Below are 117542 nucleotides of genomic sequence, written 5' to 3'. Positions count from 1 at the left end.
CGTCCTTCAAGGGTCCCTTGGGATGGTGGGCATATCTTGGCATATCTTGGCATATCTCGGAAAGAGATAGACGTTAGACAAGTCTTCAGTCCAGTACATAACCTTCAAATGTAGCCAGGACATCCGTGTTAGATATGTAGCAAAGTACAACAACATCCAAAATCCACAAAACAGTGTACAGTGGGGCCCTTGTTATCCAATGGGGTTTGGTTCCAGGACCCCCTGTGGATACCAAAATCTATGGATGCTCAAGTCCCATTCGATACAATAGCTGAGTAAAATGGTGTCCCTTACATAAAATGACAAAAATCAAGATTTGCTTTTGGGAATTTATACTTTGTTTTGGGACTATTTTCAAGCTGTGGATGCTTGAATCCCTGGATAAGGAAGACCAACTGTGCTTTGTGAATTTTGCTTGGCCCAAACAAGGTATCACTGTTTTGTGGATTTTGGATGTTATTGTAAAACACAACCTTGGTTTTCAAAGCTCTCACAGGAGTAAGATCCTCATTTGTTGCCTCCTGAATTACTAGTCCTTTGTGTTTCTACTCTGGAGTAAATCAAACATTAACTGCCAGAGTTGTTCCCAGCTATTTTATTTATTTATTTACTTACTTACTTACTTACTTACTTATATCCCACCTTTCTCCCAATATAGGGAACTCGTGTTGTGCAGAGGAGTACAGGGACATGTAATTCATAGATTAAGATTCAGTATCAGGGCTTGGCAACTCCAGATGTTGCAGTTGGACTACAACGCCCATGGTTCCTCATCACTAAATAGATAAATAGGAAATTATTTTTATTTATTTATCTTATAAGTACCACTTTGGTGGGAAGGTAGCAGCGTTTGGTGCCAACTTCGGACAACGCTGGCTCTTTGGCTTAGTATTATTATTATTATTATTAACCTTTATTTATGAAGCGCTGTAAATTTACACAGCGCTGTACATGCAATCTTTTTAGTTAGACGTTTCCCTGCCCTCGGGCTTACAATCTAAAAAGACATGACACAGAAGGAGAAGGGAGTGGTGGAGGGAGAGGGTAAGAGGTCCAGCAGTTCCTCTCTACCTCCAAGGCCTGGACCAAGGCAGATGGACTGGAGGGAGGGCTTGGCTTCATAATGGAAGCCAAGTAGCACCACACTCTACAGTCAGATACGACTAGACATTCATGTCAAGGAAAACCTTTACCTTTACCTTACTAAGTACCAACTTCAGCTTGTCACAACTTGTCATTCAAACCCACAGAGAGAGGGATGGGCAGAAAGAGAACATATTTCCCTGTTAGGAAATTAAGGCAGAAATCTCAATGAATAGGGCTGTTCCTATATCAAGGGGAGAGGAAGGGATTAATCCATCTCAGAAAAATTAAGGAGGTGAGATGAGGAGCATTTAATGTTGCCTCCTTGCTTCTAGACAGAAGGTAGTTGCAAGGGAGAATGGAGGGTGAACCCTGGCACCACAACTGGAAGGAAAGAAAGAAGCTAACTAAATACGAAGGTGTTTATCACATGGAGCTTTTTGCAGCTCAGATCCAGGGTGACTCCTGGTTCAGCTATGCGAATTCACATCGTAACGTGAATGTTTTATCACACCTGGTTGCTCTTCCATTGCCCTTCTGAATCGAGCGAGAATGGAATCCAAGGCAAGTCACGTGATGCAGATTCATGCAAAGTGGAATGAATGCAAATTGTATTACCACACCGATAGGATTCACCGATTCAAATTGGGACCTTTGCGCATACTCAGTGGGGCTCTGGACACTGTCCTTCTTCTCTGCCCCCTCCTTAGCTGTCATCCTTCATTGGGCTGAAAGAGCAGTCAGGGGGTGATGGGATAAGTCGCAGGGGGTCTCTGGGGCCAGGATAGGGATGAAGGAGCAGTCAGGGGATGATGGGATAGGTCGCAGGGGTTCACTGGGGCTAGGATAGGGATGAAAGAGCAGTCAGGGGATGATGGGATAGGTCACAAGGGGTCACTGGGGCTAGGATAGGGATGAAGGAGCAGTCAGGGGATGATGGGATAGGTTGCAGGGGGTCACTGGGGCCAGGATTGGGATGCGGAAGCTGGCAGTGAATGATGGGATGGGTGGCAGGGGGTCACTGGAGCCAGAAAAGGGATGAAGGAGCAGTCAGGGGATTATGAGATAATGACAGGGTGGCAGAGAGGACGAGATGGCATGAAGGAGGAGGAGGGGGATGAAGGAGCAGGACTCAGGGGGCCAAGGGGGGTGACATCGGAGTGATCATCCACACCAGACCAATTTGAAGTGAAATCGAAGTGAGCTTGATAGTGAATTCTGTGACTTCAGTTTTTTTACGATTTCACCAAAATGAGGGGTCACTTTGGAATCACTGTGGAAGCCCCACGGAAGGGAGCAACCATAGAAAGGAATCTCGTCTGATAACACATTCACGTTATGACGTGAATTCACATTGTTGGACCCACAGTCACCCCGGATCTGGGCTGCAAAAAGCTCCAAAAAGCTCTGTGTGATAAACTCTTGTGATTTTGCTCTGATTCTCCTTTCTATCTTTCTTTATACCAGAGGTAGACAACCGAATGGGCAGGTTCTGATTTTTGCTTGCCTTTAACTCCTACCCAAAGGGTGCACCAACACATTTTAGTATAGTGGAGGTAACATTGTGTACCTTTTATTTTGGGCTGATTTTCAGCTTTTCTTGGCATTCGGCAGGCTGGAAATTCTGAGAGGGTGCAAGATAAACTGCTGCATTTGTTGGTGAATAGGAGACACTGGGGGTGTTTTTGGTGTTAAAATGATTGAACAATTGGCCTGATTTATTTATTGGGGGATTCAGAGCTTTGGGGGTCTCCAGGAGGAGCTAAAGTAGAGGTCAGACTACACTTTCTACACCCTTGCTTTAAAACAAAAGGTTAATAGCTCCAGCAGTCCTCCTAGGGGCAGTTTTAGTGTAGCCTCTGCTAGAACTTTGTGTAGTATTGGAATACTCAGGAGTGTCATATCTGGTAACACTAGAATGTTCTAGGGACTTTATCACATGGGGGGAAATTGGTAGTTTAAACCTTTATTATCTTGGGAAACTCGTGCAATCACGATTAAAATGCAATTAACATTTTCACACACAGTGCGATAAAAGAACCATTATCCCAGGAATAACCAGGCAATAAACAGCAACAAGTCATTCATAGGATTTCCCGTGAATTATTTGTTGCTGTTTATTGCCTGGCTATTCCCGAGATAATGACAATTAAAGTCGCTTTCCTTGTGACGTCGTCACCTTTATCGCAATTGTGCGATTTTCACAGGATATTCCTGGGATAAACGCGCTTTTGTGCAACGTCATGTGATAACCTGAGATTTGCTAGTGGGGTCAATGTGACACAGTGGAGACCTCCATAGAACACAGTGGCAGCCATCCAACATCTCCTTAGCGTGGCATGAATATTTGCAGGTGGAGATGTGTTGAACCAGTGCTATACAAACTCCAGGCAGAATAGCAACATTGTGAAACACATGTCAATGACTGGGTGCTATTATGCAATGCGTAACACACAACTGCAGTGTGCAGCATGTGCAATATTGCTGTTGTCAGTAGAACATGTCTGTTGCATTACAGTGAATAATTTGCTTCATTTAACTTTTAATACGAGGGTCATTCAACAAGTACTTAGCCTCACCGCCCAAGGCGCTGCTGTTACAATAGAGTTTTACCATTGTGCAGTACATTCTTTTAGAAGCCTACTGTCAAAGTTTCAGTCAATTCCCTTCATTTTTTTTGTTTTGATAGCCTTTGGAAGCGAGCGTGTCGGTCGGTTTTACAAAAATGGAAAAAGAGCAGTATCATTCGGTGATTCGATTCTTGTTTTTGGAAGGGAAAACGCGCAGCGAAATCAAAGAGCGCTTGGATGCTGTGTACGGTGACTCTTCTCCTTCGATGGCGACCATCAAGAACTGGTTCAACAAGTTTGATCGTGGCCGCATTTCGGTTTTTGATGAGCCATGCCCAGGTGCCCCAAAAACGGCTACTACGGAGGAAAACCTTAAAAAAATCCACGATCTCATGTTGGCAGACTGCCGATTGAAGGTTTGCGAGATAGCTGAGACTGTAGGCATCGCAGAAGGAACGGTGCATCATATTTTACACGAAGAACTGGGCATGAGAAAGCTGTCGGCACGATGGGTGCCGCGTTTGCTCACACTGGACAACAAGTGCAACCGTGAGACCACATCGGCGACGTGTTTGGCATTGTTTAAATTCAATACGGTGGCGTTCATGCGTCGTTTCGTGACTGTTGATGAAACATGGATCCACTGGTACACACCAGAGACCAAGGAACAGTCGAAACAGTGGACTTTACCCGGCGAACGTGCTCCGAAGAAGGCGAAGACTGTTCTATCAGCCAGAAAGGTGATGACCACTGTTTTCTGGGATTAACAAGGTGTGATCCTCATCAATTACCTTGAGAAGGGTAAAACAGTCACGGGGCTCTACTATGCCGACTTATTGGGCCAATTCGACGTCAAATTGAAGAAAAAACAGCCCCGTTTGGCAAAGAAAAAAGTGCTGTTCCACCACAACAACGCGCCGGCTCACACCTCCGCGGTCACCATAGCCAAATTGGTCGAATTGGGCTACAAATTGCTGCCCCATCCACCGTATTCTCCAGATTGGGCCCCCTGTGACTTCTTTTTGTTTCCAAACCTGAAAAAGTCACTCGCCAGGAAAGGATTTGAGTTGAATGAGGAGATCATCGCTGCCACGGAGGCCTATTTTGCAGACCTCGAGAAAACGTATTTTTCGGACGGGTTGAAAAAGTTGGAGCATCACTGGGCCAAGTGTATCAAGCTAAAAAGAGACTATGTTGAAAAATAAATAGCCACTTTTCCAAAATTTTCATTTTTCTTTTGTAGGCTAAGTATTTATTGAATGACCCTCGTATATCCAAAAGCAGACCTTAAAGCCTTCTTCCTCCACTGCAACCTAAAGTCATCATGTAATGTCCCAGCCAGGAAGTGCCATGGATTCAACCATCCACAGCTTGAAAATATTCAAAAAATATACGAATTCCAAAAAGCAAACCTTGATTTTGCCATTTAATATAAGGAACACCATTTTACTATGCCTGCATTGAGAGCCCTCCATATTTAATTTTGTATTTTGTATTTTGATATCTATGGAGGAAACCTGGAACCAAACCACAGCAGATACCAAGGGCCCACTTTATCATACAGGCTTCTTCATTAGGCAAAAGATGCTTTAAAAATCATACAGGAAGGGAAAAGTGACAATGGTAAAGTGACTGATTTACATTTTGCATGAGATGATGTAGTTCAGTTGGTTTTGAGGACTCTCAATGCAGGCAGAGATCACTACTCTTCTTGGTGATATGGGGACTGAAACTAAGGACAGTAAAATCCATTAGCACCAGAAGGCATGAATCACTATTAAAAACAACAATGCTATGTAAGGCAGAAGACTAGTGTGCTGAAGTGGTTTGAGCATTGGACTCTGACTATGGATTTGAATCCCTGCTTGGCCATGGAAACCCACTGGGTGACCTTAGGCAAGTCACAGTCTCTCAGCATCAGAGGATGGCAAGAGCAAACCTTTTTCTGAAAAAACCTGCCAAGAAAATCCTTTGATAGGTTCGGCTTTGAGTTGCCATAAGTCAGAAACAATCTGAAGGAAAACAACAAGGTATAAGGCATCAGAAAGAGCCACATGCCAGGTGGATGGACTCAGTCAAAAAGGCCATTGACATGAGCCTGCAGGACCTGAGCAAGGAGGTCTTGGAGATGTCTTATCCACAGGGTCACCATGAGTTGAGGTCAACCCAAAAGCAGATAGCCACAACAGCAGCAAGTGTTTCATGTCTCTTCACTCCCTGCTTTTTCTTTTGTTTTCTGCTTCTCTCTGGTTTGAAAGTATTTGCTGTTAATCGCCTCTGTATAAATGGGGATCAAACTGGTTGTTCTGTTGTGTATCATTTGTTTGAGAAATCCCCTGTTCAAATTCTTTATCTTTGGCCTCATTCATACTGGCATAAAAGACCTGGAAGGAACTGGGCTGATTCGGATGCCCCTCCCCCGAATCGCTCCGTTAGCAAGTGCCCACTACAAATGTTAAATCGAATGCATTCTGTGTCTGCTGGCGAGGTGGCCGCTGTCAATCAAGCGATCGTCATGGTGACATTTTGAAGGGCATCGGAAAGTGTCCTCCCCCTCCTCCCTTTTTTTAAAGAGCCAGGCACAGGGTCAATTTTTTATAAACCTGTGGGCATTTGGGTCAGATCTGCCCCTGTCCCAGGCAAAAGATGGAATTGTCATGCATTTTTTTATGCTTTTAAAAGCAACATTCCCTTTGCTTCTCTTGCTGTATCTGCTCAAGAAGACAAATCATGTGCATATTTGCTCAAAAAAAATTGTTAAAAAATGTAACATTGATTGTAAGTGAAGTCTTTTGCAACATTAGTAGCTTCCCCCTCTGCTGTAAGCGAGGAGATCCAAGGATATAAACTGCAAGCCTGGCTCTATCTGCCTCTGGAACACAAACAATGCGCATATTTGCTCAAAAAAAAAGTTAAAAAATGTAACATTGATTGTTTGCAACATTAGTAGCTTCCCCCTCTGCTGTAAGCAAGGAGATCCAAGGATATAAACTGCAAGCCTGGCTCTATCTGCCTCTGGAATACAAACAATGCGCATATTTGCTCAAAAAAAATTGTTTAAATTTAAAAAGGGGGGGGGGGTTGCCTGATGTGAGCTCCGTTCATGACCTGAACTTTTTCCTCCTGCAAGGGAAGGAATGCCCAGCGACAGAGGGCTGTGGGCAGGGGATGCAGGGAAAAGAGGCTCCTTCGGTAAAGAATGCCTTCCCTTGCTCCCTTCTTCCCAGGGCTCTTTCCTCCTCCCCCTCCCCTCCGATGAGGGGAGGAAATGCCTTGCCCTTTGCCCACCCTCTAACCTAAATCCCTCCCTCAATTTGCCTCGATCGTGATCGGTGCCAAGTTCTCATTCCCAGAACCCGGAGTTTTCCAAAAGAAACGGTATTTGCGCCGATTTCAAAAACACCACGCTAGGGGCCATTTGCCACGGAACAGGTGTGCAAGCCTCGGATTCGCTTGTGTGAGATTCGGGGTGAGTATGAACTTCACGTGCAAGAATCACTTTGAAAACCGGTTTTTTTCGTAGTCTGAATGGCCCCTTTGTCACCCTTACTTAAGTTACATACCCCTCATTCTATCAATAAATACACTGGTTCTTAAGGTTGTGGCTATGTGCACATATTAATTAAACATTTTAGAAGGAATTCCCTTTTATAAAGTCTGCAAGCTTTCCAGCATTGCTCAGTGTAGTAATGAACAAAGGAAGACATTTATCTTATACTGAAGATATTGAAAGAATATATTTAGATACTGAAAGAGTATGTTTAGTCATTATAAAATAGTGAATAGGGTGTCTTTAGGACATGCAATTTTGGGAGGCCTTACATGTGTAACATATACACGACACTATGGACTTCTTCTGTATATCTCAGGATCATTGTTAAACTCAGAAATATTTCAGTCAGCCGTGTTCTCAGAAACAAAAAGACAAAAGTAAGATTCATTTGGTAATCTGATCAGCTCCTGTGCACAGGATAATGAGGAGGAGCTATTTTGTTTGCCACTTTAAATTGCAACATGTCTTAGGCCAGCTTTGTTAACAGTTTGTTGCCTTTTCCTGATATCCAAAAGCAGCCACAGAGTCAGCCAGAGTTGATCCAGTTCTGGTCAGAAGTGAAGCTTCACCAGCACCCAAGGGCAGGATTCAGTCTACACACAAATTTCAGGAAGAAAGGAAGAGCCAAAAAAACTGGCAGAAGGCTCTATTCTGGTATCCACCAACTAAAACGGGGAGATTTCCTTTACTCAGACACAGGTTAGTCGCTAACAAACAAACACGTATGTACTACAAATGTATATTATGCTCAGTGCACCCAAACTTCCAGCATAGCTCTTTGCAAGAGAATAATTTGATATGGGATTGTTTTGCAATTAGAACAATAACTTAGTTTCACAGTACACGCACATGCACACACACACATGAAGACATACATAAATTCTGTACTTTGAATTAAACAGAGCAAGGGCTTTCATAGGTTACAAATAAAACATCTCTTATTGGATTCTTTCCTTCCAATCCATGCAGCAACTTTATAAATTTCACTTTAAACTCTTAGCAATTGGTTCCTGCAGACTGGATAGTATTTAGATGTTAGAAGGAAGCATAGATTCCTATGGATTAACTTTCATTGACAAGTAATGTTTCTTTTCTTTTAAAAAAAAAAGTTGTAGTAGTACAAGGATAATGATGGTATTTTCTAGTTTTTTCATTAAAAAGCTCATTCTGCTAGCAGAAAGTTTTTTGTTATTGTTAATTGCTGTCAAGTCAGCTTTGACTTATGGCCACCCTATGAATAAGAGATCTCCAAGGCATAGGTCTTGCAAACTTAGGGTGGTGGCCTCCTTGCTTGAGATCTTCATCTTTTCCTTCTGCCTCCCACTTTACAAAGCATTCTTTATTTTTCTAAGCGAGTCATTCTGTATCATATGATAGCCTAAGTTTAGTCCCCTTGGCTTCTAGGGAGAGTTCAGGCTTGATTTGCTCGACGACCAATTTATTTGTACTGTCTTTTTCTGTTTCATGGGTTTTTCTACAGAAAGGTTGAAAAGGAAGACAGTAAAACAAAACTAGGAAGAGTTAAGTGTCCATACAATTGAATGAAGAAGACAGGGTGATAGTTTGATAAAAGCCTCGTCTCTGGGCATTCTCAATATACAAAGGCGAACGAGAGAGAAATAAGTTGGAGGCAGTAGGAAAAAACACTGAAAATTTCTATCTTTTTAAAATATGAAAATTTCATTTCAGATTGATTATGATTAAAATTATCAAATTTCTCAATTCACTTACTTTTTTCATCCCTAATCATATTACCATCAGTTGTTGTTGTGTGTCTTCAAGTCATTTCTGACTTATAACCCTAAAATGCACCAATCACAGGATTTACTTGGCAAGATTTGTTCAGATTGTGCTTGCCAATGCCTTCCTGTGAGGCTGAGAGAGTGTGACTTGCCCAAGCTCACCCTTCCAGTACATCCATCTAAAAACTTTCTATCTCTATAACCTTTAAACCAGGAATAATTCCTTTTTCCAATAAAAATAACTTTCTGACATTTCATTTTTTTCTTTATTGTATATGTATGTATGTATGTATGTATGTATGAATGTATGTATTCAAAGAGGTAGCTATGGCGTGGTACAGACTGCCCCAAAGGGCTGGATCTGTGGCACCTCTTTTAGCTCCGGGTTGGGGGCAGGGCTCGGCAGCCCCAATCCAGAGTTTTTCCAGACCGTGGAGAAGCAGCAAAATGTCACTTCTCCATGGCATGGAAAAGGGGTGTGCTTAGGACTTCATGCCCCTGGACACTCCAGGAGCCAGAGCTATGGGAGAAGGGGGATGCCTGGCCCCTTTCTCCCTGGCATCATTCCCGCAGCTGTTTGGTTGCTGCGGGAACGATGCATGCACCCAAAAGGAGCTCCATTTTGAAGCTCCTTCCCACACCACAGCCAGGCCGCCATAAGTGGTCTGTGGTGGTGCAGAGACATCACGCACATGCTGCTCCATTTGGATGTGGCGCGTGCGTGATGTCATCATGGCGACCACCATGTTGACAGGATGCCACCATGATTATGCCACCACCACATACTAGGGTTGCAGGGCATGTGGTCGCTCCACCCCTGCACAAACCTAGTAGGTGGCTAGGCCTGGACCGCATCTATGTCTGGAAAAACTGGTCCACCAGGATTCCTGTGTAGCTAAGGAGTTTATCACATCACCTCTGTTCTTTCTGCTATCACATCAATGAAGGAAGTGCATACATGCTGATATGGAACACTCCCTACCACACCCCCTTCATTAGCATAACTAGGCTGTTGCTGGAACCTCACACTCTCTTCTTCCCTCATCTTCAACCTTACCTCCATGCCCTATGCCCTACCCAGCGTGCTGTGTGTATGGGTATGTATGTTTCAATACAATTCTGGAATTATGCAAATGCGGTTTAACAAAAAGGAGGGGGGAAGGAAGGGGGGAAAGTCAGTTTTGGAATAGTGATGGGGAGGATGGAAGGGGGAAAAGAGAAGACACTGACACCACATTACCCTACAATCCCAGAACTGAGAGAGTAATTTACTGCAGCTGAAGACTAGCACTAAACCAGTGCCATTGGCATCTTACTGGTGGCAGTGGCATCTCTAGGGGGTGCAGACTGCACTGGGTGACACCTGGGGAGGTTGTCACTCAGTGGGGTGGTACACCCAACATGGCTCCTGTGTAAGCAAAAAAAGACATCATGTACCTTCCTCACTTGCCCAGCAGCCACAGCAATCCCTTCCATTTGAGCTTCAACGTAGCTGCAGTCAGAGCCCAAACAGACCTCTAGGAACCTGGCACTGCCCTGTCCAACAGCAGTGGCTGCTGGAGGGGGCAGTCCCCTCTGTTTGGGCTTTGGCATGGTTATAGCCACACCAGAGCCCAAACAGAACTCTGGAGACTGAGGCAGTCAGTCCCCCCCCTTGCACAGCATGACACCAACCCCCCACTCCCTACACCACTGACTGACAGGTTTTTCTGTCAATGGCTAATCATGCTTCAAGGGCAAGCCAGTGACAAGAGGGAGAATGCTATGGCCTATTATCATTGATTTAAAAACCACATGTAATAAACTCCTGAGCCTCCTCAAGAATTATCAATCAGAAGTGTAAAAAATGATCAAGCGCCAAAAAAAGTTTAAGACCTCTCTTATAACTGTGCCTGCTCAAGAGTAAGTGCATTATCCTGAACAAATGAAGGCCACTTTTAAGTAGATATTGTGCTTGTAAAATGGTTAATAGTCAAGAATGATTAAATGATAATGGAATGGGAGAAGTAATTTGCTCTCTCCATGGACTGTGCCCCCGGGTACTATGAGCATTGTTTTCATGACCAAACTGGGGATTTGAGATAGAAAAATGTAGTCTGTGCTTTCCTTCATGCCCTTAAGATATATCCTTATGAAATATATCACTGAGCCTGAAGTTAGAGAATAAAGGGAACAGTTTGCAGCAACTCTGTGTGCTGGAGAAAAACTGGGAAAGGGAAGACTTACCATTATGATTCACAGTCCTCCTTGAGTGAGTAGTATGACTTTGTAGGTGGGTTTTTTTCCTGCATTTTTGTTTGCATTCTTCATATGTTCTAGAACTAGTTTTTCTCTATATTTAAGACCAAACACTCCTTTTTGCACCCTGGAAATGGCTCTGTAATGCCAGCCCCAAGGCTTCACAGCACTCCTTTGGCACTGTGTCATGTGGATGCAGTGCCTGAGGAGCATTGTGATGCCACGCACTGTGGAGCAGCATCACGCTGCCATGGGAGCAGAGTTGGGGCTCGTGTGATATGAACACTATACACTTTAATAGCTGGTATGCACACCCCCTTAGTTGGAATCTCAACATGAATGCAAGCAAACTCTCTATCATACAGTACATAGCAAAGGATATACATATATTGCCCCTGATGCTGGAGGTGATAATCAGCCATCCTAGATAGAGAAGGCAGAGGTAAGGAAATCAAGTAAATTTCACAAGATATTGAAGGTGAGCTCTGCTGTTCTTTGTACTGCGTCAAGATGAAGGTATCCCTTGCTATATTGGTGCATCAGACTGTTGTTAAAGGCAGATATGGGCTCACTGAAAGCATAGATGCCATTCTTGAAACATCTGTATTTTGTCCTCCAATACTGAAGGAGAATAGAATATTTTCCCACATGTAGTTGCCAAAGCAATTGTCTGGACAAGCCTGAAATTCTGCCATCTGTGTAAAGTTCAAGCACCCTTCTGTTAAGCGTGGTTTGAGTGAGAATCAAATCTTCATAAATGGTACTTTTTCTTTTTCTGTTTCTTTGACAAGGCAATGCCACTGTGTCACTTGGCAGGGAAATATTGCCAATGATATAATGATTTGCACCATGTCCAACATATCCATGAGTTGTCCATATCAAGAAATATGGAGTCTTTTCATTACAGCAAATTGGAACACTCAGCTCTGGGTTCACTATATTTTCTTCTCATCAGCTTTCTAGGAATACCAACATGACACATTAACCAACCTGACACTTCTGTTATGCAGCCCTTCATACCATATACTGTATTTTGTGGGCCTCATATTTTGATATCTCATATTTAGAGATAGCATGTTTTTGAGAGATTGGTGACCTTTCAGGAACACTAAAGGTCATGTTCACAGGAAAAATAAGGAATTGTTTCCCCCAGGCATGTGTACAATACATCCAAATAAGCAAAGTCATCAAATCTGAAGAGCTTCTTCCTTCCCCAAAATAATCTGCATTTCCTTTCAAACCTAAGACAAAAGATCTTTTCACACTTAAAGCAGTAAGCCAATCTCTCTTCGTCTGTCCCCTGTTAGGATCTTAGCCAAAACTTCTCCATCCACCCATCTCAGGGATATCCCAATCCAATCACTGCTTTTGTTAAAACCATCAACCAATCCAGAATCCCATTGTCAATTCTTACGATAAGTCATTTAGCCTCTGTTACCTTGCCAGATAGCCCATCACCCAAGGATAGTTTCAAGGTATAAAAATGGTTTCAAAACCTAACCTCTGCGTACAGCAGCCAGCATATACACCTGCACTGTGTTTATGTTCTGTGGCACCCACAGACCTCCCAGTCCAGACCTCCAGCTTCCCAAGGCCTTCTCTTTGGACAGGTAATTATAACCCCACTGCAAAGCCCTAAAAACTCCACTATCCCCTTTCCATATTTCCATTTCGGTTAGCTCTGCATGATGTGTTTGTTTGGATCACTATTTTCTGTGTGTGATTGCACTCTGCAATTTTTTCTAAATAAAAACCTTAAATCACTCAGAACCTGGAGTCATCCCGGGTAGTACTGGTATATACTGGTGTACAATGGTCCAAAGTTGACCCAAGCTTCTTGTTAAGCTGATTTCCCAAACATTTAACATATCAGTGACAGTTAGTGGGGATCCCCAGTCCCCCACTTGTTTGTTGGGTAACATTTCCACTCTTCTTTCCTCTTCCCTGTAGAGTTTAGCCATGTGGCTCTACCTGGCTGCCCTGCTGGGGCTTTACTTCCTCCGTCGATGGTACCGAGAGAGACAGTCTGTAGAGAAACTAACAGAAAAATATGTCTTCATCACCGGCAGTGATTCTGGCTTTGGGAACCAGCTTGCCAGGCAATTGGATGCTCGCGGCCTTCGGGTATTGGCAGCTTGTCTCACCCAGAAAGGGGCAAAGGAGCTGGAGAGGGTCACATCTGACCGATTGAAAACCACCATTTTGGATGTCACTAGCACAGAAAATGTGGCTGCAGCAGCGGAGTGGGTGAAGGGATGTGTTGGAAACAAAGGTAAAAAAAGCATTTCTTCCCATTCTTTCAGAAAGGAAAGAACTTCTGAAAAAGAAAATACAAAGGGTCAAAGCTATGCTGAACACCAGTCACAGAGCTCCTGGGCTGCAAGCCAATGAAGGCTGGCTAATGCCATTTGCCCTACTTCCACTCCTGCCTCACTGCTCTGGTTGGCTTCAAGCTGGGTTGCTGTCTTCTGCTCATAATAAGGATTTGCCAGCAAGAAGATGGCAATAGAGTATGTGACTTGGCAAGCTTAGTGACAAGGAAACCCAACAGTAGCATAGGCAAAAGTAGGATGTACCAGGGCCCTCCTGGGGATGGGAGCTGGAAAGGACTACTCATTGGAAAGCCAAGGGTCTCAAATTTGATAAATTCACCTTCATTTTCCAAGAATCTTCCATGTGGCATGTGCCCCTAAACTGGCAGGTTCTAAGATACATTTCTGAGAATATGCTAAATGAGAGTATAAAACACATGCCTGTCACTCTGAAAAGCTAATGAGCAAACCACCATTTCATCATCTTTGTTGAATGACATGCACATACATCCAAATCAAACTGAAGTTTTAGGAGCTTGCTTAGAATAGTTAATATGAATATACTGTTGGGAAATCTTTTCTTAACAATAGCATGTTTGAGCCTTGGCATATTTCTCTCCTTTGGTCTGTAGATCCTCAGTCACATTGAGGTTCCATCATATAACAGTTGCTTTCCTTTGATCCCCATACATTTATTTAGCCTAGTTATATTGCTAATTTCTGTGAACTCTAGCCCCAAACTCTCAGCTTTGTTTGTTTTAACATCATATGCAAAAACAGATGTTTCAGCAACTAATCAGCATTTTCTGTTGAACTCTTTCCTGATAAAAGCCATAGTTTCAGTTTTCAAGAAATAGTGAGAATCCACCAGAAGACAAAATCTAATCCTGATTGTCACTGACTTGTACACACTTTATCCTAGTGTGTTTTTGGCTGATCAGCCTGACTTGTTTGGGAGCCACACACTAGGGAGTTTATCGCATTCAAAAATAAAGCAACTTTTTCTGGATTACAATCACTTATGGCAGGTGATTGGGAATTATCGCATTTTGATGCTGTCAAGCGACTGTATCCAGGCTGCATCCTGACTCCCAGCTAGACTCAGCCAGCTGATTTGCAAACACAGGAAGCTCCTGTGTTTGCAAATCAGTGGGCTGAGTGTGGCTGGGAGCTGGGATGCAGCGGGACTCAGTCACTCGGTGTCATTTTTAATGCAATAATTCCCAGTTGCATCCCATAAACTTCTGTATCCCAGCAGGGGTATGTTGTTTTATTTTGAATATGATAAACTCCTAGGAGTGTAAGGAATGCCTTACTGTGATGTCTGAAATTGGGATCCTTGTGGATCCCAAACTAAGATTCCAATTTCAGACATCACAATAAGGCATTCCTTATGCTCCTTAATCATAAACTTGGTTCAGGAATTCCTTGCTCAGACATTATTCATTTAGCTAAAGATTTTCTTGTTCTTAATATACTCTGTGCAGTGTAGTAAAGATTTAACTGGATGTTATAGGAAAAGACTACTTGACTCTTCAGAGTAGAAGATCCTTTGAGGAAGTTCAGTTAGACAGAATTAGAGTTTATGCAACCAGACTTGCAAATGCTATAAAAACTGCAAAGGGGAATAAAAAACCAGTCTTGAACCAGGCAATTCTCTCTTCACACAGGGCTCTGGGGCTTGGTAAACAATGCTGGTATCGGTATTCCAGCAGCTCCCAATGAATGGCTAACCAAGGATGATTTTGCAAAGGTGATAAATGTCAACCTGCTTGGACTGATTGATGTGACGTTGCACATGCTGCCTCTGGTGAGAGCCGCCAGAGGAAGAGTGGTCAATATAGCCAGTGTATATGGAAGGCTGGCATGCGTCGGAGGATGTTATTGTCCATCCAAGTACGGTGTGGAAGCCTTCTCCGACAGCCTAAGGTAAAATACGAGCCAGGTATCTGTTTATCTTAGTTTAGCAGCATGGGTGATTTTCCAGCTACATCTCAGTTAACAAGATACTCAGACATTGTGGTTTCTAATGAATAATATCCTGTGATAAAAACATGGATCTGAATCCATTTGTTGGTCCCAACTATAACAGATCTGTTATATCAATAGGAACTTGGAAAGTCAGGAAAGGGTCTTTGAATAGGGTTATGTGTGTTGCACTTTTTTCTTTATTACACACACTACACTTGATCTTAGCCAAAAGGCCAAGAATTATGTTTTTAAAGGATTTTACACTGTATTGGAATTAATGGTGTTTTAATACAATAGCTAATCAAATTGATTTTTAACTTTTTTAGCATCAAATTTTTATTTGCATCTTAATTTAACTTTGCCCTAAGCTATCTTGGGCCCCATGGCAGAAGAAAGGTGAGATATACATTAAACAAACAAGTAAACAAACGGACAAAACAGACTACCACTTTGCAGCAGTGTCCTGCCACCCCTTTCCTTACCTGATCGGGCTGCAGCAACCACATGCCGCTGCCTCGATCTGGCACTTTGCTGGCACTAAAAAGAACGGCAAAATGCCACTCCTTTTATCACCTTTTAGCAAAAAGGTGCTGTTGCTGGCGTTTTTGGTGTTCCTTTGGTGCAGCACATCTAAACAATGTGCCCCTGAAGTGCTGTAATGCCCCCTGCCATGTGATTGGGCACACAGCATGATGCCAGCATGATGCTGGCATCAGGGCACATGACGTCAAAACTCTATGGCCCCATGCCGCCCCATGCCAGTGCTTCAAACCAGTCTGTTTAGCCCCAAAGTCATCCCTGATGTCAGCTTCAATGATTCAACTGGTGTGTTCTAACTGGAACTAAAATTGGATTTAAATTACACTGAATCAGAGCACGGAACTTTCATGGTCAATTTTGACTATACAGTCTGACTGGCCCAAAGCACTCAAAAATACAGGCAGGTTTCTTGGTTGAGGTACCTGCCTCAGGCAAGACACTTTGGGGCCATTCAGACTACCTTTTGTACCATATTGTAACCCAGATTAAACATGGGAAGTTCCCATTGGCACCAGTTTTAACACATCAAGATCAGGGTCTTGCACAGGACAAATCTCCCTTAAAGCGGATTTTCTGAAAGTAGATTATTTCCCGTATCTTTTTGGAAAACCTGTTTCTTTCCTGCTGCCGGCAAATGTGAACTTGGACCCGGTCATAATCAGATCAAGTTCAGGGGCAGGATTTAGGTCAGAGGGAGGGCAGAAGGCAGAACATGCCTCCCCTCTCGCAAGCAGCTTTCTCTCTCTCTCTCTCTCTCTCTCTCTCTCTCTCTTTGGTAATTTTTATTTTTGACAGATTATGCGAATGTTTGTTCTACAGGTTGATACATATTGATAGAATGTGTCTGCTTGTGCTGCATTTCCCTTTTGTTTGCTTGCTGCCGGCACGGCAGGTCACTTTGCAAGTGGCATTTTTTAAAATTATTTTTTGTGTGTGTGACAGAATATGTGTATGCTTGTGCTACATATGTTTCCCTTTCAATTTGGCAAACTTATACAATGTGTGAATGCTTGTGCTACATATGTGTGGGAAATGGAGGGAAAGCAGAGGATGCAAGAAGGAGAGAAGGAGAGGTTGCATCCTGGGATAGGAAAAGGAGGAAAAGCAGAGGATGCCAAGGTTATTTTTGCAACAGTGCTGGAACTGTTGTGATTTCAAGTCGGAATACCAGTGGCAGCCTCATTGTTGGCAATGAGGATGAGTGCATCCACCAGTGGCATCTATGAGAGATAAAGCAGAGCCCCATTTCTGGGAAGTTACATCTTCTCCTCATCCTCTTGATTAAGAGCAAGACCTCATGAACACACAGAATCCTCTTTATTCTCACCCTCCCTCAGACACATTCATACACATAGCAGTAGCAATTGGAGTAGCAGCTCTCTCTTCTCTCTATTGGAAATGAAAAGCACAGTTGGCCCTCCACATTTGTGACTTTGAATTTTGTGTATTTGATTATTTGTGGTTTTGATTAATATGTTCTCTTTGGAAAGCTCTAATTCCTCTAGCGCAATTCTGCTGGACGAAAACACTTCTCTGGGCATTTGTAGGTCCTCCAGCATGATTCTGTGGTCAACTTCTGGCAGATGTTGACCATATAGTTGCACTGGAGGATCTAGAGATTCCTAGAAATGTGTTCTCTTAGATAAAAAGAATAGGGTTTTTTTATCTGCAGTTTTTCCACATTCACAGGGATCCTTCACCCCTATCCCCAGTGAATGTGGAGGGACCACTGTACTGGCACATATAACAAATAACAGGCAGGGCAATGAATGTGCACATAAAATTTTTGGTTTTGTTTCTCTCTCTCTCTCTCTCTCTCTCTCTCTCTCTCTTCTGGTCTTCTCTATGGAGGCATCCATACTGCACAATTATAGCTATGTGATTCCACTTTAACTGCCATAGCTCCCTTCTAAGAAAGTTTGGGATTTGGAGTTTAGTGAGCTTCTGAGACTTTAGTATTACAGCACTAGAAACCTCTGGCAGAGAATCCTAAGTGCCTCACCAAACTACCAATTGTAGGATTCCACAGGATGGAGCCATAACCATCAAAGTCGTTTAAAACTGCTACAACTGTGCAGTGTGGATACTCTCTATAACTATGCTAGGCTTAGGTTTTAGTTCCTTCCTCTCTTTTTCTGAGGTTATTTCCTCCTTTTTCAAGGAAGTCAGGCCAGTCAGTCTTTGTCCTTCTTTGTAGCCTCACAGACTTTGTAGTCCTGTTTGCATGATGGCTACCAGAAGACCCTCTACATAGAAGCCATGATAGTCTAGGACAGCATTATTCAAAGTGGTGGTCGCTGGCTCTAATTAGGGAAGAGTAGGTGAGAGAAGGCAGAGGGAGAGGACTTTTGGCATTCCTCCTGGACAGGAGGGGGAAATGGAGGACATGTCCTGGAAAAGGAGGGCATCTGGGAGTATCAGCCCTCTGTGGATTCAGGCAGGCTTATGGACCCAGCCCCCACCCCGGTTTTCCCTCTCACTCTGGGGCATGTGATGGGGCACTTGTGGAAATGACGGTTTGGAGCATGCACAGAAAAGGTATTTCTAAGCTAGCAATCAGGATTTGTCCTCCTCTGTTTGATAGCAAAATTTGCATTGGATCCTAAGTACTCTAATGCGCCTTTAACCCCTTATTGTGCTCTTGTGTGTGATAACCATTAGTAAATGGGCTTGCTTTCCTGGGATGCCACCACTTTAACCATTTTTAGATGGAAGCACATAGTCCCCGTGTGAAAAAGTCCTATGTCAGAATAACACTATCATTCTAACTAAAAAGACCAAAAGAAGAAGAATATTGTTCCAACATGTTTTGAAACTGAAAAGAAACCTACTTAAGAGTGGGATTAAAATTTTACAGCTGGTGCTGGGAATGGCTAGAATATAGTCCAGGGTAACCGAAATGTTTGGGATGATGATGATGATGATGATGATGATGATGATGATGATGATATAAAACGAGAAATACAGCAGCAAATACTGCAGTTTCTCAATATATTTCTTTCAAGTCACATTAAAAGGAGTGGACTGCATCTCAATAAATCTGCAAATGACTTCACAGATAACAACATCATTATTACAAGAGAAGGTAACCTTTTTGTTCCACTTCAGACGAGAGCTCCATCCCTTTGGTGTCCAAGTCATCATTATTGAACCCGGTGTTTTCCGCACACCCATTCTCAACAACGTAGAAGATAACTTCTGGAAAGCATGGAGCCAAGCACCTTCTCACATCAAAGAATGTTATGGGCAGCAGTACTTGGAGGACCGTAAGTAATAAAAGCACTGTTTTTGAAAAATCTGGCCACAATTCTTTATGGGGTTGGCGGACTGCAGTATTCCTCTGACCCCTTTACCACCCCCATGTGCAAACAACCTGTTTGATGCGGGAATGTGTCCTGCAGCCTGTTAGTGGCTGAGGGAGTGGAGTCCCCAGGCAATGGCCCCCTGCGTTTCTGCAGCTGGGAGTACAGAAAGGATTTCATTCTCTCATATCACCAGCAAGAAAATGAAGATGGGCTAGGAAGGGAAAATTGCTTGAGGAAATACTGAATATCTCCCAGTTACAACAACCTTTTTTTAAAATCACATTAAGGCATAATGGGTTTACGCTTGTGTATGTAACCAACAGGATTCCAGTCTCTGTCAGGGACTTAGTATGTGTGTACATATCCATCCAGGAGTGGAAAGGATATGAAACAGGTTTACCACCCTGTAGGCCTCCCATAGAAATTTCAATCTTTCAAGTGCCATGGATACATCAAGATTCCAAAGCTCATCCTTGACTTTTCAATGAGGAATTTTAGAATGCTGTTCTTGCCCTTACAAAAATCATCTGTGTCTGACTTTTTCTTTTATTTCTGTTTTTTTTTCCCTCACACAGTGTGCAGATCATGCCAACTTCTCTGTAAAGGTGCCAGCAGTGATACCTACCTGGTCACTGACTCCATAGAACATGCCCTGACTACCTGCTACCCTCGCACACGCTACTCTGCAGGCTGGGATGCAAAGCTCTTTTACATTCCTCTGTCTTACATGCCAACCTCACTGGCAGACATTGTCCTGACCTACTTTATGTCAAAGCCAGACCAGGCAGTATAGATCATTTTGCAGAAAGTGCTTTGTATCTCCCAAATCAGCCAAGAAGTTGTACAGATGGGACACAACTCCAGTTGTACATTGCAATGTGTTGATGAGATGTGACCTCAGTATATCATGTGCCTGAAAGATTTTTAAGACTAATTTTCCCTTCTGTGAATCATGAATCATTGACCCATCTTAGACCCGGTGTGTTATAGTTGTCTACTGTTGCAGGTGGGGTTCAAATCCTCACTTCAGCTTTTAGTAACCTGATCTACAGACAGGCCCTTGGGAGAGAAGGATTGTTGGGGTGTTTTTTTTATGTAAGATGGTTTATGAACTGAAATAGCATTACAGCTGTGAAATTAGAATGTCAGTAAAACCTGTAATAAATTTTTGGAAGAGAAAGTATTTCTAGACTAAGCTCTTATTGCACAATCATACATTTTAGTGGTATATCTCATAATAATAATAATAATAATAATAATAATAATAATAATAATAATAATTTTATTTATAACACTTTTCACCAAAGGATGGAACCTCAGACATATAGAGTCAGAAATAAAGACAATAACACATTATAAATATACATAAAATCCCACCAGCCACTACTCACCCCAGAATCTCCAGTACAATTCAGCAGCTTAATCTGGCAAATCAAAGAAGAAGGTCTTCAGCCCCTTATGAAAACCCTTCACACATCCCAGAATATCACACAAATCTTCACTATTGGGATAGAAGCGGGATGTTCTCTGTAGTGGCAGGATCCTACTGCACTGCCTCGTTCCCAGTCAGTAGGCATCCTGCAGCCAATCCGTGCTTCTCCCGCAGCTTTCAAAGAATGGGAAAATCCCATTAATAGCTGTCATTCCTGTTATTAAGGTGTTTGTCAGAAAGCAGTCCAACAACCCTTTCCCAGTTTCAGGCACACGGAGGCTAGCCTCTCTGGCTGGGGAGAAAATGGGATGAGGAGGGAGAGGTAAAGCTTCTAAAAGGATGCAGAGCTCTCTCCTCACACCCTCCAGCTACTCAGGCTCTGTGAAGAACTAGAGAGAGCATTTGCCCCAGATTGGGTGGTAGGGAGAGAGAGGGCTCATTCCCACTTACATTTAAACCGGTTTGCAATTCACCTTCGTTTCGTGTCATTCAATTGGTTCAAAAAGGTCCGTAGTTCCCACTATGAAAGTGGATCTTTTCATTACTCCCTTGTAATCACTTCTTTTTTTGGCATGACTGTTATTCCCACTACTTTGTGCTGCTTCAAAATGCCTATCAATCATCTATGCATCATTGGTGACACAAGAAAGGAGGGGGAAGGGGGGGCTGGGAGACCCCCCTCCAAATGGAGGACCATCCAGGAAAAAATATATATGGAGGATGTCCCCAAATCAAAGCCCAAAATACTACTAGGAATGTCAATGCATGCCTCTTGGTTATGCACAAAATGGAGGATCTTCCAAGGGAGATATATGACATTCCCAAATCAAAGCACAAAACACTGCTAGGAATGTCAATGCAGTGGTCAGAGATGGTCATACTTTGGCCACATCATGAGAAGGCCTGACTCATTAGAAAAGACCACAAGGAATGGATGTGTGAATGTTTTGAAGCATGAAAGGTAGAAGGCAGTAGAAAGAGAGGAAGACCACATGCTAGATGGATAGATTCAATCAAGAAGGTCACAAGCTTGAATTTGTAGGACATAAGCAGTGCAGTGGAGGATAAGGGGTGTTGCAGGTGTCTCACTCATAGGGCCTCCATGAGTCAAGGCCAACTCAAGGGCAGTTAACAACAACCACAATTTGTTGGGGGGCCCAGTTCTGCCATTGGCTGTGAGGGGGTGCTGGACCCTTTCAGTGAAAGGGCTTGGACTGCTTCTCTATGGGATACTACCTGCTGCATCATTTACCGCTAATAAAGCTTACACCAGCAAAAGAACTCTTTGGAGGGCCTGCACCCACACCCAGTTCCAAAGCAAGATAGCCCTGCATTGGTTCATGTGGTTTGTTATAACACTAGTTAACTTGCAACACCTCTTCCCAATAATGGAGAATCTCCATGGACAGAGGAGGCTCACTTCACCAGAAAGCAGTAATAAATGGAGCAGGTCTAGTATGCCTCCCCCTCCTTGGATGTTCATTATTCCCACAGTCTGAAGCCCTGAATAAACCTCATGATATAGTCTCTTCTGCCTCTCTTTTCCCTCTTCCCACTCTTTGTTGTTGTGTGCCTACAAGTCATTTCCAACTTATGGAAACTCTAAAGAGAACCTAGCATGGGATTTTCTTGCCAAGTTTCTGCAAAGGGGGGGTTGCCATTGCCATCCTCTAAGGCTGAGAGAATGTGATTCCCCCAGGGTCATCCAGTGAGTTTTATGGCTGAACAAGGATTCAAACCCTGTTCTCCAGAGTCATAGTCCAGCATTCAAACCAGCACACCACTCTCCCCCCCCCACCCATTTTCCCCTAGAACTCAGCTGCTCGTGCTGCTAAAGAACCTTTGTCCTTCAATAAGTTGTTTTGCACATTGACTACCTGACTGATTGCAGAAAAGAAGCATGCAACTGCTGCAGGGCAAGTAGCTTTCACACATAGATTAGGATCGCGCTCCCTCTTGTCTTCTTAGGCCCATTCTGAGCCTCTGGCAATATTTTGAAAAGAGGGAGACTTTTCCTCTAGTTGTTGAAAGAATGGATTTTCCTATCCTGATATCTCAGACATCTGCGAGGTCTACATTACATTTTGCTCCAATCATGTTGTGAATTTACAGTGCACAACATGCATTTGATTTTCAAAGAGGAATGGCTTTTTGGCTTGCAGAAAAACATCCCCACACAACACTGTCTATATACGGGTAGGGATGCCATAACCCGGCTGCAGGCAGGGCAAACCCGCTTTTGGGGTTGCTGGCACGGTCACGGTCCGGTTTCGTGCCAAAAGCGGGACTGCCCCGCCTGCAGCCACCTCTGCCCCCATACACGCCTTCTTTATGGCCTCGGCTGCTCATGCAGCCGGCCGGCCACCCACTTCCGCATCTGCCTCCTCCTCCTCTGCCTCCTCCGCGATCGCACCGAGCAGTTGCCCAGGCGCAGCCAGCGGAAGCGCGCGATTGGCCCGCTTGCGTGCCTGGGCACTGGCCGCACACCGGCCTCAAAAGGGAGCTGGTCCCTTTAAGGAGGCAGAGCCTCAGAAGGGGAGGAGGAGGAGCCACGCTCAGGGCTAATGAGGAGGACTTCCTCCTCCTGAGGCTAGGGCTGAACAGCCCGCCCCTTCTCCAGGCCGGAGCCTGTGAGTGCAGGCAGGGGGCGGGGCTGTTCCAGCCCCAGTCTGCCCCCATTGGCCAGCCAGACTCAGGAGGAGGAGCTCCTCCTCTGTTGGGCCGGGCTGCAGCCAGAAAGGGCCATTTCCTTTGCCCTTTTTTGGCGCGGAGGAGGAGGAGGAGGATGAAGAGGAGAAGGAGGGGGAGGAGGAGGTGAGTGGCCAGTTCCAGTATGAATGTTTTTTATTTTTTAAAGTATTTTTAAAGTCTACTTTTTAAAATCTATTTTTAAAGTCTATTTTTTAAAGTCTATTTTTTAAAATCTATTTTTAAAGTCTATTTTTTAAAGTCTATTTTTTAAAATCTATTTTTAAAGTCTATTTTTAAAGTCTATTTTTTAAAATCTATTTTTAAAGTCTATGTTTTAAAGTCCATTTTTTAAAATCTATTTTTAAAGTCTATTTTTAAAATGCATTTTTAAAGTCTATTTTTAAAGTCTATTTTTTTAAAATCTATTTTTTAAAATGTATTTTAAAGTCTATTTTTAAAGTCTATTTTTTTTAAATCTATTTTTTAAAATGCATTTTAAAGTCTAATTTTAAAGTGCATTTTTAAAGTGTTTTTCAAGTGCATTTGTAAAGTGTATATTTTAAAGAGCATATTTTAAAGTGCATTTTTCCCAAGTGCCTTTTCTGTGTGTTTTTGGTGCTTGTAATGCTAACAAGTCTCCCTTGTTTTGTCAATGATATTGTGGTGATGATGATGATGATGATGATGATGATGCAATAAACCTCTGAAATATGCAAGAGGCCATGTTAAGTAAAGCCATGTGAAATGCCCAAATATGCTGTTGTGTGTGTTTTGGAATGGAGTTTGGGGATGTTTTGCCAGAAAGGTGAGTACATTTCTGTCATCTGTCTAGGAATAATGCCCAAATATCCTCCATTTTGATGATGCCTAAGAAACATGCATTTATATTAACATTTTTTTAAAAAATCATCCAATTTTTTCACACGTCCTCCATTTTTTAAAAGTGTCCTACATTTGAAAATGTTGTCCTACATTTGGCCTACATTTGTCCTGGTTTGGAGGTCCAGACTTATGGCAACCCTATATAAGGGAAGCTTTTTCTTCAGGGTATAGAAATGCTCTAAGCTAGTACATGACATAGGGGAACTTGTTTTGGAAGCAAGGAACATTAAGGCAGGTTATATATGAGAGCCATGGGCAGGTTACAGACCGCCATTAGGAACATCCTGAGGACATCCCAGTTTGAAAAAGGGGGCGTCTCTTCCAGATGCCCCTAACCCTATCACAGAGTCTGTGACAAATGGCAGCGGCCGTTCCACACGGCCGCCGCCATATTGACATAGCAGACACTGTGCGTCTGCACGTCGTGCCCCGGAAGTGATGCCGTGAGTGCATGACTAGCGCCTCGCAGCGTCTCTTCCGGGGACCAAGAAGGAGCACGATTTCCACGCTCCTTCCTCGGAGTGTCCGGGAGCCGAGCAGTTTGGCCACTGCGACTCCCGGACACTGCAAGCAGAGGCGGAGCCAGACCGCTGCAATCCGGCGGTCTGTAACGCGCCCTTATCTCTTCTGGACCCTGTATCATAGTGTCAGTCATGAGTCATACAGCGTATAAGGATAAGGGAAATGCCCTTTCCAGATGCTCTTTATTTTCCAGTGGAGCAGTGTGGATAGGCTTGCCAGGACACGTTTCCCCCTGGGACAGCCCTGGATCGGAGAGTTTTAAAACCTGTCCCGCCCGTTTGGGCACTTTCCACCCTCCAGTCCCAGGTCCCTGCTTCTTCCAGGCCAGATCTTGTCAATCTCCAGTCAAGACTGTTGACTGACAAGCTCTGCCTGCCTGGAACAAGGCAGGATTGGCTCCTTCCCCCCATGGGATCACCTTAGTCACGCCTCCTCCTCCTCTTCAGCCAGGAGCTCGCAGTGTTGCCAATTTCATGACTTTCACACGAAAACGGTGACTTTTCAGAGCTTTCCGTGTGATTTTGGTGCCTGGCTCTATTTCAGTGCATTTTTGGTGACTTTGGCCCATTTCAGCTCCAGCCTGAGAGGGAGGGAGGCTGGCTGCAGAGCAACCAACCCTTTGGAGTGTAATAGTTTTCAGCCAATCAGAGAGAGGACTGGAGAAAAAACTCTCTCTCTCTCTCTCTCTCTCTCTCTCTCTCTCTCCCTCCCTCTGAGAGCGAGGCTACAGAGCAAGAGCAAACAACCAACCCTGTTTGGAGGAATCACACCAACAGTTTTCAGCCAATCAGAGAGAGGACAGTGATTGCCCCCCCCCCGCCCTCAGGCATTCTCAGGCTCTCCCTCCAGGGCAAAGCAAAGTGGCGGGGCGGGAGACAAGGAGGCAGGCAACCAGGCACAAAGTGTTGCCCAGGAGGAGTGAGGGATCTTGGCTGGCTTAATCCCAATTGCCTTGGATTTCCAAGTCAGAAATAAGTTTCAAGGCACACAAAGGCAATAGTTGATCATGGTATCATGGCTTGATGTTGTGGACTTCTGTGTGTGCCTGAGAGTGACATTTGAATTTCTGAATTCCTGAGCTTGGGCAGAGTGCCCCAAGCCTGCCTCTCAGGGTCGTTGTTGTACTGTGAGGACCATTTGGGTCGACGGGAGGAGAATCTAGTGGAGGGGAAAAGTAGAAGAGTAGAGGAGATGTGAGAAAAAGAGGTGGAAAGGTGCTTCTGAGCATGGGCAGAGCACCTGGATAGAAAAATAGATGTTTATCTCAATCTTCCCTCCCTTCCATGGGCTGCCCTACTAGTTGTGTGATGTGAATGTGATGATGTCCCTGAGTGTGTGTGTGTGTGTGTGTGTGTGTTAGTGATTAGATATGCCTCTGAGCATGGGCAGAGCACCTGGTCAGTTGGCACCCCTGCTGCCCTGTCTTCCAAGAAGTTTGTTTTGTGGATCTCTTTTTCGTTCTCTTTTCCATTGCCATCCATACTGCAGAAATAATCCAGTTTGGCACTGCTTCTAACTGCAAGGCTCCCTGCAATGATGGGATTCTGGGCACAACAAACCACCAAGCCCAGAATTTCAAGCATGGAGCCCTGGCTGCCGGTAAAAGCAGTGCCTCAACATGTCACAACAAACTACAATTCCCAGGATTCCCTGGTTTGACAAGGGAATTGCCTCCACGCTTCCAGATCACAGCCCCAGAGAGAGTCTACAGGATATCAGTGTTGCCAGTTTAAGTCCACTTCTTCAGCTGCATTTGGATTTGATAATGATAATAATAATGGTGATGATGATAGAGAGAGAGATCTTGTAGCACCTTTGAGTCTCACTGAAAGAAAAGTTGGCAGCATGAGCTTTCCTAGACTTAAGCGTATTTCCTCAGATGCATGGGCATTGTAGTTCATTGTGGCACCAGAGCTCTTTCTCACAAAACTACACTTCCCAGGGTTCCCTAGCACTGAGCCAGGGCAGTTAAAGCAGTCTCAAACTGGATTATTTCTGCAGTGTGTCTTGGACCCAACTCAGGCTGCATCTTCACTCCAGACTCCAGAGACAATTCCCAGGATTCCATAGCACTGAGCCAGGGCACCTAAAGTGGTCTTGAACTGGATTATTTCTGCAGTGTGTCTTGGACCTAACTCAGGCTGCATCTTCCCTACAGAGACAATCCAGTTTCATACCGTTTTTACTGCCATGGCCTAGTGCTATGAAATCCTGGGAATTGTAGTTTGTTGTCACACCAGAGTTTGCTGAGAGAGAAGGTTAAACGTCTCTGAAAACTAGAATTCCCAGGATTCCCTAGCACTGAGCCATGGCAATTAAAAGGGTGTCAAACTGGATTTATTTCTGAAGTGCGGTTGCAGCCGAACACATTTCTATTTGGCACAAAGCTTCCTGAACCCCCTTCATGTCAAAATATCTTAAAAGGACTGAAAGATTCCTTGTTTGGTTCAATGGTGATTTTGAGAGTTGAAATAAGTTCCAATTATTTGTATTCAATTATATTTACGTTTATTTGCAAAACATCCGCCATTTTAACATTATGGGAATTTTCTGGGAATTGTGAGTGAATATTCCGTGTGATGTGGGGGGATTCAGTGTGTTTTGGACAAACATTTTGGGGAATTATCTTCGAGGCTTGTTGGCAACACTGGATGGTTGCCTCCAGGGGGAATGGTGTGGGCAGCCTCCCTTGTCCCCTAGCCTTCCCCCTCCTTTCTCACCAAGTGCTCAGCACAGGCAAGGCAAGGCAAGGAGGCAGGCTCCAGGGACTCCCTTGAATGTTCTTTGCCTTTCCTGCTCCTCCTTTGGGGCTTCTCTCTGCTGTGGCTATGGCTTCTGGGGGAGAGGAGAAAAGGGGAAGAAGGAGGGAGAAAAAGCCCCACACCAGTCGGTCTCCTCCATCTAAGCCAGCCTCCTCTTCTTCCTCTTCCTCCTCTTCTTCTTCCCCCCTTCTTATTCTTCCTCTTCCTCTTCTTCCTCCTACTCTTCTTCCGCCCTTCTTATTCTTCTTCCTCCTCTTCTTCCTCTTCCTCCTCTTCTTCCCCCCTTCTTATTCTTCTTCCTCCTCTTCTTCCCCCTTCTTATTCTTCTTTCCCTCTTCTTCCTCTTCTGTTGTTATTGTTATTGTGTGCCTTTAACTCCTTTCTGACTTGTGGCAACCCTGCAGAGTTCCCTTGGCATAGTTTCTTCAAAGGAGGGGAGAATTGCCTTTACTTTCTCCTAAGAGGCTGAGAGAGTGTGACTTGCCCAAGGTCTCCCACTGGGTTTGCATGGCTATTCTGGCTCCTCGAATTCTCTAGCCACCAAGCCAGCCCCCTCTTCTTTCCCCTTTCTTCTTTTCTTTCCTCCTCTTCCGCCTCCTCCTCTTCTTCCCCGCTTCTTCTTTTCTTTCCTCCTCTTCCTCCTCCTCCTCCTCCTCTTCTTCCCCTCTTCCTCCTCTTCTGTTGTTGTTGTTGTTATTGCTATTGTGTGCCTTCAACTCCTTTCTGACTTATGGCAACCCTGCCTGGATGTGGAAATTGTAGTTTGCAGAATGGCTGTGGCACCAGAGACTTATAACTGAAAAGCACTTTGAATTGTGCCTGGAAACAGACCATAATAAGGCAAACCTATCCTGGGGTTTCTTGGCAAGATTTCATTCTCAAGAGGTTTGCTGCCTGACCTATCCTTGAGGCTGAGAGATTGAGAGTAGGACTTGCTCCGATACACTATTAGTGGAACATTGCCTCATACTATATTTGTTAATTCCAACCTTTTTTGTTAGTCTGGAGTCAGACCTTCTAGTATTGTCATTATGATTCTTCACATGGTCTACCTTTCTGAATTTCACTTCTCAAGAATGTTCACACATATTAAAACATTCTATGCTAACAAATTAGACACACAAGTACAGTAACAGCCAAAATCTACGCAGTGATATCTTTATAGTACCAACCAAAATGCACAAAATATATGATGCACGCTTTCAAAGCTCCGCTGACTTCTTCATCAGGCAAAAGTGTTAAAAATCCAACAGAAGGAAGAAAGAAAAAATGATGGTGTAAATGTGCTATGTGTGTGTGTGTGTTTTGGAATTGGGAGGAGGGTGTGTGGCCAGAAAGGGAATTACATTCCTGACATCTGTCCAGGAATAATGTCAAAATGTCCTCTATTTTGAGCATGAATAACAAGCATGCATTTATATTAATGCTTTTTAAATGTATTTATTTATTTATTTGGTTTTTAATTGATCATGTCCTCCATTTCTAAAAAATGCCCTACATTTGGAGCTAAATTTTGCCCTACATTTGTCCGACATTTGGGCCTAAATTTTGTCCTACATTTTTTTTTTACATTTGTCCCGGTTTGGAGGTAGACAGTTATAGCAACCCTAAGTGTGGAGGACACAGTTTGTCAGAACTGAGCAGTAACAGTTCTGCTAAACCCACCTATCTCCACAAGAAATAAAGCTTCTATGAGCATACCCTCCATATGCCCCTATTTGACAAGGACAGTACTGATTAACGCTCTGTCTTCCCACTTTTTCAGCTGCTTTTAAAAAGTCCCAGTTTCTCTCTCCTCCTCCCACTTTTCCCCTTTCTTCTTAATTCATTTCAATTGCTGCAAACTGAATTCAAAGCAGAAAAGTAGTTTGCGTTCAGTTAACCAAGCAGTTGAAAGAGGAGATGAAAGGCAAATTCTTGCCCTTTCCAGGACGCTCAGGCCAAAGTAAAGTGTTGCAGCCTCTCTTTACTTAGTATGTTTTCCTGTCTGGATCCTTGGCAGATCCTGCCTTTTTTTCTGTTACGCTTCTGGTTTTTGTAATTGAGCCATTGTTATTCATTATAGTACCGTATATACTCGTCTATAAGTCTAAAAATTTATGCCCAAAATTGACCTCTGAATTCCAGGTCAACTTATTTAATGTGATAACTTTTTCAGATTTCCCCATGAGATCAGGAAAGAGTTTCTTTTTCTCTTGCAGAAAGAGTCCTGGGTGATGGATTGCTCTTAAACAGAGTCCCATTCCCAACTGCACTGACTGCTGCTATCTGGGGAGTCAAGGGTGAAACCAAAGTTGAAACACTGAAGCAAAAGGACTCAACTAGAGTCCCTCTTGCTGTGCGCACACATACACACACTGAAGGATCCTCCAAGTTTTACCCTTGATTTATCCACAGGTCATGGTAAAATCCATGATTTTGGCCCCAAACCTGCCCTCTACTTGTACATGAGGTCGACTTATAGTCGAATATATCTAGTATGTTTAAGCAGTAATACAATAGAATCTATATAATGTATGAGGAGTTAAGCTATTGTGCCTGTTGGACATGTGATGATGTTTGTGGGTGGTGTGGATTGATTACAATATGTTTAAGCAGTAGTATAATGTGTGTATGTTGTGTGCTTTCAAGTCATTTCCAATTTATGGCAGCCCTAAGGTAAACCTATCCTGGGGTTTTCTTGGCAAGATTTGTTCAAAGGAGGTTTGCCATTCCTTCCCCTGAGGCTGAGCCATGTGACTTTCCCCAGGTCATCCAGTGGGTTTCATGACCAAGCCTGGTCTGCAAAGTCAGAATCCAACACTCAAAGCACTATGCCAACAATAACATCTATATAATGTATGAGGGGTTAAGTTTTTGTGCCTGATGGCTATGTGTTCTTTGTGGATGGTGGGGCGGGAAACAGAATGCCTGGCTGTGTAATAGCAGATGTGTGTGGGAAAGTCACTGGTGATAGTTTTCTCCAAGGTCAGTCTCGTGGGAAGGTGGCAGGGGGCTGAGTTAAGGAGGCAGGGTCAAGCAGGAGTGGATATGTGAATGTTTTGAAGCATGAGTGGATGGGAATAAAGCCGTGAAATGCTGAAAGTGTTTATTGCTTTCTTTATGGTTGTAACGGGATTATGGTCTTACACGTTCTATCTGCAGAAGTCAAGTTGTTAACTTCTTTGGTTACTGAAATAAAATTTTGCTGTTATTCTACAGAAGACTGGTTTACTGAACCAAAAGGAGCAGGCAGATCCTGACCTCTTGATCATACTTTTATGTTTCTCCGCCACATGTGTCAGTTTTCATCTATGAAATCTTGGAGGATAGGTAAGATATATTCTGTTCCTCTCTCCCATTCCTGTTTGGAGTGATATATGGATTGGCTTTGAATTGAAGTTTCCTGTGCTTGATTCTTTTGTTGCCTGTGTGGTGGAAATATTCCTTGTTGAAATAAAAAACTATAGAAAGATGGAGTCACCTTTGTCAGCCAGAGAGATGGTTTTTGAAATAAAGGCTTGGAGTTTAGAAAAACTAGAGCAAAGGAATAAGGAGTGCATCTTGACCTGGATGGAAGCTGGCACCAGTAAAAAGACATAATATAAACTACTGAGATAAGGACACATAGTTGACATTCAGAAGCAAGGTTAGGAGGAAAGCCACTGAATTCCTACAGGAGGGGGTAAGGAGTGATGATGCAGTTTTAATGTATGCATGTATTTCTGTTCTGATTGTAAGAATTCTGTATGTTTAAATTGTAATTAGCCAATCAGGTGTATTGAAGAAGCTTCTTTGTCTTGAATAATATAAAAAGAGCCATTTTGTCTTGTTCGGGGTCTCAGCTTTTGGAACTTGAATTCCACTGAGTTCATTGTTTTCCTTTGTCGACAATTGGAAATAAACTTATGGATTTTCAATTACTAGGTCCTCTTGCCAATCCTTGCCAATCCTATTGCTCTGCAAATCCTAGAAATTAAAGTTTCCTGAAATTTCTGTTACATATTTGGCGAGCCAGCCAGGAGTAAAGGCAAGCAAGAATTGGCAAAGAGTGGAAGAACTTATCTTCCTGCAGGCTCTATGTGTTTCTGGCATTGAGTGGACCCTTGTGAGAAGGCCCTGGCGCCATCCAACATCTTGATTGGAAGGGCTGAACATAGGGATTGGCTCAGTGGTAGGAACAGAGTTTAGCCTATGTGAGACCATTTAGTAATTTGAAAATTCACTGGGGGAAAAGGAAAGGGAAAAAGAAAAAATAGAAAAAGAATAATCTCTTCAGGAACAGGTAAAATATAAAATATAGGGAAAAGTGCACTAAAAAGGGAGCCTCGTTGACCGGTCCAAATCTTTGGATGCGAGTGGGAGAAAGGACCCCCTCCCTGTGTTAGCTGAGCCAGTAGCAAAGGTTCTGCCCAGAGAAGCCTTCTTGCCAAAACTCAGGAACCGGGCCCCTAGGGAAGAATATTGATGGTAAGAATATTAATATTTTGATAACTGCTAGACAGGTTTGTTTTGTTCTGAGTTTAGAGTGTCATATAAACATAGTTAATAGTTGATAGTATCATGCAATATGAATATTGATGAAACATCAAAAGGGGGGAATGTGGTGGAAATATTCCTTGTTGAAATAAAAAACTATAGAAAGATGGAGTCACCTTTGTCAGCCAGAGAGATGGTTTTTGAAATAAAGGCTTGGAGTTTAGAGAAACTAGAGCAAAGGAATAAGGAGTGCATCTTGACCTGGATGGAAGCTGGCACCAGTAAAAAGACATAATATAAACTACTGAGATAAGGACACATAGTTGACATTCAGAAGCAAGGTTAGGAGGAAAGCCACTGAATTCCTACAGGAGGGGGTAAGGAGTGACAATGCAGTTTTAATGTATGCATGTATTTCTGTTCTGATTGTAAGAATTCTGTATGTTTAAATTGTAATTAGCCAATCAGGTGTATTGAAGAAGCTTCTTTGTCTTGAATAATATAAAAAGAGCCATTTTGTCTTGTTCGGGGTCTCAGCTTTTGGAACTTGAATTCCACTGAGTTCATTGTTTTCCTTTGTCGACAATTGGAAATAAACTTATGGATTTTCAATTACTAGGTCCTCTTGCCAATCCTTGCCAATCCTATTGCTCTGCAAATCCTAGAAATTAAAGTTTCCTGAAATTTCTGTTACACCTGATCCCTCCTCAAAATAGTAGGAAACAATAGCTAGAAAAATGTATGACAAATGGGGAAGTGGTGGAATATTTAGAATTACAGAAATGAACAGACTATTCAGGGTGGTCCCCTACCCCTGGATGAATCCTGGACCTTCAACACTGAAATGCAGGTAGAACTGCAAGTGACAAGGCTCTGTGTATGTGTACCAGAAAAGCTGGTACAGAAATGCTGCAAATGTGGAGCTTCTGACTGGCATACATTGCTATTAAAAGGCTCAACTCTCTTAAGCCCTTATCAGATGAGTCTGGAACTGGGGGTCTTCAGCACTGGGCAGTTCGAATTCACGTTATTTCGCACAATACCATCATACCAGCATTCGAATGGCCCAATCCGAACTCACGTGAATGCGCAAGATGCCGAACTGAATGCGTACTGGCTCCTCTTTTTGGAGCGTGTTGGCCAGTGCGCTGATAAGGGGATTGGCAATATCCTGGATTGGGGCTCTGTTCGATCTCAGTGCGAATGGCTCTGGTGTGACTACCCAATCCTGAATTCCATTGCAAGACCCCCAGATTCCAATTTTAACTTTCGGTGGGTCTTTCCTCTTGCCGGTTCCAGGGAAGCGGGGGGGGGGGGGGCGGTTCCAGCGGCCTCCTCCTCCTCCTCCCGGCTTGGGAGCCAGCATAAGCTGCATCCCAAGAAGGGAAGAGGCGCGGGGGGGCGCTGGAATCGTGGTTCCAGCAGCCTCCTCCTCCTCCTCCTGGCTTGGGAGCCAGCATAGGCTGCATCCCAAGAAGGGAAGAGGCGCGGGGGCCGCTGGAACGGCGGCGATCGCCGCGATTCTAGCGGCCCCGCGCCTGTTCCCTTCTTGGGATGCAGCTTATGCTGGCTCCCAAGCCGGGAGGAGGAGGAGGAAAAAAGCATCCCCATTTACTTAGATGGCCATCCAGCCTCTTTGACAGCCGCTGGAACTGGTCCTCCCCCCCCCCCAGAATACATATTCACACACTCACACACACACACGTACAACCGGGCATTGCTAATTTGTTGCAAGGGAAGGTCATGGTAACGTTAAAACCAAGCAGGAATGTAGAGAGGAAACAGAGAGGAATGTAGAGAGGGCATGTTGTATCGCGATTGTTAATGTGCATGAGCTGGCTCTCCAGCTGTTTACCGGGCTGTCATGACGTGACCTCCCCTTTCACCCCGGAAGCGTTTAAGGTCGCAACCCATGCAGGGCACCACTGAGCATGTGCGAGGGGGCCGATACGAATCGGCCAATCCTCATGTTGAGCACCGGTGTGACAAAACATTCTGCACTGAATGCACTTCGCGCAAATGCGTATTGGCCAATTTGAATCATGCCAATTCGGAGGGGCTCCCAGGTATGATGGTATTGTGCAAAATAACGTGAATTCGAACCGCCCAGTGCTGAAGACCCCCAGTTCCAGACTCATCTGATAAGGGCTTTACTTTCAGACAGCAGTCTTTTAGTGCTAACTGATTTTTGCCTATCTGCTTTTTATTGCAACACAGAAGGCATTGTGGCTATTTTAATTCCACCCCGCTTCTGGTCTCCTGCCATACCCTCTCCATGCCAATAGTCAGAAAGTGCAGGATGTAGACAAGTGTCACCTTGATTGTCTCTTGCTTTTCCCTACTTCCTCTGAAGTTTTTCTCCTTTTGAATGTTCACACTTGTGGATACCGGATGCTAATCAGCCAAAGTAGGGTTCCATTGCCACGAATGAAGAGTAATTACACCAAATTGTGTGCTAATGCAGGGGAAATCAAAGCAAAATGTTTGGCATTGAAAGTGCCAAAGAACAAGCATGACAGCAGCATTTCCACACATCAAAAGTCATCCTCTGGAGAGCTGTGGGATCCTTTGTTCACTGGATCTGCCAAGGCCAGAGGAAATGGGATTTTCATTAAAGTATTTTTAAAAATGTAGGCTCGTAGCAGGAGAAGTAGTACATTGTGTAAAAATTAAGCTGGGAATAATAATAATTTAGTAAAAAAAAATCTGTGGTGTTCCAGTTACTGACACTTCATCATCATTTGCTCTTTGTAATTGCTAACACTGGAGGAAATGGGACTTCCATTTAATAAGAAAGCTGAGCTTTTGGCAGGAACAGTTATACATTAGTGGTTGGAATGAACCGAGACTAGCAGCCTGGGGCTGCCATGTTTTCCTAAATTTTTCCCCTTTCATTTAATACCAGCTGTTTCATAGAAACAGCTTCCTCCTCCATATCACATTTTTCAGGAGTATATTTATCATATTCTTGAGCTATAACCCCACTTACCTGGTTAATAATTTGCCCTAGAGATCATTAGTTTGAGGGCATTGGGTTTGAACCTGCCTACCTAAACAGCCACTTTTTGTGGCTCCTTTTTGAGCCGTGGAAATGCCTGATCAGGCCACAGCATGTAGTTGCTGCGGCCCCAATCCAGCAACGAAAGAGGCAGCTGCAGGCTGCCCCTTAGGAACAGTCTGTTCAGCCCCTGTATGAGCAAACCAGACTGCTAGATATGCTTGTGGCCAATGCATATGGAACATACATTCAGAAGACAAGGGGACATAGCCTACAATAATGACACAACCACCAAACACACACACACACACAAATACAATGAATCAATCCTAATTTTCCTGCATTTCTATATGGATACAAGCGGGGGAAAGCTAGGTTTAATTCTGTTACAAATTGTATTATAGTGAACCGTGCTTGCAAGATCAAGGTGTCAAGACTCTTTGATAAGCAGTGGCAAGAACACTGTTGGCTGCCATGGCCACCACCCACCTCCGAAGTCTTCTTCTGAATTTACTGTATATACTAAACTATAAGTTGACCTCATGTATAAATTGAGGGCAGATTATAGGGCTAAAATTAGGGAAATTGTCATGACCTGTCAGTAAGTCGAAGGTGGCTTCTATAGATCACTCCCCTTCCACTCTGCCTCCCTACCACTTCCACCTCCATTCTTCTGGCTGGGACGTGGCTGCTAGGGCTAGAGAGATGCGGCTTGGTTTGCAGCTGTACTGTCCAAGGATGCCTCGCAGGATCCGGACCTGGAGAGGGTGCTTGGGAGGCAGGCAAAGGCGGACCGGGAGACCTTGGTGAGGTGCAGAGGTGAGGCAACCCTGGGCCAGCCTCTTCAGTGCCTGAGCCTCTCCGCTACAGGGGACTCTTTCTTTCATTTTTTTTAAAGGCAGACAAGTGATGGAGTGTAGAGATCCTTCCCCCCCCCCCACCGAGCCATCCACTACTGCTGCCTTTCTTGGCTGCCTTTAGCCGGGAGGACCCAAACAGCACCTGGTTACTAATTGTGCTCCTCCTTGCCTCCACTCCACCGGGGAAGGAGGCCTGCTCCAGTGACTGCAATGTCATCTTCCTCCTTGGTGGCCCTCCCCACCAGCTCAGCCAAGCTGGGCTGGCACCCCTCAGACTTTGCTTCCTTGAAGGGGGACCCCTTGCCGCCCTTCCCTCCGGGATTCCTCCTCCCTGCCACCCAACTCCTCCCCACCGCCTGGCTCTGCTCTGAGGCAGGAGCCTCAAGGTGGTCCTGAGGGAAGCTGCTCCATCAGGGGGTCCCTGGAAGGGCATGGTGAACCCATCCGTCCTACACAGGTATCCTGCTTGGCAGCCCTCAGCAGGGACGGGACAAAGTGGCTTCCGGAGGAGCTGGAGGACACATAGGACAACCTCCAGAGGACACCTTGAACCCCACCACCACCACGACCATCAGCATACTTGTTCTCTGGAGGTTGTCCTACATGTCCTCGAGCTGTTTCATCCCATCCCCTGGAAAATCCCCCAAAGCCACTGCTGCCATTTTTAAGCAGCATTACTATATTAATTCGTGTATAAGTTGACCCAGTTTTTGGGGTCAATTTTTTAGCTTAAATTTTTTGACTTCTAGATGAGTATATAGGGTAGCTGAAATCCTCAAAATAAGGGAATGCGGTGGGGGCATTTCCTAGAAACAATGTGTTGTTGTCAGCTGTCACTATTGTAATGCAAAGTAGTTTAGAATGGGTGGGTCTTGAATGGAAGCTTGTTGGCTTACAACCCATACAACCATGTCTTTCCCTGAATCTCAGTGCATCATCTCCATACACTATTTTGGTGTTAAATTAAAAGGATATTGTTTTTAAAAAGAGAGAGAACATTAGCCTCATTTACACACATAAACATATTCCCCAAATGCTCCCATTTACCAGGTACAGTCTAATTAATCCTCCATCTCCCACTTTTTAAATGTTCCAGTTTCTCTCTTCTTCTCTCACCTTCTCTCTTTGTCCTCAGCTTACTGGCACAAACTGAGTTCAAAGTACAAAAGTAATTTGTACTAAATAATTCAACAGAAAGAAGAAAGGAGGGAGAGAAGGAACCTGCAACAGCTTATACCTGTACTAGCTTATCTGTTCTTCCTCATTAATAACTTGACCACACTCTGATGTTGTTTGGCCACATATGTCCCAGTTTTCATCTTTGAAATGTTGGAGGATATTAAAGGAATGGATTCAGCATAGTGTTGGACTAAGGCTCTAAGAGACCAGGGTTCTAATCCCTGCTTGGTCACAGAAATCCACAGGATGCCCTTGGGTAAGTAACACTCTCTCAGCTCCAGAGGAAGGCAATAGCAAACCCCTCTGAACAAATCCTGCCAGGAAAACCCTAGGATGGGTTTGGCTTAGGGTCCCCAGAAGTCATAAATGACTTGAAGGCACACAAAAACAACAACAAAGAATGAAGAAACATATCAGAATGTTGTACCACATACATACCTTAATAGAAAGCTTTTTTTAATCAATTACATGCAGAAATAGAGGGAATGGGATTCAAGTGGTGATAGCTATAGGTCTGTGATTGTGTCTAAGAAGAGGGGGGATTCTGATATTCACAGTTCAAAAATTTGTTTTTCTTTTCCTAGCACTCCTCTTTAATTGGGCTACATTGTATAACTTTGGAATAATGTCAACCCCACCAACAATATGAAAGAACTGTGGGCTCAATTCAGTTGGTGCTAAAAACAAATTGCTAGGCTCAGCTTGTATTTCGGGAGACCCAGTTCTTAAACGCTCAATGCAAGTTTGTTGTATCTGGCTCTGGTTCAATAATCTTCAGGCTCTGGTTAAAACAACAACAAAGTAAATCCAAAAGTGAAGATACCTGCTTCAGTATCTATATCAGGGGTAGGCAACCTGTGGCCCACGGGCCGGATGCGGCCCGGCAAGGCCTTGGGACCGGCCCCAGCCCAGTCCTGCCGCCGATTGCCGCCGGGGCCTTTGGGGGGCAATTGTCTATAGAAGTCTCAGAAACATGCATTTATATTAACATTTTTTAAAAAATCAGCAAATTTTTTCATGTGTCCTACATTTTTTTTAAAAAAAAGTGTCTTCCATTTGAAAATTTTGTCCTACATTTGTCCTGGTTTATTTATATATTTAATTTTTTAAAAAAAATTATTTAATTATTATTATTTTTTGGCTTCGGCCCCCCCAGTTGTCTGAGGGACAGCAACCCGGCCCCCGGCTCAAAAAGGTTGCCTACCCCTGATCTATATACTTAAAGACACTTTTCTGGTATCCAGCATGATGGGCAAAAACTAACTCTCAGCCTCATCCCCCTCTAAGAAATAACCCCCAAACTTTTCTGCTCCACCTTATACAGCTTGAGCAGGTTTTGGCCATGACCAGGTGAGGATCAAGTCTGCCAAGGCTGTGGGCAAGTAAGAGAGAGGAACAAAGAAGAACTGGGCATCCCAGCCCCCAGAATAGCGTGTACGTGGATGCTGGGACGTCAAGGCATGTTCCATGCAATCTGTGACCAGGAAGAGGTTTGTGCTGCACCGAGAATTAAGATTTTCTTTTAAAGACTTGTAAACTGTATGAAAGACAAACAGACAGGGGGAGTTCAGTGAAAATAGTTGTACTCCAAAATACAATGATACCAGAAAATAGAGTAACACTAGATATACACGTTGAGTCTCCCTTAAGCAGAATTCCAAAACCAGAAATATTCTAAAAACCAAAACAATTTTCATGGGTGGCTGAGATAGTGACTCCTTTCCTTTCTGATGGTTCAGTGTACATAAACTTTGTTGCACACACAAAAGTATTGAAAATATTGTATAAAATTACCTTTAGACTGTGTGTATAAGATGTTTATGAAACATAAATGAATTTTGTGTTGAGACTTGGCTCCCATCTCCAAGATATGTCATTACAGGTATTCCAAAATAAAAATTTAAAAAAACTGAAATCCAAAACACTTCTGATCCCAAGCATTTTGGATAAGGGAGACTCAACCTGTAATGGCATGAGTGAATATATTGACAGTGCATTTCTCTCCTTCAGAAATACATTCCGAATTTGGAAAGTCCGTCCCATTGTGAAATTACATATAAATTGAGATTATGCCTTGTCAAGAGAGGGGAAGCAGGTTGTGGCTAAGTGTTTTAAAATGAATTATTTGATTTCCAAACTGAGAGGACAGTTCCTGGATGGCTAACCTGTGCCACTGTTGACCCAGGAAGCAAAAGTGTATCAAGGTCCTACAAACTTGGCAGTGGCAAAATCAAGCAGTCTCTCTGCTTCTTCCCCATGCTAGAGCCACTGCCCCTTCACACAGGGTATGATAGACTAGAGGCAATGAAATATCAAGGCAGAGAGGGCTATATAGCGCATCTAAGAAGAGGATTTGGAAAAGTTCCATTTTTTTACTATAGCTCTCAAAATCTCACACTAAACATGGCCATTGGCCATTCTGGCCTGGGGTTTCTGAGAGTTATAATCTCAAAAGTAACATTTCTAATATGGATCAGAGCTTGGGAAAGTTTATATTACGGTTGGCCCTCCGTATCCATGGATTCAACCATCCATGACTTATAAAATATTTTTTAAAAATATAAATTTCAAAAAGCAAACCTTGATTTCGCCATTTTGTATAAGGGACATCAATTTACTCTAGCGTTGTATTTAATGGGACTTGAGTATCCACAGACTATGGTGCAGTACAGACTGCCGAAAAACAGCGGCCTGCCAGCGCCTGTTTTTCTTCCAGAGGGAAGCCACAGCCGCCAAACCGCATGGCTTCCTTGCGGAGGAAAATGAACCCGAGAAAAGTGGGTTCTTTTAAAGCCACATAACGGCATAACAAGTGCACCACTGGTGCACTCGTTATGTAAGCGCCATGCAGCAATATGCGTACGCCGCACGGTGTTTACGTAACAATGGCAGCGCCCGTGTACACAGGGCGCTGCCATTGTTACGCCATATGTACGTACTAGGATTAGGGACCATGAAGTTGCCACGTGGTCCCTAACCCTAGTATTGGCCCTGGTACGTTGCTTATTGGCGGTATGTCCCGGGCCTATAATATCCACTGGGGATCCCATAACCATCCATGGAGGTTCCTGCAACCAAACCCTAGTCCTAGTGGAAACCAAGGGCCCACTTTATAACTCAGAATCCCCTAGCCAACATGGGGGATTCTGGGAGTTATAGTCCAAAAACTGAACTTTTTCAAGCTCTGAACCATCATGCATTTTGAAGCAGACTTTGTAATAAGCCCAAAAGGTTTATTATCCCAGTACCCCCTTGTGGTCCCCCGGGATTCTGAGACTTGTAGTCCAAGCTCTATAAACATTCCATCTTTCAAATTGATGGTGAGGCCCCACTAGCTGTTGCATCTACTAAGCCAGGTAGTATATAGAATCTTTATACTCATGGTTAGCAAATAAACAGAATCTCCCCGCACCACCACCACCATAAACAAACAAGATCCTGCCCACCAACAAAGCCTCCCCATTCTCTTCACATAAAGGACTCACAATTGTTGAAATAGGTGTGGCCATAGCTGTCTTTGATTTCCTGTGGGGTGCTGGTCCACTGAAGGTCCAAGCAGTCAAGGTTGTATTGGGCACTGGTCATGGATGTCAGGAAGTAGCCTGGCTCTATTATGGCTACTTTCACCCCAAATGGCTGCAGCTCACGCCTAGAAAGATATACATGATTAAGAGAAAGTTGTAAGCAGACTGCACAGTCCCTGTTGTATATATCAGTGCTGCCCAAAGTGGTGGCCCCTGGAACTGTGCTAGTCTATGAGCCATGGAAAGTTTCCAGGAAATGATAAATAATAATAATAATAAATTTTATTTCTTTCCCTCCTCCCCTCAAGGCTTGAAATGGGGTGCAAACAGGTTAAAATATAAAACACAATTAAAAACACATAAACCTACAGTTTAAACACAGCACTATAAAATCATTAAAATGGACTCATAAGAGTTCATATACAAATTTTTAAAAATTGTGATTTAAAATTGACTCAATAGGGCTGCCAGAAGAGATGTGTATTCAATGCTGTCTTAAATGCAATCAGCATTTTCAGCTAGTTGTAGCCAATAGTCATAGATATGGTACCAGTCCCTGGCATAATAAAAAAAATAAATAGAATGCTAATATCCCTAAGAAGAAAAGCCTTAAAAACACTGATTAAAAGACATTTGTCTCTCTCCCCCAGTGGATTATAGGGATGTAAACATATTTCCAAATTCTATTCCTCAGTGATACAAAATGTATCATGTATCAATGTGTTGGCTGTGGGCTATGCCAATTGGGTATCCGCACTATTCAACATAATGCTCACCCCACTGTAAACATTCTCAACTACTAAAAGATTTTCTTTTTTTTAATCCTTCAGTGCAGGGAGCAGTACCCTACTTTGTTAGGTTTGGAGTTGTTGGTTTCTGAGGGTTTTATGCAAAAAGAAAATATGGTTTTGCATTAAAACTGTGTAACATGCAAAATAAATGTTTTCTGTGCTAAATCATGGGATCTGGAGGGGGTGAAAACAATACTTTTTGCACAAACAGAATTTCCCCCCAAATTTCAGAACTGTGAAAAATGTTGAAACATTCCCATAACAAAAACTATCATAATGTCAGCTGTTGCCTATAAAACTTTTGAAGTGTGTTGTTCTCATATGAATCAAATAAATGAAGATTTTCATCTGTAGCTGTATTTCAAGAAAATTAAATTGGCCGTTTTTCAGTATATCTGGTATGACAATCCAATTTTATTCAGCAACAGACAGTAGTGCAATAGGAATGACATAGGGGAAAACCATCTTTAATTTGATTGTTCATGAGCATTATTGGTAGCTACTTTATGTTCCCAGAGTCATTCAAATGCATAATGGCCTTGGATACCAAAACACTGACATGACGGCTGATTACTGAACTGGGGCACATTAATTTTTTAAAATAAAGGTTGGATGGCCATCTGTCAGGAGTGCTTTGATTGTGTATTCCTGCATGACAAATGGGGTTGGACTGGATGACTCTGGTGGTCTTTTCCAACTCTGGTTTTTTGATTCTATGATTCTATTATTCTCTGCTTGTCAATCCAGAAATATTGCAAAAAATATGGTTACATTGGGGCTGCTTCTAACCCATTTGATAAATACTTTAACCTACTTCTCTCCCCACCCTCCGCCACCTGATCCCTTGCAGAGGGCTTTTGAAATTAGGCTGAGGAACAAAGCAGGCATCACTTCAATCCAGACATAGAAGGGTCTTAAAACCAGACCACTTAGCATAAAATTAATTACTGTTTTCTACATTGATTTTACAAAGAACTAAGAAAAGAATAGTCCACACCCTTTAATAAAACCAGCTATCCAAATCCCAAATTATCATAATCTCTTCTACCCGATATCTCTTAATCTGGACAGCAGAGCCATTTGGAGACCACTTAGCATAAAAGTGAGCAAATGTGGTCCACCCACCAGACGTTGTTGGACTGCACCTCCCATAGTTCCTCAATGTTGGCTATGGTAACTAGTGCTGATGGGAGCTTTAATTCATCAAACATCAAGAGAGCTGACATAATGGTTTGTTGAGTCTGACATTGGAAGTGGTTCAAGATTACCTGAGGGAGTCAGAAAAAGCCTCCACCCCATACTTAGAGGGACAGTAGCCTCCTCCATAGAAAGACAGTCGACCCAGGATGCTGGCCACATTGACAATCCTTCCCCTGGCCTTCCTCACCAGAGGCAACATGTGCACCGTCACATCAATCAGCCCAAGGAGGTTGACATTCAGTACTTTCTCAAAGTCCTGTTTGGTCATCCATTCATTGGGGCCAACAGGTTGGATAATGCCTGCATTGTTTACCAAGCCCCAGAGACCTGTAAGAGAAAAGAGTGCCATGTAAGCATAGAAGGAAATATATACAACAGAACAGCACCAAACAATTAAAAACTTTGTTGAGGTGGGAGTTCTTACATAGTTCCACCAGCAAGCCTTTGTAAACCAAGGATTAAAAATTATATGGACAAAAGCCATATAATTTTTAGACTGAAACTCCCAGCATTAGGCACCAGTGCCTATGCTAGTGTCCAACAATATCTGGGAGACTAGACTGTGCCCACTCAAGCAAGCAGTACAGTCCTGTTCAGGTTTACCTAGAAGTATGCAGTACTGTGCTTTACTCCCTAGCAAGGGAGTAAAGCACAGTACTCCGTAGCAAGGGTATTCAGATTTGCAGCATAATCTGTTTACTCTAAACAGATAATTGTATATATCTGTCACATTCACATGTAAGTGTTGGTGGGTAGTGTTTTTTTTTAATTTAGCCCCCCTCAAATGACCTACATTGCTTGAAGTATACACTTCAACTGTCCTGATTTAGCATAATTAGCAGGGATAGTCCTAATTAATCTTCTGTCATCCCACTTTTTCTGCAGCTTTCAAAATGTCCCAGTTTCTCTCTCCTCTTTCCACTTTCTCCCTTTGTCTTTGATTTATTTCAGTTCAATGTGCAAAAGTCATTTACAGTCAGTTTAGTGGGTGCAGAGGAGAGGAGGGGGCATAATCTTGTCCTTCCCACTTGGCTCAGGCAAAAGCAAACTGCAGCCTCTCCTAGCCTCTGTGTTCCTCTTCATTAATAACTTTGCTATCTTGGCCACACTCTCTTTTGGCTTGGTCACATGTGTCCTGGTTTTCATCTGTGAAATGTCAAAGCATATGCTGAAGTACATTTGTCTAAACCCTGTTCCAGTACTTATAGTGAGCTAGAGTGAAGGAACAGAGAAGCCTTTGCTTGTTTCATGGTCTGTTTATTTTTGTATAGGAAAGACATCTCCTTCCTGCCACCTGATATTGAGGGGTTGTTCTCACTGGCTTATACTCCGGTTTACAAATTGAATTCAAGGTGTAGCGTTCCTACTGAAACGCGAATTAACTCTAGAACAGTTCTAGATTAACCCGATATCATTTCCACTACGATTCGAATCTGAATTGGTGTATTTTATTTAATCCGGGTTAGAGGCTTATAAACCGGAGTAAAAAAATAGAAGGGTCGACCCTTCTATTTTTCCTTGATTCAGGATAGGAATCGGAGTATTTAAATAGGAACGATTCAGCCTCTGAATCGGGTTAACTGGATGGGAGGAGCGGAGCACGATGGGCTGGCCTGGGGGTGTCACCCTCTTTGGTTTCTTTCTGCATCGCCAGCGCCATTTTCTTCCATTCACATAATAGCCTTTCCTCCGGTGGATTGCAACCTCCCCTCTGCTCCTCATTCATAGACCGATGTGTGAGGAGAGCCATTGAACACCATTTTTAACTATTCTTTCTTTTTCACCTCTGCTTGAGCACCAGATGGGCTTTGGAGGACAGCCCAGAGATCAATGGGTCAGGCAAAGCAAATTTGGGGACCCGAGGCTCTTTCCAGAGGAACTATGGGATGGGTTTTGCAGGACATATCCCCACTTCATGGCTCTCCAGACAGCCAGGGAGCCCTCCAGACAGCCCAGAGATCAATGGGGGAGGCTGCAGGCAAAGCGAATTTGGGGAACCGAGGCTCTTTCCAGAGGAACCATGGGATGGGTTTTGCAGGACATATCCCCACTTCATGGCTCTCCAGACAGCCAAGGAGCCCTCCAGACAGCCCAGAAATCAATGGGGGAGGCTTCAGGCAAAGTGAATTTGGGGAACCGAAGCTCTTTCCAGAGGAACTATGGGATTCTTTCCCCAATGAAGCCCTCTGCCTTCTCCTCCTTGATCTGATTTGGCGAAAACACAGGCACACACACTATATAGATAGGTAGGTAGGTGTGTGTGTGTGTGTGTGTGTGTACACACATGTTTATATATGAATGCTCTCACACACATGCATATTATATTATGGGAATTATGGGAACTGTTGTGTTTGTGAGACATTTATCCTCCTCTACCTGAGAGTGCTGGTGCCATAATAAACTACCATTCCCAGGATTCCCTAGCACTGAGTTATGGCAGTTAATATGGGGAGACACAGAAGAGGATGAATAAGGCTCCTTCTTGTCTGGGGAGACGCAACAGAAGAGCCTCGGATGCAGACGATTTTCATTGGCTGCCGCCCCTCCAAAAAAATCACTCCCCAAATCTCCAAGCCAGAAGGATGACTGCTTGCTGGAGGAACTTCCCCCAGCCTCTCTGGGGTCTTTCTTCCAAGGCAGCCAAGCAGAAGTGCTTTGGGGAGGCAGTTTTCTCTCTCCTCAACTATCCTTCCCCACGAATAAAAAAAGTAAGAGAGACCAGAAATTACAGGACTCAGAGCTTAGGCTCATAGGCTCATAGGCACTTTAAGCGCCTCCTCATTGGCTCTTTTTAAAAAAAAAAGCGAAATTTAAAACAAATTAAAAACGGTCAGGTAGTGGGAACGCAGGTGCATGTTACTCTGAATTATTGTGACATCATGATGACATCGCTTTGATTGACAGCCAAAAAAGGTGAATGCGAATGAAATACCGCTAAAACCGGTTTATATATACACCGATTCATTATTGAATAGGAACGAAAGCGGATCATTTAAAGCGAATCAGTTGGTAAATGAGAATGAAGAAAAAAAGCGATTTGGAATGTGGGATAACTCCCGTGTTATTTTGAATCGGTTTTACCAAAACTGGTGTATTTTAAATCATTGTAAATCGTAAGTGAGAACAACCCCTTAGACAAACAGGGCACACTGGTGCCTGAATATAAATGTGGCTGTCACCATTTGCTCTATTTAGAGCTGGTTGGTGATTGAGATAATGGGATCTTCTCAGCAGGGCCACAAAGCAAGGCCAACTCCAGATACTTTGCTGCCTGAGAGGAAGAAGTATACAGTATTTCTTTATTTCTTATTAAAACACTTCTATGCTATCATGGAATCTCAGGGTGGTGTAGAAAATCAACAACATATTAAAAATCCAGATTAAAGTCATAAATTGTTTAAACTAGATCAAAACATATTAAATACTGTTGTTGTTGCTGTCTTCTAATCATTTCTAATTTATGGCAACCTTTGTCAGGATTGAGGGATCCTGGAAAATGGCCAGATATGGGACAAGGGTAAGAGGGTTACTATAAGTCAAAGGAAGCCATGATGAGTAGGTATTTAAATCCAGATGAAGCAATGGGATATGATGCAATTATGGCAGGACATAAAATCAGCAAGTGGCAAAAAGTCATGCCACATGGGGGACTTGTATAGATGTGACACACTGGGAAGAGGCTGGACTAAGTGCCTGGAGATGTCAAATGTGTACAGTGGTCCCTCGGCTTACACGGGGGATCCGTCCAGGACCCCCCCCCCCCCCGGCATAAGCTGAACGCATAAGCTCAAGTCTCATTTGATTGAATGAGGCTTGTGCTTTCAGCGCAGGAGAGCACGTGCACTGCAAGCACACACACCATTCATTCTCCAGTCGTGCGGCTTCCGCGTAAGCAGCACTGTATAACGGAGGAGATCCAGTGCCCAGTGTGGGTGCCAAATGGTGTATTATATGGGCATGAGATTCTGTCCGTGTGAGTACTGATTTGTATATAGTGGAACAAAGATTAAAATGCCTCAGACTGAAAGCTCAGCATGTTGTTTGCTGCTTCTCTGTGTGGGAAATGGTTTTCTCCAGTCAGCACAAGCTCAGAGTGCCTCTTTGGTGTTGGATCCAGGCGTACTGCTTCAAAGGTGTATACTGATGGTCGCGCAAATGCTCCAACAACCTTGACACGATTTGTTCAGAGGGAGATTGCCTTTGCTTTCCATTGAGGCTGAGAGAGTGTGATTTGCCTAAGGTAAGCCAGTGGGTTTCCATGGCCAAGCGGAGATTTGAACCCTGGTCCCCAGAGTGGTAGTCCAACACTAAAACCACTATACCATGCTGGCACTCATGTTAAATATAGCAACAGTTAAAACCACTTTAAAAGTTAGAACATTTTAAAACCATGCATACTTTGAAATAAATGAGTTGTGGAAGACTTTAATAAGAAGCCACATGTTGGTGTGGTACTGGAAAGAAACTAACATTGGCACCATTCAGCCTTCCAAGAGGAGGGCACTCTCAGGTGAGAAGGCCATCTCCCATGACCTCCCACAGAGTAGTCCAATTACAATATTTTGGTCCCTGACACAAGATGATCCAAAGCATATGTATTTATTTCCCTCTCTGATAATATAATACAACAATAAATTAGCCTGGAAACCCATTTAGAGTTGTTTTGTGATACATAAAGCCAGCTCCTTAGGACATGATTCTGAACCAAGAGCAGTGGAGCCTCCAAACTTTGGTCCAAAACACACTACAGAAATAAGCCAGTTTCAGACTGCTTTAACTGCCCTGGCTCAATAGTAGGAAATTCTGCAAAATGTAGTTTTGTGAGCCATTTAACCTTTTCTGTCAGAGCTCTGATGCCAAAATAAACTATAATCCCCAGGATTTCCTAGCACTGAGCCAGTACTGTTAAAGCAGTCTCAAACTGGATTATTTCTGCAATGTGTTTTGGACCTTTGTTAGACTTCAACTCTCAGAAGCTCCAGCCAACAGGGCAAAAAGTGAAGGAGTCCAAGAGTTGGAAGTCCAACAGTTTCTGGAGTCTTGCTATTTGAAAACCTCTTTAGCTAGTGACCTGTGACGCCAGCCAGTGAGAAAGGTGTGGTTCTTTGATATTGTAAGGGTATAGAAATCAGCCAAGAGCCAGCATGATAGTGTGATTTGAGTATTGGACTATAACTCTGGAGATCAGGGTTCGATTCCCCACTTGACCATGGAAACCACTGGGTGATCATGGGTGAGTCATACACACTCAGCCCCAGAAAATCCTGTGATAGTTTTGCCTTAGGGTTACCATAAGTTGGAAATGACTTGAAGGCACACAACAACAACAACAAATCAGAAAATATTTCCAGTACACAAAAATGTAATAAATTACTACAACTATGGCTTCAAAGATATAGCTGTGTTAGTCTGTAGAATCAGTATGTAGAGAGATCTTGTAGCACCTTTGAGACTAACTGAAAGAAAGAAGTTGGCAACATGAGCTTTCCTAGACTTTATTCTACTTCCTCAGATGCCAAATAACTATGGCTGTTTTTGAGGTACCAATCTAAAAAGATAACACTTTCTACAACATGCTTCATCCTGAAGCCCAGATCCTGAAAAATCTGCAAGAACAGGAGGAAGGAGTCACCTACTGTACCTTTGTTCCCAACATGTTCTTTCACCCACTCGGTTGCTGCTGCCACACTCTCTGTGCTGGTGACGTCCAAAATGGTGGTTTTCAGCCGATCAGATGTGAGTCTCTCCAACTCTTCTGCCCCTTTCTGGGTGAAACAGGCCGCCAACACATGTAGACCCTGAATATCCAGCTGTTTAGCTAGCTTGTTCCCAAAACCAGAGTCGCAGCCGGTGATGAAGACATATTTCTCTGTGAGGTTTTCCACAATCTTTGTCTCCCGATACAACCGTATTAAAAAGTACAGCAAGACTGCCAGTGCCAGATAGAACCACATGCTTGCTGTGAATTAAAACAAGATAAAACAAAACGCAGAGTGTTGGTATTTCCACATACACATAGCCCAGATTTAATTTCATCCATGTATTATTTTAACATTAACATCAGGAAGCTCAGATAATAGTTTGCTCTGTCCAAAGGATTAGGGAGAAAGGTAAGGTAATGATTAAATAAACCATACAGTACTTACCATTCCACCCTACAGTTCATTGCCCCTTTTCCTGAATAGATGCCATTCCCTACAAAGGGGTCAATGTCTGCGCTTGTCATATTAACTAAAATTAAATCTGTTGAAAAATTAACAGAGGGTAATGCTAAGGGTAGTACTGCAATAGGTTGAAGGTAAAAATCTATAAGTTTTACCAGTGAAATCAAAATCATAAGGAAAGTGGAAGCTGATGAAAGAAAGAAAAAAATAGCTCAGGATGCATTTAGAAGAAACTTTCAAACAGTCTCTAGAACATTCAAATAGTTTTTGTTTAATTACGCAAGAGTTACCTGGTTTCACCTCACATATACACCTTGTCAGTTTTGGATAAAACATTTGTTCAAACATGTTAAATTGCTATTCCTTTTTGTGCTGTAGGAACCTATCCCTGTTCTTTCTATATTATTTCTAATTCTGATATCAAGATTTCAGTTAAAGACACCCAGGAACACATCTACTTTGTTAAGCTATACCTGTATTTTACTGTTTTATCAGTGCTTTATTACAGGTTTAGTCTCCCTGATCTGGAAATCCAAAATCCAAAATAATCCAAAATTGTCCACATGAGTGCCTGAGATAGTGACACTTTTGCTATCTGATGGTTCAGTGTACACAAATTTTGTTTCTTGCACAAAAATATTTAAAATCTTGCGTATAAAGTTACCTTAAAGCTCTGTGTATAAAGTGTTTATGGAATATAAATAAATTTCATATTTATACTTTGGTCCCATATTCAAGATATCTCATGTATGTGCAAATATTCCAAAATCCAAAATATTTCTAGTGCCAAGCATTTTGTGTAAGGGCCACTCAACCTATATTTTTTAAATCACATTTCAGAGCCGTTATGCTGCAATATCCTAAATTACTCAAGAACATTTGGAAGGAAGAACTGTATAGAAAGGTCTGAACAAATAAAATATAAACAAATAAACATGTTTAAACAAAAATACAATGACCATCATCAGTTCAAGCATCATGACACCCACGCTGACATGGCATCAGTTTCACTTACAAGTTCAGACAAAACTGTGCCATTGCTGGGCTTAGAAACTATAGTACGGAAAAACAATTAACTACTGCCAACTGCCCCAGGACCAGGACCAGTTTATCTTATATTTGCCTTACACTGATTCTCAGTTACAACTGATCGGGAAACATTACTTTCTTGATCTTTTTTTCTGTGAAGATTTTGTACAAATAGTACCACTTTAGGAAGATTTAAAACAACTACCACTCCATTGTACTCCACTGAACTTGTCCTTGATCACAATTTTAAGTTTGGTTTCTTCCCTTCAAATAAGGGTGACAAACATGTGGCTCTCCAGATGTTGTCAGGATGCACTTTCCATCAAGCCCAGGCAGTACAGCCAATGAGGGATGTTTTGACTTACAATCCAATGACATGAACTGGACTGAAACTCCAGTCCTTGTTTTCCACTCCTACTTTAGAGCAAAAGGGGCATAAAGTCCCAAGGTGATGAAAAATCAACCACTGCTAAGTGGGAGCAGTATTATGTTACCTAGCCATAAGCCACACTGAGCTTTTTTTTCTTTTCTTTAAAGTAAGACCTTTTAAAAAAAAATACATAAATGAATAAAATGGCAGGGCTATCACAGAGCCAGTGTGAAGCATTTGTTTGAGTGTTGGACAAGGCTAGTGTTCAAATCCCCACTGGGCCATGGAATGGGCAAGTCCCATTTTCTCATTCTCAGAGGAAGGCAATAGCAAACCTCCCCTGAACAGATCTTAAGAAGAAAGCCCTATGAAAAAGTCACCATAATTCAGAGTTGACTTAAAGGCATACAACAACTTTTTTGATATCTTATTTTTCAGCACCCTGAGAGTTTTTACTAAAGGCTGACACAGATGGATTCTTTTAAAAATAGATAAATGAATAAAATGGCAGAGGTATGATTTGAACTAGCCACATCTTCACTCACATCCTACAGACCAAGCCTATAACTGTCTACTCAGAAGAAAGGCAATTACCACATGGCGGTACTGTGGCTAAAACGTGGCTAAAAAATTCCCAAAGCACATGGGTGTGATAGCCAATCGCGCTTGCCTTTCGTGATTTAATCGCATTGAGATGTCCCGCTCCTCTCCCGTCATCAAAGCATTCGCAGAGCAGCCATTTTTCAACAACGGGGAGTTCCGTTATTTGAGAAATGGCTGCTCCGTAAATGCTTTGATGACGGGAGAGGAGCGGGACATCAGTGATAATTAAATCACGAGAAGTAAGCTCAATTGGCTATCACACCCATGCACTTTGGGAATGATTTAGCCACGTTTTAGCCACGGTAAGCCTCCATATGATAATCACCATTGTGTCATGAGCCAGTGTGCCATAGCAGTTTGAATGTTGGACTGCAACTATGGAGACCAGGGAATCCCATCTCAGCCATGAAACCCATTGGGTGACCTTGGGCAAGTCATATGCTCTCAGCCTGAGGGGAAGGCAATGGCAAACCTCCTCTAAACAAATCTGGCCAAGAAAACCCCATGATAGGTTCATCTCAGGGTCACCATAAATCAGAAACAACTTGAAAGGACACAACAACAAGAAGTGGTGCGCATAGGAATGCAACTTCAGCCTCTATACTGCACCACACCTACAACCTAATCTATCTGGTTCCACTACAATTAACTTAGCAAGTGGAAAAGTCAACTATTTTATTGACTTTATTGACACAAGGACAAATCATGTTACCCCAGGGGCAAAGTAGCTTGATAATGCATAGCTTAATAGCAGATCCAAGGGTGGGGGGGGGGGGCACATTTTGGAAAAGTGGCATTGTTTACTAGGCAATTCTGAATGTTCTGGTTCACAATTTTAACTTTTCCAAGCTTGCTGGGAGAAGGCGTTTGCTACCGGGACATGGCAGTTGCAAACAATTAAAGCCTCTTCCCCTGGTCCTGATGCATGATTTTGGAGTTTCGTGACTACTGACTATATACTTAACAACAACAACAAAACGGAAGCAACAGCATGCCAAACTAATGTTTAGTTTAGCCCCCAGTGAGCAAGGTCACTTGTGGTTAGTTGTTGGGGTGCTTCTACACTGTAGAAATAATGTAGTTAGATACCACTTTAAATGCTGTAGAGCCATGCTATGGAATCCTGAGATTTTTTTGCTTTACAAGGTCTTTAGTCTTCTCTGGTGTGATTCAGAAAACTACAAATCCCAGGATTCTATAGGAAGGAGCCATGGCAGTTAAAGTGGTGTCAAACTGCATTAAGTCTACAGTGTAGATGCTCCCTTGGATAGGAGACCCCCAACAAATGCCAGGTGCTGTAGGCTATATTGCAGAGTCTTCCTTGCTTAAGAAAACCCTATGAAATCCATGGGATTGCCATAAGTCAACAAATGACTTGAAGGCACATGCACAGGTTTACAGCTGATAATGGCAATGGTGTTTATGTGCACCCCACAATACTATATGCATGAGTATTCTTACATATGTCCATAAAATTCCTGTTTTATATGCATGTGCTAGAATTCTAATGATATAGTAGTAGATGTTTGCTTCAATGTCTTGCCAACCCAACTTCTCTGGGGAAAACTTTGCTAGGATTCATAACCCACTGCTCATGCATAACCCATTGCTTGTTTTTGTTCTATACATACAGCTCATTGTTAGAGGAAGAGAGGGAGGACCTTACCACACGGAGGCTTTTTGAGCGTCAGTTCGCATTGGCCGATTCATATTCGCGTCATATCGCATCATTCATCCACACTCGCGCTCTCTGAATACGCTTTGCCGATTCGTATTTGCGTCATATTGCATCATTCATCCACACCTGGGCGGCCTTCCGGATCGAGGTCTTGCGCATCGGCGAAAGCGTATTCACGCAAAGCGAGGCCAGTGCAGATTGGATCACCACACCAGCCCAATACAATGTGTGTTCGCCGATGCGCATTGGAAGCTTTGCGCATGCTCTGTGGGGCTCTGAACGGGGCGCAATATTTTTAACTTCTGGGGGTGAAGAATAAGGCCACTGTTTAGCGTGGTATATCGCGAGATTTGCTGCCTTTAGCTACTTACGAAAGGGGTATGCACCATCTGTATATGTGTGTGTGTGTGTGTGTGTGTGTATGCACACACATAAATACATACATACATACTTATATATATATATATATACACATAGTGGTACAGCCAAAAGTGTGATGCCTTTTTTATGTGTACCCACACATTTGTCTGTATGAGAGTTTATATGTGTGTGTGTGTGTGTGTGTGTGTGTCTTTTTAGATTGTAAGCCTGAGGGCAGGGAACCGTCCAATTAAAAAGATTGTATGTATAGCGCTGTGTAAATTTACAGCGCTTTATAAATAAAGGTTAATAATAATATATATATATATATATATATATATATATATATATATATATATACATACACACACACACACACACGCACGCACGCACATACACACAAACACACACATATATATACAAAAACACACTGTGCCACAGCCAAAAGTGTGATGCCTTATTTATATGTGTACACACACATCTGTCTGCTTGAGTGTTTATATGTGTGTGTGTGTGTGTGTGTGTGTATGTATGTATGTATACACACACACACACTTATAGTGTTACTGCCAAAAGTGTGAAGCGGTATTTATATGTGTACATACACAGCTGTCTGTGTGTGTGTGTATATATACACATACATATACATATGCACACTCACGCATATATATATATATATATATAGCCGAAAGTGTAATGCTGCATGTATATGCTTGCACACACATCTTTTTGTGTGTGTGTGTGTGTGTGTGTGTATACACACACATACATATACATATACACACACGCATATATATATATATATATACACACACACACAAACTGTGGAGCAGCTGAAAGTGTAATGCTGAATGTATATGCTTGCACACACATCTTTGTGTGTGTGTGTGTGTGTGTATATATACACATACATATACACACATGCATATATATATATATATACACACACACACACACAAACTGTGGAGCAGCTGAAAGTGTAATGCTGCATGTATATGCTTGCACACACATCTTTGTGTGTGTGTGTATACACACACACACAAACACACACATACATATACATTCCCCCCTCCCCGCACACAAAAGGTTTCTGCTTTATCTCGTTCAGTGGAAATATCGCTCCCCAGCCCCGGCGGTTGTCCTGAAAGGGGAAAGGGCCAACAGAAGGAGAAGGGGGAAATTCCAGTGCAGCATCATGGGAGATTTGTAACCGATGGTCTTCAGGAGAACCAGTGGATTGGATGTACACACCAGCCAAAGCAGCAGAGGTTCCGCACTGGCCATCAATGCGGATCCAGCTGATCCCCTAATTTTGCGGACTCGAAAAACGGAGGAGCCGGCTGCCTTCAGTTCAGAACCCAGCCGTGAATACGCATCGGCCAAAGCGTATTCACGTTATATTGCATTGGTCAATGCATATTCAGAGCTCACAGGTGTGGAACTCCAATGCTATATAACGCAAATACGCATTGGCCAATGCGAAGTGACGCTCAAAAAGCCCCCATGTGGTAAGGTCCAGAGACTCTCTCTCACACACACACCCTTATGTAAAATTCGTGGGCAACCTGTGCCAGAAAATAAACTTAAATGGCATTGCTTACCTCAGAATTAAATGGCATTGCTTACCTCAGAATTCAGCTCACCCCTTGACTGTTCAACCTGTCTGAAACGGGAGCCCTTTGCAACCTAGAAGGGTATCTGTAAGAAAACTCTTCCCACCCATCCCAGCCCAGGATTTGTACAAAGGTTTGGCATAGGCTGAAAGTCAGCAAATACCAGGTTCTGTGGTAATAGTGGGTGAAAGTCCAAATCCTTGGGTTGTATCTGTGCAACAGCCATTCTGGGTGTGATCCAACAATTTCTCTATACAGTATTGATTTAAGTCCCCTAAGGATCACATGGCATGGAGCTGAGCTACTTGGCATCTCCTTCAGGGCAATGGCTCCTGTTTGCTCACAAGGCCAAACCACACTGCAGTTGAATAGAAGTGTCCTGCCAAATCTGTTTGCCTTTTGATTGCACCTCTGGCTGCAATCCCAGTGCATAACTGTAGGCTTGCCAAAATGTTCCATAATTGTTTGAAAGATGAGAAAAAATGCCTGCTTTTTTTCCCCAGAACTATAATATCTTGTATATTCGTACAGGGTGACAGCATGATGTTGTGGTTTGACTGATGGACTGTGACTCTGGAGATCAGGGTTTGAATCCCTAAGTTAGCCATGGAAAGCCACTGGATGACCTTCGGCAGGTCACACTCTCTCTACCTCACAGGATGGTAAACCTCAACCCCCTCTGGACAAAACATGGCAAGAAAACTTGTGATAAGTTCACCTTACGGTTGCCATAAGTTGAAAATAATTTGAAGGCACTCAACAATAGTAAATATTTAGAGCAGGCCTGCACAACATATGGCCCAGGGGCTGCATGCGGCCCGCCAAACAATTTCCAGTGGCCCATGAGGAGGTGAGACAAGTTCCTGTGGGATGTGTGGTAGTTGGCTGCTAATGGTCAGCCTGTCAGGGATGATGGGAGTTGTAGCTCTTCACCTCTGGCTCGAACTCACCACCTTGTTACGCACCAGCGCTGACCAGTTTTGGCCAGTGGTTAAAGCTTTGCTCTAAAGCAGCAGAGTTACAGAGAATAGGCTGAAGACCCTGACAAACTCTCCAAGCCTTCTCACGCTTGCTTCCACAGAAGTCTTCCCACTTCTTCAGGATCCAGCTGGCTCTTGTATCTTCACCCAAGACACCAGACAACTCAATAGTCTTATATAAAAGATCTACTTTATTCTACTATATACAGCTCCAAAACTATCCAACACAACTCCAATACAACTCCTCACTACTACCCACTACTACTACCCACAAAATTACATTAGGATTCATTGGCGGGATACAGACCGCCGCTTTGCGGCGGTCTCCCGCCGGCACCATTTGCTCCGCGAGGGAGCCGCAGGAGTCAAACCGCGCGGCTCCCGCGCGGAGCAAAAAAGAAGCTCCAAAATGGAGCTTCTTCTTGCGGCGCCTTTATGACGTCGCGAGGCACCTGGCGCAGACTCGCGACGTCATAGGCGCCGCGACACGTCTGGACGCTATGCGTCCAGTACGTAAAGATGGCGGCGCCCATGTGGAAGGGGCGCCGCCATCTTGTACGTATTCTATACGTACTAGGTTTAGGGGGGTGCGGAAGCAGCGCCCCTTCCTAACCCTAGTACATATAGAAGACGTACTATATGGCGGTATGTATCCCGCCATAGTCATTATTATAGTCCTTGGATCATACCACCCACTCTTGTCAGTTTCCACCCAGTGGGCGTGTACATCCACTCTCATTGGTTCTCTTGTTTCTACCCAGAATTAATGATTTCATCATTTCAGCCTTGACCACTTAACAATTCTCAGGTGTGTTCAATTATCCACTTTACATTTCTGTCCTTGGCATTTAGGACTTGTTAATTGCATTACCTTTTACACCTGTGTGGCTTCTATTTGCTTCTGCTGAGTCATCCTGACTCTCACATACAAGTTTTATTTCAATCACTGTATATCCCATGTTGCTTTTTCCTTAACACAGCCAACATCTCAAGTAAGGTTCACAAGCCTCCTCCACAGTCCAGCCTTACTCCCAACCTCTTCTTCACCATCCTTCCAATGTCAATGCTGCTAAAAATAACTTCCTGCTAAATGGAGAATGAAGAGGGAGAAATCCTTATAAAAGAAAATTTGCTGTCAGAGGCCTTGTATTTTAAAAACTTCCCAATCTTTTTTTTTTAATTTAAAAAGTAAAGTCCTCCCCAGCCCCTGTGGATTAGTTGATTCTCTTCTCCCATTTGTTAAGATCCAGGGGCACGGTGGGTGACCCTCCAAGATCTCAGGGGAGGCCAGTGCACTGTCCAACTCTCGGTAGTCACCCAGCACAATTTAAGCCTTAATAGTCGTGATAACAAATACACAAAATAGCTTTGGGGGACTATGTTTCCCCTGAAAAGAAATGAAACGTATTTCCTAATTTCCTAAACAATGCCTTTTCCCTCCATGTTCAAATAATAAAAACAAAGTAAGAAAAATGCTCCAAAAGAAAAGAAAACTGTATGGAAAATTCCATTCCACATATTCTATCTGCAGATTTTGTTTGCCCTCTCGCTTTGCAGGTTGTTGACACTCCCTATTTCAGGTTTGCACAATTTTTGAGCCACCATTCTAAACACAGCTTATCAGGCATGTGTGTTAACCCATCAAGGGTCTGATAAGTCTGTTGTGTTGTTGTCATTGTTCCCCTATGGTTAAAAAAACACAGAACTTGCCAAGTAATTGCTGGCCAAAATATAGCAGGAAGGCCTATTCTAAATTGTTCCTCATGTGCCCAGGCTCACCCAAATAGTGCGTTGGCCAAATGTTCAGTTCCATGTTGACTTCCAGTGGAATCTAATCATTGTTAGCCTAGCCTAGATCATGAATAGGAATCATGAGGCTCTCCAGATATTGTTAAAATACAACTCACACCAGTACAAGCCAAAATAGCCAATGGTGAGGAATGCTGGGAGTCGCAGTCCAGCAACATCTGATAGGCAACATCATTCCTACCTTTGTTCTAGATTGTCAGACTAGGATCAGCAAAAAAAGGTTCAGATCTCCACTCAATCAAGAGGGTTACTGACCTAGGGTCAGTCACAATTTTTAGCTAAATATGCTTCACAAGATTTGCGAAGTAGATTTAGCTAAAGGACCTGTTCACAGTGCCATTCATGTGGATCTAATTCCTGTGAAGTAGGTCCACACGTGGCACTCTTAACTCCCTGCTAGAAAGCTGCAATAAAAATATAACAGCTACACCCCTTGGTATCCTCTGGAGTTTGGATCCCCCCATGGATACCAACAGTAATGAATGCTTAAGTTGCATTAAATACAATAGTGTAGTGAAATGGTGCCTCTTGGGTTGCCATAATTGTCCATTTTTACCAGGGACAAAATGTAGGACAAATTCGAGACCAAACTGTAGGACAACTGCAGGACAAAACTCAGCCCAAAATATAGGACATTTAAGGTCCACCATTTTTCTTCAATGCCCTGCATTTTGGGCTGAGTTTTGTCCTGCAGTTGTCCTACAGTTTGGTCTTGAATTTGTCAAAAATCAAGGTTTGGTTTTTTGAATTTATATCTTTTGGAAATATTTTCAAGTAGTGGCCTCACAGAACTACGAATCCCGTGATTCCATAGCATTGAGTCATGATGGTTAAAGCAGTCTCAAACTGCAGTACAGATTAGATCAGGGAGACCTGTCTGAATCTTTGCTCAACCATGGAAACCCACTGAGTGATCCTGAGGAAGTCACACTGGAAGGCAAGGGCAGACCCACAAACTGAGCCAAGAAAACCCCATTATAGGGGGACCATACGTCGGAAATGACCTGAAGCAGCCGCACAAGAAGAAATAATACTTTTTTAATTAAATATTTTTATACACTTTAAACAACACCTATCATTGTCTTGCTCCAATTTAACATTCACTTATTAATCTAACATTGATTTGTCTTTCCTTTTATATCATTCTTCTCTTCTTCAACATCTTCTTCTTGTTCTTCTTCTCCTCTTGGGCTTCCTTTTTCTTCTGCCTCTTTTATGGTACAATCCATGATGTCCATGTAAATTGTCTCAACCACCACCCCCCACCTGTATTTATACTTAAACAATTCCAACAACTTGAAGTCACACAACAACAACAACATGGGATTTTCTTGGCCAGTTTTGTCCAAGGGGGAGGGTTGCTTTTCCCATCCTCTGAGGCTGAGAGAGTGTGACTTGCCCAAGCTCACTCAGTCAGAATTCAAACCCTGGTGTTCTGAAATAACACTGTGCTGTAATCCAACAACATCCAAACAATGGTACTTTTATTGTGCCAAACAAAATGCACAATTCCATGTTGCATTTCCTACTAGTCACACTGGCTTCTTCATTAGGCAGACATGAGGAAAGAAATAATTGAAGGTGTTAGTGACAGTTAGCTAGGCCTGAGCCTTAGTTCAGATGGTAGGGATGCAATGTAATGCATGGACCACTAGGGGGCCTCAGAGGGCAACCCTGGAGGAAACTACAGTTCCCACAAGGCCGCCGTGATTGGCCCCTGGAGAGGCTTCCGCCCTTCTCATTGGCCCTCCGAGGCGTGGGGGCGGGGCCTAGCTTCTCCCGCGCTCTTTCCTCTTGGCGGCTTCTGAGACGATGGCAGACTTCGACCCAGGCTCTTTACCGGACCTGCTGCCCTTGTACTACCGTCGCCTCTTCCCCTTCGGCCTCTACGGGCGCTGGCTCCGCTACGGCGACGGTGAGCACAGGGACCACGCATGGATGGTGGGAGCTGCTTTCAGCCTGGGTACAAAAGGGCCTCTGGGCATGTACAGAATTCGGGGGGGGGGGGGGAGAAAGAGAAGCATGATCACATCCAAAATTCAAGTGCTTTCCAGACAGTAAGCCCTTCTTGAACAGAATGGAACTTATGTGTGTGAATATATATATATATATATATGTGTGTATAATGTTGTAATTATATTTAACTATATATATATATATATATATATATATATATATATATATAAAACATTTAAATATATAAACATATTTATATATTAAGTATATAAACATATATATATATACATGTATTATTTATATATTATTAAATATATATATAATATACACACATATAATATATATTTATATAAATATATTCTGTTGTTATTATTATAAATATATTTAAATATATATATATATATATATACACACACACACATTTAAACCTATAAATATATATATATACATTTAAACATGTATATATTAAGTATATAAATATTATACATAATGTAATATTATTAAATATTATATATATATATATATATAATTAAATATGTATATAATAATAATAACAGTATAGTTTATTTATACCTCCCACCTCTCCCACGGATCGAGGCAGGATTACAACCTTAAAAGACACTTAGTACAGTTTACAATCAATACAACAATAAAATACTAACATTGAATTTACCAAGAATTCCTATTAGTTCTCTAAAAATTACAATTCGTCCATTAGCCAACAATCAGAGTCAAGGAAGCGCAGTCATCATAACCTTTTTATATGGAATTCAGTGGATAAGCCCACTGGAAGAGATCCGTTTTGAGTGCCTTCTTCAAGGCCTCTAAGGTAGTAATGAGACGGATCTCTTCCGGTCGGTCATTCCATAATCTTGGGGCCGCGGCAGTGAATGCCTTATGTGAAGTTGTCATTAGCCTGGTATTATAATATTCTAGTAAGAACTTCCCAGATGTTCTAAGAGTGTGGGGCAGATTATGTAGGGAAAAGCGCTCCGCAAGTAACTCGGGCCCGAGCCGTGTAGGGCTTTAAAGGTAATAACCAACAGGATATTAGGATATAAATAATAGGATATATTTATATATATATAAAATATATTTATCATAATAATAATAGGATATATATATATATATATTATGTGTATAAGAAATCACATCCACATTTTTTCCTTATCGTTTTGCATTGTTTGAAAAACCTTTAATAACAATAATTCTCTCTCTCTCTCTCTCTCTCTATATATATATATATATATATAGAGAGAGAGAGAGAGAGCGCATAATATTTATAATAGGATAATAGTATAGTAAAATAATACAGTATATAATATAGTATAATATTTAAAATATTAGTTTTAGGTTTGTAAAATGTGCAATGTTTATTGTTTAGTATAGTTTTGTATGTACGTATTGGTGGGAGTTGTATGGTTGTTTTGTCCTGTATGTAATGTATATGATTTTATAGTTTGTATGTTTTACATGTTTTTTATGGAGGAAATAAATTAAAATAAATTGAACAAAAAATAAAATATAGTATAATATTATACATAATACTATATATATATATATATATATATATATATATGCGCGCTATGTATGTGTGTGTGTGTGTATATATATATGTAAAATTATCAAACCTTTAATAAAAAGAATACTATATACTCTACTGTATATGCTCTCTCTCTCTCTCTCTCTCCATATATATATATATATATATATATATATAATACTATAAAACCTTTAATAAAAATACTATATATATATATATACACATAAATTATATATAAAAGTAATATATATATATATATATATATATATATCAAGATGTATTATATGCTATTATACTATACTATTATAGTATTGTTTTTATTAAAGGTTTTTCAGACAATGCAAAGCAATAAGTTTAATGAAGGAAAAAATAAAACAGCAATAACATGGATGTGATTTTCCTTCTCTGCCAGCCTCTTCAGATAACATGCATCAGTTATTATCAGCCAGGACCACTAGAAAGATATAGCACATTTCAGCACGTTCAGTGAACTTCATGTACTGTCTTATGTATTCTTACAGTAGCTTCATAGAGTATTTCTCTCTTATTCCTTAGTATTTTGCCACAAGCCATCATATGAATTTCTGGAAGAACTGAGATTCAAAGGAACAACATCTTAGCTGTTATCATAAATAACTAGGAGGGAATTTTATGTTTCCTTCTTTAGTTACAAAGAACTACTTTCAGCGACGAGAGTTTTCATTCACACTCCGCGATGATATTTATGTGCGGTACCAGTCTTTCAACACACCCCAGGAACTGGAGAAAGAGATCCAGAAAGTGTGCCCTTACAAAATTGACATTGGAGCCGTGTTCTCACACAAGGTATGGAAAGTAACTGGATGCTGTGCTATGTAGTGACAGAAACTCTGGTCATCTAGAAAGGAGTATTTAATCAGCCCCTTTTCTTTAAGATAGATGAATGCTGTCAGAAACTGTTCCTGACACATTTCAGCTTTTTCTTGTAAAATACAATTCGAATTTTACTTGAATTTGTTCTATGGGCTCAGTGTTCTTTTGGCTCAAGTGTAAACATGATTCTAACTCTCTTGCATCGTATAAAGCTCATTTGTTTTGGCCTTCTCTTCTACAATCTCAACTAATCTGTTCCCAGCCTGTGTCTATCTAACTTTTATATAAATTGGCCCCTCTATTTCTGTGGTTTACGCTGTTTATGTTATTGTTTAAATGGCCCAAACAGCACCACTCGCATACAAAAAGGAAGTATAGTCAGCCTTTTGTATCCATAGATTTTGCGTCCACAAATTCAACTGTCCATGACTTGAAAGTATATTTTTTTAAAAAAATCTAAAATGTAAATCTTCATTTTTCCATTTTATATAAGGGATACCATTTTACTACACCACAGTATACAACGAAACTTGAGTATCCGTGGATTTTGATATCCACAGCAGGTCTTCGAACCAAACCCCAGCAGTTACCAAGAGCCCATTGTATCAACTTGTGAACATCAACATTCACAAAAGTAAAAAAAAAAAATTGTGGGTGAAACCCCAAAATATCATGCTAACTGACTCTTGGGGAAGAGAGATAATTGTATGAGAAAGGAAGCGGTGGAGTATCATGAGTATGGCTGACTGAATCACTTTGCCCTGCAATGTTTTGTTGCAAGGGCCATTGATATAACGATGCTTGAATTTATGTACAACCATCAATGATCTGTTCTGCAACGATCTGTTAGTTTCCTAACTAGCCAAATCGAAAGTGAAAGAGAGAGGCTGTGGGGTGATAGGGTGATTGGGATATTTGGGACCACATTTACAAAACTTCTGGGGAAATTCAACTACATGCGCAATGGTTTTTATCTGTAGGATTCCACTCTTTCTCTCCCCCTTGATGCTCCTGCTAGAATGTTTTAAATGGGGTGATTAAGCTGTTGTCAACACTGCTTCTGTGAATGGTCTGAACATCAGTGTAGTGCCAATCACTCTGTTGTTCTCTTGCAAAACTATTACAGTACAGCAAAGAAAGCAGATATCTGAGACTGCCTCCATTAATAATTTTCATGACACTAGCACAGTAACATCAAAGGGCTTTGTAGTCATATCATCCATATTAAGGGGCCAGGGCAATGCATAGGGCGCCTCTCACTCACTGGATGCCCCAGCCTCCTGCCACTAGCAGCCTGCTAAATTTGCTGTCATAGTGCTGAATTTTAGTTGTGCAGCCAAAACAACAAATCCCAACTGTAGCCTCCTTTAAAAACAAGCCACACAGTGAGTATATATCTTGTTTTATAGAAAATTTTTGGTGAAATTTGTTAGCACAGTAACAAATTTAGGGATGCCCTAATACTTTGTAGCCTGTCTGTTACTTCTCCCTGCTGTGCATCCTTGCAACATGTATTAGTCATTATGACAGCTTATTCACAAGTGCTTCCCAGTGAGCCTGTGGTAAAAAAAACCATTTATTTTCACTAATCCACACTGCCTTTTCTGGGCTGAAGATACAGATTTCTCAAGCCTTTCCTCCTAGGTTCTGATAGGTTAAAACTTACTTGGTCTTTTAACAGTACAAATATGATCAGGTACTGTTTAAGTAAGACACTTACAGAAAACCCTAATTGGTTGTCTGTTATGAAGCAATGAAATTACATTCTAAATTGTAAGCAAATAATTATTCCAGACGTTCATCTGTTCCCTTCTCTTCTTTGCAGCCCATCCAGCACAATACTGTTCATATGAGTGCTTTCCAAGCCCAGGAGAAAGAGCTGGTGTTTGACATTGACATGACAGATTATGATGATGTTAGACGATGCTGCAGGTATTTTATTTCCCTTCAGGGAAAGTGGTTTGGGTTAAATTGGCAGTTCAGTTTTGGAGTAGGTATTGTGTTTACAGTATGTACCTCAAATACAGAGATGTGTAGACCATTTATTCTACACTTACTCACCTCTCCTCAATCCTGCTCTGCCCTTCTTTCTAATCTGCACAAAGCACTTTTTGTGGTGATTGCAATAATTATGGCCTAGAATCTTGTTTTTCCACTCTATTTCTGTATTCAACTATTCTGTGAGAAGCAGAACCTTGATAATTTATCAGTAAAACGGACACCATCTCTGCCAGGCAATGAAACGGTCTGGACCAGGGGTAGGCAACCTTTTGGAGCCGGGGGCCGGGTTGCTGTCCCTCAGACAAGTTGGGGGGCCGAAGCTGAGGGGTGGAGCTTCCACCCTCTGGGGGCGGGGCTGCATGCTGGGGGCGGAGCTTCCACCCTCCAGGGGTGGAGCCACCCTCCAGGGGCAGAGCCTCCACTGAAGCCCCACAAGGAGGAGGAGGCGTGTGCCCGCCCTCTCCTCCTCGGTCCCTTTCTGGACAAACACCCCCAACCTGCATTCCAAAACACACACAACAGCACATTTGTGCATTTCACACTTTGGAAGGTGACACTCTCTCGGCTTCAGAAACAGTAGTTGCCTGCCTCTCAAGCTCACTCATCATCATCACCATCATCACACTATCATTGTCAAAGCAAGGGAGACTTGTTAGCATTAAAAGCACACAAAACACACTTTGGAAGGTGACACTTTCTCAGCTTCAGAAACAGTAGTTGCAAGGCTCTCAAGCTCACTCATCATCATCACCATCATCACACTATCATTGTCAAAGCAAGGGAGACTTGTTAGCATTAAAAGCACACAAAACACGCTTTGGAAGGTGACACTTTCTCAGCTTCAGAAACAGTAGTTGCATGGCTCTCAAGCTCACTCATCATCATCACCATCACCACGACCACCACTATCATTGTTACAGCAGACCTTTTAGCATTAAATGCACTGAAACTACACAGAAATGCACTGCTCCTCCTTCCTTCCTCCCCTTTCTTCCTCCTTCCTCCTCTTTCTCCCTCTTCTTCTTCTTTCTCCCTCCTCCTCTTCTTCCTCCCTGCTTCTCTTCCTCCTACTTCTTTCCTTCCTCCTCCTCCTCCCTCCTTTTCCTCCTTCCTTCCTCCTCCTCCCTCCTCTTCCTCTTTCTTTCCTCCCTCCTCCTCCTCCTCCCCCCCCCCCGCGCCTTCCTTCCCTGCCTGGAGAGAGCCGGCCAGGGCCAAGGGAGACCTTGCTGCAGAGGGGCTCCTTGGCTCTGGCAGCCCTCCCGCCGGCAGGGAGAGCCGGCCAGAGCCAAGGAGGCCTCGCTACAGCGAAGCCTCCTTGGCTCTGGCAGCCCGCCCGCCGGCGGGGAGAGCCGGCCAGAGCCACGGAGGCCTCGCTACAGCGAAGCCTCTTTGGCTCTGGCAGCCCTTCCGCCGGCGGGGAGAGCCGGCCAGAGCCAAGGAGGCCTCGCTACAGCGAAGCCTCTTTGGCTCTGGCAGCCCTTCCGCCGGCGGGGAGAGCTGGCCAGAGCCAAGGAGGCCTCACTACATCGAAGCCTCCTTGGCTCTGGCAGCCCGCCCGCCGGCGGGGAGAGCCGGCCAGAGCCAAGGAGGCCTCGCTACAGCAAAGCCTCCTTGGCTCTGGAAGCCCTCCCGCTGGCGGGGAGAGCCGGCCAGAGCCAAGGAGGCCTCGCTACAGCAAAGCCTCCTTGGCTCTGGCAGCCCGCCCGCCGGCGCCAGTGACGGCCCCAGCCTCACAGAGGCCCGCTGCCGCCGTCTGAGCCCAATTTGAGAGCTCCGGCGGCTGCAGCGGGCCTCCTGGAGGCCGAAGTCTTGCGCGACCTCTTCTGTGGTCACGCGAGACTTCGCCCCTGGGCGCCGCCATTTTTTCGTCCAAAATGGCAGCGTCCAGAGTGGCAAAAAGCCGCGGCAGCCGCCGGTGGCGGCGGCAGCCGCAGTCGGGGGCCGCTCCAACGGCCTCCGCGGGCCGCATCTGGCCCGCGGGCCGGAGGTTGCCGACCCCTGGTCTGGACCATGTTAAAGTGGTCCCACTCCTATCTGCAGGACCAGTTCCAGAAAGTGGCATGGGTGCAGGTCCTTATTCAGCACCTTGGCCATTAAGCTGTAAGATGTGACAGTTCTGTCCTGTCTCCCATGTTGTTCCATATCTATATGAAACCATTGGTACGGTCAATAGAAATTTTGGAATTGGTGCTACTGGTATACTGATAACACACATTTTCACTTCTTGTGATCAGATCAGCTAAGACTGTGCAGATGCTGAACCAGTGCATGCATACCATAGTAGGTTAGCTGAGAGCCAACTAAAGCTGAATCCTGATATGACAGAAGGAAAGGGATAGGGGGTTCTTGGATTTAGGAACTGGGCCCGTATCCTGCTTTGGATGAGGTTTAGCTCTCTTGAGGGAGCAAATGCAAAACTTGGGCAGTATTTGTAGATCTGTCTCTGTGGAGTCCATGGCTTAGAGTGCTTGGTGTTAGCTTTGACTGGATATCCTTCCCAATTAGACTACTGCAATAAACTGTACTTGGGGCTGCCCTTGAAGATGATTCAGAAACTGCAGCTGGTACAAAATGCAGTAGCTAGACTGCTGGTGGGAATATCATACAGAAACTATATAGTGCCAGTTTTAAAGGAATTGCACTGGCTGCGCAAATGCTTTTGGTCTAAATTCAAGATTCTGGTGATGACATTTAAATATTTAAATAACTTGGGACTTCGATACTTGAAGGAATGCCTATCCTTATATATGCCTGCCTAAGGATTGAACTGTCTTGGAGATGACTTCCTTTGTCATTCACCAGTGGGAACTATATGTGGGAGAGGGCCTTCTAAGATACCCTAGGTGTGGAAAACCCTCCCTTTATAGGCCCAGCTGGCATCAACACTAATGTTACTTTGGCACCAAATAAAAATCAAGTTTTGGAGCCCCATTGACTTTATCCCATAAGCACAAGTAGTTTTATCTGGTTTTATATCTCCTGTTTTAAGTATGAAATGCTCTAACATGCTTTTATCCCTTTTAAGTTATTGTTTTAAACTTTTAAACTCTTAAATAGATCATGTTTTCCTGCATAGCAAGGAGGTGGGCTGGATAGCTCCTGTGATCTCTTCCAACTTTATGATCTGTGATTCTAGATTTTATTGTACACTCCTGAGATCCTTGGATATTGGGGGCAATATAAATAAGTAAGGAGTGATATACCTCCTTGGAAATAAATCCCAGGCTGCATTCGCGCTACAGACATAATTCATTTTGACACCACTTTAATTGCCATGGCTCAGTGCTGTGGAATTCTGGGGATTATAATTTTGTAAGACAATTAGCCTTCTCTATCAGAAAGCTCTGGTGCTACAACAAACTATATTTCCCAGGATTCCATAGCATGGAGCCATGACAGTTAAAGTGACATCAACCTGAATTATTTCTGCAGTGCAGACACAATCCCAACTGTATTCATGGGGTCTTATTGCTAGGTAAGTAAGTATGCCTATGTAAATATGTGTATAGGGGTTGCATCTTGAAGGACATTACAATTTACATAGCCAGACTTTGGAAGAATATTAGGATTACCATGTTGGGCAAGAGCAAAGATTAATCATCCCAAGTGTCCTGTCTCTGACAGTATCCAAGAAAGATTACAAAACAGTAAGAGTTATCCTCTGTTCTATCCTCACGTTTTGTAATCAGTCATATGCCAGACTAGAACATAGAGTTTTTGTTCCTGGCTGTTATTTATCTCTGTTTTCAACATCTCAAGGCCACAGCTCTGTCAATAGCATTAAAGGCATCATATTAATCATGGAAGTATTTGTTTTTAATTCCAGAGAATCATAGTACCATGACAAATAGTGATTGGTGGACCCATCCCTTGTTAATTCATTTCATCCTTGCTTAAAGCAACATATGACTGTGGTAATGTGCCACACAACTGTTTACTTGAAAATCATGCTCTGTTCAGTGGGATTTTCTCCCACGTAAATGTGGTTGAGATTGCAGTCTGAATGGCTTAAATAAATGTATGTGTACATTCAAAAGTAAACTGTGGAATTTAATGAGACTCATTCTCATGCATGTGAATATAGGATAGCACTCTGTACTCTAGTTAGATATTTCATGAAAAAGTCCTGAACCATCAGCCAAACAATTTAATGGGGTGACCTGAATTCACCTGGCCTCCGATATTTATTTATTTATTTATTTATTTATTTATTTATTTAGTCTCAAGAAGGTGGCCCTTGGTGTTCAGTTCATTCTGCATCACACATTTGACAGTGTGTGCTGTCTGGGAGATTTTATGAGACTTAATCCCAAAGAGTAACCCTCTCCCAAACTCTGGCAGGGTGGATGTGCTGCTGTAGCAGGATTGCTTTTTTTTTTTTTGCCCTGCTTTGTTGGTTGATTTTGTTTTGTTTTTGTTGGTTTTAAAGATTTTTTTTTTTTTTTTTTTTTTTTTTTTTTTTTTTGCAATTTTTATACGAGAGGTGGGATAGAAATAATCTTCAAACAAACAAATAAACCAAGTTTGTGTGGGGCCTTCTTCTGTCCTCAGCTCTGCAGAGATCTGCTCTAAGTGCTGGACTCTCATGACTATCGCCATCCGCATCATAGATCGGGCACTTGTAGGTAAGTGGCTTATAGTCGTGCATGTAGAGAGATCTTCTAGCACCTTTGAGACTAAAGAAAGAATTTGGCAGTATGAACTTTTCTAGACTTAAGTCTACTTCCTCAGATGCATTTGGAAATCGACTTAAGTCTACAAAAGCTCATGTTGTTAACTTCTTTCTTTAGATAGTCTCAAAGGTGCTACAAGATCGCTCTGCAGAATGATACTACAGACTAACACAGCTATGTCTTTAAATTATAGTCCTGCAGTCACTAGTTAGACTGTCTTTTCAGCCTTCCTGCTGAGACCCACTAAAGCCAGAACTAGAGTGTCTTTCAAGTATGTATGTTATTTTTTTTATTACATTTTGAGAATCATCTGGTTTTGTGGCACTTAGAATAGGGAAGCATCAGTAAAATTTATTTATTTATTTATTTTTATTTAGGTATTTATATCCCGCCCTTCAGCCCTAATGGCTATCAGGGCGGCTTACATTTATTATTATTTTTAACCAGACAGTTCCCTGCCCGCAGGCTTACAATCTAAAAGACACGACACAAAAGGAGAAGGGAATGGTGAGGGGGGAGGGGATCAGGTCCAGCATTCTTCTCTCCCTCTGAGGCCTGGACCAAGGATGAATGAAGCCCCATCCTTGTTACAAGGAGGAAGGTCTAAAGAGAGAGAACAGAAATTCTAAGATTTATAGGAGAGGGCTTTCTCTCTGTCCCACCACCATCACAGGCTGAAGGATGAAGATACAAGAGAGAGCCTTCTCGGCTGCTTCCACCCTCTGGGAGAGCCTTCCATGGGAGGCTTGGCTGGCCCACTCTCTGTTTTCCTTTCACTGTCTGACAAAGACGATTTTGTCCGAACAGGCTTTTAATACATAATACATAATTATTGTCAGGGCAGGGTGACCAGATATCATAACTGCAAAGAAGGACAAGGCTCTGCAAAATGCAGGAAATAACCAAATCAAAGCTAAGAACACTAATATAAATATAAATGTTAATTGTTTTTATTTTTTTAATTAAGGATTTTTTTTCAACCAATGTTATCTCGGTCTCTTTCTGGGAGAAAGGCAGCATATAAAATGAATGGATGAATAAAAAATAAATATACACACGTGTGTGTGTGACCTAAATCAAATTGTTTGTCCCAGCCAGAGTAGACCCTTTGAATCAATGGTACTTACATAAATGTTGACCCTTACATTCCCATTGATTCAAATAGTTTACTTTAATTAGAACTTGCAGTTGGATTTAAGCTTCTGTGTTTGTGGGGTAAACATGCAAACTGATTCCCATGTTTCAGATTTTAATTAAACATGGATTCTGAATAGGCTGGAGATTACTTTTTGGTGTGCTGATGCTGTTTTCCTGGCCCCAGCAAACTTGCAGTTTTATAAAGGTAGTATAAACGGTCATTCATCTTGCAGCATAGCCAGAACCTAGGGCTGGAATGTTTTCTTGGAAAGTATCTAATCCAGGGGTAGGCAACCTTTTTGAGCGGGGGGCCGGGTTGCTGTCCCTCAGACAACTGGGGGGCCGAAGCCAATAAATAAATAAATAAATATTTTTTTAAAAAAATTAAATATATAAATAAACCAGGACAAATGTAGGACAAAATTTTCAAATGGAAGACACTTTTTTTAAAAAATGGAGGACACGCAAAAAAATTTGCTGATTTTTTTAAAAAATGTTAATATAAATGCATGTTTCTGAGGCTTCTGTAGACAATTGCCCCCCAAAGGCCCCGGTGGCAATCGGCGGCAGGACCGGGCTGGGGCCGGTCCCAAGGCCTTGCCGGGCCGCATCCGGCCCGCGGGCCGCAGGTTGCCTACCCCTGATCTAATCCATCACTTAACAACAAACAAAAGTCAGTTTCCCCATTTCCACAACCTGTATTTATTGGTCTCCAAGTTGTAGTGTTTCCCTGACTTTGCTCTTCTTTCAACTCGGTTTCTGCTTTTGCTGCCTGCTGTCATTTTAGATTTGCGAAAGGTTGAATTGCCTCTTCTGCTCATTTCTTTTTAGTGATCATTGGATGGTAGGATACTGATCCGTTTCATGTTGCTGTATTTTAGTGTTGTTTTAGTGCATTTTGGTGTTTTTAATATTGGTGTTCACATTGATTGTTACTCTGTTACTGTCTTGGAATCTCTGTTACTGTCTTGGAATGTGAACTATGAGTCTGAAAACTATCCATTCGAATCTCAGCAGAGCCATGAGCAAAATAGTTGGCTATAGGCAAGCCACTATTCTCTCTTTCTCTCTGCCTCTTTTCACAGTACTGTATGGGATGAGATTGCTGACATACCTTACAGAAGTGTTGGAGTTCAGTGGGTCTACTTTAGGTTTAGCCCTTTTTGTTTTGTTTATTACACTCAAAGCTATATGATAACATTGTGCTTTCTGGTCCTTCTTCTGCATCTCTAGAGGACTTTGGCATTAAGTACCGCCTCTGGGTGTACTCAGGACGAAGAGGTGTGCACTGCTGGGTGTGTGATGAGTCAGTCAGAAAGTGGTCTTCAACACTCCGCTCGGCGGCAGCAGAATATCTCACCATAGTGAAGGTGTAGTATGTTGAGGTTCGAATTTTATAATGGAGGGGAGCAAAATTAATGGCCCACAAGATACAATACTGACTTGTCATATCAGAGTATGCCTCAAGAATGAGGATGGACAGAGCACATGTCTGAGAGTTGAAGAGATCTTTATTGGGTTTATTTTTAGCATTTATACCTCATTGTTCAGCCAAAGTAATCTTAGATGTCAATTAAAAATAAAAATGTCCTTATAACTTAGAAATTTAACTCCCATGGCTGAGATTTGTAGTTTATTGTGGCACCAGAGATCTCTGATAGAGAAAGCCTGCCAAGATTTAAAATTCCAGAATTCCATAGCATTGAGCCATGGGAGTTAAAGCAGTGTCAAACAGCATTATTTCTGCAGTGCAGATGCAGCCTTAGAAAGACACAACACAAGAATAAAAAAGGATAGGGTAGGAAAAGGAAAAAAAAGGAAGGGAAAGAAAGAAAGCTTAGGCAGCAGTGCTTAAAGTTATACATTTCTTATAAGGGCCAGCTGTAATGCAGCTGGATGCCTCTGGTTTTCTTATCACAACCATCCGGAATGGAAACAGTTCAAAGAGAAGAGGAGCCAAACATTGCTGGTCTTTTATCTGAGCCAGTTAAGAGGCCTTGTTTCCTTTCTCTTCCTCCATCATCACAGCAAATTGGAGTGACTGCTGGATAACAGCTGGGGAAGAGGCTGATGAACCTGGTACACTTAATGGAGAAACAATAAAAAGGAGTAAGAATGATCTCATTTCATGGTAATAGGAACATTAGGAGAGCTTCTTCAAATGTTAATTAAAGCTTTGTTAAATTTTTGCTGGGAGTAGCAACAAGGGTTTGAAATGGCTGTATTAGCACAGAACCCCCCATTTGGAACATGTGTTGCGGGGCTTTGAGACAAAGAAGGATACAGTTGCACTTCCAGGAAGGTATTTTCTGGCATGTTGTAAAAAGATGTCCATAAATCTGTGTAGGCCTCTTTCAGTCTTGTTTGTCACATGCTCATCAACAATCAGTGCCATCCTCCCCCCCCCCCCCTTTACATAAATACAGTTTCTTAAGCTGATTTATAACCAAGTGGGATGTGAAGATTTTTTTCCTGCATGTTCAGGCATTCATTGGCATTAGATTATCTTCTAGTCTTACACTTAATTCTGAGAGTTTTAGTCTTAAAAATCTAAGTTCTCCAGATTTTGGAAATGCTAGCTGCACCAGCAGCATTACTGGTTGTGGATGAGGAGAGGAAAAACTGAGGGTAAGGTGAGGTGCAGATGGAGTTGAAGGTTCTGCATGGCGTCTCAGTTCTCACTTTGCATATTCTTGATGTTTTGTAGGGTGGTGAAGAAACCATCAAGAAGGTGACCCTCCCAGACAACATCCACCCTTTCATCAGGTCAGTTGGTTTGACAAGCCAGAGACATGAGTGTCTGCTTTCTGGGAAGAAAACTGACTGAACCTAGTTTGGACTAGAAACTTTTTAATCACAAGAGAGTCCTGTTCCTAAGTCCTGACACCCCAAAAGTGGAGGCAATTGGAGAAAATCATCTTGTTAATGATGTGCCATGTTTTTGTTAAAAGAGCATATTCTCCTTACAGTGTTGAAATTGGGTAATATGGAAAATAGCCCCTCTGCTTCAAATTATTGTTTGGATTCTTAGACCTTACCTAGAGTTGTGCATTTTTGCAGGCAAGTGCTGAAATCATGTTAGTACACATTGTACTTGTACAGTCTGTTTACAGCAGAAACTTGTAGCTTCTTTCTAGTAAAATGTATGCCATTGTGGCTGAATTGAATGGAGCTTTGCTGCAAAATCTTTTGCTGTATAACTTTCCACAATCTCTATCTTTACAAATTTCCCAGGTTTAGAACTGAAGCAAATTAAATGCCAGTGCAGGGATTTTAGCATACATTCTGAGCCGTATCTCTGTATAACAAGCTCTATCTGTGCCAAAATTTTTCTCCTCTCCATCTATAAAAACTGAAGAACGCATCTTTGTGATCAATATCTCTGTTTTCCGTTAGAAAATCACTAGTTGTGGTGAAGGAATACTTTGAAGAGTACGCCCTTGTTGGTCAGGACATACTTGGAAGTAAAGACAGCTACGAAAAAGTGTTGGCTTTGGTCCCAGAGCATATCCTTTTTGAGAGTTGTAAAAAACCTCAAGGGCACAGGATAAAGTGAAGAGGAATTTTGAGTTTTACGCGTCTTTGTAGTAAGATGCCCAATGCCAAAGGTGCAAAACCCCAGGTGCCTGGTTGCCCTTGATGCCAGTGATTGGCACCTGGCATGCAGCAGGGGTTGGGTAGTAGCTTTTCCTGTCTGAACTCTTGTGTTTTGCAAAAATGCTTTGTATTCCCTGATCAATGCTAAGCATTTGTTAAAAGTCTGATCCCTAGCCATATAGATAAAGATGTATAAACATATTGATATCCTGTCTTTTGAACAACCGCTGCTGTTTTTTGTTTTTGTCAGTGGTAAGAAGAAGTATTCAGGCTATGGATGAGTGGGTGGGAATCCTCTTTTTGACCTCTTCTCCATGGGTAGGGGGGAAGTACTCTCTAAGTGATGGTATCATCCAGTTAGCTCATATCAGTTCACCCAAACCTGTTGTTAACATTTATCAGTTCAATAAAAAATCACAATTAAATTCTTGCACACTTGCTAAATGTTTTACAGCATAAGTAAAATGAAAACAAAAATAATTTATTATAGGATTGTGGGGAGGATGAGCCAGGAGTGGGGACTCCACCTTGGTTAGGAACCTATCTGGGGGAGGCAGGAGTGACAAAAGTTCCAGTCATGGACCAAAGAAGAAGCTTGTAGACATGGAGGACACCAAGCTCCTCCAGCCACAGGGGGGTACTTCTGGGCAGAAATAGCTCAGGAGGAGGGTTACAAGGAAGAGGCTGGGGAGATTAAAAGGGGAGCCAGGAACAGAGAGGTGTAGAATAGGTAGAGACTGGAGCAGACAAGGAAAACAGAGAGGCAAGACAGTCAGAGGAGGACTGGATCCTTCAGCACTGCGGAAGAGCTGGGGGCGTAGATGTGCCAAGTGCCCCACCATAGCTTCTGCCAAGGGGCCGGAGGAAACACTAGTCAGACATGGAGCAGTGGATGCAAGCATGTCATCTCCCAGGATTCCAGCAAGGAGGCAAAAATCTCAGGAGCACAGGATAAAATTGAGAGGAATTTTGAGTTTTACGCATCTTTTTAGTGAGGTGCCTAGTGCCATGGGCACAGAAACTCTTGATACTAGAAAGGTGACTGGCAGATGATATGTACACATTTTAGCAAAAAAAGACAGAACTTACTGTTTTGAATGACACCACTACCTCTGTGCAAATAGGTGGAGGAAAATCAGAAAGAGCAGCCTTAAGCATCTCCTTTGAACTACTACTAGGACAGTGTTCTCATTGCTGGGATTTTTTGCCACATAGGAAGCAGTAAAAATGCAATACACAGCTGTTTGCAGACAGTTCATGCTACCACCTCATTTCTGCTTCATTCCAGTGTAGCCATTGTATGCAAAGCTCTGGGAGGTAAATGGATACAGAGCCTAGTGCTGTGCTGGATTTTTGATGGTTGGAGACTGTGTGCAAGTCTCACTAAAACTGATATGCTGATCAGGATTCATTTCTGACATCTGAAGTAGTGAGACTTTTGTCCTGGATGATCTCTCTCTCCCCCACCATTATAAATTCCAGGTAGACAGATTGTCCTGGTGTGGGGCAATTTAAGGGAAATTTTGAGCAGCCTCGGGTAGGGAGTTGGCAAGTCTGACCCATGCAGCACAATTTTTTAAAAAACAATTGGGAACCATGTCCCATGCTAAGTGTGTATATGTGCATGAGAAATAATGAATAAATGAATGTATGTTGTTGATTTTAATGGTTTTTGTATTTAACTGACTTTAACCTTGTGATAGTTTAATTGCTTTTTAAATTTTGCAGCCAGTGAATTTTTGACTATTTGTTTTAATTGTAAGCCACCTTGACTCCTATACTGCGGGAAAAGGTGATGGATGGATGGATGGATGGATGGATGGATGGATGGATGGATGGACAGACGGACGAATGTATGTGGAGGGCGAGTACTATTTAGATTTTCTGCCTTGGGCAACAAAAGATCTTGGGCAAACCTTGAAATTCCTTAACTGTTCACCCACCAGCTCGAGCTAATCTTCTGTCGGAATTTCGGAAGAAAAACCAAGATTCAGTTCAGCGCTGGAAACTTTTGAAAAAACAGGTGGAAAAATACAATTAAGTAACTGAGCTGGGAATAAGGGAACCATGTCAGCTCTCAAGCTGCCAACACTGGGTGGTGGAGAACAGTCCAGCATAGGAATCTTGCATAGTTCCTGTGACTTCCTAGCTGAGGGATTGAAATTGGCAATTTGGTTATAAACTGATGATGTTGAAGTAGTGCTGACATTTGAAGCATGAGAAGTATTATACAGTATATGCTTGAGATCATTTTGGACCTGTTCATTTATTAATTAGTTGAAAGAGCTGTTGTAGTGCCCAAGGTGCCAGCTTCATGATCTTTGGCAGGGTAACCAATTACTGGCAAGGCAGCCCACCCAAATCCTCTCATTCTGGCTCTGAGTACCATGGATGCTCTGAACAGAGATCACCTTGGTATGTTTGGCAGAAGCCTGAGCTCTCCATGCTTTGGGATCCCTTCCATTTGAATGGGCCGAATAGGATGGAGAAGGGGCTAGCCATCCAGATTTAGATAGCATCTACACTGCAGAATTAATGCAGTTTGACATAACTTTCATTGCCATGGCTCAGTGCTATAGAATTTGTAGTTCTGTGAGGTAGTTAGCCTTCTTTATGAGAGTACTGAGCATGAGAATTACAACTCATTTAGAAGGAAACCAGTTCAGGAAGTCTGTATCCTTTTGGCATTGCAATCTCTGAATGTGTGCTCTTTAGAATTTTTGCATGGTTGTCCAGGCACCTCCTTCAAGACAGTAGCCACCTTCTGGTATATACATGTATAGAGTAGATCTTCTAAACGTTCCAGTGAGAAATGTTTTTCCAATCTTCTTTAATTCTTCCATTCAAACATTATAGAAACTGGAACGCACTGAGTGGGAAATCATGCTACAGTACTGCTTTCCTCGGCTGGATATTAACGTTAGCAAAGGAATTAACCACTTGCTGAAGAGCCCATTCAGTGTTCACCCCAAAACAGGTTGGTTGTGTGATGCTTCACCATATCTTTTCAAGATGGAAATCTAGAAGTGGTGTATTGATAGGTAAAGTGATGGATTTAGATTAAGTACTTCATTTGTCCCCTTTGACCTTTGAAGTTTACTGAGCAATGTTAGCTGCACCCACCTCTCAGTTGTTGAAGGAATAAAATGTTATGAAGCCACAAGTTTCCTTTAAAATATGATGGAGTAGCACTACTCTACATAGTCTTACAGACAGGTCTCCCTACAACATAATTTTGCATAGTGGTAAGAGTAAGGATAAGAACACATTTTCTTAAACATTTTATTCATCACTAACAGAAAGACCTCTCTGTAAACTAGAGGTGCCATATCCATTTTTTTCCAGAAAAATAAGACTTCTGGGATTGGGAAATTTCTGGATTTTTTAAAATTAAATTTTATTAATTAAAAACAACAACGATACAAAGACACACATAAAACATAAATCATGGCATGAGACAAAAACAACAACAAATAAAATAACTTCCTGAGAGACTCATACAGACTGCGTTGCTCACTTATTCATTAATACATTAACAGTTCTCTAGTTAAACTACTTGCCATTTTTTTCTATTCAACAAAGGTAATTTTTCTCGCTTCTTTCTGAAATATTACAATAATTTCTGAATTTTCCTGGCGGTTTTCTGGGCCTTCACATCTCTAGATTACAGAGAGGTCATTTAAGGTCTAGACCTGTCTAGCCCCCTTAAGATGGGTGGTTGCTTTTCTTTAAAAGACACGGATGTTTCTTATTTCATTTTCTTATTTTTATTAAGTAGCAAGCAGAGGCTGCCATATGTTGTCACCAACAGTGTCTTACTCATTCTAATTCTAGTGGTAATCACCTCTAACATGGGGAACTGAGAAGCTTCTTTTGACCTAAACCCTAGCCCCAACCATAGTAGACCCATTGAATCAATTGTTGAATGTTGTGTAAATCCCACTGATCAATGGATCTTTTGTAACTGGGAGTGATAGGATCCAGACCTGAATGTGTTACTCATCCTAAAGCGCAAGGAGTAAGGAAAGAGGCTATGGGACACACTTGTGGATCTACCCCCAGTATCACACAACTCCATCCCTATTGTGTTGTTTTCCCCTGAATTGGGAAATCTGTACATAACACCTCAACGCCAGGGGTGGGAGTCACGCAGGCTGCATGTACCTGCCAGGTGGTTGTTTGTGATCACTGGATACACATGTGTTATGGGGGGGAGGGAAAAGGGATATCTTACCCAAAAGGTTCTATTATTCCTTTATTTTAAAAAATCACACACACACACACACACGAGGCACACCTCTGTGGGGCTGCAGTTCAAAGTGTGGATCCCTACACACCTTTAGGGGAAAGTCTTATTTTAATCTGGAAGCAGTATATCTCCCAGAGGGTCATGGGGATGGAAATCCTCTCCCCTACTCCACATTGCTCAATAGACAGGGGCTTTCCTAGCTACCAGAACCCTGATTCCAAGACAGCTTGTGTTACATAGAGTTCCCTGCTCCAGAACCCAGTCTCATGAGTGGACTGCAGGGACAGGAAGAGACATGGGGAGGGGACAGTCTTACAGCATCACAGGATATTTCTACATGTTTTGCTCCTTTATGGAGGTAATACGTGAAGGGAGCTGTAATTATACTTTTCCTTCTCTCTTTCAGGTCGTATTTCGGTACCAATTGACCTAACAAAATTAGATGAATTTGATCCATTCGCTGTTCCCACTATCAGGTACAGATCATTTTAATTGGAGGCAATGTCATTAAACTGTACCAGTTAACTATGTCTTCTGCTACACTGAAGAATTAATGTAGTTTGACACTGCTTTTAACTGTTGTGGCTCCATACTATGGAAGACTGGGATTTGTAGTTTGTTGTGGCACCAAAGTGTTCTGCCAGAGAAGGCTAAATGTTTCACAAAACTACATTTTCCAGAATTCCATAGCAGTTAAAGCGGTGTCAAATTGCATTCTTTCAGTTGTGTAGATGCAGCCTATGTTGAGCCAGGTTTTGTGAGATTCCCTATGTTTTTTTGTTGATTTGTTTTTTAGCCGCCTCTGTCATGAGCTAGACACGATTAGGAATGATGATGGGGATGGAAAGGAAAATGAAGGAGGGACTGAATGTACTCGCAGGAGCAGAGGTGAGTGGAAAAGATCTTGAGAAATGTTTGCCTTAATGGTAGTGTGGTTTGTTGTTATTGTGAGAGATGTGTCTTCTCCGCAGTGGGTGAAAGGAGTTATCGTGGAAGTAATGACTAAATGCTGCAGATTTGCATAGCCTCCCTTCTTTTTTCCTCATGACTCTTTTGTATCATTTATGTTGGTTTTGCTAATCAGCACAAAGGGTTTATGAAGTCATTTTCTTACCCACAGCTCTCCCACCTCTGTGACTCTTGTTTAGCAATTTTTCTGATTCGTCAGAAATTCTCACCAGGAGGATAGCCAGATATTTCTCCCCATAAATAGGCAAATAAAAAAAACTGAACACATTTCCCCACCAGCACATCTGCTCACATCTGTCCATTTATTTTTAAAAAACAAAAAAACTCAGTTTTTGTCAGAATTAAGAGAGCTATAGTCAAGACCACTTCCATGATGAGTTAGGTACTGCTCCACCTATGTCCCAGAATGTTTTTCCCAGAGCCACTCCGAGAGAGATACCGTAATATTTTTAGTCAACAAACGGTAGATCTACATAGGTTTAACTCAAGACAGATGGGTGCCCTGGTTCAGTACACCCTACCTATTTATTTCATGATTAACATTGTGATCTTTATTATCTGGTTGTGAGTAAAGAGATAGAGGTGGCTGTGAAGATCTTTAGGGAAGCTCTGCAGGCCCCTTTTCTTTGGCTTTTTCTTGAACTGTATTTTCTTTGGGCTGCTAGTAATTCCTAGTTGCTATTATGTACTGGTTTTTAGTATTTTCTGGATTGGCTGTTCCATTATCACTGGCTTTTATTCTCTTCTGACATTTATTATTGTATCAGATTTTATAGTGACTCAAAGAGTTTTGCCCTTGAAGCTGGGTTAAAAATGTTTGTTATAAAATAAAAAATAATAAAATATGCTCTCTTCTCCCCCGCCCATCCCCTTTATAGATTACAGGAAAACCAGCCTTGCTCCATATGTGAAAGTTTTTGAGCAGTTTGTAGAGGAAATGGAAAGCTCACAGAGAGGGGAACATCTCCGGGCTAGCGGTAAGTCAGATAGTGGTGCTGGCTTTCACTGACTGCCCACACACCTTGTGGAAGCAGCACAACTGGAGTTCCACAGATACTTTACTTTGAAAGGTTGTTCTTAGTAGAGCATTTCAGCTTTACCAAACAGATACACTACAGTTCCATTCTGTCCTTTATCTTAACATTTGATTAGATCATTCTCATACGTCTTGACAGCTTAGCTCATTTTACAGTGAACTAGGCTTAATACAGAATACCACATTAGAAACATAGATCTGTCAACCAAAACATCCACCTTGTGTTACAACATTCCCCACATTGATACAGCTTGAAAATACTGTTTTTAAACTATAGCTTCCACAGTCAACCAGCAAGTATGTTTGCTGACCATGCTGGCTGTGGGATTCTCGGAATCCTAGTCCAAAAAAGTAACTTTTCCAAGTTCTGCCCATCTCTAACATGTGGTACCAATGCCTTCTATCCTGAAAGCTTTACAGTGTGTTTTTTTCTCCACAGAGAATCACAGGGAAATTACAGAGCATAGTGATGTCAGGATAATGGCCTTAATGGTATATCAACCAGAGAATGGATGGTTGGATGATATTAATTAAAAGAGTAATAGATAAACACTGTATTACATATACTGAACAGAGGTCTATTTGGGGTAGGAATGCTCTGTGCCTGTGTTTGTGTTAGTCGTATGCAGTTCTTTTGAGAGCAAGATTTCTGAAGATCCTGCAGTGTGCATATTGTGATGGCAAGTGAAAATGACACCAGAAGTAGCTTCAGGGAGAACAAGGACCCACTTGGATAGATCCACCAATCACCTGATGTGATAAGATGGTGTGGATTACCAAATCATTTGGGTTTTCAGGTTAAGATAAAATTAAAATTCTACAGAGATTTCTCACCCATAGTTACAGCTCCATAAAGATGTTGTGCAACTTGTTAGTTGTCCTAAGAGTATACCAAATAGTTGTTTAAATTTGTCTTTCTTTCTTTTTTAGACATGCAGCTGGATTTTTGAAGTCTTTTGAGCTCTTGATGCAGAGCAATGATGGCCAGCTATCCAGCCAGATAGCAGTGATTCATTGTAGAAGGAACTCAATTAAGTCTTTTCTTAAATTCTTACAGTGACCAGCTTTATTTAGAGAACCAAACAAAACTGATCTTCCATTTTGCTGTCTGTTTATTCTCCAAGAACCTGTTCAGACCTTAACTGTATGAAAGTCACTCTCCCCCCCCCCAGCAGCTACCTCTTAACCAGTGCTTGCCTTGCCTACTATTTCAGCCTTTTAAGTGAATTCTACCCATATAGAATTTGGGTCAAACTGCTGCTTAAGCAAGTTTTGCAGCTTAAAAACCAGATGTAAAGCATAAATGGCACAATTATCTGGTTTCACTGAATTATGCATGTGCTCATATCTTACCCAATGAACTCAGGACTAGTGAAAAGAACTGAATTTTGGCTGCATTGTGCTGTCCATATTTAATATTGACATATGCAACTGCATAAAGATATGTATGTTTAATACTGACATATTTATGTATGGCTCTGTGCCTTTTGGGCAACTGTTCAAAGAAACTGGCAAACATGCATAATTCATTTTCTGGCAAACATGCATAATTCATTTTCTACAGTCAGGGGGGTTTGCTTCTACAGCACAAAAGATATAATCAATATAGTTCCATTTTTTATTTATTTTCCACCCAGAGCTTACAAGGAGTTTTGCTTTGGGTTTTTTTGGGGGGCGGGGGTTGTTTTGTTTTGACAAGGTGGGGGGAGACTACAATTCCCAGACCATCCCTGTGTCCTACAACCAGCTTGGTCACTATAGTAGCTGAGAAATCTCAAAAAAAAGTAAACTCACAGCAAAGACAAAGGAACTGCGTGATAAACATATTAAGTACTTGAAGTATTGTGTTCAACCACAGATTCAAATAAGCCTAAAATTTGGAGAGTAAAACAGAAAACATAAGTGTCCATTGATGTGACAGGCAGTACATTTCTTTGTGCCACTGCAGTCCATCACAATCATTTATTGCTTTAGGAGGAAGAAAACAAAGTGAGTATGCAACACCTCTGAGGTGAAAGCACAATCTTCCCCTCCTGCTGTGACACTGAGGCCTGACTGAATAGCTAAAACTTTAACTCAGTTCAAGACCATTAAATCAGGTATGACTGAAAATAAAACAAAACACGCAAATATTGTCTCTAGGCCTCGGGCTTTCATTTGGTATCTTATTGTGTATTGTTTGAATGGTTTTGTAGCCTTTCCTGGTGTTTCCTAGTTGTTTGATACTCTGCTGAATGCTGTTTTATTATAAAGCAATCCGGAATAGCACTGTAAAATGGCAGTAGGGACTCGGGGGTGCAGTTACAGAAGGAAAAAACTGGTTTGCACAATATCATCAAAATCTCATTGGAATGATTACAGTAAAGCAGTAAAACGCTGTTGTGCTCTAAAAAGCAATTCCTGTAAGCCAGTGGCAGCTTGTAGCTTTCAGGTCAGTGGGGCATTAAATCTGCTTCAGGTTGCTGTCGTATCTTTATGGTCCAAACCTGTTTTTTTTTTAAATTTAGAATAACATATTACAAGTAAAGAAGATAGATTAAAGAAAGAATATAAAATAAAAATACACCAAAGACATCATATTAGACATACATACATGCATAAACAAACAAATACAACATACTTAACTATCTACATATTTACATGATCATTGATATCAATATTCTTCTATTTTTATCTTCCTTTACAGTTGGATATTCCAGCATATTGTAAATTAAATATTTATTCCTATTTTTTATCATATGTCTATTAAATTCACGTGGTTGCATTTTTAACACAAGTAAAAAATAAAATTTATCATTTTAATATTTTTGCCCTTTCTTCATATATCTTAAGACAGTTCCATTCTTTTTCTAAGCTTTCTTTTGATTTCCCTTTTAGTAAAGCTTCCAATACATCCATATTTCTAGCTTCATATAATTTGACTAACCATTCTTCGGTTGATAGTATAATTGACTCTTTCCAATGTTGTGCAAATAAAATTCTTGCGCACATCACCATATACAAAACGATTCTATGAGATTTTGTATCTTTTATGTTGCAGGTTATATTTAACAGGAATAATTTTGGATCGAGAGGTATTTTTATACAAAGGATATTTTGAATTGTCTCATGTATCTTTTTCCAGTATTCTTTAGTTTTGTTACAAGACCACCATATATGAAAAAAGTTTCCCTCCAGTTTACCACATTTCCAGCATTTGTTGTTACCTGTTTTATATATATGATTAATTAGTTGTGGTGTTATGTACCATCTATACATCATTTTTAAGTAATTTTCTTTATAGCTTTGACATAATGTAAACTTATTTGTTTCTTTCCAGGACTTTTCCCATTCATCTAGTGTAATGTTATTTTGTATATCTTCTGCCCATTTCACCATACTATGCTTGATGGTCTCATTTTCTAGGTCTCTTTCTTTCAGCAATTTATAATATTTAGAAATATGTTTCCCTTGATTATTTATTAAGATTCTGTCAATTTCATTATTAATCAGAGTCAGTCCAGGAGTTTTATTATCTTGGTTGAAGCGACTCTTTAATGGTTATATAAAAACCAGTCTGTCATATACCCTTTTTTTTTCCGATTTCCTCCATTAGTATAGTATATTCTCCACCAGCTTTCTTAGTTATTATGTCTCCATATTTTAACCATCCTAGTTGTCTATTTTTTGTTCTGTTATAATAGGCTTCTTGTATTGACACCCAAGGGGGTATATTTCTATAAAATTGATTTTTCACCCTATACCATATTTTAAGTAATGCCCTTCTTACCACATGTTGGTTAAAGATACTATTCTCTTTAGGTTTTGTGTACCATAAATATGCATGGATACCTAGTTTTAGATTGCATCCTTCTATATTCAGCAGATCATCATCACTTAATTTAAACCTGTTTTGAGGACAGAGTTGAATAGATTAGTTAAAGTGCAGGCTGAAAATTAGGGCAGATTCACTGCCCTACTGATATGGAAACCACCACCGGCCACTACTGGAAGATGATAAACCATGGGGAGAGGGTAGCAGGAAGCCTTCCTACATATGGAACCCACCTGTACTCTCTGTAGCAACCTTCTTTATGTACATGGTGCACCATGATTAGTTGTATGTCCCTTTGTGGGAACCCACAAGGACAGAGTTCAGAATCTTTCTTGCAGGGATAAAGTAGATATAAAGTGAGACAGCTGAAAAGCTATATGTGGCTTAAAATTAAGCAAAACACAGGAGCGGACTACAACTTTAACCTTAATTACACACAGAGTGGTTTCAGTAGCTCTACCTTACAGCCTGTAAAGCAAGGATGGGAATTGTTTCCAAGGGTGGGAATTGTTCCCATCTTTGCTTACAGCCTGTAAAGCAAGGATGGAAATTGTTTCTCAAGGTTATTGGACTGCAGCTCCCATCACGCTAAACAGCATAGCCAGTGGGTGAGGAATGCTGACAGCTGTAGTTCAACATCTGGAGAACCACCTGATTCCAAGGCTTCCTGAAGAATACAGTACATATATCTAAAGGGCTATGACAACTATGGTGTCACCATGTCTCTTATTATATCTGTAAACTGATGTGCATATACTGCTAACATTAAGACTGTTTCTTTCTCTTATGAAGAATGTATTCCATTTTGTCCTTTCATCTATTTGTATATATTTCATCTGTACTTCTTTTTGCAAGTATTTTTTAAATAAAATGTTGCATAAATTACTTTCAAAGGCCCACAGATGTTGCTAAATTGTTTAACCCATACATGCCTGTGCAACTTGACTGTGATGCAGTAACAGTGGAAGAACGAAAGAAGATTGAGTCCCACTATGTGATGCTCCAAAAACTTTTATTTCTTAAAAAGCCCAATATGTGTGGTATTGAGACAACACATAAAACACCTATAACATCATAATTTCTTTAAAATTAGAGTTTCTATTATACATACAAATATATACAGTGGGGTCTCGTTATCCACGAGCTTGCCATCCATGGTTTTAGGCATCTGCAGCCCCCACTGTCTCCAAAGGTGGCACGTGAATGCAGCTGCACCGCTATTAGGAACAGCCCGTTCCCAAGAGCGGCACGAGCACACAGCCACCATTGTTCGTGGACAACGGGGGCTTACCCGAAGTCCTGTTGTCCCTAATGGCAGTGCAGCCGTGTGCACATGCCACCATTGGGGACAACAGGACTTGAGTTCCCACGGGTTTTGATATCTGGAGGGGTTCCAGAACAGACCCCCCACAGAAACCAAGGTTCCAGTACCACTGTGCAGTACATACCAATTTCCAGAAATTTCTGGAATTGTAGTCTGTACACCATCAAAGTGGACCTTCTGAGTATTAGAAGGAAGGAAACAGATCTACCAATGGGTTCATACTTAAGGATTTCTCAGAGGGTTTCAGAGAGAATGAGAAGACATGATGCAATCTGCCCCCAAAGTTAGCTCTGTTTTACCTAGCTGATGCAACAGGTTAAAAAGTTGTATAATCTACAATCATTTATTCTAGAATTTTTATATTAAACATCTCTCCAAATCTTCATTCAAACCCCCAAATCCATTCTACACCTTTAAACTACGCTCATTTCTATTATGTACTATATCCAGTACCCAAAAGTGTATACAAGTTGCTGAATGTTTCTTTTATTCGAAATTACCAACCAGATGTCCCCCTATTTTATTTCTCAAAACTGGACAGATGATCTGATGTTCTTGGTTTGATATGTCTTAATGTTCTTCCCACATATAATTTCTTACATTTACATTGCATTCAATAAATTACAAAAGCGCTGTTAACAACTACTGAAATCGGAGCGATTATTCTGGTTTTAGTCAACAAAACTCTTTCATTTTGATTGCGTATTTATAATATACACAATGACCACATAGGTAATATCCTATGGGCATATCAGAGTATCAGAGCTTCCTTTTGCTCCAGTTTTTAGCCCCAGAGTGCAGCTCCATTTCACTTTCCACTCAGTTTTGTTGGGCTCACCCTTACCTGCATGATTTTCCTATTAAAGATGAGAACTCGCATCCCATCCTTTTTAAGTGAAGAAAGAAAACAGGATTAGTGTACAGTTGACTTATGCATCTGGCCCAGAGACCTTAACTAAAAATTGAGGGGGGGGGATGCCGAAGAGGCCGAAGCTTTTTCAAATGCCTTATCACAGTATGCAAATATAAACCTGGTTTCATTTAAACTGAAAATCAAATTTTCACAATTTAATCTCAAAACGAATCCTTCAGTAACCAAAGGGCTCACAAAAACTAGAACAAAATCCCTGATGAGTGTTTCCCCTTATTCAGGTATCCATCTTCATCGGTGTATAGCCATAGGCTGCAGTCAGACTGCAGAAATAATCCGGCGTGACATCACTTTAACTGTCGTTCAATGCTGTGGAATTCTGGGAATTGTAGTTTGGAAGTCTCTGGTTACAAGACTGCCATGAGACAAAGATCCAAAACACACTGCAGGAATAATCCAGTTTGAGGCCTCTTTAACTGCCCTGGCTCAATGCTAGGGAATTGTGGGAACTTGTTTTGAGACAGATTTAGCCTTCTCTGACAGGGAGCTCTGGTGCCACCATTCCCAGGATTCCCTAGGACTGAACCAGGGCAGTTAAAGCAGTCTCAAATTGGATTACTTCTGCAGTATGTTTTGAACCAAAGTCAATTTGACAGCAAATAACAACACAAACAAAAATCTATTCACTAAGGTTAACACACTGGTCATCTGTCAAGGTGAACTCCAGACTCTCAGACGCTTAGGATACAATAAATGTGTTAGTCCTCCTGTAGGGATGGAGAACAAATGGCCCTCAAGATATTGTTGAAATGCAAAAACTTTATCGTTGTTAATTATCATTGCATGTGCATATATGCTTGCCAATTTAGAAAGCCACTTCACCAGTTTGACATGTTTCCAAACTGGTTTATGAACCAATTTGTTTAAAATGGAGTTCTTTAATTCCAACACTCTAACACAGAGATTGAGAATGTGTGGTCCTCCAAGTGTTGTTGGACTAGTTATGCTGGTTAGGATTGATGGACGTTGTGACTGAAAAAAGAAAATGCTTTATACTGCATAGTTAAAGAATTTTAATCCAGAAGATATAGCAGCAATGGTTAGCAGCTTGGGCAGATTTTAACAGAGAGAGGACGAATGAAGTACAAGTACAGTAGCTATTAATGTATGATGGCTTTATATTTTCTTCTTCGTGGTCTCTGCGAATCATACAAATGGGTTTCACTGCGCCTGCGCAGTGCTGCTCGGAACCTACTGGAATCACTGGGCAGAGTTTTACTCTGCAACATATTGAAACTTTTTGGCGGTAACTCCGCCCACCCGTTATAAGGCCCCTGCCTTCCCGCTCTTTTCCCCAGTTCCTTTTTTCCGCCGCGCTAGCTGCTTCAGAGGAACTTTCGCTTGCTTTGCTTGCTTGGAATCACTTTCGTTTTTGACCATTCTTTGTCTCCCGCCCCTGGTAACTTCGGACCTTCGGACTGCTGACTTCGTTTTCGGATCTCCCATCGACTTGGCGACTTTGAAATGCCTGCGGCTTTCAAGAAGTGCGACATTTGCAAGGGCAAGATGCCCGTTCAGGACCCGCACTCCACCTGCTTGCTTTGCCTTGGTCCAAGCCACGATCCCAAGGCCTGCGCACTCTGCAGATCCCTCTCTTCCCAGGCCCGGAAAAACCGTGAGTCCCGGCTTACTTCGGCGATTGCCCTGGGGAAATTGCAAGAAAGGGGTCCGCGGTCTTCTTCTGTCCCGCCTCTGCCGCCCCCCGCTTCATCTTCTCGGGCAAGTGTCTCCAGCGTGGGATCGGGGAGAACCGCCGTCCCCAGCGTGGTGTGCGTCCCGGCCGGGACTCCTTCCACCACCTCCGATGTGGCCCGTGGCTCCAAACCGCCCAGTGCCACCGACAAACCCTCCAAGCGCCCCCATAAGCCATCGGGGACTGAGGGTACTGAACGGGCCTCCAAGCCAAAGGAGGGATCGGAGGGCCCCCGTTCCAAGGAGGCTCCCAAACCGGAGGTCCATCTCGCCTCGCCTTCGTCCTCCAAGGCATCCAAGGGATCACGGCATCCGATGCCTACCGAGCATACCGAACCGGTGCAAGGAACAAGGTCCCCGAGGCCTTCGTCATCGACACCGACTGCTGTCCTCCTGGACCTCCCGGACAACCCTTTCTTCCCATCGGAGGAGACTCCCAAGCCTGGGAAGAAGAGGCACCATGACAAGGCTGACCGTGATCCGGCCCCTAAAAAGGCCAAGCCCTCCAAGGATCGGCCCACCACCGACCCGCCGAGGGCAAAGGACAAGGAGCGCTCCCACTCCAGACAGGCCCGCGCCTCCGCCTTGCCAGCTCCATACCAGGAGCCGACGCCGGTAGACCAGGGGACCCCTGTTACATCCCTGCCTCCCCCGGCCTTGGACTTCATCCACGGGACGGATGACGCCCCTCGCTCTCCTGATCATCGGTCTCCTTCCCATCCGGCGACCGATGATGAAGGTCACTCGGCTCACATACAGGGGATCCCGGACCTCTTCTACGACGTGCAGTCGCGCCGCTACTACATGTCGGTGCCGGAGGACAGAGCCCTGAGGGAGTTCACCAGACTGAACCCCCACCCCGTAGACCGAGCCGACCCGGCCAGATCGGTTCCCACCGTGTCGGTCTACGAGAGGACATCATCGCCGCCCCGTAGAAGCGAGAGGTCGCCGTCTCCACTCCGTACTCGTGAGAGGTCGCCGTCCTCAACCCGCAGACGCCGATCGTCACTGGACTTCGTCCGCCCGAGATCCCAGGTCAGGGTGACGGACCCCCTCTCCTCCGACCTGGATTCTGAGGACGAACCGCTGCCACCTTCGGAGGCACCCTCGGACGAGGATGTCCTCTCGGGTTCGGCCTCCCCTCAGAGGATGCACAACCCAGGGCCGTCTTCGCCGTCTGACGACGTCAGGGCCTTCACAGAGCACGTGGTCAGGATGTCACGGGCCCTCGACATCGAGCTCGCAGCCGCGGAGGACGACGCAGAGGACCCGGTCGAGCGTAGGGTGCATGGACGGGTCCCCACTCCGCCATGCCTTCCTCTCCTCCCCTCTCTCCAGACCATCGTAAAAAGGTCCTGGGATGCTCCGGCCGCCCTATCGGCACCCTCCCGCAAGGTCCAATCCCTCTATAGGGTCGCCCCGGCGAGTTGCTCCTGGTTGGCAGAACATCCCAGACCAAACTCGGCCATTGTGGAGGGGGCCCAGCACAGCTTCGTTCCGAAGCAGGCTACTTCCCCTGTCGACAAAGAGGCAAAGAAGATCGATGGACTGGCAAAAAAGGCTTATTCGGCTTCGGCTCTTGGGGTCAAGGCCGCCAACTACACCGCCTGCATGGGGGCCTACATTCAAACCCTCATGGAACGGATCTCTCCCATGGTTCCGGACGTCCCAGATGACATCCAGAGGCAGCTGGTGGAGATCAGAGACGAGGCGCACTCCATCGGAAGCTGGCTAATCACCACTTCCAGGAATATGGCGGACTGCTCCGGGAGGTCCATGTCAGCTGCCATGGCTCTTCGGCGCCACGCGTGGCTCAGGGCCTCTGACCTCAACCCGACGGTTAGAGCGGCCATTGAGGACATGCCGCTTGACGGGACCGGCCTCTTCCACGCCGAGACCGACGACCGCCTGAACCGCAAGTTCAGGATGAAGGCGGCGGCGAAGAAGCACGGCATGTCCTCAGCACCGGCTTCTCCGTTCCGGAAGCGACAGCGCCCGTGGCAGCCGCAAGGTCAGTCACAAGGGATCTTCTCCCGGGACCGACAGCCCCAGCACCAAGGCTCTCAGAGACAGCGCTTCCCTTCGCAGTCTTCCTCCTCCTCTGGCCGTCGCACCTTCCCGCCTCGGTACCGCAAGTCCCGCCGGCAGGATACCGACCAGGGGAAGAAGAGAGCCTGAAAGGACGCAGCGCGCTTCGTCTCCCCTTCACCCCTCTTCTTTTTGGACATCTTGAGGCCCTATTTTAACACCTGGGCCTCTATAACATCGGACTCGTGGGTTCTTAACATCGTCCGTAGGGGTTATGCCCTCGAGTTCCAAGAGCTCCCTCCAACTGGAGCCTTCATGTCCACTCCCCCCTCGGACACCCTTCTCGACGAAGTGCGCACCTTGCTTTGTAAGGGGGCAATCTCCCCTTTACCGCCCGACCAACATCCTCGGGCCTTTTTCTCCAGGTACTTCACCGTACCTAAAGCTGATGGGGGCGTTAGGCCCATCCTGGACTTGAGACAAGTGAACTTGTTTTTGAACTACCGTCGCTTCCGAATGGTAACCTTGGCCTCCATTCTGCCTCTCCTCCACCAGGGCCTGTGGTTCGCGACTGTCGACCTGAAGGACGCCTATTTCCACATCGGGATCCGAGAATCCCACCGGAGATTCCTCGCCTTCGCTGTCGGCTCCGACTCGTACCACTACAACGTGCTCCCGTTCGGCTTGGCCACGGCCCCACGAGTCTTCACGAAGTGCATGGCGCCGGTGGTGGCATACCTTCATCAGAAGGGCTTCATGGTTTTTCCCTACCTGGACGACTGGCTGTTTGCAGCCGAATCCCAGGAAGAGCTGCACGAGGCAGTCTCATTCGCCTTACACCTCTTCGACTCCCTTGGGCTGGTTGTCAACAGGGAAAAGTCCCACTTCACGCCGACCAGACAGGTCAAGTTCATCGGGGCCATCCTCGACTCCGAGAGCTGCCTAGCCTTCCTCCCTCCGGACCGGTTTCAGGCCCTGGCTACATCCCTCAGGCCGTGCATCTTACACAGAAGGATAAGAGCCAGAGACGTCCAAGTCGCCCTGGGCCACATGGCATCGACGACATTCGTCACCCCCTGGGCAAGACTGCGTCTTCGTCCTCTCCAATCCTGGTTCCTCTCCGTCTTCTCTCCGTTCACGGACCCACCTTCAAAGTGGCTCACGGTACCCAGACCTATAGCCGCTTCCCTCAGATGGTGGCTAGACGGCTCCAACGTCTGCACCGGGATGCCTTTCCATCAGCCTCAGTCACAGCTGACGCTGACAACCGATGCATCCCTGGAGGGATGGGGCGCCCACCTGCTCGACCTTGTCGTCAAGGACAGGTGGTCCACACAAGACAAGCTCCTCCACATCAACGCTTTGGAGATGCTCGCAGTGGAGAAGGCTTTGAGGGCATTCGAGTTTGCTGTCTCAGGAAGAGTGGTCCTCCTGAGGACGGACAACACCACCGTAATGTACTACATCAACAAGCAAGGTGGTACCAAGTCCAGGACCCTGCTCGACCTCACCCTCCGCATCTGGAACTGGTGTATCCAAAGACGTGTCCTCCTCCAGGCGATTCACCTTCCCGGAGAGGACAACGAGCTGGCAGACCGCCTCAGCAGATCTCCATCGGTATGCCACGAGTGGAGGCTCCATCCCGAGACGGTCAGCGACCTCTTCGATCGGTGGGGAACCCCCCGGATCGACCTCTTCGCGACCAGCTGGAACAGCCACTGTCCCCAGTTCTGCTCCAGGAAGCGATTCGACGGATCCCTTGGAGACGCATTCGCTTTCCTCTGGACGGGGGAGCTCCTCTACGCCTTCCCTCCGTTCCCTCTCATCGTCAGGGTGGTGTCCAAAATGGCAACGGACCGCTCGCAGGCGATCCTGATCACCCCGTGGTGGCCGAGACAACCGTGGTTCGCATCCCTTCTCCACCTCTCCGGGAGATGCTTCCTCCGTCTCAACCCGCGTCCGGACCTGCTCTCGATCCAGGACGGACGAATTCTCCACCCGGACATCGAGAGCCTGCCGCTGGTGGCCTGGAAGATCCGGCCCTGACCGCCTTGCCGGAATCGGTTAGGACGGTGATCCTGGCTGCCAGAAAACCTTCCACCCAGCGTTCTTATGCCCTGAAATGGAGGAGATTTTGCCTCTTCCTTGACCAGAAGGGCTTGTCTCCTACACAGGTTTCCACTCCAGTGGTGCTAGAGTTTTTGATGGCACTTTTGGACGGAGGGCTGTCCCTCACATCCATCAAAGGCTACCTTTCTGCCATTTGTGCAAAATATCAGTTCGGGGGGAGGGTGTCTTTCTTTAAGGATCCCTTGGTGAAGGGCTTTCTGAAGGGTTGTGCCAACCTATATCCTCCTGTGTCGGTACCAACACCGGCTTGGAGTTTGGAGTCGGTATTGTCCGCTCTCCAATCCAAGCCCTTTGAACCCATGGCCTCAGCGGACTTGAGACTGTTGACTTGGAAAACCGCTTTCCTTGTGGCCATCACCTCTGCCCACCGTGCGGGCGAACTCTGTGCCTTAAGGAGGGACGAACCATTCCTGAGGTTCCACAAGGACAAGGTAGTCCTCCGTATGGACATCACCTTCTTGCCAAAGGTGGTGTCTGCTTTCCACATGTGCCAGGACATTGTGTTGCCCACTCTAGCATCCGATCCGACATCGGATGAGGAGCGACGCCTACACTCCCTTGATGTCAGGAGAGCGCTGGCGTTTTACCTGGACAGAACTGCTGCCTCCAGCCGGTCCGAGAGACTCTTTCAATGCTACTCGGAACCGAAGAAGGGGTTGCCCATGTCTATGCAGAGGTTCTCCAAATGGGTGGCCAGTACCATCCACCTCTGCTATGAACTGCTGGGCAAACCTCTCCCTGGCAGGGTTCGGTCACATTCCACAAGAGCTGTGGCGGCATCCTCAGCATTCCTGTCTGGGATTCCTCTGGAGGATGTCTGTAAGGCTGCTGTCTGGTCCCAACCTCTCACTTTTATTAAACATTACAGGTTGGACACCAGGGCCATCCGAGACGCAGCTTTCGGGAGGGCTGTGTTGGTCTCAGGGTTGCATTGATTGCACTACTGATGTATTTGTGTTATACAGTTTACACTGTTTATACTGTTGAATGTTGATTTGCACAACTTCTATGGGACCGGTCTTGCATGACCTCTGCTCCCTTCTCAGGTTTAGCAAAGTTGTTGCTAATTTATCTGTGCATGAACAAAAGACTGACTCTTTATGGTTCAGGATGTTTATTTGTAATAAATATACCTTTGGTTTACCATAGCTTTGGTCTCAGGACACTCCCTCCGCCGCAGACCTTAGCTTGTCAGTCTAAACCCATTTGTATGATTCGCAGAGACCACGAAGAAGAAGGACAGGTTGCTTACCTGTAACAGTATTTCTTCGAGTGGTCATCTGCGAATACATACAAATCCCACCCGTCCGTCCCCTCAGTGTCCTGCTCTCATTGGCTCTCTCCATCGCCTGCTTGGCGGAAAAATTGCGGAACTGGGGAAAAGAGCGGGAAGGCAGGGGCCTTATAACGGGTGGGCGGAGTTACCGCCAAAAAGTTTCAATATGTTGCAGAGTAAAACTCTGCCCAGTGATTCCAGTAGGTTCCGAGCAGCACTGCGCAGGCGCAGTGAAACCCATTTGTATGTATTCGCAGATGACCACTCGAAGAAATACTGTTACAGGTAAGCAACCTGTCCATCTCCAATATTGGAGGCTGTGAGTCTCTGAACACAAGTTTCTGGGCAACATAAATGGGATGAACTTATTTAGCCTGTCACTTATGCAGTCCAACACACTAAATAGGTTATAAAGCAATCCTACTCATGTCTATTCAGATGTGCGTGCTATAGAGTTCAATTAGACTTCTTAGCCAAGCAGGTATAGGACTGCAACTTCAAAGGCTGTATCCACACTGCAGAATTAAAGCACTTTGACACGACTCTAACTGCCATGACTCTATCCTACAGAAGAGACCTCAAGAGCCATCAAGTCCAACTCCTTTCCATGCAGGAATTCACAATCAAAGCACTCCTGAAAAATGGCAATCCCAAAGCCTCCAAAGAAGAAGACTTCACCACACTCTGAGGCAGCATATTTCATTGTCAGACAGCTCTTGCCATCAGGAAGTTCTTCCTAATGTTTAGATGGATTCTCTTTCCTGTAGTTTGAATCCATTTCTACGCATCCTATTCTCTGAAACAGCAGAAAACAAGCTTCCTCTATCCTCAGTTTCACATCCCTTCAATTATTTAAACAGGGCTATCATGTCACTCCTGGGCGACATGATCACCTCCTGGGATTTGTAGTGCGGTGAGCTATTCGATTGTTTTATTACAGAAAAGCGGGATAAAAATCAAAGTTTTATTTATTATTTATTCAGCCTGGTCTGTCAAAGAGCTCTGAGGCCTCACTTTAACTTGGATTAAAGAATGGCTCACCTTAGAAGATGAAAACTTATTGAATCTGGAAGGTGTCAATCTGAGATTTGGCTGGCATGCCTATTTGTTTTATGACAAAGTAAGGGTTAATACGGACTTTAATAACCATTTTGTAAGGCACTCTCTAATGAGAATATGGAAAAAATACCAAAAATGGATTTGCTCTAAAATCCCTCTTTGGGCATCCACGCAAGAAGCTTTCTTCAGATTGAACCCTAAAAAAATGGGAACCTGGTTAACATACAAAGATTTATTAAAATTAGAGGGTGCCAGTTATAAAATAAAAACTTATGAAGAGCTCAATGAACAAGGTTACGATGTTACGTGGTTCTTTTATAGGCAATTTCGGGAACGCTTCCTAATGGACAATAAGCAACTGGGGATAGGTCCAACAAGCTCAAATCTAGAAAAAAAATTATTATCAGAGAAAAAATCTTTATTAGCAAGAATATACAAATGCCTTCTTAGATTTTACACTGAAGATGAATTAATTAAAGAAAATATGATAAGATGGTCCCAAAATTTTGGATTTGAAATCGAGTTAGAGCAATGGGAGTACACGTGGCGGAAAAGGTTGAGTTATACTAGCTCTCAACAGATCAGAGAAAGCTATTATAAAATATATTTTAGATGGTACCTAACCCCGGAAAAAATGAGTAAAATGTTTAAAAATTGTAGTAATAGTTGTTGGAAGTGTGAGAAGGAGAGGGGCTCTATTTACCATATGTGGTGGACATGTGGGAAAGCGAAACTCTTTTGGAAAATGATTTTATTTGAAATCCAAAAGATTTTACCGCTATCACTTAAATTCTCACCGGAGATTTTTTTGTTAAATATAATTGATCAATCATGGGGAAAAAAATATGGTAAATTATTATTTTATATGTTATCGGCAGCGCAAATAATCTACGCCCAAAAGTGGAAGTTAAAGGAAACACCATCCAAAGAAGATTGGATCTTGAAATTAATGGACATGATGGCTATGGGCAAACTGTCTAGAGGCATACGGAATGAGCCCTTGAGCGATTACGAGAAAGAATGGTTGGCTATCCGGAATTACCTTCAAAATTTATGGGGGAATAACTGGCTTCCAAACTCATTGTAAATAGATAAGATTATTTTACATCATCTTTCGATACTCCCTTTAGAACTCCCTTTAGGTTGGATAATAGAATACAGCTGTTTGATAAAATGTTGAATTTTACGCCCTTATGATCTTTAGGATAATACTTTTAAAAGTATTTTTTTTTCTGTGTAGTACCATTGGGAAATGAGGTACTTAAACTATGTAAGACACTCATTTTTGATATAGACTTGAGTATGAAATATTAAAGAACAGTAGACAAAGATCATAGATTGTAGAGCAATATGATAGCTATGGAAGTTGGATGAATGGGTATGTGTAAGAAAGGTTTTAAGTTAGGGTTGTTTAGCAGTTAATATTGTTTAGAAAGTATATGTTGGTCTAAGTTATGTAGTGTCAAATGTTGGATGTAAGGTATATGTGGGACGATTGTTTTTATTATTTTTATTTCTTCTGTTCAAAATCAATAAAAATTATTATTAAAAAAAAAGAGCTCTGAGGCCTCACGAAACTACAAATCCCAGGGTCTAGGAAAGCTCCTGCTGCCCCCTTCTTTCTTTCTATGAGCCTCAAAGGAGCTACAAGATCTCTGTACATCTTATAGTCGGCCAGGTAATTTTGGACTTCATTTCCCAGAAGCCTCAGCCAGCCTGGCCAATGGTTGGGGACTTTGGGAGCTGAAGTCCCAAAAAACATTTGTAGGCCTATTCTATTAATCCTTCCCTATATGACTAGCTTAGCGGGGCCTTTCCCTGTTGGCTACGCAGGAGGACAGACCAACAAGTCAGACAGCCTTCCCTGACTGGGAATGTAGAGTGGAACAGCCCCTTGGAGACCCGGAAGTACTCCTCACCCAGACCGGAAGTCGCCCTCCCTCCACCCTTCGCCCTCTTTCTGCCGCCATCTTGTGCCCGGCTCGTCTCGTACAGTAAGTTTGGGCTGTTTGTATCCGCCTCCATCGGCCTCTGGGCCTCCGCGGGCCGGGCGGGAGGGAGGCAGCCGAAGCCGGGAGAGCCTTGGGCTGTCGAGGGGGCCGCCCTTTCAGCGAACGGGGCGAGACGGAGCTCTGGTGTCGGTGCTCCCTTTAGGCCGCACGGAGCCGCAGGGTTTCGGCGGGGCCTTGGCTTCGAGGCGAGGAAGGCTTTGACTGTTCTGGCTGCCTCCTGTTGCATTCTGGGGTTTGTAGTTCAGTGAGGCCTAAGAGCTCTCTGGCGGAGAAGTCTAAATGACCCTCCCTGAACTGCAGATCCCAGAATTCAGGAGGAGGAGGGCCTTTTCATCTGTTGGTTCCCCAGCTTCGCTTCCCCGGGAATGGAAGGGCTTTTCATAGAATCGTAGAGTTGGAAGAGACCGCAAGGGCCCTGATCCAGTCCAACCCCATTCTGCCATGCAGGAACTCTCAGTCAAAGCATCCCCTTTGACAGATGGCCATCCAGCCTCTGCTTAAAGACCTCCAAGGAAGGAGACTCTGCTGCACTCTGGGGAAGGAGTGTGTTCCACTGTCAGACAGCCCTTACTCTCAGGAAGTTCGTCCTAATGTTCAGGTGGAATCTCTTTTCCTGGAGCTTGCATCCATTGTTCCAGGTCTTGTTCTCTGGAGCAGCAGAAAACAAGCTTGCTCCCTCCTCAATATGACACCCCTTCAAGTATTTAAACAGGGCTATCATATCACCTCTTAACCTTCTCTTCTCCAGGATAGTATAGAGAGATATTGTAGCACCTTTGAGACTTAAGATCCAAATCCACTTTGAGACACTTTTAACAGTCCTGACTCAGTGCTTGGGAATTGTAGTTTATTGTGACACCAGAGCGCTCTCTCTCTCTCTCTCTCTCTCTCTCTCTCTGATAGAAAGTTTAGTAGATTATCACACTACGCTCTTAAAACGTTGCTAGTCCACTCTGGCTTCCTCCTGTGGCATTCTGAGGCTTGTAGTTCAGTGAGGCCTAAGAGCTCTCTGGCTGAGAAGTCTAAATGGCCCTTCCTAAACTGCAAGTCCCAGAATGCAACAGGAGGCAGCCAGAGCTGTTAAAGTGAATTAGCAACATTTTAAGAGTGTAGCGTGATAATCTCCGTAAAAGTCTCACATAATCTCCTTAAAACTACAGTTGCCAGAATTCCCTAGCATTGAGCCAGGGCAGTTAAAGTGGTCCCTGGATTGTTTCTGCAGTGTGTTTTGGTCCTCACTGGAAGAAAGAAGTTGGCAGCATGAGTTTTCATAGACTTCAGCCTACTTCCTCAGATGCATTTGGTGAGATATTTAGCCTTCTCTGTCAGAGGCTGCATCTTCACTGCAGAAATAATCCACTTTGACACCACTTTAACTGCCACATCTCCATGCTGTGGAATTCCGGGAATTGTATGAGATTACTGCACTCTTCAACATTCTTATAGTGCTGCTATTCCACTTTGACTGCTCTGGCTGCCTCCTGTTGCATTCTGGGATTTGCAGTTTAGAATCCTCAGCCAGAGAGCTCTTATCTCTCACTGAACTACAAATCCCAGAATGCATAGCCAGAGCAGTCAAAGTGGAATAGCAGCACTACAAAAGTGTGGTGTTGTAATCTCTGTTGTTTGATGTGGCACCAGAGCTCTCTGGCTGCATCCTCACTGCAGGAATAATCCAGTTTGACACCACTTTTAACTGCCACGGACTGCTCCATGCTATGGAATGTTAGGAACTGCAGTTTCCTGAGATATTTGGCCTTCTCTGACAGAGAGCTCTGGTGCCACAACAAACCATAAACCCCGGGATTCCATAGCATGGAGCTGAAGTGCAGTCAGAGTCCTCACCCAACTCTGCCCCAATCATCCACATTAGTGGCCATGGGTGCCAGTAGGCTCTGCCAGGAAAGGGAGTCTGTTGGATTTTCTTCCACATCCCACCTGCTCCTTCACTCTTTACTTGCAAGGATCCTCCAGAAAGTGTAGTTGCTGAATAATATTCTAGGAGATAAATAAAAGTTAAGACTGGCAAGGTAGGAGTTTTTGGATTAGTGCTTGGGGAACTGAAGGAAGCTGGGGTGTGTGTGCCCTGCTGGTTTTGTCTGGTGAGTAATGAATGTGTCTTGGAGGAGATATGAGAGGGAAGCTGTATCCAAGAGCCAGAGAGGGTGAGTTATGATCTGGGTGTGTGAAGTTATTATTATTATTATATTTATTTATATCCTGCTTTACCCTACAAAATTAGGACTCAAAGCAGCTTACAGTTTAAAAGCACAGTGCAATTAAAAACATACAAATGTGACCTTAGAAAAGTTAAATTATTACAGTATTAAAACTGATCACTTCTCTTAAAAATAGAATATAGATAAAAGCACTTAAAACCATACACTTTAAAACAGTACAACTTGCTGTTTTTGTCTGAAATGTCAGAGAACTGGAGCTGTAATGAAGAAGGTGAGACTGCCTGTGCCCAACTACAGCAAGCCAGCATTCTCTTTCCAGTAACTGGCAGATAAATCTTTCTGGAAAAATTATATGCTCATTTATGTTAGACCCCAAGTGACATTTACTAACTTTCAGGTGTATCCTGTTCTTCAGATGTGTACTGCTTTAGAACATACATATTGAATGTTGATATGATGGTTGCTTGATTCAGCAGTTCCTCTGTGAGATGTCTCTTGGGATCGTCATCGTAACTTACTTTCTCTTGGCCTCCGTTGCCCTTTGTAATGTCAGTGTCATTGCTGATAGTGAGGAAAGAGATTATGAGTTAATACTTTTAGCATTCATCAGTTAATATCCAATGTTACAAGTTGACCAAAGAGGTTGCTGCAGTTATGAAGTGGGACTCTAAACTGTCATTATTGCAGCTACACTAATTTTGTCTATTTCAATGTAATTAGTTAAACTTTCTGTTAGTTGTTTAGTGGGATAGGGTAGGATGCTTTAGCATTACTTTTGTCCACTTCACAGGAGCACACAAAAGTTTTTCTATTACTTAAAACTTCCAGCCCTCTGTCAATAAATATTTTTTCAAGGTAATTATCTTGAGGGAATTCATGCTGTGGGAAGTGATTCTGTTTCTCCTGTGTTTGTATCTTTGGTTATTCTCATTGTAGATTAGAGATATTTTTGTTAGATACTTACCAATATTAGTACTATGATAACTATAGTAAACATGACTGATTTTTTCTCTCTCTTAGAAATGCCTGGTGAAGCCACAGAAACTGTCCCAGCAACTGAACAGGAGCTGCCACAGCCTCAGGCTGAGACAGGTTAGTGTCCTGGATGATTAATAAGCCTTCAGAAAGAATCCTGAAACTCGTCTGGTCAGATAACGAAGCCAGTAACACTATTTTGAGAGGAAGAACAGGCAAGTAATTAGGTGTAGTGTAGCATAGTGGCCAAGGTGCTAGGGCCTCAGTCTTCTGCAAAGTGATGAGAAAGCAAGTCCCATTAAATTAGAAACAGGCAAATTGTGGGTCCCAGTTATTATTGAAGCAATATCATCCCCCACTATTGGTGATGCTGGCTAAGGCTGATGGGAACTGCAGCCCAACAATATCTGTGTAACTGCACGTGTCCCACCTGTATTAAACTCAACTTTCTTTGAAGTAAAGTGATGCAATTGTAAGAGCTTCTGGTTTAAATCTTGCCTTCACTATGAGCTTACTAGTTTGCCTTCGGAAAGCTGTTGTCTTTCAGCTTCAGGTCCACATCTGCAAGTTAAGAGTAATGCTGGCATATATCTAATAGAGCATGTTGTTGTCATTACTGCAGTAACTTATGCGAAGCTCTTAGAAAACTTAAGACAACCAGAACATTGTTTTGACTTGAGAATTTGAGATAATACATGATCTTTTCTGATTTTGATGAGTTGCAGAGTCTCTCTGAGACATTGCAGTAGCATGCTTAAAGTGAATCACGAACTGGATAAACACTGCTATCCAGCTTGGTTGTGGATGTTTTTACATATAATATGCTAACAGTAGTAATGGCTAAATTTCTGAAGTGTGCACATGTGCAGGTATATGCTAACTTGGTGCAATTACCAAAGGAAACAAGAGAAAAGTTAACTGTTGGTTGCTCTAACCCAGGTCAAATGCTAGATACTTCTCTAATGGCTTTGGTGATCTTCTTTTTAACCTTTTATAGTGGAATAAGCTTTGTTTTGTTTACATCATCTCCACATGGATAGTTTTTCTAAGTATTCTTCATAATAGTAAGCTGAGTAAGTCTTCTTCGGGAAGAAAAAGAGATGCTTTAATCAGACTCAAAGGATATATCTTATTTTTAAATCTCTGTAAAAGCCCCAAATGGGAATATTGGCACATGATCAGTCTGTAACTACTTGGTGGCAATTCACATTTTCTTTTACAAACACTCTAGGAAGCTTTAGTGTGGTTGTGAAACGTTTACATAATAATGTGGACTTGGGTAAATTTTCAGAGAGTGCCTCATTCTAGTGCATTAGGATTGTGAGCTGCTTTGAAAAAACTGAGTTGCATTTTGATGTGTGCTTGTGTATATTTGGGTGCATCCCTCTACTAACTGTCAACTCCTTCCCCAATACATTATGTTTCCACCTGTCTGTTTTAAAGGTATCATGGATGCTGATTAGCAGAGAACCAGGTTTCCTGGTTTACTACATTCTGCCTGGAAGCTTAGGGAACACTGCATGCCTTTGTGACTGAGTCTTCCCCTACATACACCTGTGCATGGGATGTTGCACACTGCATGACTGGTAAATGGAGTGATTTTGGTCCAAGGTCTGTTGGGAGTTGAATGCAGTTGAATGGATTAAAGCAGGCAGAGTAGCTGTCCAGGGGCTGCACATGCTCCTCACTGGACCTTGGAGGGCTGTGGTCCTACTCCTAATTTACTTTTTATTCAGAATACCTCCAGCATTTTCTAAGGAGAATGGGGGAAGGAGTTTTGTCACATCCTTCCCCTTAAGTCAGCAGCTTTAGACCCAGGAGGAACCTTTTTCCATGCCATGAAGTGAACCAGAAGTCATTTCTGGGGTTTTTTTTTTTTTTTTTGGGGGGGGGAGGGGGAGACTCTTGGATTAAACAGTCCAGAGAATGTAAAGACATTGCAGAGTTGCTTCCTCCATCGTAGAGGGTATATGGGACATTATGAGTTTAATTTTTTTCCCAACTTTTAAAACCCCTGAAACGGGTGCAAAAACAGTCTCAAAGCTCTGCATCACTGTCCTCAACCCTGTTTTAAGGCAAGAAACAAATGTGTACCCAGTGTTACATAGCATGCAAATCTAAGCAAAGTCCATAGTGAGGGTTCCTTTCCCCTTGCATCATTTGTGCCAGAGCGATGTTCCAGCACCCTGTTAAGGAGAATTAGCTGCAGATACTAGTGTAGTATTTGGCACCTGTGATATGCTAGAGCGATTAATCACTGAAGCCGTGACTGGGGCCCAGCAAATAGGTTTTGGATTGCTTCAGTCAGGCTTTGCTGCTGGTTCTCCCTCAGATTAAGATAGAAAACAGCTGTGTCAGGAGGGTAGATAGAGAATTAGGAATAGGGTGGTCTAAAATATCATACAAATAAGATGGGAGGAAACAGAATAGCATTGATAGAACCAATTCCTAAAGCAGAATAGCCATCCACTCTTTCATATATATGTGTGTGTGCGTGCACACACACACATTCAGGGATGTATCCTTCAGCCTTCAGAGGTATTGGTTATCACTGGCCGCTACATTTCTTATCTCCTGACTTCAGCTTTGCTGTCCCACAATGGGGTGGTTGCATACTACTACAACATAGTGAACTGAGTCCAAATTGGCTTTTGACATGAAGTGCTAATCTTCAAAATCTGATGTCATCTGAATTCAGCTATGGTAACAATGGGCACATAACTATCTTGTCATGGGTGCCACAGACTGAAGGTACCACTGTAATACAGCCTCAGTTGATTCAAGTGTTTTAGTGCAATGACACTAATTCACTTCAGTTTGCCTCATTTCTCTGGAGGATAGTTTCTGTAATGCTATGTGCATGAGGATTTGCTTTACTAGTCATGGTGCCATTTGTCTCTGGGGTACCAAGCATAGTTGCCAAAAATTTCCACTGTTGGACACATTTACTTTTGGATTTTTAACCAACTCCATGAGGCATGTGCAAACATTTTGGTCTCCCGGGTGGTATCTGAACAGTTGGAACTATTGCAGTAACTCCAGCTCCTGGGGCCCACATGGAAGTGAAGCTGACAGCTGAGGAGTCCAGACCAGTTGCCACCAAGAATCCTGAGGTGGCAGGCCAGGGTTCTCAGGCTGGGACAGCTCTAGAGCCTTCAGGTAGGTCTCAACTTAAAAACAGTAGGATGCAGTCAAAATAACTGGTGTGTTTTTGTGTTGTTTTTTTTAAAAAAGCTAAATGCAAAAGCAATGCAATGAATCATCCCCAAATGCCAGTTCTGTTAATCTGGAGGGTCTTACATTTGGCATTCCTTCCTTCCAGATAAAGAGAAGTGTTTGTTTTTTAAGGAAAAAATGAACATTACCTCAGCTGGGCAGTAAAAAGACATTTTCAACATTTGCATAAGATGTTCCTTACTGTGAAGCCTATTACTTCCTTGTTTTATCCTTGGCCTTTTTCCTGCCTTGTTCCAAGTGTTTTTAGTTTGAACATTTATTTCCCAACTTAGATCTGTCTTCCCAGTTGTTGCCCAAGAGCTGATTGCACAGCAGTCAACACAAAGCCAATGACCACTTACTGTGACTTCCTTCAGTCGTTCAGTGGAAGGTTGAAAGGCCAGTGCAAATCAAGTTGTTTGGAAATTCCATTGCCATTTCTCCTTCATTTTCCTGATGGAAACAGGAGCAAATGTTTTCTTTTTCTTTTTTTTTTTTTTTAATTTAAGTTTAAAATAACAGCTTGATTATAATTACATTATGAGCGGCAGTATATCACAGTAAATTATATACAGAAAAATCTTTTTCTTTATAAGGTCCAAAATTTTGCAGTTCACCTATATTGCCATTAATACAACTGTGTGTATTTTTTTTCTCAGCTGTAACATTCTATCTTAAATCTGAGGACTTTCAATCCCATAACTTGTTAACTTTTTTCCATTTCCTCAGAAATTGAACAACAGGAGCCAACATTTTCAATGAAGTGATACCGAATGGCTCATTCATATCATAAGACTGAGTTGTGCCAACATTTAAGCTAATTTTATGTCAAAGATTCCAGCATTCTTGTTGGAAAGTTTGGAACTAAATGTAGAGCTTAAAAAACAATCTGTGAAAGGACAGTATTATTTAGATGGAACCTGTAGGCTGTAAATGGATTGCAGCCTTTCTTTTTCCATAGGATAGGAAGGATTTTGTTAATCAGACCATTTGCTCAACCTGGTGTTTACATCACCAGTCTACTATATACATGCCTTGAGTTTTGGGTGTCATCCCAGTGCTGTGAAGCAGCACAGCCCATGATTACAAGGAGTTACCACACATGGTGAAAACTACTCCCTTCCTCCTCTTCGCATTTAGATGAACAGTAGAAAAGGGCCCTTGATATCCTCAGATTTACTCTTGCATTACAAAATTCACATTATAAAGGGCTTTTCTCCTTTACTTATCATGAGAAGGCCTATGTAATTCCATTGTAATGCACTCCCACTTGCATTTCCATTTAAATAGCAAATTTCTAAGATTCTATATTGATGGTGGCACATGCAATACTTGAGTCATGCAAACAGAATAACTTCCTTTGTGGATACCACATTCAAGGTTATTGACAAGCTGGAATCGGTCAAAAGGAGGGAGCAAGATAGTAAAAGATCTAAATAAAAACCAAGCCCTATAAGGAACAGTTTAGGGAGCTGGGTATGTTTACTTTTGAGAAGAGACAATTCAGGGGTGACATTATAACCATTTTTAAATATCTAAATTGATGTCATGTATAAGATGGAGCAACCTTCTTCTTTAAACTTCTGATGGCTTTTTCTCAGGAGTGCTTTAGCTTTGTATTCCTGCATGGCAAGGGCTGGACTAGTTGGCCTTTGCCGTACCTTCCAGCCCTGTGATTATGAAAGCAGCATGCACATTGTTCTACCTGCATGACACCATTAATCAGCGTTCCTTATAACCAGTCTATTTGCTGCTATTTACTCTCTGTCTGCACATGTAGTATGTAAAATTCATCCATCCATCCTTGAAGCGCAGCATCTTTTAAAAATGAGTGACCGGTGCTATTGCCATGCCCATTGCCTTTTTGCTAAGCCTCACAATGGCTAATGTAAGTTGTATCTTTCCTAAACAAGTTTATTTTAATTCAAGTCCCATCTCTGTTAGAATAATACCAAACCTAACCTTATTGAAAGGCATTATACGGTGTGAAAGGCAATTTGCTTGAAACATGGGCAGCTCTTGGTTATTCTCAATTTGTTATCTTGGTCAAGACAAGAGAATAGAAACTTCTGTATTATATAGCCTATTGATGTGCTGATCTCATTTATAATCTGTTGTACTGGCTCATTTCACTCCTGCTATTCCTGCACATTTTGCTAGTGCTCCTGAAGCACCTGCAACATGCTTTTCTTACAACACCAGGTATTTGGTCAGAATTTCTATGTGTGCCTCCCTAACCGTAGTTTGCTGTGCTGTGCCAGTGCTGTTACACTAACCATAGAGTTGAGCAAGTAGGGGTGATATTTGGTAAACATCAAAAATTGGGAAGTCCAGCCTCGTAAGTACTGCTTGTAGCTGTTCTATACACATTTTGTGAGTTGCAAAAAGAAATACAGTATGGCTAGACTTGGACCATGGCTGATGCCTCTCAGATGTTTTGAACCATAACTCACATAATCTCATTGGCCATACAGTCTGAGGCTCATGGGAGATGTAGTCCAAAACATAAAGAGCACCACTTTGCCTACCCTTGATTTAGTTTATCAGAGCTGAACACAAACTTTATCTTGTGGGCATGTGCTCTTGGCAGCCATACAGAAAGACCTATTATGTGATTCATTAAAGGCTTTATGGTTCTTTGCATTGCATTTTTAAAAGTTGGTGTTGTTTTGTGTGCCCTAAAATGAGCCTTTGGTGTCTGAGTTACGCAGTGCCTTTGGCTCCTATGAAGAGCAACTTGACCTTGAAATTGTACAACATGATTTGCTTGAGGATGTCACACTGTCACACCTACTTGGATTGGGAACACATGAAAATTTCTCATCAGAAAAGCTTACAGACTGATTCCCAGACTTTATTTCTGCCGTCAAATTAAGCTAGCTAGTGTAAAAGTCTTTTTTCATTTTAAATGGAACCTATGCTACAAATCAGTCAATCTGATATTTTGTTGTTGGTATTAAACATGTGCATCTAAACACAGTACAAGACAAGGTTAATTCCCATAACTTTAACAAGTTCCTGAACTAGCCCTTCTCACATGTTAAGGCCAAACCCCCAGATACCTACCTAACATGATTGAATGTGGAGTGAGAGACACAACTGGAGAGTGTTGACAGCTGAGTAGGAGTTAGCTATGACAACAGTGACAGGTTTTCAAATGGTCTAATCTGCATATATATCCTCCAGTGGAATATTGCATTGCTTGAAGACCCCTTGACTACAGTGACATGAGTGTAGGTAACAAAAATAATTTGCTGTTTTCTGGAAGCAGATGCAGTTATTTCTGCCCCACAGGTAACTGTGCAGTATTTCCATATGGGAGGCTCCAGATAACTTTTTTTCCTTCCCCAGTGTTTTCTTCATCATTGATTCACCTTTTTCTCTCCTTTAGCTGCTGTTTCCATCTCCTCTGATTCTAGCACTGCACACCCTTCCTCTTCATCCTATGATGTTAAATCGCCCCCTGCTGGATCCTGTCCTTTCACCACTCCCCTGGCACCTCCTGGCTTTGCTGCCTCACCTGGGCAGGCTTCCTCCCTTGTGGCAGTCATTCCTTCTGTCTACTCAGCGCCAGTCAGTCCTGGCCCTGTTTTGCCGTCTGTTACTCCAACTATGGCAGTCCAGACTCCTCCTCCTCTCTTCGAGCCTCCTGATCTGGCTGTGCCTGCACAAATGGTTAGCCCCTCATCTCCAGGCATAGCACCGGCCTCTCCCTTGGATCCAGTATTATCCTCCAAGCCTGTTGGTTTGGCTTCTCCAGCTTCCCCCATGAGCCCAGCCCTGATGGCTCCATCTGCCACCGTTTCTCAGGTGCCACTGTGTCCGCTTGCCCCAGCTCCTTTCATTCTCCCAGTTGCTCCTGTTTCTCCTTCTTTAACCCCAGCCCCCGCTGTTCTCCCTGCCGCTTCAGCCCCTTTTCCAGTTCCTCCCAATTTTCCTATCAGTCCCACAGCTCCTATTCCAATTTCTGCTTCTACAGTCCCACCTTCTGCTTCATGCTCTCTTCTCCCAAAACCTACATTTTCTCCCCCTGTGCCACCAGTACTTCCCCTTCTTAGACCCACAACCCCTTTTCTAGTTCCTAGTAGTCCTGGAGCCCCAGCAACTCCTACTTCACCCCCAATGTCCTCTCCCAATGTTGCTAAACCACAAAGTTACATGATACAGCCCCACAGCCCTGTTGCTTCTTCAGTGCCTACATCTAGTTCTGTGCCCCCTGCAGGGCTACCTGTGGGCTCTGCTGGCCTTCGCACAATTCCTCCCTTGGCATCTGCTTCTAAACCTGTGGTACCTGCTTCCTCTTCTTTGGCTTCTGCAGTGCCCATGGAAACCTCTCCTAAGACCCCAAACAAACCTCTTTCTGGACCGCTAGTACCTGCAGGGCCCCATGAAAAGTCTCCCTCTGGTCCTGCGGCCCCACCACCTGCTCCTGTACCATTAGTAGGGCTGCCTGAAAAATCTGTTTTAGCACCTGCTTCTGGCCCTGTAGTCCCTCCTCCAGCCCCAGTGGCACCTTCCCCTGGCTTTGTGGCACCTTCAGGGCCACCTATGAAACCAGCTATTAGCCCTATACCTCCAGTGGGCCCTACTGCTATAAAACATGGTCCTGGATCTCCTCTGTTTCTGACAGGCCCCACTGCTAGTCCTGTGGCACCCACAGGGCCACCTGTAAAACCAACTCCCCCTTCAGCCCCTGTGGGACTTGTGGGACCAACTGTCAAACCAGTCACAAGCCCCATAACTCCACTGGGCCCTGCAGCTTTTCCAGTAGCACCTGCTGGACCACCTATAAAACTTCCTTCTAGCCCTGTAGCTCCTCCTCAGGGCCAAACAAGCCCCCCTGTTGGTCCCATGCCACCTATAAAATCTCCTTGTGGCCCTGCAGCCTCCCCAGGGCCTGTTTCTACTCCGTTATCTACAGAGCCACCTGCAAAACCTGCTTCCCCTTCAGCACCTGCTTCTTCACCTGTAACCCTCTATGGTCCTGTGGCACTTCAAGAGCAACCTGTGAAACCCATGCCTGTCCCTGTGATCCCATCAGGGCCTGTATCTACACCTGTGGTAGCTACCGGACCCCCTGTGAAACCTGTTTCAGCACCTGCTTCTGCCCAAGTTGGCCCTCCTGTTGCCCCATTGGGCCCTCCCCTTTGCTCTGTAGCACCTGTTCCCGAGCCTGAGCCTCCTGTTTTAGAACCTGTTTCTGACACTGTACCCCCTTCTATGTCTCAGGGAGGTTTGGCTTCTGCACCATTAGTATCTGCAGGGCTATCTGTGCAGTCCAGTTTTCCCTCCATACCTGCTTCTGGCCCTAATGCCCCAGCAGTGCCTGCTTCCCAGCCTGTAGCACCTGTTCTTGCACTTGTGTCTGACCCTGTGCCTGTTCCAGGAGGATCTGTTCCCATGCCATTATCATTACCAACAAACTCTGTCTCCCCAGCACCTGCTTCTACCTCTGTGGCCCCAGCAGGGCCTGTCTCTGGTCCTATACCACCCATCACCCAATTTGAGGCTCCTCCCTTGATCCCTTCTTATAGTTCAGTGGCTGCAGCAGCACCTGCAACTAAGCCACTGGCTCCCACCATACCCCCTGTGGCATCCCCTTCATCCTTTCGGGCTACTTGTCCCACAGCACCTCCTTTGGGCCCTGCCTCTGTTCCTTCTTCCTGCCCCTGGGCTGGACCTGGACCTGTTCCTGTGGGTCCAAAAAAGGTAGCCCCTACATCATCAGCACCTGAAGTGACACCCACAAAGCTGCCTTCTTCTTTGGTATCTGCCGCTGGCCCAGGGGCCCCAATCAGCCTTGCTTCTAGTCCTGAAGTCCTTCCTATGCAACCCTCTGCAGTCCCTCCTGTTGCCCTGGCAGGGGTGTTTCCTAGATCAAAGGTTCCTGCAGTGCCACCTGAGAAGGCTGCTTTTCCCCCAGCACCTGTTTCTGACCCTGGGGCACCTGCACCCCAATCCACCCTGACTCCTCCAGCACCTATTTCAGGGCCACTGGCACCACCAACAGTACCAACAGAAATTACTTCTAGTCTTCTGGCACCTGATTCCAACCCTATAATGTCCCCTGTGGCCTCAACACTGCCTGCTTCTAAAATTTCTGCTCCTGCAGAGCCAGCTCTGAAACTGGCTTCTGCTTTGGCACCTACATCTGTCCCCTTGGCTCCTGCTGGAACCCCAGCAGTGCCTGCTTCTAGCCCTGAGGCTTCTACAGTGCCAGTGGCTTCTGTGCCCATTCCTGTGACACCTGCTCCTGCTCCAAGGCCTGTTGTTTCTGCATCTAGCCCAGTAACCTCTACAATAGCATCTGCCATCCCTCCTCCCTACACTCCAGCAGTGACTTCCCCATTGCCTCCTCCTGTGTCACCTCCAACCCCAGCTTCTCCTTCACTGGTAGCCCCAGGTCCTGTGTCTGCCCCCACATCACCAGCTATCCCTGCAGACTCTCCTGCCTCCCAGGTTCCTGTCACTTCCACTGCTGGGGAGCCAGTAACTCCACCAAAACCCATATCTCTGCCTCTTGTGCCACCTGATCTCCCTGTTTCTCAGCCTATTTCCCCTGCACCACCTCCTGCTTCCCCTGTGAAAAAGTCTGCTTCCTCCTCTAAGCCATCGCCAGCCCCACCTGCTCCTGGTGCAGCCGTTGATATTCCACCCCAAATCCCAACCCCTGCCTCTGCTGTCCTTGAAGACGACGAGCTGCCACCTTTGATTCCTCCAGAGGTGCCTGCTGGGGAGCCACCTCTGCAGCCAGTCCTGGTGGATTTCTCTCCAAAACCAGCTGTGGCTGTTGCTGAGGTTCCAGCAACTGCTCCTCTTCTTCCTCCTCCTCCTCCTGCCAAACAGCCTGTCCTGAAGAATGACAAGGGTATTTGCCTCCTCCGTTTGCTGTGTGCATGGATATCACAGACTACTTACTCACTGAATACTAACCTGTCTGTACAGGACTCTCTGCTTTGTTTGTTAGACTAGAAAAGTCGTATCTAGAAGTGACATAGCCTGGACTTAGCCTAAATATTATATGTCCAGTTGTGGTCAAAGCCAGTTGAAGGCTCCTTTGTGCGTGCTGATGGCTTGAAATGTTTGTATAGGCCACAAATGAGAGAGAGTCTGTTCTCACACTGAGCATGCTGTGGGTGTTTTTAAAAGGGTGTGACGTCAGCCTCGCCTTGTCCGGTATTTCTGGAATAGCACTAACCTAGAAACTCTAATCACAGCTTTGTTTGCTGTAGCACTTGCTGTCCTCTCAGCCTGCTTTCTCCAATCCTAGTATTTGCTTGTGATTAGTTATCTAGCAGATCATGCTGATTAGAGCTGCTATGAGTGAGATGGATATAATTTTAGCATGTGTTGTGAATACCATGTTCTGATTTATCCTGGCTGAGGAAGGAGACACTGCAAACTAATATCTCTGCCTCTTATCTCCATTTGTGAGTCCCAAGTGGAGTAGACCCATGGAAATAATGGAATATGCATTAACTTTCCAATGTCCCATTGAATCAGTGGGTCTATTGTAGTTGAGACTAGCAGTTGGATTTAGGTCATACTCTGCGTTGTCTGTTTGTATCTGTACATGGAGCATTGTGTTTTACTTTATTAGCAGTAAAAACTGTTTCATTGAATGCATATTAAACAGTACATGTGCTGTGTATTAAATTAAGGGACCTACCAAAGATCAGAAATAACCAGTCTGTGGTTCTAGCAGCCAGTCACTTCAGTATTGGCTGGCATGTGTACAGCTGTTGAGAAAGTTGCTGAGGTCTATAATAAGCTGGATTTAGCTCATGAGTTCAATGACAGGTGAGAGGAGACAACCTTTGTACTTGTTCCAGGAGTATAGCCTGAACATATTCTGCTGCATTCACATTTGAGAGTAGTGAAATTTACTCCCTCATTTATTATCTTACTTGCATCACAGCCACCCACATCCTGCACTAAATAATTTCTTGAGCCAGCAGTCAAGTGAAATGTGGAAGAACATATGATGCATCCATCCATCAATGGCAGTACCTTTTTCGTTACTTAAAGTGGAGGGTGGAATTTAAAAGTACAAAATCTAGTCCTTGCAGATACCTTTACCATTTCAGAATAGATCTGTCCAAATGCCCTCAAAATGTATTGGGAATGTCCTCCCCTTCCCCATTAACTCTTGGAGCTTCCTCATTTCTTGTGTGATTAGAAATAACCAACATTTGGCCATGAGTTTCAGTAACTGGATTTGCAAATAATTGCTTGTAGGCAGTCCTGGTTAGCATTAGTTGTAGTATTTTCCAGTTTGGACAGTAATGATAAACCCCAAAAGGAAAAATGTATCCAGTGGGGAAGATTTGTGCAAGTCTGGAGCACATTTCTGATGTCCAGACCTTAGTCTGAATTTATTTGAATTTCAGATGCCCTTTTGTTTCTATTCAGACTGTTGTACAAAGCAGGGATGACACCTTGATACTGCTAGTGCAACCATGATGATGCTTATTGAAAATTTTCCCCCCAGGTTATTTTCATGTTCTGCATATTAGTGCTAATGTGCTATTAGAAACTTTCATGCTCTGCCTCAGCTATTAAGAGCTCAATAATATCCTTACATAAAATTATCCAGTCTAGACTATCTGCAACTGCCTACTTGTTAGCTTTTAACTGGAACAAAAGCAAAAGAAAAGAAAAAGAGAATTCTTTGAAATTCTTTTCTTTCAACCGGCTCCCCTAACAATCGATAGTTTCTGTCAGTCTGTAGAGCATTAATACTGATCTGATGTAGTCTGTCATGGGAACAGAGAAGAGAGAGTGCATGCATTGTCTTGTAGCTAAGGCTGAATGAGAACTAGAGTACACCTGTTTTACCACTGTTTCTACCACCACACTGCTGCACAAATCAAAACACCTATTATGTAAGGCACTGTCAATTCAAAGCTATCTGTTGTCAGTAGATTTTTGTCTTCTCTGTGTCAGCTTTAATGCCTATATTGGACATAAACTCCTGTATCACCAGATAATTCTGACATTTGTTGGCTCTCTGGTGAGCTTTTCGTGTGCACTGGCATAATAAAGGAATGGAAAAAGTCGTATGACTGAGCAGCCCAACCCTTCCTGTTTTGCCTGGGCCTGCTTGCCACTCCTGCGAGAGTCCCAGTTGAGGAAAATAATGTTCATATTTGTTTCTGTAGGGTCTGGGACAGAATCCGACAGTGATGAATCAGTGCCAGAACTCGAAGAACAAGACTCTACACAGGCCACAACACAGCAGGCACAGGTGGGAATTTGTGGAAAGAAACAAATGACTAGGGCATTTATTTAATGGGCATCCTGTACAGGACCGCAGAATACCAATCATGGAGCAAACATATGCCAGCCCCCTAAAAATTTCCATCAGGATCGCCCAGTGCAGCATTTACATGGTGCATTTTTAGTAGTTTTGCACTGATACCACTATACAGTGATCCAGCATGTAATATGCATGTTGTATCTCAGATGTACATGCTAAAAAATTCCAAGCTAGAAACTACAAAGTTGAGGGCAACAAAATGTTTTTTCAACCCACCTCCCTCATTTTTTAAGGCAGAGGGCAACAGGAGATACATCCCTCCAAGGTCCTGCAGGGGGCTTGTGAAACCACCCAAACCCATGGCTGTTGCCCACCTGTGTACTAAAGGGTCTATAATGGCAGCTTTCTTATGGAAGGTGCTTGTATCTGTCACTGCACATAAGCTATCTTCTATACTTTCAAATGTGGAGGAACAGCTACTTCAGTGATACATCTAGGGTTTTCCTTCCTGCCCAGCTTTCCTACCCTTCCCCTGCCTTTTTTTTTAATTAATCCTGAATAAGAATTATGGAAAGCTGCTGAGGCTTAGTGAGTCTACAGAATGAATTTCATAGTTTACTGGGCTCTTAGTAAGAACACACCTCTTTATACTGTTGTGCTTCTGATCTGGCACATAGATGATACAGTGGACCCTTGGTTCTGTGCGGTTTTGGTTCCAGCACAGACACACACCCATGGATACCAAAATCTATGAATACAATATAATGGCAAAGTAAAATGGTATCCCTTGTGTAAAATGGCAAAATCAATGTTTGCTTTTTGGAATTTATATATTTTCAAACCATGGATACTTGACTCTGTGGATATGGAGGGCTGACTGTACCCCTGATTTTTCCTTATCGACCTGTGCAGTGATGTAAAATTGGAGAGTGAAGTTGTCTCTTTGACCTGAACTGCAAATCTGGAGGGGTCATTTTCTCCAAAGAAATCCTTCAGAGATTTGTTGTAATTGGGGATGCAATCTGCTGGAGTTTTCCTTAATTTGTGTGTGTGTGTCTTTTTATGTTGGTAGCTTGCGGCAGCAGCTGAAATAGATGAAGAACCAGTTAGCAAAGCAAAACAAAGCCGGAGTGAAAAGAAAGCACGGAAGGTAAAACCAAGTTGGTGAAAACAGCTGAACCATTCTTACTATGAGATTCAGTAGGAGCTACTTAAATCTTTTGTCTCCAGAGGGTGTACAGAAGCACGCAAACATACATATATCACTTGAACATGTCATTCAGGGTGTTCTTGCAAGGCACATTTTATTGTAACTGCTGGAGTGCTAATTTGCTTCTTCAGGAAAAGCCTCCCTGTCGAAATAGCTGAAGGAAAGAAGAAATTCAGATGAGTTAGGAATTTCTCTGCTCTACTTCTTCTCTCTTAAAAGGGAGTAGGGCATGAGAAAAGCACCCAGAATCAACTCCTCCTAATAAAAAGAAACTAAAATAAGTGATACAGAGCCATCCCAGTGAGTTCTTAGCTTGTTCTCTTTGTGTCACGAGAATTACTATATAGCGAGAAGATTAATTCTGCAAAATTGAAGAAGCCAGCTAGTTTTCTGAAATGGTTTTTCTAACATTTTATAGAAGCTGAAACAAGTAATCAGGGTTTAATGATACAATTACAAACAGATCCTTAGTCTAAACTTTCATCTGTGTGGCTTCATACTCAGAAAAGGGCATTGACAATCTCTGTGTATTGAATCAGGTAAAAACAAATGTCACAGTATTGTAATGGGAGTTTTATAGCCACATTTAATGTCCTCTGCTTTCCTGTCATGGTCTACTATGCTTCAAATGCTAAAAATGCTAAGTGAATATTTCTTCCCAATCTTCTCTGTTTGTTTTAAAGGCGATGTCCAAACTTGGCCTTCGTCAGGTAACGGGTGTAACCAGGGTAACTATTCGGAAATCCAAAAACATCCTGTTTGTCATCACCAAGCCAGATGTATACAAAAGTCCTGCATCAGATACCTATATAGTTTTTGGTGAAGCAAAGGTAAGCTGAACACAGACATGTCATGCTTGGGAACCCTGGCTATTTTGTTTCTTCTTGTGGAGTTCAATACAAAAAAGAACTGCATTATCCAGCTTTTCTGCCACTGTGGGGTGGGGTGGGGGGTCTGTTATGTTTGTCTTGCTCATCATTAGTTTCTTCTTCTGTTGTAAGAGGCCTCCCTGACTCCTCTCTTCTTCCTTCTGTACCAGATTGAAGATTTGTCACAGCAAGCACAGTTGGCTGCTGCAGAGAAATTTAAAGTACAAGGAGAAGCTGTTTCAAACATTCAAGAAAACACACAAACTCCCACTGTACAAGAAGAAAGTGAAGAAGAAGAGGTATGCCATACATTTGCATGTATCCATTGATGCAGATTAGGATTTGCAGCTAGTAGTCATGGTCAGGAAAAGCCTTCACTGCTGGTTGGGAGTTTCTAGATTTACTGGAATTTACTCTGGCCTCAAGCAGATGGTCGGCTTGGAGCACAGTCCTGAGGCTGGTCTCTGTGGCAGTCTGTAAAAGATCACCAGCAAGGAGCATTTTTTGTGCTCCTTTTGCAGCTGGGTTTGGGCCACCTTAGGTTGCTGCAGTGCAGCTTCGGCCCGATCTGGGGGAGGGGGCATAATCTAAATGCGACATTACCAGATTGGCTCAAAGGTGGTGCTTTTGGCCTGTCTGTTTTGGGCCTCTGACTTTAGACAAGAGGAGTGACATGCTTCCTTTATTCAACCTGATTGTTCTTCAGGCAGGAGCAAGAGATGCAGCTTAGTATTTCCTTGGGTGCTCTTGGTTGTTTATCTTCTCCCCACTCCATCTGCCACAAACGAGGAGCTTCCTTTGCATCCCCAAACATGCACCATCCTGGTGGTGTACTACATTCCAGTTTCCTTCAACTCTTGAATCATTACAGTTCCTCATAATTTTGGACAACAGCTTCCCATTGCCTAGTTATTTATTACTGTGCTGCCGATATCCTGATTTGCCCCTGTCAGTCTCACAACTTCCTACTTGAATCCTGAAGTTTTCTTTTCTTGTGGCTTTAATAATTGAGGGGAAGGGGTACTAGACAAAGAACCAGTTAGAAAAGCAGAACAGCCAGAGAAAAGAACACTGGTAGAAGTGACTGACAATACACTTAAGGTGTTTTGCTTATTCAGCAAAGAAAGGCAGTTGTAGGTTCCCAAATCTTATGTCCGTAGAAACACTGTATACTACAAAAAGTAGTCATTTAAATGTATTACTTAGGGTGTTCTCACAAGATCCATTTTACTGCAGCTAATAAGAGGCAGTCTAGGTCTCCTATCTATGAGTTGTCCCATTATTATTCTATGTGCTGCTTAGAAAAGTAATAGAGCCAACTGCTGCCTTTTGTTTCAGGTAGTGACAGATAAAGAGATTGGCACAAGCTCAGGGGTTGCATTTTTTGCTGGCATCCATTGTACTCATGGCCATGTGTGCATTACCAGATACCAGTGACTATAATTGTACTAAGGCTTGGAAAACATCACCCCTTGCGGAATGAGTTGTCATGCACTTAACTGCAGCAGGACTGTCAAAAGTAATTCCTAATCATTCCAACCTTGCATTTACTGGCAGTGTGACCTTGTTGATTTTACTGCAGGCATACCATTCTCTGCCATTTGTTGAGCAGATGAAATAAGCAAAACTCCCTAGCATAGGCAAAGCCCAGGTCACATTGTGGTGAACTCTTAGCACATATAGATTGCATTCTTACTTGCCCACCCTGTCATCATCCCTTCTTCTCTGCCATTCAAGCCCTCAACTCTGTATATGTTGTAGTGCAGAATTAATAGGATGAAGGCCTGCCTGGATTGTTGGAGGTTTTTTTACATTTTGTCTGTATTTGCAGTTTTTACCTTTGGAGATGTTGCCATTTTCCATTTTGTTTTTTCTGCTTTTCTGTTTACTTTAAATACTGTAGGTTTTGTGTTTCATTATGTCTCTCACACTGACAAATGCAAATAATACCACTCAGTGGTGCTGCTACTTCCACCCTCACAAGTATAACACTGAGGAATAGTAAGTGACTTTTTCAAGCTCTCTAGGGAGTTTGTAGCAGGACCTCATTGTACCATATCTCCTACATGTTGAAGATCATTCTGACCATTTTAAAACTTTTGGTTAAGTAATAAAATTTAAGGACAGTCTCGCTGTATTCTCACCATATCTTGCCTTCTTGGCAAAATGACTTTGAGTCACTGCTCTAAGAGACGATCAATTTCTTTCTATCTAGGTTGATGAGACTGGTGTTGAAGTGAAAGACATTGAGTTAGTCATGTCCCAAGCAAACGTTTCCAGGGCAAAAGCAGTCCGTGCCCTGAAGAATAACAGTAACGATATTGTAAATGCAATTATGGTAAGTAGCTTGTTGAATTCTGTTTGTAGCTCAATCAAGTGGGCTCCAAAGTTTGAAGAATAGATGGAGAGGTCCAGGCATACATCTCAGATAAACCACTCCATACTTCCAGTTCAAATATAGCCATTGTGTTTCTGTAGGGGAGAGAGAAAAGCATGAGTGTTCAATGTTATATCCTAGGCAACTAGTTGGGAACCAGGCACTGTATCTTTTTCCATCCTCACCTAATTGCATTATCACAGCTAGAATTACACTCTCTGTTTTCCTTGCCCTCTCTGTCTCACTGTGATCACAAGCAGTCATAACAATAGTCCCCAAGGTTACCTGGCTACATAGGGTAGATAAACAGTTTGCCTGGTTTGCTCTGGTATAGTCCCATGAACTTCCACATCAAACTGTGTAGGGTGAACAGAGATCCTAATTTGTTTCTTTCTATTTCTTTCCAGGAATTGACGATGTAGCCATAAGAAAGTAGAACTTTTGGTGTTACAGAGGAGAGTAAATTGCAGCTGACCTGAAAATTTGTACTATTTCTATCAGTTAATAAAAGTTGTGGATTAAAAGGTTCCACACACTGTCATTTTTCTTTTATTTTCAACAGAGCAGTAAATTCCTTGATAAACTAAAAAGAAAGTATTCTGATGACTTATGATTGTTTTTGACTGTTTACTGAAATGCTTATAATGATTCCTTGAAACTCTGCTGAGGTGCCAGAGAATTTGGGATTAATATGATTCGTCTTAAAAAATCACAGTCTACTGTTCTGGTTTTTGGCTTTTTTTTTAATCATGGATCTAGTGCTTGTTTAGAAATTTCTCTCTAATAGTTTTGGTTAATGCAGGCATTTATGCTCAGGAAGACTGAGTAATTCTCTGCAAGGAACAATTTGTTCTTCAGCTTCAATGAGTATAAGGAAAACTTTTGCTGCTGCTTTAGAGGTTTGGGTTAGTCTTAGCCAAAGCTATCTCATATTCAGGCTCTTGCCATTGGCACTGTTTGTTAATGTACTTCCAATGTTCAAAGACCTATTACAAACAGAATACCTGCACGTCCAAATATTTATTTTTGTTTTATACATAGTACTACTGTGGATAAACACTGTTAATCTTCCTTTGTCATCAATTTGTGCAGAATTAACTGATAAAGGAGTGGAGTTTTAAGACAGCTAAATCCATTTTTTTCCAGGGAAAAGACGCCAGTAGGCTTGCTTTTGAGTGATCAGATACCTGCAGGAAAAAGGTTAAGTGTTCCAGTGCTTCAGACTGCAGCATTTCAAGACTGGAACTGATTTTTAAAAATAAATTCGGAAGAATCAACATAAATGTTCTTGTGTGCCTACAAGAAGGCTCTGTATGCATTATTCAAGTATGCATAGGGGAGCTACTATATATACAGAGGAGGACAAAACTCTTAACACAACTTCGATCTCAATACTGATTTCCCCTCATAATAGTTTAATCCCAATGGTGATTGTATATAAACTCCAGGAATTATGAAATAGCATCCTGCTGCCTGCTGTTTTTCCCCATTTAAGACCAGGGCTGGAGTTTGCCAGGTTCCAACTTATTTAATGACAGTGGCACCCTAGGAAGTATGACCAATAAGGAAGTCTAGTGGAAGTTAAATACTGTAAAGGTACTTTAGAACATGGTAAATTTTTTGCATGAGAGCTTGGCCCACCATTCTTACTTTCCACAGAGCCAGCGTGTTACAGTGGTTAGAGTGTTGGACTATGACTCTGCATACCAGGGTTCAAACCCAGTTCAGCCATGTAAATCCACCTTGTACAAGTTACACATTCTCATCCTTGGAGGATACCAATGGAAAAACCCCTCTGAAGAAACTTGCCAAGAAAATCCCATGATACAGTCACCTTAGAGTCACCATAAGTCAGAAACAATTTGAAGACATGCAACAACAACAAAAGTAAGCCAGAAGTTTATGGTTATTATTGTGCAATCACAGATGCCTCCTTTTAGAAAAGAGTGGTAGCAGTT

At 43.1% G+C, this 117542-nt stretch overlaps 4 protein-coding genes and 1 long non-coding RNA gene across 11 annotated transcripts; 3 read left to right on the top strand and 2 right to left on the bottom strand.

Moving 5' to 3' along the window:
- Positions 1-13115: 13115 nt before the first annotated feature.
- LOC149322584 (retinol dehydrogenase 7-like) lies at positions 13116-20107 on the top strand. Of its 3 annotated transcripts, none has more exons than XM_089508412.1 (4): positions 13116-13458; positions 15169-15427; positions 19118-19275; positions 19890-20107. In XM_089508412.1, exons 1-4 carry the CDS (start codon positions 13146-13148, stop codon positions 20105-20107), a joined length of 948 nt encoding a protein of 315 aa, XP_089364538.1. In that variant the 5' UTR covers positions 13116-13145. The 3 variants fall into 3 exon arrangements, with proteins under 3 accessions (XP_089364538.1, XP_089364533.1, XP_089364529.1); XM_089508407.1 differs by having other exon boundaries at positions 13146-13458; positions 19118-19279; positions 19930-20107; XM_089508403.1 differs by having other exon boundaries at positions 13146-13458; positions 19118-19279; positions 19897-20107.
- Positions 20108-27751: 7644 nt separating this feature from the next.
- Positions 27752-33022, bottom strand: LOC149322583 (uncharacterized). The gene is made up of 2 exons (XR_016271967.1): positions 32758-33022; positions 27752-31010 (listed from the first exon to the last, which is right to left on the bottom strand). It is a non-coding gene; the product is annotated as an uncharacterized LOC149322583 (long non-coding RNA).
- A 4511-nt stretch (positions 33023-37533) lies between these two features.
- On the bottom strand, positions 37534-57238 carry LOC149322582 (17-beta-hydroxysteroid dehydrogenase type 6-like). 3 transcript variants are annotated; one of them, XM_089480267.1, is made up of 5 exons: positions 57190-57238; positions 48255-48572; positions 42682-42940; positions 40584-40747; positions 37534-38635 (listed from the first exon to the last, which is right to left on the bottom strand). In XM_089480267.1, the coding sequence occupies exons 1-5, from the start codon at positions 57221-57223 to the stop codon at positions 38415-38417; spliced, it is 996 nt and encodes a 331-aa protein (XP_089336393.1). In that variant the 5' UTR covers positions 57224-57238; the 3' UTR covers positions 37534-38414. The 3 variants fall into 3 exon arrangements, with proteins under 3 accessions (XP_089336393.1, XP_089336411.1, XP_089336402.1); XM_089480285.1 differs by lacking the exon at positions 57190-57238 and adding an exon at positions 54419-54566; XM_089480276.1 differs by lacking the exon at positions 57190-57238 and adding an exon at positions 54444-54565.
- Positions 57239-58958: 1720 nt separating this feature from the next.
- On the top strand, positions 58959-80182 carry LOC149322581 (DNA primase small subunit-like). The gene is made up of 13 exons (XM_089528768.1): positions 58959-59134; positions 61386-61543; positions 63396-63502; positions 68123-68196; positions 70615-70751; positions 72089-72147; positions 72778-72887; positions 74922-75001; positions 75835-75955; positions 77634-77703; positions 78024-78115; positions 79075-79173; positions 80163-80182. The coding sequence occupies exons 1-13, from the start codon at positions 59032-59034 to the stop codon at positions 80180-80182; spliced, it is 1230 nt and encodes a 409-aa protein (XP_089384894.1). The 5' UTR covers positions 58959-59031.
- A 15211-nt stretch (positions 80183-95393) lies between these two features.
- Positions 95394-116112, top strand: LOC149322580 (uncharacterized). 3 transcript variants are annotated; one of them, XM_089480237.1, is made up of 10 exons: positions 95394-95480; positions 98699-98770; positions 101687-101812; positions 105261-108737; positions 111031-111116; positions 112201-112278; positions 113022-113168; positions 113378-113506; positions 115423-115545; positions 115992-116112. In XM_089480237.1, exons 2-10 carry the CDS (start codon positions 98701-98703, stop codon positions 116004-116006), a joined length of 4251 nt encoding a protein of 1416 aa, XP_089336363.1. In that variant the 5' UTR covers positions 95394-95480; positions 98699-98700; the 3' UTR covers positions 116007-116112. The 3 variants fall into 3 exon arrangements, with proteins under 3 accessions (XP_089336363.1, XP_089336381.1, XP_089336371.1); XM_089480255.1 differs by lacking the exon at positions 101687-101812; XM_089480245.1 differs by lacking the exons at positions 95394-95480; positions 98699-98770 and adding an exon at positions 100136-100239.
- Positions 116113-117542: the final 1430 nt, after the last annotated feature.

This window comes from Sceloporus occidentalis, unplaced genomic scaffold (assembly GCF_023333645.1).
Source record: "Sceloporus occidentalis isolate IW3139 unplaced genomic scaffold, rSceOcc1.0.p SCAF_1, whole genome shotgun sequence".
NCBI classification, from domain to species: domain Eukaryota; kingdom Metazoa; phylum Chordata; class Lepidosauria; order Squamata; family Phrynosomatidae; genus Sceloporus; species Sceloporus occidentalis.
Note: the sequence above shows the minus strand (reverse complement) of the source record. Positions and strands in the feature narration are given on the sequence as shown.

Coding starts and splice junctions, on each gene's coding strand:
- LOC149322584 (XM_089508412.1), top strand. CDS start 13,146: ATGTGGCTCTACCTGGCTGCCCTGCTGGGGCTTTACTTCCTCCGTCGA. Junction 13,459..15,168: donor GGGATGTGTTGGAAACAAAG/GTAAAAAAAGCA, acceptor CTCTTCACACAG/GGCTCTGGGGCTTGGTAAAC. Junction 15,428..19,117: donor GCCTTCTCCGACAGCCTAAG/GTAAAATACGAG, acceptor GTTCCACTTCAG/ACGAGAGCTCCATCCCTTTG.
- LOC149322580 (XM_089480237.1), top strand. CDS start 98,701: ATGCCTGGTGAAGCCACAGAAACTGTCCCAGCAACTGAACAGGAGCTG. Junction 101,813..105,260: donor GACAGCTCTAGAGCCTTCAG/GTAGGTCTCAAC, acceptor TCTCTCCTTTAG/CTGCTGTTTCCATCTCCTCT. Junction 112,279..113,021: donor GTGAAAAGAAAGCACGGAAG/GTAAAACCAAGT, acceptor TTTGTTTTAAAG/GCGATGTCCAAACTTGGCCT.
- LOC149322581 (XM_089528768.1), top strand. CDS start 59,032: ATGGCAGACTTCGACCCAGGCTCTTTACCGGACCTGCTGCCCTTGTAC. Junction 75,956..77,633: donor CAGTGTTCACCCCAAAACAG/GTTGGTTGTGTG, acceptor TCTCTCTTTCAG/GTCGTATTTCGGTACCAATT. Junction 79,174..80,162: donor GGAACATCTCCGGGCTAGCG/GTAAGTCAGATA, acceptor TTTCTTTTTTAG/ACATGCAGCTGGATTTTTGA.
- LOC149322582 (XM_089480267.1), bottom strand. CDS start 57,223: ATGGAACTGAACATTTGGCCAACGCACTATTTGG. Junction 48,573..57,189: donor TTGGCCAACGCACTATTTGG/GTGAGCCTGGGC, acceptor TTTAATTCACAG/CAAGCATGTGGTTCTATCTG. Junction 38,636..40,583: donor CCACACCTATTTCAACAATT/GTGAGTCCTTTA, acceptor TCTTTCATACAG/TTTACAAGTCTTTAAAAGAA.